The sequence below is a fragment of the Nicotiana sylvestris genome, chromosome 3 (genome assembly GCF_000393655.2).
Source record: "Nicotiana sylvestris chromosome 3, ASM39365v2, whole genome shotgun sequence".
NCBI classification, from domain to species: domain Eukaryota; kingdom Viridiplantae; phylum Streptophyta; class Magnoliopsida; order Solanales; family Solanaceae; genus Nicotiana; species Nicotiana sylvestris.
Window position 1 is genome coordinate 36,199,544 of NC_091059.1, and position 128,555 is coordinate 36,328,098.

General features: G+C 39.5%; 5 protein-coding genes across 5 annotated transcripts in view; 2 read left to right on the plus strand and 3 right to left on the minus strand.

Moving 5' to 3' along the window:
* The window catches only part of LOC104243906 (ADP-glucose phosphorylase), a 3,079-nt gene extending 175 nt beyond the window's left edge, over positions 1 to 2,904 (minus strand). The window contains exons 1-3 of the mRNA XM_009799177.2: positions 2,292 to 2,904; positions 604 to 891; positions 1 to 289 (exon numbers count right to left, since the gene is read on the minus strand). The exon at positions 1 to 289 is cut by the window's left edge and continues 175 nt beyond it. Coding sequence (XP_009797479.1) covers positions 29 to 289; positions 604 to 891; positions 2,292 to 2,759 — 1,017 coding nt within the window. The 5' untranslated portion in view covers positions 2,760 to 2,904 and the 3' untranslated portion in view covers positions 1 to 28. The remainder of the gene's footprint in view (positions 290 to 603; positions 892 to 2,291) is intronic.
* A 43,692-nt stretch (positions 2,905 to 46,596) lies between these two features.
* On the plus strand, positions 46,597 to 83,198 carry LOC138887242 (uncharacterized). Its single transcript, XM_070168966.1, has 3 exons — positions 46,597 to 46,775; positions 82,397 to 82,688; positions 82,947 to 83,198. The coding sequence occupies exons 1-3, from the start codon at positions 46,597 to 46,599 to the stop codon at positions 83,196 to 83,198; spliced, it is 723 nt and encodes a 240-aa protein (XP_070025067.1).
* A 1,823-nt stretch (positions 83,199 to 85,021) lies between these two features.
* Positions 85,022 to 85,768, plus strand: LOC138887243 (uncharacterized). Its single transcript, XM_070168967.1, has one exon. It carries the CDS (start codon positions 85,022 to 85,024, stop codon positions 85,766 to 85,768), a length of 747 nt encoding a protein of 248 aa, XP_070025068.1.
* A 10,340-nt stretch (positions 85,769 to 96,108) lies between these two features.
* LOC104235897 (uncharacterized) lies at positions 96,109 to 97,931 on the minus strand. Its single transcript, XM_009789728.2, has 2 exons — positions 97,875 to 97,931; positions 96,109 to 96,732 (listed from the first exon to the last, which is right to left on the minus strand). The coding sequence occupies exons 1-2, from the start codon at positions 97,929 to 97,931 to the stop codon at positions 96,109 to 96,111; spliced, it is 681 nt and encodes a 226-aa protein (XP_009788030.2).
* Positions 97,932 to 97,978: 47 nt separating this feature from the next.
* Positions 97,979 to 109,229, minus strand: LOC104235895 (casein kinase 1-like protein HD16). Its single transcript, XM_009789724.2, has 17 exons — positions 108,868 to 109,229; positions 107,733 to 108,199; positions 107,330 to 107,455; positions 107,180 to 107,253; positions 107,009 to 107,078; positions 106,875 to 106,930; positions 106,661 to 106,732; positions 106,385 to 106,479; positions 105,977 to 106,043; positions 105,758 to 105,887; positions 105,444 to 105,662; positions 105,232 to 105,362; positions 99,945 to 100,119; positions 99,764 to 99,854; positions 98,946 to 99,103; positions 98,668 to 98,856; positions 97,979 to 98,359 (listed from the first exon to the last, which is right to left on the minus strand). The coding sequence occupies exons 2-17, from the start codon at positions 108,144 to 108,146 to the stop codon at positions 98,300 to 98,302; spliced, it is 2,127 nt and encodes a 708-aa protein (XP_009788026.1). The 5' UTR covers positions 108,147 to 108,199; positions 108,868 to 109,229; the 3' UTR covers positions 97,979 to 98,299.
* Positions 109,230 to 128,555: the final 19,326 nt, after the last annotated feature.

Genomic DNA, 128,555 nt, shown 5'->3' on the forward strand with positions numbered 1-128,555 from the left:
AGATTTAATAGATTCCCCCTAAATACTGTTAATTAAGGATTCTCACATCCCTCAGAATTTTGGCAGCATCCTCTGGGAAAACAGGATTTATGTGACATCCGGTTGCTATCTCGAATCCACCAACTCCACTCAAATGGGGAGCTATTTGTAAAAACCAGTGTGTGGAAGGAGCATATGAGGGATCTACTTGAAATGGGGAGGTATGAATAAGGAGGTTGAATGGTGGATTGTTCAACTGCAAAGACATCTTCAAAAGCATGAGTTTCAACAACCCTCCAAGATCATTTGCCTGCATATTTCATTGGTAAAACATCACAAATCTTTTCAACTAAGTAGTTGTTGAGATGGAGAAACAATCAAAAAATTAGTTTAGCCTGAAACAACGTACGTTTTTTCCTGAATATCAGTTTTTTGATGAGTTTTCCTTTTCTCTTCACTAATCAGCAAATTCTACTTGAGATAAGTCAAGGCCCTCATGGTCTACCGTTGTGACTTTTCTCACGTAGAATTTGGAGATAACTGATATTTGCAAAGTTAAAACTGTGTAACTTCACATAATTTTCTCATGAAAACAATCTTATTGACAAGAAAAGCATCGATTACCTTTTCATTATCGAGTTCATGAAAATGAGAGGAGTGATCACGAGGAATTATCCAAATCTCAAAAGCAAAAGTTGCAGCAAAGGGAACCAATGATATGAAATGGGCTGATTGATCAATTAACAATTCATTTGGTTGAACACACAGGCTGCATTTCCCAGTCTGCTTGTAGTATTCCCTCATACTGTCAAGACGAGCAGAAACTGTTGGAGGAACAATGGGAAGAGCAATCATCTGGCTGTGAGAGTGGCTCATTGAAGCACCAGCAGAGGCTCCATGGTTTTTGAACACCTTTATAAGCCATTGAATGAATTAGTGTTATATAGTCCAGTAGCCTTTGATGGGACAATCTTGCTCAGTACAGTACAAATCATTATACTCAACAAGAAAGTGGAAAAAACAACACATGCTGTTCCGTACTGCAAATTCCTTGCACGCACAAAAGGCATGAGATCAGATATTGTGCTCATTCATCTCCAATTTCATGACAACTAATCACTTCTCAAGTTCTCTTACATATATTTGGTATGAGTAGATAGAAGTGCATATTTTGGAGTATTCTGCAATGGAACAGGAACCAAGTAACAAGAATGTGCAGCTAACAATACCTCTCAAAAATGGTTTGTAATCTGGGATATCAAACAAGGTTTGGCTTGATACCACAAATATGCTACTTGCTACATGATTTACAGTATTTTTTTTTTTTTGGATAAACTGCTACATGACTTACAAGTTTAAGAGCAGTTCTGTTAAATAGTTCAAATTGACAGTCAAGTTGATATTTACCATATCAAACCAACTTCGTTTAAATGCTACCAGATTTTCTCCTGTCACTAAAAATACAAACTCAAATAATCTACCATGAAAATCAAACCATGTCAGATAAATGGATGGAGAGTTCATATCACAAGCTCCTATGCAGATTAATGGAAAAGCTTCCTCTAAAATTATTCTCCTTAATGATAAGCCCTCAAGCAGGTGACACTTGACAGTCTATGAGTTTCCAACAAAAGCCTCTCATAATTTGGTTCAGTATTTTAGCAAGTTGGTCTAAGTAAAGAGCTACTCTTCCAGTAACAAACGTCAAATGCTGTTATATTTGTTCAATTAAAACCTAAAGACAAACATGTTGTCAGCCTAAGCCTTTTCTCCACCAATGTTACACAGAAAAATCATTCAGTCTGCCAAATTAAAAAGCCACAAAATGAAAGCAGACAAATGATAAGCAGCTGAAATAAAAAGAAGCTAAAGATAAAATTAACTAAATGACAAAATAGGTTTGCTAAATATAACATAAAAGAAGCTATAATTGGTTGGTCACTTTGTACAAACATTGATGGGCTCTACCATTAACGTTTACTCTTATATTTTATTTGTACAAAAACAAAACACTTTCAAGTTAATGGAAATGAACCCATATAAGCAATTACACCAAAAGATTAAAGCCAGGTAAATCTTCAAAGTCCTTTACTGCAAACAAAAAATTCACCATTGCAGCAAGCCTTCATCATATACTTTGTTAAATACTTTTAGCTTTTAATAGTCATGGTCTCTACTATTTTTATGTAGCTTTTAAATGCATTTATTTTAAATTCATATAAAATCAAAGAATGAATATACAGTATCAACTACAAAATATAGACAAATTGATACGAAAACCAATGCATTTTTATACGGGATCAGAATAAAACCTGAACATATTTGACATTATCATAATTCTGGAGCTGCTCGACCCGCTTCTTAAAAGCCAGCATAACTTCCCCAACTTGTGACGGAGAAAGATCGCTCATATTTACTGAATGAACCGGCGATTCAATAACCACATCGTGAAACCCGAACCCACTAACAGCTACGTCCCCGAGGGCAGAAACCGGATTTTGGAAGTCCAATTCTCTGCTGACTGCCGGAAAGAGATTTTGGATAACTCTGATTTTCCAATCGGCGGTGGAATTTGCCGGCACACGAAAAATCTCCGGCGCACACTCGTGCTCGTGGCCGGCGCAAAATGGGCATTCTGTTTTATTGTTCGGTTGTGGGTTCGATTTTGCCTTGAAGTCAGACGGCCGCCGTGATCTCGCCGGCGAGAATAGGACCCACCTGTTGTGGATTCTGTCTTTCCGAATTTCGGGGCTCCGATTTGGTGCTTCTGCCTCCGCCATTTGCCTTTGTGTCGGGGCTCCGAATTTGGTGCTCCTCCACTTCACTTCGATGCTTCACTGAGAATCTCGGAAGTTAAGAACATGGTTTCGTGGAATATATAAAACGTGAGGAAATTGATCAACTTTGCTCCTCTAGTTTTTGTGTAAGTGCAAGAGTACCCATATTCTAGATAATAATCTATGTCCATTAAGAGCCCGTTTGGCCAAAAAACTACTTATTTTAAAAATATTTTTATTGATTTTTTTTTTTTTTTTTGTAAAAAAGTTCTTTTGAATGTCACACTACAAAATCAATAAAGCTTTAATATATAATTAGTACTTCATTAAAAGATAGAAATGACTTTAAATATTATCATAAAAGAACTTAATTGATTTTTAATTTTATTCAAGTTATAAATATGAGGTAAAATATAATATTAAAAGTTTAATCAATATAAAATATAATTATACTAAAGTAATAATATTGGTAGGGAGATATGTGCTTACAAGTTACAAGTATGAAAAGCACAATGTAATCTTGAGAATACAATAATTATATAACATTGTATTTTATCAGCTATAATATATGTATGTACGCCAAAAAAATATAAATAAAGATAAAAACTGGAAATCACATAATATTATTATACTACAAAAAGAAAAAAAATATACCTTGTGAAGAAAGTGCTTGAATCTGGTGATTAGCCTTATCATTTCAAAGAGTAATAAGAGCCGAAGAAAAAAATAGTAGAAGAAAAAAATTTATTTAAAGTAGAGAGATATTTTAAAGCAGATAGAAGAAGAAAATAAAAATATGGTGAAAATAAAAAAGAGAAGAAAGGGATGATAGAAATCGAAAAGGAAAATATTAAATTAACGAGGAATAATTAGGAAAATATAACTTATGGTATGAATATTTTTGTCTTCAAGAAAATTATTTTTCTACTTTGTTTCTACCTGTTGGAAGAAGCTAAAATCTGTAGCTTCTTCCGGAGAAGAAAAATTGCTTATGCTGCTGCATAAAACACTTCTCCGTCTTGGTTAAAGACCTCAATTTTTTTTTAAAAAAATAATTCATTTTTTTTACAAAAAGATACTTTTGGCTTCCTTTACTTCATTTTGTGTCACGATTCCAATTTCCCTCTGTAGAATGTCGTGATGGCACATAATCTCTAAGGCTAGGTAACCGTAACACTTACTAATTAAATAACAAATTTTAACCAAATAATTATTAAACATGAAACAAAAATTTCTATAATACGCCATTAATCCAAGGTAGATACATAACATCCCAAAACCGGTAGTACAAGTCATAAGCTCTACTGAGTTTACTAGAAAAATATCTGAGTACAACTGTTCTAGAATAGAAATACACAGTACAAGTAAAATTTCAGAAGGTGACTTCGAGGCATGCGAACGCGACAACAAGTATACCTTGAGTCTCTACAGGAAATGCCCGATCAACTAGCTAATAATCAACAAACTCCGAAGTACCTGGATATGTACAAAAATGTGCAGAAAGCGTAGCATGAGTACACCACAGCAGTACCCATTAAGTATCAAGACTAACCTCGATAGAGTAGTGTCGAGGGACAGTCAAGACACCTACTAAACTTAATAACATATACAAGTATGAATGTGAAACTAACAGGGAACAATATCAATATAAATCTCAGCATGGTAAAAATAACAAAATAGTACTCACAATAGAAAACTAGACACAACAATTAGACACAGGGAACAACCAGGTAATAATGTCGTAGAATAAGCTGAACACAGCTTAAGTCCGATGAAACCAAGTAAAGGAAAACAAGTAACAACTCAACAAGAACAACCGCTTTCATACAAGATTTATTCAAGAATTTCCACGAGGTACCAAACCTCGTAATCACAAATCACCTCTCCCAAATCACGAACCCTAATTACTTGGCATCTTGTGTCCACATTATAAATTACAACCGCATGAAAAACTCACTTGCTGCGCAGATAACTCACGTGTCAATACCATTAATACCTCATATCAGCACGGACAACTCACGTGCTAAGGGAATGACAATATCTCATATACGTACGGACAACTCACGTGCCAGCAATAACAATAACTCATAACCGCACGACAACTCACGTGCTAATAGTACGGGTCTCACACAGAAGGCAAGTATACAAGAATACATGTAAATGATCAATAGACATCACAGTTCATCTTCTCAAACTGATATGAGTGATTAATTACGTATACGTTTGTGCAAATGTTCTATCATAACTCGAGTCAACAAGTAAGAGTAGGGGCAATAAATGACACATAGGAAACAACACAACAAAATGTAAGATGTATAACTCACACAAGGCAGGCACACCACTACACAAATATCATCAATAATAATGCCCCTATGCCATCACAAATCATCCCCGACATAGCCCACCTTGTCTCGCCACGTGCGCAACAATAAAGTAAATGCCTGCCTTGTCTTGCCGCATGCATATAATAATATCCTCACCTTGTCTCGTCACATGTACAAACCCACATATATAGCTCACTTTGTCACGTCGCATGTGCAATTATCAATAATAACAATAGCATGAATAACTCACATGCGAACACCGCGATAATCCTCTCAACAATACCATGTGTACCAAAAATATAACAACACAATATAATGATTTTCACCATATGTGCTCATATGCCACAATATTTCCTCAAAACAATTCCAATACAATAACCACGCATAGTCCTCGACTAAACAACACTGAGTACAACAATAACAACAATAATAATACGATATTACGACAAGTACATCAACACAAAAATTACATAACACAAAGAAACAGAAGAACGAGCTCACAATGAAATACAAAAAAAGAAATAATGGTTTCAAACAAGAATAACTCAGCAGTGAGTGCGATAATGTGTAACAACGATATCCAATAAAACTAACTTAAAAATTGAAGGGATAACATGTAACAATATTTTCAAATAAGTACAACTTGACGATAAGTATAAGTCAACAATGGAAGGGATAACAATAACTTCAATTAAGGTTAAGCAATTACGAAAGAGATAACAATGATTTCAATTAAGGTTAAGCAATTACGGAAGAGATAATAATAACTTCAATTAAGTTATATAATAGTATATTGGCAACAGGGGTAGAACATGAATCAATCAACTTCAAATAAGACACATAAGGGTGAATTTAGCACATGGAAGATTTAATGTGATAATGCGATTTCTTTTTAATGGGCATAAGAACCTAAGAGTCTAAACCGGTTAATTCCCACATATAAGCCCGAGTACGTACTCGTCACCTCGCGTACACAACTTCACATGACACAAATGGCACAAATGACTTAAATTCTAAAGGGCAGTTTCCCCCACACAAGTTAGGCTAGATACTTACCTCAAAGAAGCTAAAATGATACTCTAAAATGACCTTCTCGTGTGAAACAACCTCTGGACAGCTCAAATCTAGCCAAATAACTTAATATCACAAATAAAAACCAAAACAATTTTGGATAATAAAGCTTCGATCTTTAATGAAAACTAAAAAGTCAACCCCGAGCCAGCACCTCGAAACTCGACAAAATTCACAAAATCCGAATTTCGACATCAAATCAGCCTTCAAATCATCATTTTACATTTTTGAAAGTGTTTACAAAAATTCTCATTTTTCTCTAATTCAAATCACTAATTTAATGTTAAAAACAAAGATGGAATCATGAAAATATAACCAAATCCGGATAAAGAACATTTAACCCAACTCAAATCATGAAGAACCTCTCCAAAATCACCTAAAATCAAGGTTTACAACTCAAGATATGATAAAATGTCCAAACCCTCAATATATCATGATGTTGCCCAGGGGTTCCGCATTTGCGAACAAGAAATGTGCACCTGCGTTCTCGCTTTTGCGAGCCAACACCTACACCTATGGTTTCCATGTACCAAGCCAGAACGCACACTTGCGCAAAAGGGGTTGCACCTGCGACATCGCAAAAGCACCCAAACAACCGCAGGAGCAGCCTTCCTCGCACCTGCGATCCTGTCATGCCCCAACCTGGGGAGGCGTGGATGGAACCCGGTGCTGTACTAGCCCGAGCAAACCATTCTGTAACTCATTTGTTTTCTTCTGTAACTATCATGGGCCAACATGGCCACAACTCATAATGTATAATAACTATAAGTCGGCAAACGCTGTATCAATGAACCATCGTTCTTAAAACATGAATACATATGGGTCGTCAAGGCCTATGACATATTGTACAAAATGAACCTCTATCTACAAAGCCTCTAAGATTATTCGACATCAAATGGGACAGGGCCCCTGCTTAACTATAAGTTCGTAGCATAACTCTAATATGATGACTTATAAACTCGGCTGCACTCCGAATGAAGTGGAGTCTTACAGATCCTTCGCTGAATGCTAACCTCGTCTACTATGAGGGCTCGTCAAACTGATTACCTATATCTGGAGGCATGAATGCAGCATCTGCAACAAAAAAACGTCAGTACGAATAATGTATCGAGTATGTAAGGCAGAACTGAAATATAACAACAAGTCAACATTAATTAAAGAAATATAAGAATCAACCTGAATCTCTGTATATGTATACTTATTATACTTATACTTATATATATATATATAATGCTTTTTTTGAGACTATTATCCATATCGTATGATGCATGACTGCTCAACTGATCCGTGGTAACTGCCCAACCGACCGTAGCGCGGTGGTAAATGCATGACTTCCTGACCGGCCGTAGCTCGATGTTAAATGCATGACTGCCCGACAAACCATAGCTCGGTGGTAAATGATGATGCATATAATACCATTATGAACATTAACATCTTTATTGAATGCCTTAATAGAGAGTTAGGAACATACTTAGGCATGCTTTGAATATTATTTTACAGGAATAAACAACGTAGACCTTCTTAGTTACTAAGAGTAGAACCATTTATGAAATAGCATTACGTTTACGTATCGTTACTTGGATCATGTCAAAAGGAAAGAAGGAATATCCTTAATATACCCGAGTCAATTTTTTTGACAATCCCTCTAACACACATCTTTGTGAAAAACACATAACGACAGATCGAAGTAGGAAAACATCCATATGATATTCTTGAGAAAGATTGTATTGTACTCCCTTAGAATCACAAATTTAATGCCTTATCGCATTATGAAGTTTCAAACGAATTCTTGGAGTTCCATCCGTCACTTAACAAGCTTAACATCCAACCGTTTGCCTGTTGAGGGTAGGCTCGAAGGCCGTTACTCGTGAGCTCGAGATTGCCTCGTTGGGGCCTTATGAGCACAGAGTTTCGACCCTGAGGTTGTGTGGATGCCAAATTGTTGACGCTAAGTCTCTGAGTATTTCGGGATGTGCTAGGTGGAGGGATCCTTGCTGTGAGCATGCTGAATTTTCTTTTGGAGTACGAGATGCTTTTGGAGAAATATATTCTTTGATTGCTTGGTGTAAATACATGTCGTTGTTTTGCCGTAAGATCGGCTTATGCGGACACGATTCGTTCGATGGTTTGGCCCGGTACATTTGTTTCCTATTGGAACCTCATTTGTCATTTCTCGGTACAGCGTTGATTGTGAAAAAAATCTGGTAGGCTTGTTGAGTCCTTCTTAGGAAGTGCGTGGACGTTGCCTCGTTAAAAACCTTACCGACAAAAACCTATTTCGGGATAAAAAACTGGTCAAAGGAAAATAGTGCAATGAATGCTTTGAAACCTCAGGGCCCTCGATCCGGAGCGGCGTCCCGAGTGCCTTGGTCACTGGCCTGTGCAAGAGTTACCGTGAAGTAAAAGATAGAAAAAAGGGAGAGGTGATTATACCTTAATGGCGATGACACTTTTGGGTTCTGGCGTTCGTTTGGCGGATGCTATATGGTCCTTTATTTGAATACGTCCGAGAGCGAGCATCAAAAAATCGTGTGGATGACGTGTTGGGGCTCATCTGCTTTGTTCTTTTTGGTTGTTTCTCTTTCTTGGGATTGGTTTTTAGCCCGGTTGCTGAGAAATTACCGAGTGTAGTTCCTTTGGGAAGGATCCGAGTGTATAGACCTGGGCCATCTGGCGTCTCTGATTTTGTCGATGGAGAACACGATGTCTGATACATCAACGTTGAAGTTGTATTCTGATAGGCGAGGTGCCCCCATTGGCCCCATGTCCCCGTCGAAGCCACCCCTGTTGAGGGGTCCCCGAGGGTACTGTCCTCTGTTCACCAATCGATCGTTGCGAGGCAGATTGCGTCTCGGAGCATTCCTCCTATCATCGGGTATGGCTGGTACCTCTCTTTATTCGATCTTAACTCCTTCGCTAAGAGTCTGCTCGGATATACTGAGCCCGAGGGGGCTCCCAGCTGGTCATCCTCGACCCTAATCTTTGACTAGTATCGATTGTGTACGTCCGACTAGGTTACGACGGGATACTCGATCAGATTCTCTTTCAGCTGCCTTAAGGCCACCGAGCTTCATTCATTCAGGCCTTGAGTGAAGTCCTGCACTACCTAGTCATCGGAGACCGAGGGTAGTTCCATTCGTTCTGTCTGGAAATGAGACACGAATTCTCGCAGCATTTCGTTCTCCCTCTACTTAATCTTGAATACGTCAGATTTCCTTGTTGCTACCTTGATGGCACCGGTGTGCACCCTTACGAAGGAATCTGCTAGCACGGCAAATGAATCTATGGAGTTGGGGGCTAGGTTGTGGTACTACATCATGGCCCCCTTTGAGAGCGTTTCCCCGAACTTCTTCAGTAAGACGGACTCGATCTCATCGTCTTTTATGTCGTTGCCTTTCACCGCGCACGTATAGGCAGTGAAGTGTTCGTTGGGATCCGAGGTCCCTTTGTATTTTCAGAGTTTTGGCATTCTGAACTTCTTTAGAATGGGTTTTGGAGCCGCTTCCTCTAGGAACGGCCATTGCACGAACTTCCTCGAATCTACACCCTTCAGGATCGGGGGCGCGCTCGGGATTTGGTCGACTCTAAAGTTATAAGTTTCGACCTTCTTATCGTTAGCTGCTATCATTTTTTTGCCTAACTCAATCCTTTTGGTGAGGTCCTCCAACATTTTCACGATGGCAGGATCGCTACTGATCCGTTGTTGCTGGACCTCTCCGGTACCCGTTCTGCCGGGTGAGTAGTTTCCGGCACTACTGTGCTAGGAGTCTTCGGGTGGCTTTGCAACTGGGCTATAGCCAATTGTTGTTCCTGCAACATTTCAAAAATATCATGAAGACTAAATTCCTGTACTTCCCGAGCCGGGGTCTTCTGGGCTTCCTGTTGGCCGCCATGTTGTATGCTTCTGTCGGTGTGTGAGGTTTCGTCGACTTGCTACGCGTCTTGCGAACCCGCATCCGCTGGAATCAGTCCAGGTGCATTATCGGGGTTCTGCAGTGGCGCGCCAACGAATGGAACAACCACACCATTTTCTCCGTGATTTTCAAGGTAGTCGTTCTCAACTCTGTTTACCGAGCCAGACATTTTGACTTGAAATCAAAAGATCTTGGACAAGAAAAAGCGTGAAAGATAACTTGTGTTTGTGTAATGAAACCAGCAAGAAAATAATCACTATTATTTTTAGCTCCACGGTGGGCGCCAAACTATTTACCGTAAAAATGGTAATAACAATTAAATTTGTAAATAGTGTCACACCTCATTTTTCCTACACCCGAAGGTATATAAGGGAGTTTTTCCAATTAAAGGACAATCGAAACGGGATTCGTTTATTTAAAGATTCAGAGTCGCCACTTGGGATAATTTATGGTGTCCCAAGTCACCGGTTCGAATCCCAAATCGAGGAAAAATTGACTCTGTATTGTAGCCTGCGAACTGGAAATCCAGGTAAGGAATTTTGTTAACCCGGGAGAAGGTGTTAGGCACTCCCGAATTCCGTGGTTCTAGCACAGTCGCTTAACAATTTATACTTGGCCTATTTATCTGACTTATTACACGTTTTAAACTTGTTGTGTATTTTTAGCTTTTATCACCGCTTTTAGTTTGATTATTTGTAATTACAGAATTGTCTTGAAACGAATCACGCGTACGTATATTTGTTTTAGTTTTGCATTGTACATAATTAATAACACTTTTGGCGCGTCAAAATCATGTCATGCGAACGTGTCCTCGATTAATAACGCTTTTGTCGATTTATTAAGAAGTATTTGGTTGAAGTTGCACGAACGCATCCCTCAATTCACTTTTTAGAATTAAATTTTTCCATCATGTTACACGAAACGTATACGTAATTACAACACTAGTCTAAATCGAGCCTAAAGCAAACTACGAGTGTTCATTTTTTAGAAATTGTAATCGTGTCGCGTGAACGTGTACACAATTGAATTAATAACATTTTTATTATAAAAATGAATTTGGCCAAAGTTGCGCGTGCTTAAAACAAACTACGAACATTTGTCATTTTTGTATGATTAAATGGTAGGCGGCGCGCCTCGGACTATATGAGCTAATTTAATTTAATAACCTCCGAAAACCCATTTTTATTGAGAAGATTTGTTCGAAGTTGCGCGAACGCATACTCCGAATTGTCTTTAGAATTGTAATCATGTCACGCGAACGTGTCCACAACCATGACAGTATATTAAACGTGCCTAAAGCAACTAACGCTTTATCAACTTTGCGAGGGCCCTGAAAATTAGCTAAATGGCACGCCTCAAATTTAAGTATTTTTTAAAAGAAATAATTATATGAGGGCCACGCATTTGTCATTTTTATTTGGCACGGCGCATCCTGACTTTAATTAAAAGGACGTGACTAGTTCATCAAAGAACGTAAGGGGATTACTACTTATGTTATGCCAAAACTTAAACTAATAATTTAATAAAAAAATGAACTGGTAGCAGACCACCCACATTTGATTGTGGAAAGGCCGAGTTAGTCAAAAACCCACGTCTGGTTGCCTATTACTGCAGGCTCAGCGTGTGAAATAACTGGGCTCAACTTGAAGCCCAGTTTGGCAGCCTAATTGTGGAAGGGAAGACCATCGAAATTAGGCCAATGATGGCAGCCCAATACACGACCCAACAAATATGTTTGAAGCAAATTGCATCATTCAATAAATTCTGGGATTGAACAAATACTGATAATCTTTGAATCAAATGCAAAGAACATTTTTATGCTAACATAGGTTCCAAAATGAAGATACAATCCTAGTTGCAACAACACACCTTTACACAAATTATTCACCAATTAACAAAACTCAAAGGTCCATTCCCCCTAGTTTATATTAAATTCTGATTCAAGCATAACATATTTAAAATATACCACATGTCATGGAAACTTGCCAAAGAAAAACTAAATATGAAAGGTTAATCTGAATCTGAAAATTTCAAGTCAAAAACCAAGCTCAAACCCCATTCAAAAACCATTTTAAGATAAAAAAAGTGCTCATACATGAGCAACAACAGAACTGAAGGACAACTCTAAAACCATTGTGCTGTATTTCAAGCTATATAGGAACATATCTAAAATGGACAGTAGGAAATAAATCCAAACCAAGCTTACTAGACCAACCATATGAAGGGTCTAAACTTGTAATTTGAACCACAGCCATGAAACGTACATCCAAATCATCCAATCTTAACTAATTAATTAAGGATCATAATCTTCAATTAACACATAATTATACGAGGTTTACAACATTCCTGAATCACCTATATTCAAACAAAATTCACCCAACATTTAAATCAAATATACATCTAGGAATGAAATATCCAAAATAAACTAGACTGAAACATGAACAATAAAATGATAGCATCGAGCAGAAATTACAACAAGAACTTAATGTTTTTCCTTTAAACTCCAGCTCGGTTCACAGATCTTTACACAAACTTAATCAGGCTTCATTTCCAACATAGTTTCAAGAGAATACCTGGTATGTAGAACAGAAAAATAGGGTAAGCAATCAGCAACAACAAACAACAAAATACAGCAGCAGAAAGCTCAACACAGTAGCTTCAACACCTCAATCCAGAAATCCCAGCAACACGGAGAAAACCAGTAAAAATAGAGAAGAAAAATAGGTCGGAAATCTCTCTTTGTTTTCTCTTTCTAGCTTTGAACTCTCTCTGGTGTTCTTCCGCTCTCAATATTTCAGAAAATTTGGTTCTATCTTTTTTACTCTCTCCAAAATGAATTCTGCCCCCGTATATCCAGTTTATCCAGAGTGTATATCGAGTGTATACCGCTCTCTTCGCCCCCTTCTTTTCTGATTTTCAGCTCCTTTAAATGGGCATTCAATTAGTGCATTTTCCACTACCAACTTAACTTTTTATTTCTTTAATCCTCCACTCCATTGTCCACTCAATTATCCACTTAATTATTTAATCCATTAGTGCAATCCTAACCCTACTATCCACTAGAAACTTCTTAAGTAGGTAAACCCTTGAATTACTTATATAAATCAGTTCTTATTGACACAATTAAACAAGAACTTAATATCAAACTTATTGAACTAATCCTAATTATTTTGACTGAGTGATTAACGAGATACCATTTCAAAGTTTTCTGATATCCTAATTATTAATTAATTCCAAAAAATGTAAAATCAAATCTTAAATGCCAATGCTATATTTTTGTATTTTTAATGCATTAATAAAATTAAACATGCCCACAAATATATGCAAACAATCAGAAAAATCACGCAATAATTCCTAAAAATAACAAATAATCAAGGCCAAAACCTAATTTTGGGAATTATTTTGGAGTAATTCGTATGAGGCAAAAATCACGTGCTCACAACTTCCCCTCTTTGTCCGGAAACACGAAGAGTTTTTGTGCAAAGATAAAGTGAGCGGATACGAGCGATTTTTGCCTGTTTGAACACTCCGTGGGAAGCATTTTTTGAAAGATTTGACCGAACTTCTGCTTCAAAGGTTTCCTACATATCGTTGGCTATAAAGGAATCAGGTCAATGTAGTTCAGGAAGTTTGGTAGCTGGGACTACCATGAAGCTGCGGTTTTACTGTTACTGCTGTTGTTGCTGCTGATACTACCTACTGACCTCCTTGTCACACCATGACAAAAATGAAGAAGCTAGACTAAGCTATAATCTATGCTTTACAAAGGTTTATTTCCAAACTTGATCTTGTGACTGATGTTGCCTTGTTGACTTGTATCTTCCTCATAGGTTCCTTTGTAGCTGACTTGAATGGTATTCTTGAGATGTTTTTCCTTTTCTTCAGGTGGACGCCTGACTGTTGAACTCGAACCGTCTTCTCTTGTTACTTGACACTATTTCCCCTTGCACCTTGAACCATTTCCCCTGAAACTTGAACTGTCTTCCTTCGAAACTGCTTTCCCTAGAAACTTGAGTTGTCTCCCCTTGTTCTCCAGGTGGGTGCCTGATTATAACAAAATAGACAAAACAAAGAAAATTTTCTTCCTCAGTTTGCACTAGGAAGATTTGTGAGTTGTTAGCAATATTGTAAATCAAAATATAACTTGAAATACCAAGACTAGGAAGTGCGTCTCCTAGGGTGGAACATTAATGACTTAAACTAGGAAGTGTGTCTCCTAGGAATAAAGTTAAATGACCGAGACTAGGAAATGCGTCTCCTAGGGGTGAGAACTTCAGTGACTAAAACTCATACGATCCAAACTAGGAAGTGCGTCTCCTAAAAGTGTATCCTAAAAAAACCCAGACTAGGAAGTGCGTCTCCTAAGGGTATAACTTTAGTGCGTGGAACCAGGAATTGCGTCTCCTAGGGGTAAGCTCAATGTAGGAAGTGCGTCTCCTAAAATAAAAATATAACCTGAAAAACCCAAACTAGGAAGTGCGTCTCCTAGGGGTGAAACTTCAATGACTCAAACTAGGAAGTGCGTCTCCTAGGGGTGAAACTTCAATGACTCAAACTAGGAAGTGTGTCTCCCACGAATGAACTTAAATGAACCAGACTAGAAAGTGCGTCTCCTAGGAGAAAATCTCAATTTAGGAAGTGTGTCTCCTAAAAAAACAATACAACCTGAACTACCCAGACTAGGAAGTGCGTCTCCTAGGGGTGAAATCTCAATTTAGGAAGTGCGTCTCCTAAAACAAAAAATATAACTTGAACTACCTAGACTAGGAAATGCGTTTCCTAAGGGTGAAATATCAATTTAGGAAGTGCGTCTCCTAAAACAAAAATATAACCTGAACTACCCAGACTAGGAAGTGCGTCTCCTAGGGGTGAAATATCAATTTAGGAAGTGCGTCTCCTAAAACAAAAATATAACCTGAACTACCCAGACTAGGAAGTGCATCTCCTATGGGTGAAACATCAATGACTCAAACTAGAAAGTGTGTCTCCTACGGATGAACTATCAATTTAGGAAGTGCGTCTCCTAAAACAAAATGTAATTTGGAAGACTTAGACTAGGAAGTGCGTCTCCTAGGGGTAAAACCATCAGTGACTCAAACTCATATGATCCAAACTAGGAAGTGCGTCTCCTAAAGGGTAAAATCTCAGTTTAGGAAGTGCGTCTCCTACAACAAAATATAACTTGAAAACCCAGACTAGGAAGTGCATCTCCTACGGGTTATGTGTGATCTTCTCAATAGCCTTTGCGTAAGCAGAATTGGGGCATTACACCTGAAAATTTCAAGCTTCCCAGCTTTGATATGAACACAGCTTCTGTCCCTGTTTTAGACAAAGAAAACTTGTGAGTTTAAATATGGTGGTTGGTCTGTGGCCTTGACTTTGTGACGATTGCTCCTTCACTTGCCATTATAACTTTGATTTCACCTTGAAAGACGTTGCTTGCTTATTGACTAACCAATTTCTCTGTCACCCATATCACAGAAAATACCTCTTCTCCGTTCAGACCCAATACCCTCTATCTGTTGCATTGCTCATAAACTGACATTTACCAAACCCTTGTGTTTTCACATGAATCTCAAAGTACGACAATTGCCACCCACTCAGTGCGTATGCTGTTCTTTCTTGAATTAAACCACTGGCCTTGGCCTTGAGGTCTATTGCTCCTTCACTTGCCATGCTAGTTTTGATTTCTACTTGGAACCTCGCTTGTCACTGGTTAACCATTTTTGTCAATCTTACCACAAAAGATACCTTTGATCTTTTCACCTAATACCATCCACCCGTTGCATTGTCCATGACTTGATATGTACCAAACCTTTGTGTTTCACAATGATCCCAAAGTATGTTGATTGTTACCAGCTCAGTGCTCTTGTTGTTTTTCCTGACTTGTGACACTTTGATGTGCTAGCCAGACCCCATTTTGTGCAATTGGAAAGCTGGTGGAAAATTTTGAAGTCATTTCTCACTTATTTTGACCAAACAGACTCAAAGAGAGGGAGTAACCTAGACAAAAGGCATAGAGTATAGGACAAAAGGAAGAGATTATTCCTAACAAGAAAACTACAAAGTAGAAACCTATCAGACGTGGATACCAACTCTAATGGCCATGACATGCACTTGTGGCCTATTATGTGAAGCAAATCTGATGTTCAACTCTTGTTGTACCCTTAAACCATGAAACTGGGCTTCAATGCTCCGATTATCCAATCTGATTCACAATCTTTATTTGGCTTGTAGTGCCCGGAGGGTTTTCACCATCAAGCCTCTCTCGTTTTGTTCTTTTCTCTCATCTTACAGTCGCCTCAAGGTGCTCGTGAAGGTTTTCACTAATAAGACTCTCTCACTTTTTATTTCTCTCAGCTTTCATCGCCTTGCGGTACCCGTGGGGGTTTTCATCAATAAGATTCTCTCCTTTTTTTGCTTGAACCAGAGTGTTGCCCTTCATATGAATCACCTCTGCTTGCTCGACTTGGCATGTCTCGAAGACTGGTCGGAAGGTCTTTCTTTGCACCGTAATGTGGGCTTTTGGATGAAGTTAGGAAGAAAGGGTATCAAAAGGCTCAAAACAACTCAATTGGGTTCAAAATTATAACTTTCGGAATGAGATTTCTTACAACTACCACAACTTCTGCCCCAGTTTCTTGCTTGGGGACTTTTGGATTTTCTTTTGATGAGACCAAACCGTGAGGCTGCCTACGTATCCTTAAAAGGAATCAGGTCGAACGTAGTTCATGACATATGAATTGCCTTGTTGTTGCAATTTTCTTTTCTTTTCTTCTTCTTTCTCTTCTTTTCTTTTCTTTCTTCCTTTTCTCTTTTTGTTGTTTTGTTGTTTTGTTGTTTTTTCTTTTCTTTTTCTTCTCTTTTTCTTCCTTTTTTCTTTTCTCATTCTTTTTCCCTCTCTCTCTTTTTATTCTTTTTCTTTTCTCTTTTTTCCTTACTTATCTTTCGCGCTTGTTTCTGAACTTTGCTATTGATTCCAAAAGAGGGGTATGGAATAAAAATAAGTAAGGCTCAAAGGGTAACGAAAGATAAAGTGTTTAAATAGCAGAACAAAATGCCTTCTTCATTCCAATCTCCAAAACATGCCAAGTGCAAACTACACAATTAAACAAACCAAGGAAAACATTTGTAACATCTTTTGATTGTACCAGACTTGATAACCATATCCACGCATTAACTTTCTACATCTGTTAACTACAAAGAACCATTGGACAACACCCTCACTCTCATTACCATGAACGACCCCTGTCAATTTGGGGCAAACTTGCCTTAGCTTCAACCTGATGCGGCAGGATGCGTTTCAACAGTATTTCTTTATGTTCTATCTGCTCCAGTATCACAATTCGGGCTTGAAATGATCTCAAAATGCCTTTACTTATTTCCCTCAAATGTCCCTATCATCTTCAAAATTGTTTTTTTGCTTCATGACTAAATTAACTTTTTAAGACCAGGCTGAGAATTACGCGTGCATATCATGTCACTAGAGTTAACAGGAAAAGAACTATAAAAGGCAAAGAGAACTAAACAAAAATGACTAGAAATAACAGAACACAGAAAATTGCATTAGACAGATGGTGAAAGGGTTTGAACAACAGAACAAACAGACTAAACTGGGCTTACAACCTTGGAACAAACCTAGACAACACTAAATGAGCTACTACGACTAAACAAACTAGGCAAAATAAAAGTATAGAAGGGTTTGAGTCACAAGATAATATCCGAATTACAACCCTGAAAATAACCCCGACAACAGAAATGACAACAAAATAAACCACCAAAACTCCTCTCCGGCTGACCAAGAAATGGAGTGTCTTTCCAATTATCAAGCACTACATCTTAGCCACTGAGTTCCTCATCAATATTGCCAAGACCATTACCAACTTCAATATTATCAACTTCAGTCAACAAGTTCCCAAGAGGGTTCGCGTGCTCCCTGTCACTGTCATTGATCACAATTACCCCTTCTTGAATCATTCTTTCTATTTCCCTTTTCAAGGAACGACAATCTTCAATGCTATGCCCTTGGACATTAGAGTGGTACATGCATCGTACAGTAGGATCAAAGCCTTTTGCATATGGGTCTGGAGTATAGCCGAGGAGCGGCTCAATCAGGCCAGAATGCTTTAATTTTCAAATAAGCTTGTGTAGGACTCCCCAATTGGCGTGAAACTATTTCTTTGCCTTTGTTCCCTTTCCTGCCCCTGTTTTCTTGGGTTGTTGGGTGCTCGAAAATGTTGTGAAGGCAAGAATGCATTATGCGGTGCTGACGCTCGCCATAGGGAGTGACCTGGTGGTTGGGCAGATGACCAGACATTGTTCGGAGGATAATACTGAGGTGGATTATGTGGAGCTCGGGGATAGGTTTGGGGTTGGAGTTGAGGCTGGGTATATTGGTGAGGCGTACCCTTTGGTCCATGTCGTGACTCTGAAACGACCATGGCAACATCATCGTGTTCCTTCTGACCCAGCGAGCTTCCTGTGTTGTTCTGAATTGCTTGTGTTGTGGCTTTTAAAGCAGAATAACTCATGATCTTGCTAGACTTCAGCCCATCTTCTACCATTTCTCCCATTTTTACCACATCATTAAAAGACCTACCCACATCCGTGATCAAATGCCCAAAGTAAGTTGGTTCTTGAGCTTGAAGAAAGTACTCGACCATCTCTTTTTCTTCCATGGGAGGATGGACTCTGGCAGTTTGCTCTCTCCATTTGAGCCCGTATTCCCTAAAACTTTCATTAGGCTTCTTTTGTATCTTGGCGAGGGACATGCGATCTGGGACAATTTCTATATTGTACTGAAAGTGCATGGCAAAGGCCTGAGCCATATCATCCCATGTGTACCACCTGCCAGCATCTTGGCGGGTGTACCACTCCAGAGCTGCCCCACCCAGACTTTGACTGAAGTACGCCATCAATAATTTGTCTTTCCCACTGACGCCTCTCATCTTACTGCAGTAGCCTCTCAAATGGGCCATGAGATCTCCATACCCGTCATATAAATCGAACTTTGGCATCTTAAACCCATCAGGCAGTTGGACATTAGGAAACAAGCACAAGTCTTTGTAAGCCACGCTCATCTGGATCCATATCCCTTACATGTTTCTTAAAGACTGCTCTAAGATTTTCACCTTCCTGGATATCTCATCTTGCTCCACTGTCTTAGCAAGCTTTTTAGTTTCACCGGGAGGCTCAAAATGAGGAGCGAGAGAGTATGAATCTGAGACTTTGAAAGTTGGTTCTGGTGCATAGTGTTGGGCATTAGGGACTTTGAACACAACCTTGTTAGAGGATCGAGGAAAAGTAGCTGGGGGAGGAACTACAAGAGCATGAGTGGTCAAAGGGGCGGGATATGATGTGCTTTTGAGGGGTGGAGTGTGAAAAGGTTGTGGGGAGATGTCAACAATAGTGGGAACCTGGACTTGTGATAGTGATGGGATAGTTGCAGGGTTTTCAGTGTAGTTAGTGGGGAATGAAGGTGGAGGATGCCCCCTGATCCAAGACTGATACACTTCTGCCATCTGCTGTTTCACCCTTTGGAACTCCTCTTTCAATTCAGACTCCGACTCCACAAACTCCCTTGACGGGTCAACAACTCTTGTGTCCAAGTTTTTGCTAGTCATGGCTACCTTGCCCTTTGGCCTTGTGTTGAATGGATGAGTTACCTTAAGAACCACAAACCAACCACCCTTCTTTTGTGAATATAACAAAATGAAGCTATCACGTTAGCATTATGACATTTAATAGCAAAAATATCACATTGCATGCAATGCACCTAGCAACAATTAATGATTCTAGAATGTCTTTGAGGGTCATAAAGTCATTTGGCATCATCCCAATTTGTCCATTTGAACCTTCTCTTTTCTTTTCTTTTCTCGCACTTCTTAGCTCGCTCATTTTCCTCTTTTTCTCTTTCTGATTATTGCTTTTTTCCTCCCTCTCATCCCATGATTTCATCTTTTTTTCTTCTTCTCTTTTGTTTTTTTCTTTTTATTTCATTTCTTAATAATAATAAAAGAATGAGTCGATCGAACCCTATGTAGGTTGCTTACGTATCATGACGCCGCATGAATCAGATCTTTGCGTAGCTCTGGAAGATCAGGAACGAAGTAACAAACCAACATTTCCTTTTTCATTCTCTTCTTCTTTTTCCCCTTTTTACCTTAGTGACTAATCCGATGAGAAAAGAGAAATAAAAGAAGCAATTTTTTTTTTGAATTTTCTAGACTGAATGCTCTATAACCTATTCTAAACTCAAGCTTAATGAGCACATATTTTTTTCCCTTTTTTTTGAAACAAATACTCTATGGAAAATTATTAAGGAAAATCCCTACAAGAGAAAAAATATTTTTTTGATTTTTTTGATTTTTTTAAGAAGGAAATCTAAAGGCTAGATCAAAGAAAAATATTTTGAATTTTCACTTGATATCTTGAAGAAAAGACTTCGAAACAAGAAATGAAAAAGATAAAAAAACTGTTTTTGAATTTGAATTTTTGATTACCTAAGGAAGAAACTCTGAAAATAAACCAAAGAAAAAATATTGTTGTTTTCTTTTTCTTATATGTACAATGTCCTAAAATAAAAGAATTTTTTTTCAAGTCATTTTTCATCAATTTCCCAAAGAAAAACCTCAACAGAAAATCTTTTTGGATTTTTGGATTTAATATCTTAAAAGAAAACTTTTAAAGGGGTACTAAAGAAAATTCTCTTTTTTTTTTTGAATTTTTGGTCTTAATATAGTAAAGGGAACATAAAAAATATCCATTTTAAGTCCTAGATATTAATTGCCTAAAGGAAAAACAACCTCGAAATTTTTTCCATTTCTAGAATTAGTATTCTAAATAAAGGAAAATATAAAGCAGAAAATAACAATAACAAAGGACTTGACATTACTGTACAAAAGTAGAAAGTAAAAGACGACATAAAATAAAGAACAGCCTCAGGACATAAAAATAAAACAAATCTCCTTAAGCAACTCCCGACTGAGCGATCCTGACTGGATGGTCACGGGGTGTTTGTCAAACTCCGGTAAATAAATTCACACCTGTATAAGAAAACTTAAACCAACACTATGTGAGATAAAAACATTCCTTACTAGACACATGATTGACATGATTGAGGCTACTTTTGCAAAATGACTTATTTGGCCAAAAGGTGGCTAGAAGTGCAAAATTTGGCTATGACCCCGCGAAGCCAAGAACCTAAGATTTACTAGGAAGACCGGACCCTATGTGGGTTGCCTACGTATCACGCCTTGAAATACGAGAATCAGATTTGCGTAGTTCGGGCAGATTGGATACAGGCGAGAATAAGATTTTTTTTCTTTTTTTTTTTCGAAAAATGATGAAACTCGCAAAATCTTTTTTTTTTTTGATTTTCTGATTTTCGATAAATGATGAAAAAGTGCAATTTTTTTTTTGAATTTTCAAGCTCGCTTTATCTTCACACTTCACCCTTTTTTTCTCTTTTTTTTTCATTTGCCCTCAACTATCATTGGTTCGCCAAATGACCCTTTTACCCTTGAAGATTGCAATATGTAGCACATTAGGATGCATCAGGATATTCTTTTATTTTTTGGGGTACACCTGTCCTAGACAGACCCAACCCCTGTGTTGAGTCCCCAAAGTCAGATGCACGTGAAGCAAACAAGCGTTCCTACTAGGGATCCGACATGAGGCTATGTTATTCTAGGTTTAAAAACCTGGTACATTTGTTCTAGACCTGGCTTACCCGAGCGGACAGCTCGAGCCGAGGCGAGGGCAACGTACCGGGAGCACAAAAGTCTACCCGGCCTAGTTACTTGACCCAACCTCGTTCTACTTGGTATGACTTCTAATAGAAAAGTGGGCCACGCGCACGTGTGCACCATAAATTCAGAAGACTCAGAAAGAAGAAGGGTTTCGTAGCAGTTTATATATACAATTCAGATAATATCAAAGCGGTAAAAAGCAACATTTAGCACATTAGGCACAAACATGTAAAAATCAGATAATAAATAAAGCCAAATATAACAATTATTCTAAGCTCGAATTCTTGAACCCTGAACCAGAGATTCTGGGTTCGGTCCCCAGTGGAGTCGCCAGAGCTATCACACCTCCTTTTTCCTACACCCGAAGCTATATAAGGGAGTTTTTCCAATTAAAAGACAATCGAAACGGGATTCGTTTATTTAAAGATTCAGAGTCGCCACTTGGGATAATTTATGGTGTCCCAAGTCACCGGTTCGAATCCCAAATCGAGGAAAAGATTGACTCTGTATTGTAGCCTGCGAACCGAAAATCCGGGTAAGGAATTTTGTTAACCCGGGAGAAGGTGTTAGGCACTCCCGAATTCCGTGGTTCTAGCACGGTCGCTTAACAATTTATACTTGGCCTAATTATCTGACTTATTACACATTTTAAACTTGTTGTGTATTTTTAGCTTTTATCACCGCTTTTAGCTTGATTATTTGTAATTATAGAATTATCTTGAAACGAATCACGCGTACGTATATTCGTTTTAGTTTTGCATTGTACATAATTAATAACACTTTTGGCGCTTCAAAATCATGTCATGCGAACGTGTCCTCGATTAATAACGCTTTTGTCGATTTATTAAGAAGTATTTGGTTGAAGTTGCACGAACGCATCCCTCAAGTCACTTTTTAGAATCAAATTTTGCCATCATGTTACGCGAAACGTATACGTAATTACAACACTAGTCTAAATCGAGCCTAAAGCAAACTACGAGTGTTCATTTTTTAGAAATTGTAATCGTGTCGCGCGAACGTGTACACAATTGAATTAATAACATTTTTATTATAAAAATGAATTTGGCCAAAGTTGCGCGTGCTTAAAACAAACTACGAACATTTGTCATTTTTGTATGATTAAATGGTAGGCGGCGCGCCTCGGACTATATGAGCTAATTTAATTTAATAACCTCCGAAAACCCATTTTTATTGAGAAGATTTGTTCTTAGTTGCACGAACGCATACTCCGAATTGTCTTTAGAATTGTAATCATGTCACTACGAACGTGTCCACAACCACGACAGTATATTAAATGTGCCTAAAGCAACTAACGCGTTATCAACTCTCCCGCTGCTGTATCAAGCCGTCTACTAATCGTTTGCTTCCTAGTCGAAGGCATCACTGAAAAAAACAAGGTGAATATTAGAGACGAACACTTACGACTCAACTCTACGCACGATCTAGATTCAGGAAGAAGGTAACAACCCTAGATGTCATGTAGCCTCCTGATTATAAATGTGGCGCGCTACACATCCATAATCAAGACTCTACTAGACACGGCTCATAGACAACCCCTAGGACAGACTTGCTCTGATACCAAGTTTGTCACGACCCAAACTGAAGGGCCATGACTAGCACCCGACCACACTTGCCGAGCACCAACGTACATTTCATCTAACCTTCATTATTATCTTTTAGGGCTGACGAGATCAATATAAATGGTAGACCTAGATCATGGACAACCAACAATAAAATATGACGGCATGAACATACATAGCAGGGGATGACCAGACAATCAAGAAACTACATATAAGGTATGAGCTACCACGCTACTATGAAAGACTATACAACAAAAACTAGCCGACAAGGCATACCAAACTATACATGAGCCGACACCTGTCTATGAGCCTCTAAAAGAACATAAGTGTTGCAACATAGCCGGAACAGGGCCCCGACATACCCATAATGTCTATAACAAAAATTGCATACCAAGACCAAGGCAAGTCCGGAGAAGGGATCTCGCCAATCACCGCTGAACTGGACAGTCTACTGTGGTGGGGGAGCTGCACCTGCCTGTCTATCAGGACCTGCAGCACGACATGCAGCGTCCACAAATAAAAGGACGTCAGTACGAATAAAGTACTGAGTATGTAAGGCAAGGAACCATAAATACGATCAGTAATGTAAGCAAGGATAGAGAATATACAACCTGTAACATCTTAGTACCTCTGAGGGCTACTTACATGAAATGCATGATACATATGTATAAATACATAAACCTTTAAAGCATTCGCCTCTGTGGGCATCATCATCATCATATCGTACCCGGCCATAATAGGCTCGGTAGAATCGTACCCGGCCACGTGGAGCTCGGTAAAACCCAACTGATCAGTGGTTGCACAATAGGTGCCGTACCCGGCCAACTATAGCGTGGCTCGGTAGAGTAAAATAGATACATATATATAATGCATGCTCGACTCATGGAATCACATTCTAAACCTTTCAGAGTGACGTAAGGTCGGTATCCTCTGTACGCGTTATTAGGACTAACTCTTCACTATGAACCTTATAAGAATCAGGAAGTACCAATAACATTGATAACATAAGAATAAGAGAAGCAACATTAACATCAATCGTTCCATAAGAGGGAAAACAATGTAAGTACTGCTAGCTTCTAAGAGTAGAGTATCTTTGGAAGCTCGTTCATTACATTATGTACAATTGGAGTCGTGCAAAAGAAGGAAAGGGATAGTCTCACATACCTTGTATATACTGCCCCAATCTCAAGCTATGCAATTGTCAAAACTCCTTAGTCTACAATAAGAGAAACGATACTATCGTTATCATTTAAGCGTCATAACTATTATGTATCGACCACAACCTATTTTACGATGAAACGGACAGCACCTCCCCTATATATATGACCTCACACCATTCAAAACAATCACCAAACAGCCCAAACAACATCAATAATAAACATATTGAGCCTCCCAAAATAGTCCACACACAGCCTAATCACTCCATACATACGACGACCACCGTAGTCGTGTCAAACAACCTGGAAATATTACGAATAACTATCAGCCCATAAACCTACATATATATGGTGTTTCTCCACACCCTTCCTCCTCCAAAACTCCACAAGATAGTAGTAAAATACGCAGCCCAACAACAACGCAAAACAGTCCACAAAACAATAACATTACTACCAAGCCTTTCGATATATATCTCACAAGTTCTAGCTTCAATGGCTTAGCCGCAACTTGGATAATCTTAAATACATATAGAGTAAGAGGTTCCTTACCTTTATACAGAAAGAACAACTCCAATTTGACCTTAAATTTCCATGAAATATCCCTCCAATGCTGCCACAACAACAACAAAGCGAAACTAGCGATCAATTAGTGTTTTTCGGCACTAGAATCACTTTAGAAGGCTTGAAATCACCTAGGATTGATATTAAGAACATGAGGGAGTATTTACAGAACATAAACCCTTTAAAACCACCTCCCACACGAGCTGGAACGACACAAAAATGAGCAACAACAAGAAGAACAAGAGACTTACTAGCGCCACGGAATTCCCGACACTTGATTTGTGTTGTTTGCCCTTTTTTGGGTCTTGAATCTTGAGAGAACCTTGAGAGGATGTTCCTAGGGTTCTAAGGTCTGAAAATAGTGAAAAGAAATGACTTAAAACGGGTTGGAGTCATCCTATATAGGTCCAAATATCTTAAACCGACTTAGTGGGCCCCATAGAGAGGTGCTTGGCGCAGTCTCGCGAAAACGCGAATATCTCTCTACTCCGAGATCGTATCGATGAACGGTTTAATGCGTTCGAAACTAGACTCATAGATATTTAATTTTGTTGGTAGATCACCCCGTAATTCCTTGTAAATTATGAGAAAAGATTAGAAACATTTGACCTAATGTTTAAGTAAAATTATGAACCTAAGTTGCGACAACTTTTGTCGACTTTTGTTTCATAACTCGTTTGACTTCAAAACTTATGATACGGATATTATATGATTAAAATACCTTAATAAATGACCTCTTGAGTGTATTAAGCACCGCTAGATTACCTGAAAATACGAGTTACAACATCCTTGATTCGTTTAACTTCTAATACTGGTTAATCACCCTTATACACTCTTGTATCACTTAAGACCAATAGGATTGACTTCTTATCATCTCAAAGATAATTCCTTTTTGGATTTATGTTAACTAATATATGGCATGAACTAACACATGTGGATATGGGTTGTAACACCCTCCCCCCTTAGGAACATTCGTCCTCGAATGTAAGGGTTTATGGGGAGTTTAAATCATCGTGGATTCCAATGGAAATTTCCGATCAATTTTCCCCTATAAAATGGTCACTAGCAAAACTTGCAAGTAATTAAGCCCAACATATGGCTTCACAAGGCTACACAAAGCATTATGCATATTTACATTATCTACATATCACCATTTTGTATTAAGGAGGAGTATTCTCAAATTATTGCTTACCTCATAGAGCCGTTTCACCTTCCAATGTATCCTGTCTTCCACCAGCATCCTTGTTATCTTCATTCTGGAATAAGTAAGGGTATTTAGACTTCATCTCCTCTTCTGCTTCCCATGTCATTTCTTCCATATTTTTGTTCCTCCACAATACTTTGACGGAAGCTACATCTTTTGTTCTCAGCTTGCGGACTTGCCGATCTAATATCGCCACTGGCACTTCTTCATATGATAGGTCCTCTGTAACTTGTACATCTTTGATAGGGACGACTCGAGAAGGGTCTCCAATACATTTTCTCAACATAGATACATGGAATACCGGGTGAACAAATTCCAATTCGGATGGCAATTCTAACTCATAAGCAACCTGTCCAATCCGTCGAAGAATTTTATACGGCCCGATATACCTTGGACTCAGCTTACCTTTCTTCCCAAAACGCATAATACCCTTCATTGGTGAGATCCTCAGGAAAACCCAATCACCAACCTCAAACTCTAGATCACGACGTCGGACATCAGAATAAGATTTTTGCCTGCTTTGTGCCGTCCTCAATCGCTCCTGTATCACTTTCACCTTCTCAATAGCTTGGTGAATCAAATCTGGCCCATATAATTCTGTTTCACCGACTTCGAACCATCCAACTGGTGATCTACATCTCCTCCCGTATAGTGCCTCGTATGGGGCCATTTTAATACTGGAATGGTAGCTATTGTTATAGGCGAATTCTATGAGTGGAAGATGATCATCCCAATTCCCCTTAAAATCTAGAACACATGCTCGTAGCATATCTTCCAGTGTCTGAATGGTACGTTCAGCCTGTCCGTCAGTCTGCGGATGAAATGCAGTGCTGAGATTTACTTGTGTGCCTAAACCCTTCTGGAAAGACCTCCAAAAGTTAGCCGTAAATTGAGCTCCTCGGTCTGATATAATAGATATGGGCACACCATGAAGCCTAACAATCTCCTTGATATACAACTTCGCATAATCTTCAGCCGTGTAAGTTGTCTTCACTGGCAGAAAATGGGCACATTTTGTAAGTCGATCAATTATCACCCAGATGGAGTCAAACTTATGATAAGAGCGAGGTAATCCAATAATGAAGTCCATATTAATCACCTCCCACTTCCAGGTCGGAATCTCTATATTTTGAAGCAATCCACCGGGTTTCTGATGTTCTATCTTTACTTGTTGACAATTGGGACACTGGGCCACAAATTCTGCAATAGACTTCTTCATATTATCCCACCAATACTGCTCCTTGACATCATGATACATCTTTGTCGAGCCGGGATGGATGGAATATCGGGATTGATGAATCTCATTCATAATCTTCTCTCGCAACCCTGCCACATTAGGCACACACAATCGGCTCTGGTATCTCAGTGCCCCATCTTTTCCGATCCCAAAAGCCATACTTTTACACTGTTGAATGCTTTCTCTTAATCGTACTAAGATAGGATCTTCATATTGTCGTGCTTTTACCTCGGCTACCAAAGATGATTCTGATGTATTCTGTACAGTAACACCTCCGTCATCAGAGTCTAACAATCTGATTCTCATATTGGCTAGCTGATGAAGCTCTTTAATCAACCCCCATCTACCTGCCTCAATATGTACTAAGCTTCCCATTGATTTACGGCTGAGAGCGTCTGCCACAACATTGGCTTTACCGGGATGATACAATATCTCGACGTCGTAGTCTTTCAATAATTCAAGCCACCTACGCTGCCTCAAATTCAACTCTTTCTGCTTGAAGATGTATTGTAAACTCTTGTGATCTGTGTAGATGTCAACATGGACGCCGTATAAGTAGTGCCGCCATATCTTCAAAGCATATATTACTGCAGCCAATTCCAAATCATGGGTTGGATAATTCTTTTCATGCTTCTTCAATTGTCTTGATGCATAAGCAATCACATTCCCACGCTGCATCAATACGCACCCCAAACCTATACCTGAGGCATCACAATATACCACATAATCTTCTGTTCCTTCAGGAAGAGTGAGCACTGGTGCAGATGTCAATCGATTCTTCAGCTCCTGAAAACTACGTTCACAAGTGTCAGACCACTGGAATTTGGTAGCTTTTTGTGTTAACTTAGTCAATGGTGATGATATAGAGGAAAATCCTTCTACAAACCGCCTATAATATCCTGCTAGTCCTAGGAAGCTGCGGACTTCTGATGGTGTTGTAGGTCTCGGCCAATTCTTTACTGCATCGATCTTCTGAGTGTCGACACTAATACCCTCATCAGATATCACATGGCCAAGGAATGCTACTGAGTTCAGCCAGAATTCACATTTGGAGAGCTTAGCATATAACTTACGATCCTGAAGCGTCTGTAATACTATCCGCAAGTGGCCCGCATGTTCCGCCTCCGAACGAGAATACACTAGAATGTCATCAATGAATACAATCACGAACACATCAAGATAGGGCCTGAATATAGTATTCATGAGATCCATAAAAGCTGCTGGGGCATTTGTTAGCCCGAACGACATCACCAAGAACTCAAAGTGCCCATATCTTGTCCGGAAGGCCGTCTTTGGAATATCCTTCTCCCTAACCCTCACCTGATGATACCCTGAACGTAAATCAATCTTAGAGAAATACTTGGCACCCTGGAGTTGGTCAAACAGGTCATCAATTCTTGGAAGTGGATACTTGTTCTTTATAGTAGACTTATTCAACTGTCGATAGTCGATACACATCCGTAACGACCCGTCTTTCTTCCGCACGAATAGGACTGGTGCACCCCAAGGTGAAGTGCTAGGCCTAATAAAGCCCTTATCCAGCAAGTCCTTCAACTGCACCTTCAACTCTCGCAACTCTGCCGGGGCCATTCTGTATGGAGGAATAGAGATCGGTTGAGTGTCAGGCAACACATCAATGCTAAACTAATCTCCCTTTCAGGAGGAAGGCCTGGGAGTTCATCTGGGAAAACATCTGGGAATTCGTTGACCACAGGGATTGATTGTAAAGTAGGCGGTTTCGCCTCCGCATCCCTAACGCGAACGAGATGATAAATGTAACCTTTTGAGATCATTTTCCTTGCCTTAAGATAGGAAATAAACCTACCTTTCGGTGTAGCAATGTTCCCTTTCCATTCAATGACGGGTTCACCCGGAAATTGGAACCTAACCATCTTCGTACGACAGTCAACATTTGCATAGCATGAGGCCAACCAGTCCATTCCCATTATCACATCAAAATCAACCATTTCTAACTCAAATAAATTTGCCGAGGTTTGACGACTACAAATCATCACAGTGCAACCTCTATATACCCTTCTAGCAATCACAGAATCTCCTATCGGAGTAGATACCGCGAGGGGTTTACTTATCAATTCAGGTTCAATGCCAAACTTATTAGCCACAAAGGGTGTAACATATGATAATGTAGATCCCGGATCAATCAACGCATATACATCATAAGAAAACACAGATATAATACCTGTAACAACATCTGGAGACGACTCGAGATCCTGTCGACCTACTAGAGCATAGGTTCGATTTTGAGCACCACTCGAACTCGGCACTGCACCTCTACCCCTACCACGACCTGTCGACTGCTGAAAACCCCGTGCTGGAGGTCGAACTGATGAGGAAGAACCAGACACAGATCCAGTCGGCTGAGCCATACCATCACCTCCTCTATTAGGACAATCCCGCATCATATGGCCAGGCTGCCCGCACGAATAGCATGCATCAGAACCTCGACGACACAGTCCAAAGTGGGCCTTGCCGCACTGATCACAATGTGGTGTTGGGGGTCTCATCTGACTAGTATCCCTGTGATGTTGCGAGCCAGATGCCCGCGAACTCTGACCTGGACCAGAATAGGATCGATCATATCGAGGCCTCTGAAACTGTGGAGGAGCACTAGCTACAGGTGGCGCCGAACTCCTCGAAAACTGTGGCCTGATGCGGCCTCTGAAGTCATCAGAATACCCTGCAAATCTCGCCCTCTTATGCTGGCCTCTATCCTGCTCCCTAACTGCCCTCTGCTGGCGCTTACGATCCTCTAGGGTCTGGGCATAAGCTTGAATACGGGAAATATCCATGCCCTCCACCAAGGAGGCTGTCGTACACTCATTTATTAGATGTGGTCCCAACCCATTCACGAACATATGCACCCTATCACTCATCTCGGCCACCATATGGGGAGCATACCTTGCCAAAGAATCAAACTGCATACTGTACTCTCGCACACTCATATTACCTTGTCTAAGGTTCAAGAACTTATCAGCTCTAGCTCGTCGTATCTCAACTGGCAAGTAGTGACGAAGAAAGGCCTCAGAAAATTCCTTCCACACAGCTGGAGGAGGGTTCGGACCCCTGGATCTCTCCCAACTATCATACCAGAGAACCGCTAAATCCCGTAGCCGATAAGAAGCCAACTCTACTGCCTCTGTATCACTAACATGCATAACCCGAAGTGTACGATGAACCTGGTCAATAAAAGTCTGGTCCTCCTTGGGGTCTGATCCGGTAAACACTAGAGGGTCTAAATTAATAAAATCACGAACTCTTGTACTAACTGGTTTCTCAGCAGCACCTGTATTCTGCCTCTGAGCCTGAGCAGCTACCAAGCTAGTCAATAACTGCAAAGCACTCCGCATATCCTGGTCTGGAGTGCCAGACGGAGGAACTGGAGGCGCTGGGTGCCTTCTAATATCCTCTGGAGGAGATGGAGTAGATGAGGTATGAGAGGGCATCTCACTTTGAGCCTCACTTTGTCCTGCTCTGACTTGGGGCACCTGACTGGTACCCTCTCCCGCTGTTGTATCAAGCCGTCTACTAATCGTTTGCTTCCTAGTCGAAGGCATCACTGAAAAAAACAAGGTGAATATTAGAGACGAACACTTACAACTCAACTCTACGCACGATCTAGATTCAGGAAGAAGGTAACAACCCTAGATGTCATGTAGCCTCCTGATTATAAATGTGGCGCGCTACACATCCATAATCAAGACTCTACTAGACACGGCTCATAGACAACCCCTAGGACAGACTTGCTCTGATACCAAGTTTGTCACGACCCAAACTGAAGGGCCATGACTAGCACCCGACCACACTTGCCGAGCACCAACGTACATTTCATCTAACCTTCATTATTATCTTTTAGGGCTGACGAGATCAATATAAATGGTAGACCTAGATCATGGACAACCAACAATAAAATATGACGGCATGAACATACATAGCAGGGGATGACCAGACAATCAAGAAACTACATATAAGGTATGAGCTACCACGCTACTATGAAAGACTATACAACAAAAACTAGCCGACAAGGCATACCAAACTATACATGAGCCGACACCTGTCTATGAGCCTCTAAAAGAACATAAGTGTTGCAACATAGCCGGAACAGGGCCCCGACATACCCATAATGTCTATAACAAAAATTGCATACCAAGACCAAGGCAAGTCCGGAGAAGGGATCTCGCCAATCACCGCTGAACTGGACAGTCTACTGTGGTGGGGGAGCTGCACCTGCCTGTCTATCAGGACCTGCAGCACGACATGCAGCGTCCACAAATAAAAGGACGTCAGTACGAATAAAGTACTGAGTATGTAAGGCAAGGAACCATAAATACGATCAGTAATGTAAGCAAGGATAGAGAATATACAACCTGTAACATCTTAGTACCTCTGAGGGCTACTTACATGAAATGCATGATACATATGTATAAATACATAAACCTTTAAAGCATTCGCCTCTGTGGGCATCATCATCATCATATCGTACCCGGCCATAATAGGCTCGGTAGAATCGTACCCGGCCACGTGGAGCTCGGTAAAACCCAACTGATCAGTGGTTGCACAATAGGTGCCGTACCCGGCCAACTATAGCGTGGCTCGGTAGAGTAAAATAGATACATATATATAATGCATGCTCGACTCATGGAATCACATTCTAAACCTTTCGGAGTGACGTAAGGTCGGTATCCTCTGTACACGTTATTAGGACTAACTCTTCACTATGAACCTTATAAGAATCAGGAAGTACCAATAACATTGATAACATAAGAATAAGAGAAGCAACATTAACATCAATCGTTCCATAAGAGGGAAAACAATGTAAGTACTGCTAGCTTCTAAGAGTAGAGTATCTTTGGAAGCTCGTTCATTACATTATGTACAATTGGAGTCGTGCAAAAGAAGGAAAGGGATAGTCTCACATACCTTGTATATACTGCCCCAATCTCAAGCTATGCAATTGTCAAAACTCCTTAGTCTACAATAAGAGAAACGATACTATCGTTATCATTTAAGCGTCATAACTATTATGTATCGACCACAACCTATTTTACGATGAAACGGACAGCACCTCCCCTATATATATGACCTCACACCATTCAAAACAATCACCAAACAGCCCAAACAACATCAATAATAAACATATTGAGCCTCCCAAAATAGTCCACACACAGCCTAATCACTCCATACATACGACGACCACCGTAGTCGTGTCAAACAACCTGGAAATATTACGAATAACTATCAGCCCATAAACCTACATATATATGGTGTTTCTCCACACCCTTCCTCCTCCAAAACTCCACAAGATAGTAGTAAAATACGCAGCCCAACAACAACGCAAAACAGTCCACAAAACAATAACATTACTACCAAGCCTTTCGATATATATCTCACAAGTTCTAGCTTCAATGGCTTAGCCGCAACTTGGATAATCTTAAATACATATAGAGTAAGAGGTTCCTTACCTTTATACAGAAAGAACAACTCCAATTTGACCTTAAATTTCCATGAAATATCCCTCCAATGCTGCCACAACAACAACAAAGCGAAACTAGCGATCAATTAGTGTTTTTCGGCACTAGAATCACTTTAGAAGGCTTGAAATCACCTAGGATTGATATTAAGAACATGAGGGAGTATTTACAGAACATAAACCCTTTAAAACCACCTCCCACACGAGCTGGAATGACACAAAAATGAGCAACAACAAGAAGAACAAGAGACTTACTAGCGCCACGGAATTCCCGACACTTGATTTGTGTTGTTTGCCCTTTTGTTGGGTCTTGAATCTTGAGAGAACCTTGCGAGGATGTTCCTAGGGTTCTAAGGTCTGAAAATAGTGAAAAGAAATGACTTAAAACGGGTTGGAGTCATCCTATATAGGTCCAAATATCTTAAACCGCCTTAGTGGGTCCCATAGAGAGGTGCTTGGCGCAGTCTCGCAAAAACGCGAATATCTCTCTACTCCGAGATCGTATCGATGAACGGTTTAATGCGTTGGAAACTAGACTCATAGATCTTTAATTTGGTGGGTAGATCACCCCGTAATTCCTTGTAAATTATGAGAAAAGATTAGAAACATTTGACCTAATGTTTAAGTAAAATTATGAACCTAAGTTGCGACAACTTTTGTCGACTTTTGTTTCATAACTCGTTTGACTTCAAAACTTATGATACGGATATTATATGATTAAAATACCTTAATAAATGACCTCTTGAGTGTATTAAGCACCGCTAGATTACCTGAAAATATGAGTTACAACATCCTTGATTCGTTTAACTTCTAATACTGGTTAATCACCCTTATACACTCTTGTATCACTTAAGACCAATAGGATTGACTTCTTATCATCTCAAAGATAATTCCTTTTTGGATTTATGTTAACTAATATATGGCATGAACTAACACATGTGGATATGGGTTGTAACACCCTCCCCCCCTTAGGCAGCCTGATTGTGGAAGGGGAAGACCATCGAAATTAGGCCAATGATGGCAGCCCAATACACGACCCAACAAATATGTTTGAAGCAAATTGCATCATTCAAGAAATTCTGGGATTGAACAAATACTGATAATCTTTGAATCAAATGCAAAGCACATTTTTATGCTAACATAGGTTCCAAAATGAAGATACAATCCTAGTTACAACAATACACCTTTACACAAATTATTCACCAATTAACAAAACTCAAAGGTCCCTTCCCCCTAGTTTATATTAAATTCTGATTCAAGCATAACATATTTAAAACATACCATATGTCATGGAAACTTGGCAAAGAAAAACTAAATATGAAAGGTTAATCTAAATCTGAAAATTTCAAGTCAAAAACCAAGCTCAAACCCCATTCAAAAACCATTTTAAGATAAAAAAGTGCTCATACATGAGCAACAACAGAACTGAAGGACAACTCTAAAACCATTGTGCTGTGTTTCAAGCTATATAGGAACAGATCTAAAATGGACAGTAGGAAATAAATCCAAACCAAGCTTACTAGACCAACCACATGAAGGGTCTAAACTTGTAATTTGAACCACAACCATGAAACGTACATCCAATCATCCAATCTTAACTAATTAATTAAGGACCATAATCTTCAATTAACACATGATTATACGAGGTTTACAACATTCCTGAATCACCTATATTCAAACAAAGTTCACCCAACATTTAAATCAAATATACATCTAGGAATGAAATATCCAAAATAAACTAGACTGAAAGCATGAACAATAAAATGACAGCATCGAGCAGAAATTACAACAAGAACTTAATGTTTTTCCTTTAAACTCCAGCTCGGTTCACAGATCTTTACACAAACTTAATCAGGCTTCATTTCCAACATAGTTTCAAGAGATACCTGGTATGTAGAACAGAAAAATGGGGTAAGCAATTAGCAACAACAAACAGCAGCAGAAAGCTCAACACAGTTGCTTCAACACCTCAATCCAGAAATCCCAGCAACACAGAGAAAATCAGTAAAAATTGAGAAGAAAAATAGTCCAGAAATCTCTCTTTGTTTTCTCTTTCTAGCTTGGAACTCTCTCTGGTGTTCTTCCACTATCAATATTTCAGAAAATTTGGTTCTATCTTTTTTACTCTCTCCAAAATGAATTCTGCCCCCGTATATCCAGTGTATACCGCTCTCTCCGCCCCCTTCTTTTCTGATTTTCAGCTCTCTTAAATGGGCATTCAATTAGTGCATTTTCCACTACCAACTTAACTTTTCATTTATTTAATCCTCCACTCCATTGTCCACTCAATTATCCATTTAATTATTTAATCCATTAGTGCAATCCTAACCGTACTATCCACTAGAAACTTCTTAAGTAGGTAAACTCTTTAATTACTTATATTAATCAGTTCTTATTGACACAATTAAACAAGAACTTAATATCAAACTTATTGAACTAATCCTAATTATTTTGACTGAGTGATTAACGAGATACCATTTCAAAGTTTTCTGATATCCTAATTATTAATTAATTCCAAAAAATGTAAAATCAAATCTTAAATGTCAATGCTATATTTTTGTATTTTTAATGCATTAATAAAATTAAACATGCCCACAAATATATGCAAACAATCAGAAAAATTACGCAATAATTCCTAAAAATAACAAATAATCCAGGCCAAAACCTAATTTTGGGAATTATTTTGGAGTAATTCGTATGAGGCAAAAATCACGTGCTCACAAATAGGAGTCTAAAAATATGTGATCTATTTTTATGCTGGTTGTTAGAGTAGTTGATGCTAGGCGTATGAAGTTTATTGGCGAAATACAAGTTAAAACAGGGCAGTAATCAAACCGAGGGGCTTGCTACCCAGGCTTCGAACTGATCGATAAAAGGCCTATTGATCGATGAAAGGCCTCGAGGTCGATACCCGGCTCGTGCTTGAGCTATCGGGGGTAACCAGGAAGGAGATAACAGTTAAGGTATAATTAAAGAAGTCTCTTTATGGCCAATATCAAGCAATAAATGAAGAACAAGTATGAAAACAATAAATGGAAAGAGTAGCCTCGAACGAGTAAGTTAGAGAGAAAAGAGAGAGATATATAATTATTGATCTTGTGTAGAATGGTTGGAGTAATAGCAGCTCTTTACAAAGTGGTGAGGATCCCCTTTATATAGGAGGGGGAATAAAACATAGTACAAAATGCATTAAGTGTAAAGACACGGAGATAGGACGGCTAGACATGATATCAGACTCTACTGACGTCATTTGCTTGCCTCGGGGATTCCCCACCCTCGGGGTCATTGTTGGGTCAGACATGAATGAACTTCGGGGGGGGGGAGAACTTGGCCGCAATTTCGCAGCCTTGAGATATCGACATGACTCCCCAAATACACCTTAATGGCGAGAAATCGGATCTTCCGATTTCACCGTATACAGCTTAGTTGGCCAAAGAATTATCTCTAAATATGCCACCTTGCAATGTAAGTTAAGAGTCACAATGAGGCATAACTTGATACCACATTGGGCGGGATTAAGCTTATCCAAAGCTAATAATTAATTATCTAATCTCCCACCAAAAATCATTAATTACCCAGTTATCCACATAATTAAGAATGATCTCAAATTACTTAAAATACTACTCACTTTTAACATACTTCATACACCTTAATATAATGGTCATGTGGTACCTTGTATGACACTAGTCCATAAATACGGGGTATTATAGTTTGGACCGTATTTTATCCCAAATTGACAAGCTTCAACAAAACTCATTTTCTTTGATTGGTTTACCCTCTAACCTTCACGACGCTTGCTTATCACCATTATAAATAGCATAAACAATTATAACCTCAAAAATAGTCTTATCCTTGAACTTATGTCAATTATCTTACGACAAATCCAACATACAAAATTACGGGATGTAACATCCTTCCCCTTTTAAGAAATATTTATCCTCGAATGTTAACTCTTAGAGATTTACAAAATTTTCTCTAGGGTCTCCTTTGTAAACTAAACTAAAACCCAACCTCTATCTGATGTCTGTACTATTCACAACCTTTTGTACTTGAGTATCTAGTATATTCTTCACCTTTACCTTACTTACTTTTCAATCTCGCATCGTATCTTCTGTTTCTTTCATAACCTTCTTCAACATAGGTGGAAATTATGCCTTAAAGCTTTACTATAATACCAGCACCTCTGTTGTATACAAAATCTGGCGAAAGCTTCATACTGCCTTCTTATGACTCAGCTCTATGACGATCTGGAAACAAAAGAAGGGTAAAATTTCCTAAATGCCCTATAGCCTCTCAATTATAAATGTGGCGCGCAACACACCCATAAGTGAGACTCTACTAGGCACAACTTTCTAGACTCCCAAGGACATGACTAGCTCTATTACCACTTTGTCACGCCCCAACCTGGGGAGGCGTGGCTGGCACCCAGTGCCGTACTAGCTCGAGCAAACCGCTCTGTAACTCATTAGTTTTTCTTCTGTAACTATCATGGGCCAACATGGCCACAACTCATAATGTATAACTATAAGTGGGCAAACATTGTATCATGCACCATCGTTCTTAAAACATGAATACATATAGGCCGTCAAAGCCTCTAACATAGTGTACAAAATGAACCTCTGTCTACAAAGCCTCTAAGATTATTCGACATCAAATTGGACAGGGCCCCTGCCTAACCATAAGTTTGTAGCATAACTCTAACATGATGACTTATAGACTCGGCTACACTCTGAATAAGGTAGAGTCTTACAAATTTCGATGAATGCTAACCTCGCCTACTATGAGGGCTCGTCAAACTGATTACCTATACTTGTAGGCATGAATGCAGCATCCACAATAAAAGGACGTCAGTACGAATTATGTACCAAGTATGTAAGGCGGAACTGAAACATAACATTAAGTCAACATTAATTAAAGAGATATAAGAATTAACCTGAATCTATGTATATGCATACTTATTATACTTATATATATATATATATATAATGCTTCTCTTTGCGACTATTATCCATATCGTATGATGCATGACTGCCCAACTGATCCGTGGTAACTACCCAACCGGTCATAGATGGTAGTAAATGCAGGACTGCCCGACCGGCTGTAGCTCGGTCGTAAATGTGTGCCCAACCGGCTGTAGCTCGATGGTAAATGCATGATTGCCTGACCGACTGTAGCTCGATGGTAAATAATGATGCATATAATACCATTATGAACATTAACATCTTTATTGAATGCCTTAATAGAGGGTTAGGAACATACATAGGCATGCTTTGAATATCATTTTACAGGAATGTACAATGTAGACCTTCTTAGTTACTAAGAGTAGAACCATTTATGAAATAACATTGTGTTTACGTATCGTTACTTGGATCATGTCAAAAGGAAAGAAGGGATAACCTTAATATACCTAAGTCGATTCTCTTAACAATCCCTCTAACACACATCTTTGCGAAAAACACATAACGGAAAATCGAAGTTGAAAAACATCCGTATGATATTCTTGAGAAAGATTGTATCGTACTCCCTTAGATTCGGAAATTTAATGCCTTATCGCATTATGAAGTTTCAAATGAATTCTTGGAGTTCCATCCGTCACTTAACAAGCTTAACATCCAACCTTAATGAGGTAAGGGCATTTCTTTAAAATTGTTGGTTGGTGGTCCCCTTTTTATGTCTTAGTTGGCTAAAGAATTACCTCTAAATATACCACCTTGCAATGTAAGTTAAGAGTCACAATGGGGCATAACTTGATGCCACATTGGGCGGGATTAAGCTTATCCAAAGCTTATAATTAATTAGCTAATCTCCCACCAAAAATTATTAATTACCCAATTATCCACATAATTAAGAATGATCTCAAATTACTTAAAATACTATTCACTTTTAACATACTTTATACACTTTACTATAATAGTCATGCGGTACCTTGTTTGGCACTAGTCCATAAATACAGGGTGTTATATCTTGGACCGTATGTTATCCCAAATTGACAAGCTTCAACAAAACTCATTTTCTTTGATTGGTTTACTCTCTAACCTTCACGACGCTTGCTTATCACCTATTATAAATAGCATATCTCAAAAATAGTCTTATCCTTGAACCTATGTCAATTATCTTACGACAAATCCAACGTACAAAATTACGGGATGTAACATCCTTCCCCCTTTTAGAAATATTTGTCCTCGAATGTTAACTCTTAGAGATTTTTTCTCTAGGGTATCCATTGTAAACTAAACTAAAACCCAACTTCTATCTGATGTCTGGACTATTCACAACCTTTTGTACTTGAGTATCTCGTATATTCTTCACCTTTACCTTACTTACTTTTCAATCTTGCATTGTATCTTCTGTTTCTTTCATAACCTCCTTCAACATAGGTGGAAATTATTCCTTAAAGCTCTACTGTAATACCTATACCTCTGGTGTATACAAAATCTGGTGAAAGCTTCATACTGACTTCTTACGATTCAACTCTATCTCACGATCTTGAAACAAAAGAAGGATAACATTTCCTAAATGCCTTATAGCCTCTCAATTATAAATGAAGCGTGCAACATACCCATAAGTGAGACTCTACTAGGCACGACTTTCTAAACTTCCAAGGACATGACTAGCTCTATTACCACTTTGTCACGCCCAACCTGGGGAGGCGTGGTTGGCACTCGGTGTCGTACTAGCCCGAGCAAACCACTTTGTAACTCATTAGTTTTTCTTGTATAACTATCATGGGCCAACATGACCACAACTCATAATGTATAACTATAAGTGGGCAAACATTGTATCAATGAACCATCGTTCTTAAAACATGAATACATATAGGCCGCCAAGGACTCTAACATAGTGTACAAAATGAACCTCTGTCTACAAAGCCTCTAAGATTATTCGACATCAAATGGGACAGGGCCCCTGCTTAACCATAAGTTTGTAGCATAACTCTGACATGATGACTTATAGACTCGGCTGCACTCTGATTGAGGTGGAGTCTTACCGATCCTTTGATGAATGCTAACCTCATCTACTATGAGGGCTCGTCAAACTGATTACCTATACCTGTATGCATGAATACAGCGTCCACAATAAAAGGACGTCAGTATGAATTATGTACCAAGTATGTAAAGCAGAACTGAAACATGACATTAAGTCAACATTAATTAAAGAGATATAAGAATCAACCTTAATCTCTGTATATACATACTTATATATATATATAATGCTTCTCTTTGCGACTATTATCCATATCTTATGATGCATGGTTGCCCAGCTGATTAGTGGTAACTGCCCAACCAGCCTAGCATAATGGTAAATGCATGGTTGCCCGACCGGCCGTAGCTCAGTGGTGAATGTGTAACAGCCCGACCGGCCGTAGCTCGGTGGTAAATTATGATGCATATAATTCCATTATAAACATTAACATCTTTATTGAATGCCTTAATAGAGAGTTAGGAACATACGTAGGCATGTTTTGAATATCATTTTACAGAAATGAACAACGTAGACCTTCTTAGTTACTAAGAGTAGAACCATTTATGAAATAACATTACGTTTACGTATCGTTACTTAGATCATGCCAAAAGGAAAGAAGGGATAGCCTTAACATACCTAAGTCGATTCTCTTGACAATCCCTCTAACACACGTCTTTACACGAAAAACACGTAATGGCGGATCGAAGTAGGGAAAAATTTGTATGATATTCTTGAGAAAGATTGCACTGTACTCCCTTAGAATCGCAAATTTCGCGCTTTATCGCATTGTGAAGTCTCAAACAAATTCTAGGAGTTCCATCCGCCACTTAACAAGCTTAATATCCAACCTTAATGAGGTAAGGACATTTCTATAAATTTGTTGGTTGGGGGGCCCCATTTTGTGGCTTAGTTGGCCAAAGAATTCCTTCTAAATATGCCACCTTGCAATGTAAGTTAAGAGTCACAATGGGGCATAACTTGCTGTCACATGGGGGGGGGTGATTAAGCTTATCCAAAGCTTATAATTAATTAGCTAATCTCCCACAAAAAATTATTAATTACCCAGTTATCCACATAATTAAGAATTATCTCAAATTACTTAAAATACTACTCTTAACATACTTTATACACCTTACTATCATGGTCATGTGGTACCTTGTATGACATTAGTCCATAAATACGGAGTGTTATAGCTTGGACCGTATTTTATCCCAAATTGACAAGCTTCAATGAAACTCATTTTCTTTGATAGGTTTACCCTCTAACCTTCACGGCGCTTATTTATCACCTGTTATAAATAGCATAAATAATTATAACCTTAAAAATAGTCTTATCCTTGAACCTATATCAATTATCTTACAACAAATCCAAAGTACAAAGTTACAGGATGTAACAGATCCATAATACGCAAATACGATGATTGCATCTGCGATCCTTCACTCGCAAAAGCGATGCTGCTGCGTAGGCCCCAACATCGCAGAAGCGATGCAAAACACACAGAAGTGGGTCCGCACCTGCGCTCCCAAACGCTCAGATGTGAAGTACCAGAATCAGACTTGCCCAAACACATGAAAATGATCCGAAACTCGTCTGAAACACACCACCCGTCCAAACATACCAATAAGTTTCATAACATAACGTGAACCTAATCGAGGCCTCGAATCACATCAAACACAACGTTAAATCTACGAATCGCACCACAAATCAAACTTAATGAACTTTCAACCTCTAAAACTCGGGTCGAATCATATCAAATCAATTCGGAATAACCTCAAATTTTGTATGCAATTCTCAAATGATATGATGGAGATATTTCAACTCTTGAAATTGCAATCTGAGCCCGATATCCATAAAGTCAACTTCCGATCAAATCTCTTAACCTTTCAAACCTTCAACTTTCTAACTTTTTCCAAGATATATCAAACCAACATACGGACCTCCAAATCCATATCCAAACATATGCCTAAGTCCAAAATTACCATACCCAGCTATTGGAACTATCAAAGCTCCATTCCGGAGTCCTCTGCCCAAAATTCAAACTCTGATCAACCCTTATATCTTAAGCTTCTAACCTTGAGACTAAGTGTCCCAATTCACTCCAAAACCTCTACGAAATCAAACTAATCACTCTGACAAGTCAGTGTCCACAAATACACATATGTAAAGCATAAATTTTTTTTGCTTAAATATTCAAAACAACTGGCCGGGTCGCTACTGGTTCGTAGTGGACGTAGATTATAATCTACATTGGATACATTTACATTTGAATGAAAGTGGGAGGAGCAAAATTTGACCAATTTTCTTACATTTCACATATTACCCTTTTCCAGAAATGCTATTCTTAACACATCGAGATTTTCAGTGAAGCATCAAAATGTAACAATCCGGCCGGTCGTTTTGAGAATTAGCGCCTTGTTTGATGGCTTAAGGTTTCGATAACTTCGTATCATGTATTATGACTTGTGTGTGCATTCGAGTTCAGTTTTCAGATGATTCAAAATTAATTTGGAAGAATAATTCTTGTTTTAGAAGCGTAAGTGAAAAGAGTTCACCGGAGTTTGACTTTAGTATAGACGACTCTGGAATGGTGTTTTGATGATTCCAATAGCTTTGTAAGGTGACTTTGGACTTAGACGTATGTCCTTCCCCTTAGGAAAATTTCAAGCCATTACCCTATCTCTGGTTATCAAACATAGTTGTAGTTGACCCTTATAGGTGCCCTAACGCACCTTAAAATCGTTAGATGGTGACGCTTCAAATACCCAACTTCCAAAAGTAAATGAATCATTACACCCCATGAATGTCGAAACCCGGACTCCTCTCCGCGGAGGGAAAATGGGGGCGCAACAATATGCCCTGCTCTTTATCGTTAACTGGTTACCCATTTATTAGAGGAAACCTTGCTGATTTTATGCGTGATTGATTATGTAATTTTCCCTAATTACTGAATAATTGATTCTTTACCTTATTATGCCTAGCTCTCGACTACTATATATACTCTCCTTTATTCTTACTTCAAGGACACAAACACATTGTCCTAAACCCTCTCTCTCACTCGCACACACATTCTCTCTTGCTCCTCTTTCTAGTTATCTGCTATTCTCAATCGACTGCAAGCCAAGACTGAGTATTAAACACTTTGTGTTTACTCTCCCTTAACTGGTATATCCTCAGTTTAGTTTAAAGCTTCAAAAACAACATGTTTTTTTGGTATTTCAGTTCTTCTTATTTCTACTATGCTTCTACTTATTATTTTCTACCCTACAATTAGCATGTCTACTTATTGTTCTACTAGTATGATTACGGTATCCCCTCCCTTAAACTCAACATATTACCCCTTAATAGCCTTCAAGGTGATTCTGTTTCACTGATGTTGCTTTAATTCCTAGCATAAAACTCTTTGTGATAGGACTGTTTTTTGTGACTATGGGTTATATAATACATCCTCACCCCCCCCCCTTTAGGACTTCTCTGATCCTAACGTATATGCAAATCTGCCTATTGTATGCTTACTCTTATGTGTTTCCTAATTGTCCCCAACCCCTTACTTCTCTGCTTGTGAATGTTGAAATGATACTACTCTTTGAACTTGTTCTGTGTGTGCTGGCTTGTTCCAAGTTGTTGTTGCTCCTATTTCCTTCCCCTCTCAAAACTGTTTTTCCCTAAGCCACTCTTCTGTTGTTTTGCAAACTTATTTCAAACATGCTATTTCAAAACTGTTTTCCAATTCAACCTTTTCAAAACTATGTCAAGCACTCTCACTCAACTCTTAGACCACTAAGTTCTGCCCCTTTTGTGTGGCCTTGCCTTGGGACCCTTGAGCTCCCTCTAAATTTGGACACACAAAATTTGGCCTTTCCACACTGCACTTACTCTGTCTTAGCTATGAAATCTGGGTGTGAGCACTGCCCAGGATTCCTTGAGGTCCTTAGGAAAATCTGACACACCCAGATATGAGAAGGGCTATGAAACAATCTTGGCATTTGAGATGACTTATTACATAACTCAGAGAGGAAGTCCTAATCAGGTGTTGGAAATCCAGGCCTATTTTTAGGCTCTTTATAGTGTAACTTTTATTTTTCTCATGTAATTCATTTCAGTACTGGTCTGTAATAATCCATTGTAAACAAATATTGGGGCCGGCTAGTGAAAATGGGAGGGTAGTTATATATGCTATCAACATCAATGGGTAGAAACCATGCCTTAGGTTTACATTTCCTATATGTGCATTAGAATCCATGTGTAAGACCAACATATTCAAATTTCATGCATTAGATACCGTGTTCTTAGGTTTACTGTTTTAGCATCTCATTTGGCATCACTTTACCACTTAGAAACCCTGCTTTAGGCTAAATAACAGCATCAATATAAACTGTTGCTCATGCACATCTTGAAATCATGCTGTAACTTTTTGGGCATTTAGAAATCATGCTTTAGGAACTCTGCATATCCTGTAATCATTCTGCATTTTTCATATGTGCACGTTAGATATCCTATTTTAGGATCTTGTTCACACTCGCTCAGTCACACCTAGTTAAACTACTGACTACTGATGCATAAAAAAGGACATAAAAACAGTCTCATGTTTGATTATCCCGTTTAAGTGAAATTGGTCACAATCCCTACATGTCTTTGCAACATTTAGAACAACATGCTTTAGGTAAAATAACTTCCAAGCTATTTTTTTTATAATTCTGGTAACTGCTGCATATTATTTTACGCCTAGGCAATCCTTAGGTAATATAACTTAAAATAAAAACCTGAACCATCTTTGTTTAACTGTCAGCATGTCAGAATCAGTAGGCAAGCCTGATTAGGACTTCCCATTTGAGTTATGTTATAAATATGACTCTGCTGTTATCACTTAGATACCATGCTTAGGATCTGAATTCAGACCTTAATTGTGTATGAGTCATGCTGTTTATGTGTACTGTATGTGGAGGTATATCCGAGCCTTTCTTTCGTCTTCCATGCTATCCTTAATTGAAGTTCTACTTGTTTATTATATGTCGTCTTTGTATTTTGCCTTTAAACTTGAGGGTCTGCCTAGAACCCCCTTTCATAGGATATGAGTCCTAAATTCCTCCGGGACTAATATGAAGGGATGGGTAACAGCGTACAATAGGGGTCGAGACCAACCCTCGCTTTAATTAACTTTACAAGGCGGGAAATGGTAGACATGGATATGATAACCGGTGCGTTAATATCATGTGTAGCCCCTCTTTGAGGAGTGTCATACCGTATATTGCATTGATGTGATCCATATTATAAACAAACCTAGGACACCCCTCCTTTACATTCCCAAATATGCTTATATTGTAATTCTTTTCACAATCTTGCTTTTCATTAATTATTTTTCAAACATCTGTGTATTTAATCTTAAATCCCCTACTATTTGAGTCATACTTGTTATTTGCTAATTGTACAAATTCACAAAAATTGTCTGGCCAGGAACCACACTAGTGGATCCTGAGGGGTGCCTAACACCTTCCTCTTAGGATAATTTCAAGCCCTTACCCTGTCTCTGGTTACCAAAGGTAGTTAAAAATGAACCCTATAGGTGCCCTAACGCACCTTAAATCGTTAGATGACGACTCTTGAAAATGCAAACCCCCTTTCCCAAAAGGAAAGAGTTGTCCCAACAAAAATGTCATAAACCCAATTTCGCAAGAAAAACGGGGCGCAACAGCATGGCAACTCTGTTGGGGAATATTTAGGCTTTTACCATTTCATACCGTCTTTGTGAATTTGTACCCCTCCTTATGAGCAATTATTTGTTTAGTTCCTTTAAGCGTTTAAGTTATTCAAAAGAAAAACTAAAATATCTTTCTTGTTTCCTTCCTTTATAACTGCTTTAAATTATGAAACTGCTGTATTTATCGCTTTCTTAACGTGCAAATACATGTCAACATGCTTTTAATTATTGCATAATCATGCTCAACATCGTACTCCACTCGTGCCAAACAAATACTATAGCAACTCTTGATGAGTGGTTGAGTCCTTCCTATATCATTACCCCTTAAATTCGGAAATGCTTATTTGCGGTAAAACTAGTCGATCAGCGGTGCAGTCAACAGTTCCGTGCCTTCCCCCTTGAGTTGTCCGCTCAAGGGTACCAGTCTAAAACCCCATAGAAACCTTACTCTGTTTAAATTGTGCATGCATCATGTTAGCCGGGTCAGTTATGTTGTCCGCGTAATGATCCTTTAAGATAGCCTTGTCCAAAAGTCCACCGGGTTTCCCTAAACCCGAACGGACATCATCACGTTCTGTACATTTATTTGGAGAATTAAATGCTTCATGCTAATTATTGATGTTAAATAGTTGAGTCTGGTGGGGGTAAGGGCCTAACCTTGTTTGTCTTGTAGAAATATGAGACACGAAGTTCCCAGATTCGGTATGGTCACCAATATCCACCCAAGATTGCTAAGTTGGTGGGAAGATTCACATTCTAGTGACAAAACCCTCGTCAAAAAATATCCGGCTAATCTACCATCCCTCCTGGAGATCCAGCCTAACAACATGATAATAGAAGCTGCTACCTTATTTTGGGATTGTGAAAGGGCCGTATTCCGCTTTGGGGACATCGAAATGACACCTTTGCTAGAGGAGATAGGAGGACTAGCTGGTCTAGTATGGGAAACCCCAGGTCTGCTAATGCCTGAGAACTGTACATGCAAGGGCTTCTTAAAAATGATGGGTTTGAAGAAGAATGCAGAATTGGTATGCCTAAAGGAATCGTACATCCCTTTTGACTATTTGTATGCAAGGTACGGTCACAGCAAATCATACCGTACCTACCATGATAAGTTTGCCATCACGTCCTTGGGACATATCTATCGTAAGGTATTCGTCTTCATGTTTTGCTTCCTGGGTCTAATCGTGTTTCCAATGAAGAAAGGGAGAATCCATACTAGGCTGGCTATGGTAACCAAGACCCTAATGGAGGGGATTGGTGGGTAGACATTCAGCATTGTACCCATGATCATCGCAGACATATACCGAGCCTTAGAGAAGTGTCAACGAGGATCGAGACACTTCGAAGGCTGCAATCTACTACTTCAGCTTTGGTTCATGGAACATCTCCAAAAGGGTGAATGCCAACAAGAAATTCAGCGAAGGGCCTGGGATGATCACATCGCTTTCCACCATCCAAAGCGAATGAATTACATCCCCGACATGTTCGCTCAGCCTGAGAATGCCAAGCTCTTTGATAATTTGACTGAAGAATAGGTTCAATGGATGTTCGAGTGGTTTCCGACAGAGGAGTTCATCGCCTGATCCAGAGATGCACCTTTCCTGATACTAATTGGTCTAAGAGGAACACACCCTTACATCCCTCTTCGAGTTATGAGGCAAGCAGGTAGGAAGCAAGTCATACCCAGGGTTGACAAGATGAGCCATCTTCAAGCTGACTTCCAAAATGATGATAGTCCCTACAAGTGCCAAGCCCAACACATGTGGCACTGCAAGATCGTAATGGAGAAAGATATCATCGAGCCAGATAGATATCATGCCGATTGTACCCCTTTCTATTCGAGTTGGTTGGAAGACAATTGGGATGGTCTAGGCTAGCCAGGGTTTGTTCGAGGTCATAGAATTATAGATGAAAAGGACGAGGTGCATGTCAAATACAACCAGCTGCACAAAAGGATCCGTGAATGCGAGAGCGAATACCGCGAGATACAAGAGTCCAACAAGAAGCTGATTGAGGAATGGAAAGACATGGCTATCAGTGCCAACAAAAGGCTAGGATACTTGGAGTGAGGCATAGTAGAATTAGAGGGAAAAACTCAAAAGGGTTGAAGACTGTCAAAAGGCTGAAGGGACCGAAGGTGGACATCTAGCCAGAGCATACCTGTTACTGGGACTTTGCGAATTAGGGAAGTTGTTACGGAGCCAAGGATGGCGAGTCTGGGAAAGGTCCTTCTGGGACCAAATAGATAGGAATTTACTTTTTTGCTTTATGAATGTAATAAGGCTAATGGCTATTAGTGACTTTTATTTCTCGCTTATTTAGCGTCGTTTTGGGATTCGCCTATCTTTATCAATAAAATGAGGCATTTGGCATTAAAAGTTCTCCAAGTCTATTTGTCGCTAGGCCTACCTTGGGCGCAAAGAGGTTCCCAAATTAGGACACTCTTTATATTCCCGCACTATGTGTTTAAATATTACAATACTTTTATAATCCTCACCGACTTGATTACCTTTTGTTTTTGTTTTATTTTCTTTCTTTTATTTCCCCTCCCCAAAGGTTAGTTCGTGCACTCTGGCATCATCATCTTATTTCACAAGATCCAGGGGCCCTACACCCACTTCTCTTCTTAGTCCCATTAAAGGCAAGAATAAAATGGAAGATTTAAACAACATCAGGAAGGAGAACACAACTGAATGGGTAGAGGCCACTGATGGCTAGGGTATTCGGGTTCCTAACGAGAATGTGTCACAACTTGAACAGAAACTGTTGAAATTCCAGGAAGTGCTCGATCAGGTTCGGAATCTGGAAAACCTGTCATTTTCTCTCAACACCCCAAATATCAACTTCCCCAACGCTCAAAACCCTACACCTCCTCAAAATATCCCAAAATAGCAGAATCATCCTGCGCCTCACCATCACGCTACTCCACCAAAGAACCAATGTAACACCTGCCATACCCCAAACAACACTCCACTACTCATCCCAGAACCTTAGAACTCCACAAACGACCATTTCCACAACCATACACAAGACCACCATAATACTCCTATCTACGTGGAGACCATGCCACACTCTACCCAACCTATATCATGCACACCTGAGTCTGATGAAAAGGATCTGCTTATCAGGAACTTGGCCGAGGAACTTAAGAAACTGACCAGCCAGATTTAGGGCGTTGAGGGAAGCAAAGGAATCGAGGGGCTAAACTATGAGGACCTTTGCATACAGCCTGATGTCGAACTGCCTGAGGGGTATAAACCTCCTAAGTTCGAAATGTGTGATGGTACGAATGATCCAAGGGTTCATCTGAGGATATATTATGACAAGCTGGTTGGAGTAGGGAAGGATGAAAGGATTCGCATGAAATGGAATCACCAGGAAGTGATCATCCACGGCGACGGTAGAAACCCTATATACAGTCTCCAGACCATTCCGACGATCGAGGGAAGAAGGAAGCTGGGTGGAGAACTTACCACCACATTGAGCGGGTCAATGCTATCGACAAAGACAAATGGTGGGATAGCAAAATCGAGATTATACTGAGTTGGAGTGGGTACGAACCTAGCAAAGGGCTCGACAAGAACCTCCAAGGAATCTCTAAACCCATAAAACTCAAGAAACATGGCATTACCTTCGGTTTGGGATATGAATACACCTGGGAAGAATTCAATAACTGGTCGCCACATGGCGCGATCCTTACTATCCACTAAAGCAGCCAATACCACATCTGAAGCAGACCTTCCAATATGCCAACGTTATTTATAGGTCAGATGAAGAAGAAGCACTTGTAGTAGTGAAGAACTTGTTTCTAGAGGACAGTGATATGGATTGTTGCGTTATTCTCGAGGAGGAGGGGGAGGAAGGCCCTTCCATACAGACTATGAGCAGAGGGGCACATCTCAAGAATCAGACCATCAGGACAACCAAAGCCCGACGAGCCTCGGGGTAGCAAGGCTAAAACAAGCATTATTCACTATTTTTACTAAATGATTTTCTTTTCGCATTTTTCAATTCCCGCAATAAGGTCTTCGATGTTCAAAATAGTTATTCAAATTATCAAAAGCATTTTTTTGATTTTTTCTCATGAATTAATATTTATTGCTATCGTTTTCTCTCTTTGCTTTACCAATACATCATTACTATTACTTGTCTTGATGAACCAATGACTGTGACATGCAATGAGACAACGCAACAAACAGATATGGATTTAGAAGAAGATGACATACCTGACGAGATTGTCAGAGAAGTTGAGAACTTTGAGAACAGACCTAAGTCCAACCTAGACGAGACCAAAATTGTCAACTAGGGAGATGCAGAAAACGTCAAGGAAACGCGAATCAACATCCACCTATCGCCATCTGAGAAGAAAGAATACAAAATATTTCTAAAGGAGTATGAGGACATATTTGCCTGGTCGTATGATGACATGTCTGGTCTGAGTACGTCTATTGTGGCTCACAAATTGCCAACCGATCTAATGTGTCCACCGGTAAAGTAAAAACTCAGAAAGTTCAAGCCTGATATGAGTTTGAAAATCAAGGAAGAAGTCACCAAGCAGATCAACACTACGGTTCTCAGGGTAGTAGAATACCTAACATGGTTGGCCAACATTGTGCCAGTGCCAAAGAAGGATGGGAAGGTCAGGGTATGTGTCGACTACCAAGATCTCAACCGGGCCGGTCCGAAAGACGACTTCCCTTTGCCAAATGTACACATCCTGATTGACAATTGCACCAAGCATGAGCTATAGTCATTCGTAGATTGCTTCGCTGGTTATCATCAGATCTGGATGGATGAGGAAGATACTGAGAAAATGGCTTTCATTACGCCGTGGGGAGTGTACTGTTACAAGATGATTCCATTCAGCCTGAAGAATGCAGGGGCCACCTACATGAGGGCCATGACTACCATTTTCCATGGTATGATACACAAGGAGATAGAGGTATATGTGGATGATGTCATTATCAAATCCAAGAAGGCCACTGACCACATAGAAGATCTGAGGAAGTTCTTCAATAGACTGCGGAGATACAATCTGAAACTAAACCCCGCAAAGTGCGCATTTGGAGTTCCTGCTAGGAAATTGCTTGGGTTTATTGTGAGCCGCCGAGGAATAGAACTGGACCTATCAAAGGTCAAATCCATTCAAGAACTACCACCACTAAGGAATAAGAAGGATGTGATGAGTTTCTTGGGAAGGCTTAACTACATTAGCCGATTCATAGCATAGTCTACAGTTATTTGTGAGCCAATCTTTAAGATTTTAAAGAAGGACGCCGCCACCAAATGGACCGATGACTGCCAAAAGGCCTTCGACAAAATCAAGGAGTACCTGTCAACACCACTAGTCTTAGCCCCGCCCGAGCCAGGTAGACCCTTATTACTCTACCTTGCAGTGTTAGATGGAGCTTTCAGCTGCGTTCTGGGCAGCATGATGAAACAGGGAGGAAGGAACAAGCCATTTATTATCTCAGTAAGAAGTTCACCCCATACGAGGCCCGATATTCTCTATTGGAACGCACATGTTGTGCTTTGACTTGGGTAGCTCAGAAGCTGAGACATTACTTCTGCACCTATACTACATATCTCATATCGAGAATGGATCCCTTGAAGTACATCTTTCAGAAGCCCATGCCCACCGACAAGCTAGCCAAGTGGCAAATCCTGTTGAGTGAGTTCGACATTATTTACATAACTCAAAAAGCGGTCAAGAGAAAGGCACTGGCAGACCACCTTGCTGAAAACCCCGTGGATGGAGGATATAAACCCCTGAAAATATATTTTCCTGATGAAGAGGTATCATTCATAGGAGAAGACATTACGGAATCCTATGACGGTTGGAGAATGTTCTTTGATGGAGCAGCAAACTTCAAAGGAGTTGGCATAGGAGCAGTCATAATATCAGAAACCGGTCAACATTATTCGGTGTCTGCCAAACTCAAGTTCCCTTGCACCAACAATATGGCCGAGTATGAAGCCTGCATCTTAGGACTCAAAATGGCCATTGACATGATCGTTCAAGAGCTGCTAGTAATTGGATATTCAGACTTACTTATACATTAGGTACGAGGAGAATGGACAACCAAGAACCCCAAGATACTCCTGTACCTACATCACATACAGGAATTGAGAAAGAGGTTCATGAAGACAAAATTCCAGCATGTTCCCAGAATCCAGAATGAGTTCGCCGATACATTGGCTACCCTATCATCTATGATCCAGCATCCCGACAAGAATTTCATTGATCCTATTCCGGTGAAAATCCATAATCAGCCAGCTTACTGTGCCCATGTTGAAGAGAAAGCCGACGGAAAGCCTTGGTTTCATGATATCAAGGAATATTTGGCAAAGGGAGAGTACCCGGAGCTTGCGAATCCTACTCAGAAGCGCACACTTCAAAGATTGTCCAATAACTTCTTTCACATCGGAGGAATCCTATATAGGAGGACTCCCGATTTAGGATTATTAAGATGTGTCGATGCAAAGGAAACATCCAGGCTACTAGAGGAAATTCATGCTGGGACCTGTGGTCCACATATGATCGGTTTTGTCTTAGCAAAGAAGATACTCCGGGCTGGTTACTTTTGGATGACTATGGAAACAGACTGCATCCAGTATGTCCAGAAATGCCACCGCTGTCAGATACATGCAGACATGATAAAGGTACCTCCGAGCAAGCTTAACACAACAAGCTCACCGTGGCCGTTCGCCGCCTGGGGAATGGATATTATTGGACCAATCGAGCCTACTGCTTCCAACGGACACAGGTTTATCCTAGTAGCCATCGACTATTTCACCAAATGGGTTGAAGCAGCATCTTACAAAGCAGTGACTAAGAAAGTCATGCCAAACTTTGTCCGCGACCGCATTGTTTATTGATTCAGAGTTCCAGAGTCAATCATTACTCATAATGGCTCCAACCTCAACAGCGACTTGATGAAAGCTATGTGCGAAACTTTCAATATCAAACACAAGAATTCCACAGGCTACAAACCTCATATGAATGGAGCTGTAGAAGCCGCCAACAAGAATATCAAGAAAATATTGAGGAAAATGATAAAGAATCACAGATAGTGGCACGAGAAGTTATCATTTGCTCTATTGGGGTATCGCACCACAGTCCGCACATCAACCGGGGCAGCCCCCTATATGCTGGTTTACGGTACAGAGGCTGTCATTCCCACTGAGGTGGAAATTCCTTCCCTAAGGATCATACAAGAAGCTGAGCTCGACGACACAAAGTGGGTAAAAAGTCACTATGAGTAACTAGCCCTTATAGACGGAAAGAGAATGAATGCAGTCTACCATGGTCAACTCTATCCGAACAGAATGTCCAGAGCCTTCAACAAAAGAGTCAAGCCAAGATAGTTCGCACCGGGACAACTGGTGTTAAAGAAAATTTTCCCGCATCAAGATGAAGCCAAAGGGAAGTTCTCTCCCAACTGACAGGGTCCATACATGGTTCACCGGGTTTTGACAGGAGGAGCCCTCATACTTGTAAAAATGGATGGAGAAGTCTGACCAAAGTTGATCAATTCAGATGTAGTCAAGCGTTACTATGTGTAATCTTTATACTTTCCTTATATGATGTAAATTGAACTATGCCTGAACTGATTCCCATTTAAGAGGGGATACGTAGGCAGCCCTATGGGTTCTGTCATAATTCAATAAAATTTCATTTTCACCCGCAATTGGAAACTGGGGCAGAATTTTGAGGAGGACCCTCAAAATTCTGAAGTAATTTCAGCCGATCGCCACAAGAGCAATAGTCAGAAACGTCAACCCATCAAACTGGGGCAGAATTTTGAGGAGGACCCTTAAAATTCCATAGCAAGGAGAGGTTGCAATGTCCCGAGCTACGTCTCAGTCGTCGGTTCATCGAAAAACTATTTTTTAATTATATATTTATGTCATACTTTTACAAAATCATGCATGTTATTATTGAAACTGCTTTGTTTAGCAACACTACCCTAATAATACAGACGGTATCACCAGATCAAAGCCGAATGAGTCAAGCAAAAGCCAGCGGGGATACGAACTAACCTCCCATCTTACAAAACTCACGATTCTTCTTTGGATGCAGGCACTAGGATTGTGAAATCATTAGACATACTGTACGCCCACGAGACAAACATTGTTCAAAATACGATTCTCAAAGTTGTTGCACTTGCCAACATTTACTATCAGCACACACACCAGTGATGTTTCGTATGTCACAATGTTCCCAGTAATCACAATGCCGCAATCTGCTATCAGCTAAGAAAAATATACTATTATTTGTTATCGTATTTCTTGCATAAGGCTACCATTCTGCCTTTCGAGACTAAACGTTGTCTCCATCTGCATCTGCATTGGATAAGGCTACCATTCTTCCTTCCAAGACTAAATGATGTCTCCATTTGCATTCGCATTGCATAAGGCTGCTATTCTGCCTTCCAATCTGCATAAGGCTATCATTCTGCCTTTCAAGGTTAAGCTCTACCTCCATCTGCATATGCATTGAATAAGGCTACTATTCTGCCTTCTAATCTGCATAAGGCTACCATTCTGCCTTCCGAGGTTAAGCTCTACCTCCATCTGCATCTGCATTGCATAAGGCTACCATTATGCCTTCCAAGACTAAACGCTGTCTCTATTTGCATTTCCAAATTGCATAAGTCTACCATTCTGCCTTCCGAGACTAAAAGCTGTTTCCATCTGCATTCGCATTGCATAAGGCTACTATTCTGCCTTCCAATCTGCATAAAGCTACCATTCTACCTTCCGAGGTTAAGCTCTACCTCCATCTGCATCTGCATTGCATAAGGCTACTATTCTGCCTTCCAATCTTCATAAGGCTACCATTCTGCCTTCCGAGGTTAATCTCTACCTCCATCTGCATCTGCATTACATAAGGCTACTATTCTGCCTTCCAATCTGCATAAGGCTACCATTCTGCCTTCCGAGGTTAAGCTCTACCTCCATCTGCATCGGCATTGCATAAGGCTACTATTCTGCCTTCCAATCTGCATAAGGCTACCATTCTGCCTTTCGAGGCTAAGCTCTGCTCTAATTTTCTTCGAAACTAAGTGCTATCCCAAACATTATTTATCTCGGGCTAAGCTCTGCCCTTCAATTCGCAAGACTAAGCTCTGTCTTGGCCACATCATACTACTGCATCCTTCATGGGATGAAATATCGCCAATTCATCCAAAGGCATCATCGTTCGGAGGCACCATCTTCATAGCCTGAGAACACCATGTCATGGCTAGAGGATCTCTTTCGATCTCTTGTATATCATTATTCAAAGGCGTCATGGTTCAGAGGCACCATCCTCATAGCCCGAGAACATCATTTCATGGCCTGCGAATCCTGCATCCAACAACCCATGGCCCAGGACATCATGGTCTGAGGGCGCCATTCCTAACCGTCCAAAGACATCATATATGGTTCGACGGGAATTTGCATCATGTTTAAATTTATGCACAGTACATGCTTGTGTTGCTTCTATTTGCAGGTAAAATGGAGAGAAACGGCTATCCTAGCAGGAGCGATCCCACTCCAGTTCCCTCAAGCCATATCAAACCTAACCATTCCCATAAACAGTTCACTCACCCAGCCCTAGGTGTTGCGTTCGTTCTTAAAATAGCTTTATCGGTATACTCCGTCGATGGATCCTGAACTACATACGACCTGATTTCTGTGAAACCAGAGATATGTAGGCAGCTCAGAAGCCAGGGTGCGGCCTAATCTCTCGAACTATTTCGCTCGGTCAAAATTGACCATCATATTTTTACCCGACTCTTTCATCCTTCCCGGGTAAAGAGGGGCAGCTGTTGATACCCAATTTTTCCTCAAAATATTTTTTTAAATTTGCATATATACCTTCAAAATCACTTTTTATAATAATTGGTATTTTTCCATAATTTTCCATATTATTATCAATTTATTTTCTAATTTATTCAATACTTTATATCCGATGATTATTCATAAATTACATTACAAGTAATTTCAAAGTATTTCTTAGCTCAATATATCATTTTTAATCCTATTAGGATTTAATTATTTCACAAATTAGCCAACTTGGCATTGTTTGGCTATAATTACAATAATTTTGCAATTATAGCCTAATCGTACACTTTATGTTATTTTAATTCAATATTCGATTATTTTATATTTTAAATATTAGTTAATTACCTTAATTTCACCTATTTAGCTTTTATTTCATTTTATCTAACTATTAGATATTTTATTAATTATTTATCTAATTTTGATGGGTATTTAACAAATAGCCACTCTCTATTTAAATTCTAGCCTAAATCCAACCGGACCCCTAACCCAATTTAATAACCCACAGACCCAGGCCCAAGTCCTAATACTACCCGACCCAACACCCGGACAAATCCTGGCCATTGATCATTGTGATCAACGGTCCAGATCCTCCCTTTCCTTAATTAACCTAAACTACCCCCTTCCCAAACCCCTCATTTCTCTCTTAACCCCGCCGACACTCATCTCCCCCTCTCTCGAATTCTCTAGAGCTCTCCCAGACCCTAACCCTAAATTTCACTTCACCATTACTCTCCACCATCAACCATGGTTGTTTTCCACCACCCTCAGGCCTCTCATGGCTCTCTCACGCCGAGATTCATGCTGTCTCTAAGGCCCTCAAGAGACAAGGGTGAGTCCACTCACACCTTGGCCTGTTCTTGCCTGTTTTAGGCCGCCATGGCTTGATTTTGAGGAAGATCTTGATATTTTTGCTTAAACCTATGGGCTTCTAAGACGATCTTCACCTCTGCGTTATTTTTTTACAAAAAACCTACTTTCATCTCTTGAACTTCTCAAATCTGTACAGATCTGAGATAAATCGAACTATCTTTGCTTACTTTTATGAAAAGCCTTTTGTTTTCCAAGTGTATTTTCATTTCTTCTTAACTAGGGTTTCCTGAAAATCTTTGCTTCAATATATTTTCCAATTTTAAGTGCTTATTATCTGATTCTTAGGTTATTTAATCAATTATGTTGAGTTTTTCTTCAACCCTAACTAGTCTGTGTTAAAACCCCTAATTTTTGAAACTGTGTTTGGATTCTGAGTCGATCCAGTTATTTGATATATAGCTTTGTTCTGTACTTGGATTCATATGATTTCTCCTTCGTTTAATTTGAACGTTTTATGATTTTTTTACCCTACTATGCTTTTATTAGGGTTTCAGATTCAAATCTGGATTGATTTTTATGTGTTTACGCTTAGCCTATCTGTTATTCATGGAAAACCTATATCATTTTCCCTAAATTCGTATTATTTTTGAATCCTTATTCACTGATTTGCTATGGTAATACCTATATACTGATTTCCGGTTATTTTTCCTATTTCTACAACCTTTGATTATTTCTTGCCTTATTTGCGATTAATTGTGGTACTTGCTGATTCTTATTGATTGTTCCCTTAATTGAACTTTTGTTCATTTATTAATTACCCACCTCGTACTTAAGTAGTTAATTTTCTTTCCTTAATTATATGTGTTGATACCCAATTTTTTCTATATATTTTAATATACAAAGATATCTTCAAAATAGCATATATATGCATATATAAGCGTGGCCAAGGATTTTATTATTTTTCCATAATTTTAAAGGTTTTTAAATTGACTTATTTCCCCTTTTTATCTATAAATCCCCAATAATTATTTCCAAAATTATTATTTTGATAATTCATCACTTTTTTTTATATTTATTCCAAAATATGGATAAGGTAATTTTTACATATTTTTTACAATTTTATTTAGTATTTTTAAAGCTAAGTTGCATATAATTGCAATATTAGCCCTTTTCAAGGTTTAATTAGGTTTTATATTCATAAAATTGGATCATGTATTTTTAAATTATTATTTATGTGTTATAAATCATTTTAGTTTTTAAATTAGTTTTCAGAAATTATTCATTATTTTTATAAAATTAAAAGGGAAAAAATGGCTATTTAACTTATAACCAAAATTGGCTTTAAAATCTAGCCCGAATCGAATCCCCAATTCCCCAGCCCAATTCCAATTCAAATCCGACCCTAACCCAATTTTAACCCAAGCCCAAACCGGATCCCTACTTACCCATTTGATCATGACCGTTGATCATTCCGATCAACGGTCCCTTTTTCCCCTTACCATTTTTAACACAAAACGACCCCTAAGTTAATTCATTTGTTACGGTCCGCCGCCCCTTGAATCCCCTCTCCTCTCAAACTCTCTCTAAAACCTAAAGCTAACCCTAGTCGCCGCCACCCAAACTAACCCTAATCCCCTTCGATCCTCACCCAATCCATGGACTCCCATGGTTGTTTGAGATGTATACCGGTCTCCTATGTCTACAGGTTGCCTGTTTTTGTGATTTCATGGAAAGATCTCGAAGATATCTAGTCCAGACCTTGCTCAACTTCTATCCATGGTCTCTTTCCGGCCATCCATGGCTGTCCAAGTCAGATCCTTGACTTTTCCAGCTAGATTGGTAACTTTTCGAAGTCTTTCTCATCTTTCTGTGTTCTCCGAAACCCTAACTTTAAAGGCTTTCCGATTTTCTTTCAGATCTGTCTTAGATCTGTGTATGCTATGAACCTCTTAAGTGTTTTCCTTAAAGGTTTTCTGATTTTTCAAAGCGACTTTTCGTCTTCAACGATTAGGGTTTTTCTTAACCTCTTTTAAAAGATCTCTTCTCCAATTTTCAGTGTTGTTTTGTGATTTTACTATGCTCAAACGATTTGTTTATGTTTTTCTTCTACCTGATTCAGCATGTTGAAAACCCTAAATATCTTTGGTTTTATCCAGGGTTCTGAAACTGTCTTTTATTTTGTATACGTGTTTCGACTGAGTTCTTTATGTTTAAATCCTTTCCTTTGTTTGTCTTGACCTATTCTAAGTTCTTACCGGTTTGTTAAAACCCTATTTTCCTAAAACTGTTATCACTTGTTACTATGAGTTTTTAAAGTCTTCCTCTACTTATTTTCGAATATTGGTCTAATCTTTTACCTGTTGCTATGTGTTAGACTAGTTTCTCAATTTGGTTCTTTGTGGGAGCCATGACTACTTGACCTGTTGATTGCCATGTTTTGAATTGGTTCTTTTACTATTAAATCCTTAACCTACTCGTGTTACTGATGTATGTTCATCTAGCTTGCTCCTTTTTGTCAATATGTTTGACCCTGCATGTCTGATACGCCTGTTCATTCCTTTCTATTTATATGTTGAAGTGAAGAATCATGACCCCTTCCTGATTTATCTTGATTTCCTTAAGTTACGGTTTGATTGCAAGGTTTTCTTATAAATCCCTAGCTTTACTCGTTTTGTTTAAATTGATTGATTCCCTTCCTTTGCTGTGATGTTTTACCCCTGCTGAATCCTTTCCCAAAATTAAGTATATTCTGTACCTAGACTCAATTGTATACTCTATATTCTTACTATCCCTTATGTGGTCAGAAATCAATCTTCCTTAAATTGATTTTCTTTCCTTAATTATCCCTGTTAGTATCCGTTTGAGCAGTAATTCCTTGATTAAGGGAATACTTGTATTAATTGATTCTAATTGTGATTACTTCCTTATTTGTGTTAAACCTTTACTTGTTACCTTATTTTCTACTCGTTTTAAAAGCTATAAATACCCTAATGCTTTCATTAACAAGACACGGACAACTAAGTTCAGAACACACACACACACATTCAAACTATCTTTTCTTTCTTTACTACTTGTGCTACTGCTTTGTCTAGCCGGCTAAAAGCCAAGGCTAGACGGTGGAACTCTACTCACTTTATTTTATGCACTTTGCTTCATTAACTGGTATGTCCTAGTTTAATTTTAAAGCTTCAACAACAACATGATTCTTTATTATTCAATCTCTCTCATTTTTGGTCTACTTCTGCTTGTGGTTCTGTTGTGAAACTTACATTTAAGTTACATTACCATCATGCTATAATGTCTCCCCTTCCCCTTTAGATTAATGCACTCCCCTATGTGTGTTTCAAGGCATACTTTGTCAATCGCTTATTGTGTACTTGCCATCCTATAAATCCAAAGTCCCTATCCCTTCAATGTGTTTATGTTCTTTCTAACCAGTTTGTGATTATGCCAGTACCAGCTATTGATGTGCATGTCCAACTAGTCCTAAGACCCTTGATGGGGCTATGTGTTTACAGTCAAATATCCTCAATGTTCCCAACCCCTCTACTCCCCTGTTTGCCAATGCTGAAACATGTACTCCTCTCTGAATTTGTTCTGTGTGTGTTATTGTTACTCCTAATCCCTTTCCTTTTCGAAAACTATTTTTTATTAGGCAGTCCTTCTACTGTTTTACAAACTCACTTCAAATATGTTGTTTCTAAAAAACTATTTTCCAACTCAACTCCTGTGAGTCTATGCCCAACACTCTCAAATGCACTCTTAGATCATTAGGTTCTGCTCCTCTTGTGTGAGCCTTGCTTTGGGACCCTTGAGCTCCCTCTGAACCGGGACACATAAGTGTTGGCCCTTCCACACTGCACTTACTCTTGGTTATACAATCTGGGTGTGAGCATTGCCCGGGATCCCTTGAGGTCCTTAGGGAACTCTGACACACCCATGTATGAGAATGGCTTTGGAACAGTATTGACATTTGAGGTGGTTTATTACATAACTCATAGAGGAAGTCAGGATCAGGCTTCCTATGGTTGTGACTTCGTATTTTTGCATTTCTTATGTAATTCTATCACAGGGTCTGTAATAATTTGTAAACAAGTATTGGGGTGGCTAGTGAAAAGGGATGGGGAAATATGCATGCTATAGTTATTAAAGGGTATAAAAGCATGTTATTAGATTTATATTCCTAATTGTGCAATAGAAAATATGTCACTAAGGTCATATTCTTAATTATGCATTAGAAATCATGCTCTTAGGACCTTTGTTTCCTGCTTCAGCATCTCATCCATCACTAATCCATTTTCATCACTTAGAAATCCTGCTCTTAGGACAATAACAACATTGGCATATAACTTTCAGAAATTGTTATTTCAAAAAATTCTGCAATTCTTTTATACATTTAGAAATCATGCTTTAGGAATTCTGTTTTTTTTTTTGCAATTTACATGTGCATATTAGATACCATGCTCTAGGATCCTGTTTGCATTTCGTTTTAAAATAAAAACACCTAGTTAACTACTGATTCTTGAAAAGGATAGTAAAGTAATAATCACATTGTGATGTTTTCTGAATAAAATTGGCAACAAACTCTACGACTAGAACAACATGTTTTAGGTAATAGAATAGCCTCCAAACTGTCTTAATAACTTGGAACAACTGCTGAATACTGCTTACGCCTAGGCAAGCCTTAGGTAATTACTTAAATAAAACTGGAAACGCCTTTGTTTAATCATCAATTGTCACAACCAGCAGGCAGACCTGATTCAGACTTCTTTTATGAGTCATGTGATAAATCTGGTTCTGACTTAAACACCCTGCTTAGGACTTTAAACTCAGACCTTAACTGTGTATAAGTCATGCTGTCTATATGCACTATTTGTGGAGGTATAACTGAGCCTTCTACTTGCTTATATGTCCCCCTTAATTGCAGTCTTATATGTTTTGTATGTCGCTTTAGTATTTTTACCTTTAAACCTGAGGGTCTGCCTAGAACTTCCTTCTTATAGGAATAGGAGTCCTAAATTCCTCTGGGACTGATAAGAATGGGACGGGTAACAACATGCAATAGAGGTCGAGACCAACCATCGCTTTAATTACCTTAACTGGGCGGGAAAGATAGATATGGATATGATGACTGGTGTGCTAATACCACATGTATCCTCTCTTCTGAGGAGTGTCATACCGGGTGTTGCATTGATGTGATCCATATTACAAACAAACCTAGGACACCCCTTTTATTTTTATAAGTATGCTTAGATTATAACTCTTTTCCAAACCTTGCTTTTATTAATCGTTTTTCAAACATTTGTGTACTTTAACTTAAATCCCCTATTATTTGAGCCCTACTTGTCTACTTGCTAATTGCACAAATTCACAAAAACCTGTCTGGTCGGGAACCACACTAGTGGATCGTGAGGGGTGCCTAACACCTTCCCTTTAGGATAATTTCAAGCCCTTACCCTATCTCTAGTTATCAAACATAGTTATAGTTGAACCTTATAGGTTCCCTAACGCACCTTAAAATCGTTAAGTGACGACTCTTCAAATACCCAACTTCCAAAAGAAAATGAGTCATTACACCCCATGAATGTCAAAACCCGGACTCCTCTTCGCGGAGGGAAAAGGGGGGTGCGACAATATGCCCTACTCTTTATTGTTAACTGGTTACCCCTTTATTAGAGGAAACCTTGCTGATTTTATGCATGATTCATTATGTAATTTCCCTAATTATTGAATAATTGATTCTTTACCTTATTCTGCCTAGCTCTCGACTACTATATATACTCTCCTTTATTCTCACTTCAAGGACACGAACACATTGTCCTAAACCCTCTCTCTCACACGTACACATATTCTCTCTTGCTCCTCTTTCTGGTTATCTGCTATTCTCAGTCGACTGCAAGCCAAGACTGAGTATTATACACTCTGTGTTTACTCTCCCTTAACTGGTATGTCCTCAGTTTAGTTTAAAACTTCAAAAACATGTTTCTTTTGGTATTTTAGTTCTTCTTATTTCTACTATGCTTCTACTTATTGTTTTCTACCCTGCAATTAGCGTGTCTACTTATTCTTATACTAGTATGATTACGGTATCCCCTACCTTAAACTCAACATGTTACCCCTTAATAGCCTTCAACGTGATTATGTTTTACTGATGTTTCTTTAATTCCCAGCATAAACCTCTTTGTGATAGGACTGTTTTTATGTGACTAATGGGTTCTATACATCCTCACCCCCCCTTTAGGACTTCTCTAATCCTAACGTATATGCAAATCTGCCTATTGTATGCTTACTCTTATGTGTTTCCTAATCGTCCCTAACCCATTACTTCCCTGCTTGTGAATGTTGAAATGATATTACTCTTTGAACTTGTTCTATGTGTGCTGGCTTGCTCCAACTTGTTGTTGCTCCTATTTCCTTCCCCTTTCAAAACTATTTTTCCCTAAGCCACTCTTTTGTTGTTTTGCAAACTTATTTCAAACATGCTGTTTCAAAATTGTTTTCCAATTCAACATTTTCAAAACTATGTCAAGCACTCTCACTCAACTCTTATACCACTAAGTTCTTCCCTTTTTGTGTGAGCCTTGCCTTGGGACCCTTGAGCGCCCTCTGAACTTTGACACACAAAAGCTGGCCTTTTCACACTGCACTTACTCTATCTTGGCTATGAAATCTGGGTGTGAGCACTGCCCGGGATCCCTTGAGGTCCTTAGGGAACTCTGACACACCCAGATATGAGAAGAGCTATGAATCAATCTTAGCATTTGAGGTGACTTATTACATAACTCAGAGAGGAAGTCCTAATCAGGTGTTGGAAATCCAGGCCTGTTTTCAGGCTCTCTATAGTGTAACTTTTATTTTTCTCATGTAATTCATTTCAGTACTAGTCTATAATAATCCGTTGTAAATAAGTATTGAGGCTAGCTAGTGAAAAGGGGAGGGTAGTTATATATGTTATCAACATCAACGGGTAGAAACCATGCCTTAGGTTTACATTTCCTATATGTGCATTAGAATCCATGTGTAAGACCAACATATTCAAAGCATGTCATGTATTAGATACCATGTTCTTAGGTTTACTATTTCAGCATCTCATTTGGCATCACTTTACCACTTAGAAATCCTGCTTTAGGCTAAATAACAGCATCAACATAAACTGTTGCTCTTGCACATCTTGAAATCATGTTGTAACTTTTTGGGCATTTAGAAATCATGCTTTAGGAATTCTGCATATCTCGCAATCATTCTGCATTTTTCATATATGCACGTTAGATATCCTGTTTTAGGATCTTGTTCACACTCGCTCAGTCATACTTAGTTAAACTACTAATGCATGAAAAAGAACATAAAAACAGTCTCATGTTTGATTATCCTATTTAAGTGAAATTAGTCAAAATCAGTAGGCAAGCCTGATTAGGACTTCCCATTTGAGTTATGTTATAAATATGACTCTGTTGTTATCACTTAGACACCATGCTTAGGATTTGAGTTCAGGCCTTAATTGTGTATGAGTCATGCTGTTTATGTGTACTGTGTGTGGAGGTATATTTGAGCCTTTTATTCATCTTCCATGCTCCCCTTAATTGAAGTCCTACTTGTTTATTATATGTTGCCTTAGTATTTTGCCTTTAAACTTGAGGGTCTGCCTAGGACCCCCTTTTATAGGATAAAAGTCCTAAATTCCTCCGGGACGGGTAATAACATGCAATAGGGATCGAGACCAACTCTCGCTTTAATTACCTTCACGAGGCGGGAAAGGGTAGATATGGATATGATGACCGGTGCGTTAATACCACGTGTAGCCCCTTTTTGAGTGTGACGACCCGGCTAGTCGTCTCATGAGTTACCACTCTATTTTCCCTATTTCTGCTTCGTTATGCTTTTTTTATCCGTGTTATGTAGTATCGGGTTGGTCGGATCGAGTTTGGGAAGGATTTGGTAAGGTTTGAGACACTTAGTCTCTTTAGAGTGAGTTTAAATTGAAAAAGTCAACCGAATATTGACTTATGTGTTAGAGGGCTCGGATGTGAGCTTTGATGGTTCGGTCAGCTTCGGGAGGTGATTTATGACTTAGGGTGTGATCGGAATGAGTTTTGGAGTTCAGAGTAGATTTAGGCTTGAATTGGCGAAGTTGATATTTTGGAGATTTCTGGTTGATATGCGAGATTTTGATATAGGGGCCGGAATGGAATTATGAGAGTTGTAGTAGTTCCGTTGTGTCATTTGGGATGTGTATGCAAAATTTTAGATCATTCGGACGTTTTTTGGTTGGGTTTTTGATCAAAAGCGAAATTCGAAAGATTTTAGAAAATTTGCTTGAATCCGATGTGTTTTGGTTGATTTGATGTTGTTTGAGGTGTTTTGAAGATTGGTACAAGTTGGAATAAGGTATTAGGATATGTTTGTGCCTTTGGTTGAGGTCCCGGGGGCCTCGGGTGAGTTTCGAGGGGTTGAACGGATCATTTCGAAGTTGAGAAAGTTGCAGATTTTGAGTTCCAGCAGTTGCAAGTATTTTGGTCTTCGCATTTGTGAGTGGACCCTCGCGTTCGTGAAGGGTAAGGAAGGGAAGCGTCAGGTTTGGCCTTCGTGTTCGCGAAGGCAAGTCCCGTGTTCGTGAAGGGCCGAGTTAGTATGCATCGCGTTCTCGAGAGGCGTTGTCTCATTCGCATAGAAGGAATTGAGAGGTTGAGCTTCAGTGGAATTAACCCATCGCGTTCCCAATGGATGGAACACGTTTGCGAAGGTTCGTCTGGGTAAACCATCGCGTTCACGAGGGTCTTGTCGCGTTCGCGTAAGAGGATTTTGGTCAAAGTTATTTTTGTGATTCGCGAACGCGAGGCTTTGACCACGTTCGCGAAGAAGGATTTTCAAGCCTGGGCAGAAGTTTAAAAGGTCGTCTTGTCTGCGAATGTGGGGTTTATTTCCTCCATTGTTGGTCGTTTTTGGAGCTTTTTGAAGGAAATTGAAGAGGGATTCAACGGGAATCACTTGGAGGTAAGATTCTTGGACTTAAGACTCGATTATTATGTGAATTCCACCGAGAAAATCATGGAAACTAAGCCAAACATTGAAGAACTAGAGCTTGGAAATTTAGACCTTTAATTGAGGATTTGAAGGACCATTTGGCGTTGGATTTGAGAACTTTTAATATGTATGAACTCATGGGGAGATAAGTAATCTATTGATGCAAAAATTATTGAATTTCGAGATGTGGGCTCGGGGGTCGGGTTTTGGTAATTTCGGAATTTATGTAGTATTTTGATTATTTTCGCTTGGGCTTCGTTCCCTTAGCCTATTTTAACGTCCTCGTTCTGATTTTGGATAGATTCGACGTGAGTGGAGGCCGATTTGAGGGGAAAAGGCATTGCGAGCTAGAGATTTGACAGGTTCGAGGTGAGTAATGATTGTAAATGATGTTCTGAGAGTTCGAATCCTCGGATTGCACATCGTAGTGCTATATTGAGGTGATGTACACGCTTGATACTGAGTGTGGGGTCGTGCACTATTGGGGATTGTGACTTAGTCCGTCCCGAATGACTATTTTACTGCGTATTTGACTGAAATCTATTTGCTATCATCATGATTTGGGCTGAATGCCATATTTGGGCCTTGTGCCAACTGTTTTGGACCCTTAGGGGGATTTTTACTACTATTCCTCACTGTTTTGACTACATATTTGTACTCAATCATGTTGTATTCTACTATTTTCATAACTCAGCCATATTTACTATGTTGTTTATATTTTAAATGATATTTTGGGTTGAGCATCATGTTTTACTGTTGCCCAAGTGGCTTGAGAGATTTCTGACTGAGTGAGGCCGAGGGCTTGAGATATGTACGCCACGAGGTAGCTTGATTGATATGAGGCCGAGGGCCTAGTGATGATGCCACGAGGTGTCTTGATATTGCGCTTGGGCCGTAAGGGGCCCCTCTAGGAGTCTGTACACCCCTAGTGAGTGCGGGTACCCATTGTGATGTGAGATTGAGCCCGAGGGGCTAGTATTGTTCTATGTTATTGCCCGAGGGTCTGGTACTGTTCTGAGATGTTGCCTGAGGGGCGGTATTGTTGATACTGTGCCCGGGGGGCGAGCCTTTATGTGTTTATTTTCATAATTGACTGTCAATTTCCTGCTTAATTGTTGAAAAACACTTTTCATGAAGTTAAATTTGAGTTAAAGGATTATTACCTATCTTTTGCCGATTTACTATTTTTAAATAGTTTTACTGCTTCATTATAGAATGCCTTGTGCCTTACGTTTTTCGTACTTTCAGTAGTTATTTACATTTGTTACTCACTGATTTGGAGTACTCACTTTACTCCCTGCACCCCGTGTGCAGATTCAGGCATAGCTGGTTCTGCTCCCGAGTGCTGATCCTTCCAGCTTTATGCAGAAATTCGAAGTTCACGAGGTAGCTGCTTGACGTTCGCAGCCCCGTGTTTCTCAATCTTTATCATATCTATCTCCTTTCAGATAGCTGTACTAGTTTACTAACTTAGCAGATTTGTGTTATGACTTATAGATGCTCATGACTAGTGACACCCCAGTTAGGGCTGTGTATGGGTGTTCTTCTGCGTATTTATGTTATCATTGTTATTTCGAATTTATTTTATCATGTTTCGACTGTTTCTTAAATGCTAATTGTTAATAATTTGGGAAATGGGAAGTGTTGGCTGGCCTTGTCTTCACGAGAGGCGCCATCACGACCAGGTCCGGGTTTAGGGTTGTGACAAGTTGATATCAGAGCCTAGGTTACATAGGTCTCACGAGTCATGTGCAGGTTTAGTAGAGTCTCGCAGATTGATACAGAGACGTTTGTATTTATCCTCGAGAGGCTGCGAAACCTTTAGGAAAAATTCCACATTCTTGAATTCTTATCGTGCGTCCTTGATTTAACTTGAAAAGTAACTCTTTGAATTCCTTCCACGCGTTCGTATGCGCGCATAAGTGCTTAGTATTCGATGTGCATCGATGGCTTGTGATTCCCCAATCAAGGGGCGAGATGTGATCTGTGTGTGTTGATGTTGGGCCAGTCGGGAAGACTTGAGGCCGTATGCCTATAGCTTGAGCCCTAAGCTGTTGATTTCGTAAGCGTGTGTTTCTGGATCCATATGTTCTATTGTGTCCCTATTAAGGGAGGTGATGACTGGATAGTTACGTGATGAGTGTGATGTGACTGCGAGATGTATTCATGTGATTTGGAAGCGACGAGAAGGGCCTGCTGGAGGATTGAAGGACTATTAGGTGCCCGATTTTCATCTTAATTTGAGGTATAGCCCCGAGTTATGAGAGTGTGAGAATCTTTCCATGTTTCCTAGTTGGGAATGGAGTAAATTGCATGTTGCGGTCTGAGTTCAGACTTAGGAAATTTAAGTGACTACGTAATGTTTATGACGGTGGAAGGTATACATGAGTGCTAGATTGAGGCAAAGCAGGTGGGTTATCTCCTGTGGATTTTTCTGAAGTTTGCGTAATCCCTTGTGTCATTTATTGGAAGATCTCTGTTACCAGGGAAATATGTGTTTTACAATTTGAATTTGGGTTGCTCAAGAGAGTAGGCTTGACTACTACGAAAGTGAATGCGAGATTTGCAGAAGATATAAAGTACCAGATGGTCCGTGTTCCACGAGCTTATGAAAGATTGAGTTTAATCTCACTATGGTATTATGGCAACAATAAATTATATATGTTATGAGTTATTGTGTATGTTTTGGTCTATGGCTTCGAGCCAAGTGGGGGAGTCCACTATTAATTAGTCAATTGCACAGTTATGTGCTATGTTGGTTCCAGTTTGAGGCGTGTGGGTGAATTAGTCATCGACTTCAGTGCCAATTACTTCACCACCACCCGCCCAGTCAGCTACGGATCGCCCCAAAGGGGGAGGTCAATCAGGTAGTGGTCAGGCCCGTTTCTATGCACTTTCGGGCAGACCCGATGCTATTGCTTCAGATGTTGTTATTACAAGTATTGTTTTAGTCTGCCACAGGGATGCCTCTGTATTATTTGATCCTGGTTCTACCTTTTCATATGTGTCATTATACTTTGGTCGTTATCTGGGTACACCTCGTGAGTTTTTTGCTTCACATGTTCATGTATCTACCCCGGTGGGCAATATTGTTGTTGTATACCGTGTGTACCAGTCGTGTGTGGTGACTATTGGGGATCTAGAGACCCGTGTGGATCTTTTATTATTGTGTATGGTGGATTTCAATGTCATTTTGGGCATGGATTGACTATCTCCGTGTCGTGCTATTCTAGACTGTCATGCTAAGACAGTCACATTGGCTATACCGGGTGTGCCACGGATTGAGTGGCGAGGTGTGACTGATTATGTTCCCAGTATAGTGATCTCATTCTTGAAAGCCCAGCGCATGGTTGGGAAGGGTTGTCTTTCGTATCTAGCCTTTGTGAGGGATGTCGGTGCTGAGACTCCCAGTATTGATTCTGTTCCAATTGTGAGGGATTTTCCCGATGTGTTTCCTGCAGACCTGCCGGGCATGTCACAGGACAGGAATATTGATTTTGGTATTGACCTGGTGCCGGGCACTCAGCCCATTTCTATTCTGCCGTATCGTATGGCACCAGCGAAGTTGAAGGAATTAAAGGAGCAGCTTCAGGAACTCCTTGATAAAGGGTTCATTCGGCCTAGTGTGTCACCTTGGGTGCGTTGGTTCTATTTGTGAAGAAGAAGGATGGCACTATGAGAATGTGCATTGATTATAGGTAATTGAACAAGGTAACCGTTAAGAACAAGTATCCTTTGCCTCGCATTGATGATTTATTCGACCAGCTTCAAGGAGCGAGAGTGTTCTCCAAGATTGATATCCGTTTAGGCTATCACCAATTGAAGATCAGGGACTCGGATGTTCTTAAGACAACTTTCAGGACCCGATATGGTCATTATGAGTTCTTGGTGATGTCTTTTGGGCTAACTAATCCCCCAGCAGCGTGCATGCATTTGATGAACAATGTGTTTCGGCCTTATCTCGACTCGTTTGTTATAGTCTTCATTGATGATATTTTGGTATATTCGCGTAGTCAGGAGGAACACGTGGAGCATTTGAGAGTTGTGTTGCAGAGATTGAGGAGGAAAAGCTTTATGCAAAATTCTCCAAGTGTGAGTTTTGGCTCAGTTCAGTGGCTTTCTTGGGGTACGTGGTATCCAACGAGGGTATTCAGGTTGATTCAAAGAAGATAGAGGTGGTTTAGAGTTGGCCCAGACCATCCTTAGTCACAGAGATTCACAACTTTCTTGGTTTGGCAGGCTATTATGCCGGTTTGTTCAGGGATTCTCATCTATCACATCGCCCTTGACCAAGTTGACTCAGAAGGGTGTTTCATTTGTATGGTCGGACGAGTGTGAAGAGAGGTTTCAGAAGCTCAAGATAGCTTTGACCACAACTTCAGTATTGGTTTTGCTATCAGCTTCAGGTTTATATACCGTGTATTGTGTTGTTTTGAGAGTTGGCATTGGTTGTGTACTGATGCAGGAGGGTAGAGTTATTGCTTATGCTTATCGTCAGTTGAAGCCCCATGAGAAGAACTACCCCGTTCATGATTTGGAGTTGGTTGCCATAGTTCACGCGTTGAAGATTTGCAGACATTACTTGTATGGTGTGTCTTGTAAGGTGTTTACTGATGATCATAGCCTCCAGCACTTGTTCAAATAGAAGGATCTTAATTTGAGGTAGCGTAGATGGTTGGAGTTGCTTAAGGATTATGATATCACTATATTATACCATCCGGGAAAGGCCAATGTGTTGGTCGATGCTTTGAGCCGAAAGACAATAAGTATGAGAAGTTTGGCATATATTCCAGTTGGGGAGAGACCTCTTGCAGTTGATGTTCAAGCCTTGGACAATCGATTCGTGAGGTTAGATATTTCGGAGCCCAGTCGGGTATTGGCTTATATGGTTTCTCGGTCTTCCTTATATGATCGCATCAGAGAGTGCTAGTATGATGATCCGCATTTGCTTGTCCTTAAGGATAGAGTTAAGCATGATAATGCTAGAGATGTGACCATTGGTGATGATGGAGTGTTGATGATGCAGCGACGGATTTGTGTGCCCAATGTGGATGGGCTTCGGGAGTTGATTCTGGAGGAGGCCCATAGCTCGCGGTATTCCATTCATCCGGGTGCCATAAAGATGTATCAGGATTTGAGGCAGTACTATTAGTGGAGAAGAATGAAGAAAGATATTGTGAGATTTGTAGCTCGGTGTCTCAATTGTCAGCAAGTGAAATATGAGCATCAGGGACCGGGTGGCTTGCTTCAGCGGATAGATATTCCAGAGTGGAAGTGGGAGAGGATCACTATGGACTTTGTTGTTGGACTTCCATGGACTTTGAGGAAGTTCGATGCTATTTGGGTGATTGTGGATCGGCTGACCAAGTCCGCGCACTTCATTCCTATATGTAATACTTATTCTTCAGAGCGGTTGGTAGAGATCTATATCTAGGAGATTGTTCGGTTGCATGGTGTCCCAGTTTCCATCAGATAGGGGCACTTATTTTACATTGCAGTTTTGGAGGTCCATCCAACGAGAGTTGGGTACTCAGGTTGAGTTGAACATAGCTTTTCATCCTCTGACAGACGGACAGTCCGAGCGTACTATTCAGATATTAGATGACATGTTGCATGCTTGTGTCATTGATTTTTGAGGGTTATGGGATCAGTTTCTACTGCTTGCAGAGTTTGCTTATAACAACAACTATCAGTCGACTATTCAGATGGCTCCATATGAGGCTTTGTATGGGAGACGGTGTAGATCTCCAGTTGGTTGGTTCGAGTTTGGTGAGTCTAGGCTACTGGGGACTGATTTGGTGCAGGATTCCTTGGAGAAGGTGAAGGTGATTCAGGAGAGGCTTCGTAAAGCGTAGTCGAGGCAGAAGAGTTATGCAGACAAGAAGGTTCGAGATGTGTCCTACATGGTTGGTGAGAAGGTTCTGTTGAAGGTTTCGCCCATGAAGGGTGTTATGAGATTTGGGAAGAAAGGGAAATTGAGTCTGCGGTTCATTGGGCCTTTTGAAGTGCTTCGGAGGATTGGGGAGGTGGCTTATGAGCTTGCTTTTCCACCCAGCTTATTGAGTGTGCATCCAGTATTTCATGTTTTTATTCTCCGGAAGTATATTGGGGATCCGTCTCATGTTCTGGATTTCAGCATGGTTTAGTTGGATGATGATTTGACTTATGATGTGGAGCCAGTAGCTATTTTGGGTCGTCAGGTTCAAAAGTTGAGGTCAAAGGATATAGCTTCAGTGAAAGTGCAGAGGAGAGGTCATCCCGTGGAGGAGGCTACCTAGGAGACCGAGCAGGAGATGCAGAGCAGATATCCTCACCTATTCGAGGCTTTAGGTATGTTTCTTGACTCGTTCGAGGACGAACGTTTGTTTAAGTTGGGGAGGATATGACGACTCGACCAGTCGTCTCATGAGTTACCACTCTGTTTTCTCTATTTCTGCTTCGTTATGCTTTGTTTATCTGTGTTATATAGTATCGGGTTGGTCGGATTGAGTTTGGGAAGGATTTAGTAAGGTTTGAGACACTTAGTCTCTTTAGAGTGAGTTTAAATTGGAAAAGTCAACCGGGTGTTGACTTATGTGTTAGAGGGATCGGATGTGAATTCTGATGGTTCGGTTAGCTTCGGGAGGTATTTGTGACTTAGGGGTGTGATCGGAATGCGTTTTGGAGGTTCGGAGTAGATTTAGGCTTAAATTGGCAAAGTTGATATTTTCGCGATTTCTGGTTGATAGGCGAGAATTTGATATAGGGGTCGGAATGGAATTACGAGAGTTACAGTAGTTTTGTTGTGTCATTTGGAATGTGTATGCAAAATTTCAGATCATTCGGACGTGGTTTGGTTGGGTTTTTGATCAAAAGCGGAATTCGGAAAATTTTAGAAAATTTGGCTTGAATTCGATGTGTTTTGGTTGATTGATGTTGTTTGAGGTGTTTTGAAGATTCAAGATTGGTACAAGTTGGAATAAGGTATTAGGATATGTTTGTGCCTTTGGTTGAGGTCCCAGAGGCCTCAGGTGAGTTTCGAGGGGTTGAACGGATCATTTCGAAGTTGAGAAAGTTACAGGTATTTTGGTCTTCGCGTCCGCGAGTGGACCCTCACATTTGCGAAGGGTCAGGAAGGGAGGCGTCAGGTTTCGCCTTCGAGTTCGCAAAGGGGAGTCCCGCATTCGCGAAGGGCCAGGTTAGTATGCATCGCGTTCTCGAGAGGCATTGTCGCATTCGCATAGAAGGAATTGAGAGCCTGAGCTTTAGTGGAATTAACCCATCGCGTTTGCGAGGGTCTTATCGCGCTCGCGTAAGAGGATTTTGGTCAAAGTTATTTTTGTGCTTCGCGAACGCGAGGCTTTGACCTCGTTCGCGAAGAAGGATTTTCAGGCCTGGGTTGAAGTTTAAAAGGTTGTCTTGTCCGCGAATGTGGGGTTTATTTCCTCCATAGTTGGTCGTTTTTGGAGCTTTTTGAAGGAGATTGAAGAGGTATTCAAGGGGAATCACTTGGAGGTAAGATTCTTGGACTTAAGACTCGATTATTATGTGAATTCCACCTAGAAAATCATGGAAATTAAGCCAAAAATTGAAGAACTAGGGCTTGGAAATTTAGACCTTTAATTGAGGATTTGAAGGACCATTTGGGGTCCGATTTGAGAACTTTTGATATGTATGAACTTGCGGGGAGATAAGGAATCTATTTATGGAAAAATTATTGAATTCCGAGACGTGGGCCCGGGGTCGTGTTTTGGTAATTTCGGGATTTGTGTAGTATTTGGATTATTTTCGCTTGGACTTCTTTCCCTTAGCCTATTTTAACATCCCCGTTCTGATTTTGGATAGATTCGATGTGAATGGAGACTGATTTGAGGGGCAAAGGCGTCGTGAGCTAGAGATTTGATCGGTTCGAGGTGAGTAATGATTGTAAATGATATTATGAGGGTTCGAAACCCCGGATTGCATATCGTAGTGCTATATTGAGGTGACATACATGCTTGATGCTGAGCGTGGGGTCGTGCACTATTGGGGATTGTGACTTAGTCCGTCCCGAATGACTATTTTACTACGTATTTGACTGAAATCTATTTGCTATCATCATGATTTGGGCTGAATGCCATATTTGGGCCTTGTGCCAACTATTTGAACCCTTCGGATATTCTTTTACTGATATTTCCTCACTGTTTTGACTCTATACTTGAACTCAGTCATGTTATTTTCCACTGTTTTCATACTCGGCCTTGTTTACTCAGTTTTAATATTTAAATGATATTTTACATGATGTTTGGGTTGAGAAACACTATTTTACTATTGCCCGAGGGGCTTGTGAGATTTTTGACTGAGTAAGGCCAAGGGCCTATGTTGTGAGGAAACATTTGATACTGATTATGAGGCCGAGGGCCTGAGATATGTACGCCACGAGGTGGCTTGATTGATATGAGTCCAAGGGCCTAATGATGATGCCACGAGGTGGCTTGATATTGTGCTTGGGCCGTAAGGGGCCCCTCTAGGAGTCTGTACACCCCCCAGTGAGCGCGGGTACCCATTGTGATATGATATTGAGCCCGAGGGGCTGGTATTGTTCTATGTTATTGCCCGAGGGGCTGGTACTGTTCTGAGATGTTGCTCGAGGGGTGGATTTGTTGATACTGTGCCCGAGGGGCGAGCCTTTATGTGTTTATTTTCATAATTTACTGTCAATTTCCTGCTTAATTGTTGAAAAAGGCTTTTCATGAAGTTAAATTTAAGTTAAAGGATTATTACCTATCTTTCGCCGATTTACTGTTTTTAAATGGTTTTACTGCTTCATTATAGAATGCCTTGTGCCTTACGTGTTTTCTTACTTTCAGTCGTTATTTACATTTGTTACCCACTGAGTTGGAGTACTCACTTTACTCTCTGCACCCCGTGTGTAGATTTAGGCGTAGCTAGTTCTGCTCTCGAGTGCTGATCCTTCCAACTTCAGGCAGACATTCAGAGTTCAGGAGGTAGTTGCTTGATGTCCGCAGCCCCTTGTTTCTCCATCTTTATCATCTCTATCTCCTTTCAGGCAGTTGTACTAGTTTACTGACTTAGCGGGTTTGTGTTATGACTTATAGATGCTCATGACTAGTGACACCTCTGTGTATGGGTGTTCATCCGCGTATTTATGTTTAAATTCCTAATTTTTAATAATTTGGGAAATGGGAAGTGTCGGCTGGACTTGTCTTCACGAGAGGCGCCATCACGATCGGCTCCGGGTTTAGGGTCGTGACATTGAGGAATGTCATACGGGGTATTGTATTGATGTGATCCATATTATAAACAAACCTAGGACACCCCCCTTTACATTCCCAAATATGCTTAGATTGTAATTCTTTTCAAAATCTTGCTTTTCATTAATTGTTTTTCAAACATCTGTGTACTTAAACTTAAATCCCGTACTATTTGAGCCATACTTGTTATTTGCTAATTGTACAAATTCACAAAAACTGTCTGGCCGGGAACCACACTAGTGGATCCTGAGGGGTGCCTAACACTTTCCCCTTAGGATAATTTCAAGACCTTACCCTATCTCTGGTTACCAAACATAGTTATAAATGAACCCTATAGGTGCCCTAACGCACCTTAAATCGTTAGATGGCGGCTCTTCAAAATGCAAACCCCCTTTTCCAAAAGGAAAAAGTTGTCCCAACCAAAATGTCATAAACCCGATTTTTCGAGAAAAAAGGGGCGAGACAATCGGTAAAATACAAGAGGGATGATGGGTATATAAGTTAACAAGCCTTAGATCCTAGTGATGCATTTTAAACCCGTGAGCGCTTAGGCCCAGAGCAGACAATATCACTAGTTGGTTGGGCTGTTATAGTGTTAGGCACCCCTTAAAATCTACCTGAGGTAGCTCCATAGGACTTCAACTAGATTTAGAATTATTTATACTATGCATTAACTAGTGTTCTAAAGCTTGCCATACAATAGGGTATAATTTTTATGTGGGAAGAGTGTAGTTTCAAAAAGGATGAATTTAAAGAAGGGTTTTAGAAAAATGATGTTAGTGCATATGTGCTCAAAGAGCTTAAAAGGTTTGTTTGCATTTTTAGGAAAATATGTAATAGGAGAACTTATTTAAACGCTTGTTCCTAAAGCACGGAGGTGCGGTGCGTATTGTTCTAATGGGATGAAGGTTCTATGAGAGTAAGCCTAAGATATACCTTGTTTTTTAGATTTGAAGGAAAACCATTTGAAAATCATTCGGGCGACAACACTTTATTATTTTCTGAAATGATTTGATTTTCCTTTTTGAAGATCAGACTTTTGACTCAATTTTGGTTTTTCTTTTTTAAATAGGAGCTCTCGTCCTTTGCTAAGCTTTGGGCTTCAAAATCTTTTTAAGAAAAGTTAGCAAAACATAGAAGAATAACTTATGATTAGCGAATGTGGGATTGGTTACTAACTAATACTTATTTTAATCCTATGTTATTTAAGGTTTGCCTAAGTTTTATATGATTTAAGATATAAAATGAAGAATTCAATCCAATATATATGCCACAACCCAAAATCTAATATAGGTCGTGATGGCGCCCAACGTCATCATTAGGCAAGCCAATGGTGAACTACCGACTATATTCATTTTATTATTTTTAAAATCATGAACCTTATTAGATAGAGAGATCAATGCATTTAAAAATCGTAGATACGTACAATCTAATTAAAATATAAAGTAAAAGTGTGTCAATGTAAAACAATCCATAAACAAATTCTAGAACATCCCCAAAATCTGGTGTCACAAGTGCATGAGCATCCACTAGGAAATACAATAAAAAGACAACATCTGTCTGGAATATAAGATAGACAGGATAATGTAAATAATTATGACGGAGAGTCCATATGCTGCGGAACGTATCATGGGATGCAGCTCACCGTAAATTCCCCGCGATGGATGCGCCTTTGCGCCCAAAAGACCACCAGAAATATATACCCGATCAATAAGTGCAGAAGTGTAGCATGAGTTCATAAATCAACGCATACCCAGTAAGTATTTGGCCGCCTAACCCCAGAGAAGTAGTGACGAGAGGTCGACATTGACACTTAATAGTAGTCCAGTAAATCAAATACAATAAAGTAGACAAGTATGAAACATGGTAAGTAAACAATGAGTACATATATAGGCAAATAATACAGTCTACAACTAAACAGTGAACATAATTTCCTCAATTATCAGATACTTCCTCAAATGGACTACGTAATGGTCAATACCCAATCAATGGTCACATCTCAAGTCAGGAAATTCATGAGTACATGGACTCCTTATCAAGTATTTCGCACGATTCTGCCGATGCAAGTGGCTCGATCCCATAAGAGTGTTTCATTGAAATGCCGAGGCGAACGGTCTGATCCCATAAGAGTGTGTTACAATATCCTGCCAAGTCGAACGACCTGATCCCAAAGTGTGTTACATGATACTGCCAAGGCGAATGGCCCGATCCCATAAGAGTGTGTTACATTATACTGCCAAGGCGAATGACCCGATCCCATAATAGTGTGTTACATGATGCTGCCGAGGCAAATGGCCCGATCTCATAAGATTGTGGTACAATATCCCCCCGAGGCGAATGACCCGATTCCATAAGAGTATTTCATGAAGTTGCTAAGGCGAACGGCCCGATCCCATTAGACTATGAAGCTTTTACGGGTCTTTCACCCCACTCACGAATATATGTGTGAGTTATGAGATTCAAGAAAACTTTCCGATGGATACGCACAACGCGGAAGAAATCAGTAAGGGAAGTACAATTTTTACGGTTGAACAAGTAGCTTGTCAAGTATCTAAATGGCGAGTCCATTACTTTATGTGAGTCTCAGGTCATAATGTGAATTAACGCAATTGAACATGCAAAAATAACGTAAATAATACAATTAAAGCATGGCGTGAGACTAAGTCTACCCGGACATAGTCAGGAATTCTAACATACGTACGGACACTCGTCACCTCATACGTGTGTAGCTCCCACAACATATAACACATAACAAATATAACACCTATGGGATAATCTCCCCCTCACAAGGTTAGACAGGACACTTACTTCGCTCCGAAATTCGATAATCGGCTTTAACGACTTTCTAACACCTCAAACCAATGCCAAACGATCCAAAACTAATCAAACAACGTGAAAATTAGTCAAAATATACTCCAATACTCGTAATTTAACAATTTTAAATAAATTCCCGACACCTCAAGAAAAGTAAACAAACACAATCCTAAGGCCCACGCGTCCGAATTTTAAAAATTATCAAAAATAATTATTACCCAAAACTTTTATAGTATATATTCCAAAAATAATCCAATTTTGTCCATGAATTGATCCTCAAATCATAGATTTACCATCTCATAACTTTGGGGCTCGAAACCCCAATTTGTACAATCTAAACATGGATTAAAATGATAACCAACGAAAATAATTATGGAAAAACATCAAAATAAAGGTAATATATTTACCCCCTTGTTGAGACGAGAACAATGTCGTGAAAATCACCTCAAACGGAGCTCAGAACACAAGATATGCTCAAATTACTAAAATGCTCGGTCTGCCCATTTAAAATACTATCCAGGCTTTTTTTGTTCTTCGCCTTCGCGGGACACCTTTGCTTTCGCGAAGAGCAATTTTTCGCATTGATTGGTCAACCCAAATTTCCTTCTTCGTGTTCGTGGGACCTCCCTCACGTTCGAGAAGAACAAAGTTTGCACCAGAAACAAACAATATTTCCCGATATGGAAATGGGCATAACTCTCTCATACGACCTCAGAATTCAAGGATTCTTGTTGCTATGGTTACGTAATTACGATACTGATCTACTGATTCAATACAATCACAAATAAAAGGTCATTTTCTCAATATGGTACCCTTCATGTCCAAAGAAACGATGCTGAAACTTCGAATTAGAGCGCGATACAACCCAAACATATCTGAAACACACCTGAGGCCCCCGGGACCCCGTCTAATTACACAAATAAGTCCCAAAACATAACACGAACCTACTCAAGGCATAAAATCACACCAAACTACATCAAAACCATGAATTGATGATCAAATCCTCTTTTTAACTTTCAAACTTCGACGAACGCATCCAAATTATACTTAAAGATTCCGGAATGACGCCAAACTTTACGTACAAGTCATAAATCATGATACAAACCTATTCTAAGGCTTAGAACCTCAAACTAACATCAATAACAGTGGATTCCACTTCAAACCAAACTTAGAAAATTCTAAAACCTTCTAATTGCCAACTTTCCACAATAAGTGCCGAAATGCTCCCCGACCACCCGATACTCAACCTGAACATATGCCCAACTCCACAATCATCATACAAACCTATTAGAACTTTCAAATCCTAATTCTATGGTGGTTTACTCAAAAGTCAAACCTTGGTCAACTCTTCCAACTTAAAGCTTTCGAATTGAGAATTTCCCATCCGAATCAACCTCGAACCTCCCAAAATTCAATTCCGACCACACGTACAAGTCATAAAAGATGAAGTGAAGCTACGCAAGGTATCAAACTACCTAACGACATGCTAGAGCTTAAAACAACCAATCGGATCGTTACATTCTGCCCCACATAAACATACGTTCGTCCTCGAACGTTCCATGGACAGTTCCAGAGTTGCCTAAAATCACTGTTTAATACCTTGTGCACCAACCCGTGCCACCAAAACCTATATGAGCGTATTTTCTCGAGCCAGACTAAAAATCCTTCCTGCTACCTTAGCCTACAAGCCTTATAACCAAATTCCAACATCCGAAATTCTCTATGAGACCTGATTCTAACATGCGAACACTATATCAATCTCAACCCATTGTACCTAATATGAACATGCACCCATGCTGAAATCACACAATGCACCATATAATTCGTATGCCCATAATAACATCCTCCAACTGTAGAAGCTGCAAATTTACTATCCTGATGCCCGTATTATACCTCATAATGTGCATAAGCCCTGATCTAACCCTCGCGATATTGAAATGATGAGAGCAACCCGTAGAAGCTAATAAAAACTAACAAATCAATAACTCATGGAGTGAGTCCGCTTGACAAGATCCGCTACCTCATTCTGAATTGAATAGTGACATTTCTTCTTTAATATACCTTACATAAATCTGATAGCACTAATTTCAGGTATGATAACCTCGTTTCACCTAGTATAGGCTGCTCAAGCAATAAGCCACCTCAAACACTGACTAAAATCTCATATGACACCATCAATGTACCAACAAGCTACAACTCGAACATGCCACATAAGAAAGAAGGAACTCTAACAAAGAGCCATCCAGTACGTATAACGAATAAAACGGCCAATAGATGCTATAAACCTTTCTCATAGATGAGAAACAAGACACAAAAAAATAAGTCAACCGTACTCAACATCTCACTGTTGCGGCGTGCAACCCGATCCACACATGTTACCATTGCAGCGTGCAACCCGATCTAAACATCATAGTATCGGCATGCCACACGATCCACACATAATAATCAATAAGGAAATACTCATCGAGCCATAACGCTCACACCTATGAAGTGCCCAAATTCAACGACAAGCATACCAAATGCATAAATACGACCCTGGGGAGACGGATAACGTCACACGCTACAAAACTTAAGCATGACTAAGGTGCAATAATCAACAAGCTACACTGAACCACAACACACATGTGAATAATCAAGTCATTTCACAACCCATATGGCATACTATAGTGTTACAGATAATAGATGACGATAGGAATAACATGCAACACCCGAAGACTCCTCCATAATCAATGCTATGCTGAATGAACACAATCCAACCTGATGTAGGAAATACATTCATATTAGATCTATTAGCGGACCTCAAGCCGATTTCGATCATCCCATACTAGGCCAATAACTTTTCAAGGATCTACAATGAACCTATCCATGACACTTAAGAGCAGCCGTCAAATACGAAACAAATTTCCATAGTCCATAACCAAGGGAATAAAGGGGCTATGACATGACACAAATAATACAATTAAAGCATGGTGCGAGTCTAAATTTACTCGGACATAATTAGGAATTCTAGCATACACACGGAGACTTGTCACCTCATACGTGTGTAGCTCCCACAATATGTAGCACATAATAAATATAACACTTACGGTGTAATTTTTCCCTCACAAGGGTAGACAGGAGACTTACCTCGCTCCGATATCCGTAACCGGCTTCAATGCCTTTCTAACACCTCAAACCGATGCCAAACAATCTGAAACTAATCAAACAATGTGCAAATCAATCAAAATATATTCCAATACTCGTAATTTAATAATTAGAAATAAATTCCCAACTCCTCAAGAAAAGTCAATAAAGTCAACCTCCGGGCCCACACGTATGGATTCTAAATATTATAAAAATAATTATTACCCATAATTTATATAGTATATATTTCGAAAATCATCCAATTTTGTTCACGAATTGACTCTCAAATCAAGGATTTACCATCTCATAACTTTGGGGCTTAAAACCCCAATTCTACAATCCAAACACAGATTAAAATGATAACCAACAAAAATAATCATGGAAAAACATCAAAATAAAGGTCAAATATTTACCCCCTTGTTGATATGAGAATTACGCCGTGAAAATCACCTCAAGCGGAGCTCTAGAACTCAAGATATGCTCAAAATACTAAAATGCTCGGTCTGCCCATTTAAAAACTATCCAGGCATTTTTTGTTCTTCACCTTTGCGGGACACTTTCACGTTCGCGAAGAGAAATTTTATGCATTGGAGGTCAACCCAAATTTCCTTCTTCGCATTTGAGGGACTTCCCTCGTGTACGCGAAGAACAAACTCCGCACCAGAAACTAGAAATCTTTCCCGACGTGGAAATGGGCACAACTCTCTCATATGACGTCGAAATTTGATGATTCTTGTTGCTATGGTTCCGTAATTATGATACAAATCTAATGGTTTATTCCAATCATAAACCAAAGGTTATTTGCTCAATATGATATCATTTATGTCCAAAGACACGATGGTGAAATATCAAATAAGAGTGTGATACAACCCAAACACATCTGAAACACACCCAAGGCCCTCGAGACCCTGTCCAATTACACAAACCAGTCCCAAAATATAACACGAACCTACTCAAGGCCTCAAATCACACCAAACAACATAAAAAACTGTGAATCGATGATCAAATCCTTCTTTTAACTTCCAAACATTCAAACTATACTCCTAGCTCTGCTAGGAGGGGGACCCAAAAGGGGGTAGGATTCCTCATGCTATACATGAGAGTGCTCAGGAACATAATCTAAACCAGCACAGGATGGACCATACCATTATTTATACCTCCACTTACCCTCCAGACACTCATACAGGTGAGGAGACGAATATGTATATCAGTAGTTCTGAGGAAGATCAATCAACTATTGTTAAATGACTGGCTAAAGGCAAGGCAAAAGATGCTTCTGATTTTTCCATCAGATACCAAAACCAAAATATAATCCAAGCCAAAAGAAAAGAAGATCAATGAGAAGGAAAAATGAAAAATGGCATCAGTAGAGAAAAATCAAATGCAGGATTCTGATGCCCTATCAAAACCTCAATGATTAGTACACTTATATGGAATGCAAGAGGTATTACGAGCTCAAGAGTTATTGAAAGACTCAGAATCCTAAAGCAACTTTACCAACTATCTCTCATTGCTATCCTTGAACCCTTCCTGGATAACACTTACATCACCAAGCAGCTTCCAATGTCAATGACAAAATTTGGGTATTATGGGATAAAGAATTCACGGCTAAGGTTCTAGATTCTGATAACAGATATCTATGGAGATGAAACATGTAGAGGATGGAATACTTTTAACCTCACATTTATCTATGCCAAATGCAAACCAGTGATGAGGATACCCTTATGGGATATCCTGAGACATAAATCTTCCATATACACCATCCCTTGGTATGTCATAGAGGATTTCAATGTTATAGCATCTATAGAGGAGAAATTTGGGGTATTCCTTATCAAATGAGTAAAAACTTGGATTTTTTTAGCATGATTGAAGATAGTGGTCTGGTGGATCTTGGCTACTATGGTCACAAATACATCTGGTCAAATGGCAGGGGACCAAATTCTATTGTTTGTAATAGACTAGATAGGGGTCTAGTGAATGGTCAAGGGTTGACTGTATTCCCTGCTACTACTGTTTCTCATCTAGTTTCAGCAGGTTCTGATCATAACCCTCTCCTGATGGAGATCAATTTAAGGCAAGAAACGGGCAAAAGATACTTCAAATTCCTCATCTGCTTGGTAAAAAATGACAAATTTATGCCACTAGTGGAGGAGGTATGGAATAGAGAAGTTACAGGCAATCCAATATGGGTCTTGCATTAGAAACTCAAAGCAATTAGAAATGCCTTGAGTATATGGTCCAGACAGGAATATGGAAATATTTTTTAGAAATCCAAACAGTTTGAACAACAAGTCAAAGATGCAGAGGAGACATGGGCACAGAGTAACTCTGAGAATGACAGAATTACACTTCAAGAACTCAAAGCTCAATAACTCAAGTACATGAAACTTGAAGAGTCAATCCTCAAGTAGAAAACTCAGTTACAGTGGTTCAAAGAAGGGGATGAACATTCCAGATACTTTCACAGCTTAATGAAGATCAAGGATGAAGAAGGAAATTGGGTACAAAGTGATGAGGCTATAGGCCAAGCAGCTTGTGACTACTCTCAAGAACTCTTTTATGATCTAGGAGTAATCATCAGAGAAGATATATTCTCATGTATCCCAACCATGATTACCCCTGAAGACAAAAATGCCCTTTCCACATACCCTACAATGAATTAACTAAAAAAAGTAGTCTTCTCCATGAATCCTACAAGTGTTGCAAGGCCTTGATGGTATGAATGGTAAGTTTTATCAAACTTATTAGGAGATCATCAAGTTTGATTTGATGCAGGTTGTATTGTCTTTCTTTGGAGGAAGCACCATGCCTAGATATATGACAAGTGCATGTCTTGTACTACTATCAAAAGTGAAATTTCCTAACTCCCTTACACGATTTAGACTAAGCAGCCTCAGTAATTTTATCAACAAGATCATCTCCAAGATCATTAGTACAAGATTGGCTCCAATTCTTCCCAGAATCATCTCAGCCAATCAGACAGGCTTCGTTAAAGGGAGAAATTTTTTTGAAAACATCATGCTCGCATAGGAAATTGTCCATGGCATCTAAAAGCCTAACATTGGGACCAATGTTGTTATTAAATTAGTCATGGCCAAAGCATATAATAGAGTCTCGTGGAGCTTCACATGTATCATGCTGAGAAGAATGGTATTCTGTGAAAGAATCATTGATATGATATGGAGAACTTTGTCCAACAATTGGTATTTAATCATGATTAATGGCACCAGGTGTAGCTTCTTTCGATCTACTAGGGGTCTAAAATAAGGAGACCCACTAGCTCCTTTCTGTTCATTATTGGAGCTGAACTACTTTCCAAGATGCTCAATAACCTCGACCATGATCAATTTTTTAATGGCTTCTATATGCAAAGGAGAGGACCACAGATTATTCACCTCAGTTGCAGATGACATTATCATATTTACCTCGGGTTGCAGAGTATCACTTCAAAAAATCATGAAGATCTTGAGCAGCTATGAAGAAAGTTCAGGACAAAAAATCAACAAGGATAAAAGCCATTTCATAACTTCACCTGGAGTTTTTCAATCTGCTATCAGAAGGATTAAAGCAGAAATAGGTTTGTCAAAGAGGGAATCTCCTCTAACTTACCTGGTATGTCCTTTGTATATAGGTAGGAAGAGGATCATTTACTTCAATAATCTCACAACTAAGATTGTGGGTAGAATCAAAGGTTGGCATAGAAAAATGTTATCCTATGGTGGCAGGGTTACTTTGATAAAACATGTGACAATTAATAGTAATCCACCTTTTGTCTGCAGTGCCTCCTCCATGAACTGTTATAAAGCAGATTGAGAAATTGACAGCAAACTTCTTCTAGGGTCTAGAAAAGGAAAAATTGAAGTATCATTGGGCTTATTGGCAGAAACTGTCCTATCCAATGAAAGAGGGTGGTCTGAGATTCAGAACAATTGAGGATGTTTGCAAATCAATAGAGCTCAAACAATGGTGGCACCTCAAAAATTCTCAGTCTCTATGGAGCAATTTCCTTAGAGCCAAGTACTATTAAAGGTCCAATCCCATATCCAAAAAATGGGACTCTAGCTAGTCACAAACATGGAAGATGATGATGATTAAAAAAAAGAAGGCTGGGCAAGCTATTCAATGGGGACTTCACTCATGAAACAATCTGTTCTGGTGGGATAATTGGTTAGGAACAAGACCTGTGGTTGACCATAGAATTGGTGGAGGCAGGTCTGATAACATTCATGTTTCCTATTTCTAGAGGGAGGCTCAATAGGATCTTTAGAATCTTAATGAAAATGCCCCATATCACAAGATCTAGGACATCATTCAAACCCATATTCATTTCCAACCTCATATCTTAGATGAAACCATTTGTACACCAACTGTTAGTGGTAAATTTACTCATGCCTCTGTTTGGGAACTCATCATAAAGAGGAAGCAATCTAACTTCTCCAACAGAATGACCTGGCACAAGTAAATTCCTTTTAAATGGTCATTTTGCATGTGGAGAGCTCTTAGAAACAAATTGCCAACTGATGATAGAGTGCTTTTATTTAGCAACCCTGCTGTATCCAGATGTGTCTGCTACACCAGACCTACCAATGAAACTGTGGATCACATTTTCAGCAGAGGTTCTTTTGTCAGCTATGTTTGGAGGAAATATGGTGGCATAGCAGGAATACAAACTGACAACAAGCCTCTCAATATGCTCTTGATGAACTGGTGGATGCAGAAAAGTCATAATGAAGTCCAAAAGTTAATCCTTGACATCATACCTATTATTATCCGCTGGAACATTTGGAAGAACAGATGCAGTGCAAAGTATGAAGGAAAGGCATCATCCATGGCCAGGGTCTTATTCTCTATCAACTCAGATGTTTCAATGTTGCTGAGGACCTATTTCTCTTATGTCTCCTGGCCCTTCAACTGGAATGAACTATACCCAATAGTGGAACAAAGTAAATACCACACCTCTGTCATTCAAGTCATTTGGCAAAGACCTAAAGCACACTTTGTGAAGGTCAAAAATGATGGGAGTGCTTTAAGTAACCCAAGCAGAATAGAGGCAGGGGTTATCATCAGAGATCATACTAGTGAGCTTACCTATGCCATTGCTACTCCCTTTGGAGAAGGTACTAACAATCTTACTGAAGTAGAAGCAGCCATCATAGGAGGGCAATGGTGTTTGGACAATGGATTTCACAAAGTCCACCTTGAGGCAGATCAACTCTCCTTATCCAATAGCTGAATAAAAATGAATCCCACTGGACTCTAAGGATGAAAGTGCAGAAACTTAAGAAACTCAGCTCACAGTGTGATGAATTCAGATCCTCGCATGTGTATAGAGAAGCTAATTGCCCAGTTGATTCCTTATCCAAGTTAAGTCATGAGCTAGGAGCAATAACCCATTTTCATTTCCCATCAGCTCTACCTAACCACATTAGAGGACAGATCATACAAGACTCCATCAACACTTCAAATTTTAGACATAGGGAAACAAGCAAATTTACTGCACCATCACAATCTTCTCATGGATATGGGTAAAATCAGTGCAGCAAGGGGAGCAAACTTGATTGTCCAATTATCCACACCCATGGTCCCATATGATCACAAGCAGAACAAGCACCTTACGGAAATCCTTCTGGAGGAGAGCACTAGTGCAGTTTGGTATACTAACCTTGGTTTTTGTTTTGCAGGTAATACAAGGCCGTGCAAAGTCATCTAGTGGTCTTTCATAGTGTGGTATCAGCAACAGTGTTGCTCAATCTGCTGAAGGATCATCAAAGCACTAAAATAGGTTTCTATAGCTATAAATCCAAAAATTTAATCATACCACCAACCCAAAAGTCCTCCCAATCTCCAACACACTTCACCAGTTACCTATACCCTCCAATATACTGCACCTATGATCAACCAATCCAAACGACTACCCATATTCCTCACCTACAATTGGAAGCCACTCACCTAGTTTGACACCAACAAGATACATCCATCCACCCAACCTCAAACCACCAGTCCATTTCAATTACTCTGTAGAATCAGTCCTTACCCTCACAAATTTCACTCAACCAGCAAGCACACAGATCCCAAAAATCTCAGAAGTCATAAAAACTTGAGAATGACCTCACACTCAACTCTCAACCTTCAAAAGGAACTAAGAGGAGAGAATCAGTGCTGCAAAACAAGAAGCAGAAAAAGCTGCTTTTACACTAACTTTGTTTTCTTTTTTGTAGGTACTTATATATATGCCTTGCTTAACCAATTGACATACCCTCAGTGTGTGGTATCAGTACAATATGTACTCATTCTACTGAGTGCATCTCAATGGCTTCAAGCAGGTCCTAGTTTGACTACCTTAAATAAACAACCTCACACCATACAACTCACAACTCCCCCAGTTAACCTTTGCCTTTTCATGCTCTTTCGCACTACAATGAGGAAACAATAAGGCAATACTTGGAGCTAGACTTTCTCAACTCAGAATGTACAATAGGAATCCCAACATGTAGAACACTGTAATCCTCTGTAATTCACTAATGCAGAACTAGTACATGCTATAGGACACCAACATTCCAGCCATCATCAACTGGAACATCAACATAGTTGCAGTAGCTTCAGCTTCAAACCAAATGGACACCAACAGATGCCACCATCCTCCTGACTTCTTACTGCTAACCAATTTGTTTATTTTTGCGGGTACCATGTTCAATGATATGTCTTAACATGATGTTCTCAGATTATGGTATTAGCATAATTTGTGCTCAATCTACTGAGAGCATGTCAAAGGCTCAAGGAATGTTAGTTCCTGAATATCACATGCTTGTGCATGCATTTAGCAGGTACCCAACAGGACACACCTAGGGGTCCAAACCTAGTTGCCCTACAATGCTTTCTGATCAGCCCTCATATGCAGAACTTACATACTATAACAGCCTCTTCACAAAGGGTGATGTGTGTGAGAGATCTGCATCAGCTCCCAGAACCTACCATCTTAACTTGTTTGTTTCACTACCTCCTGGATCAAAGTAACCAACAACTGCTCATTCTCTTCTATCAAGAACAATCATGTAGAAGCAGCAATCTCAATCATCTACATGGGCTCTTTTGATAATTATATTCAACTTGGCTTTCTCTGGCCTTATTGTCAAAACAAAGTTGAAGATAGTTACTTATGCAATCATCAACATTTTGTCATTCTCCATAGGGAGATTCTACTGTAGACATAGGTCTTATTGTATATGGATTGATGCACTTTCAACTCAACCATATAATAGATATAGGTTCACTTGTGCGATTTTTTATAGTTGACCTAGGCTCACTTAATCAAGTTTTTGTATACCCAATTGCCTATCATTTATGGATAGGCAATTGGCACATCACTATAGGTCTAACATCACATAGTCTACAGGATCCATTTGGTTGTCAAGTTAGGATGACCAAGTGTGTATCCACCATATTCTCGGAGGTAAGGTTTATATCCCCCTCCTTTGTTGTAATCTATCTTGCATTTATGAAAATTAATCCTAGGCACAATGCCTAGTGGATTGCCAAAAAAACATTCAAACTTTGATGAACACATCCGAATTACACTTAAACATTCTGGAATGACACCAAACTTTACGTACAAGTCATAAATCACGATACGAACATATTCCTAGGCTCAGAATCCAGAACGGAAACACCAAAGTCCACTTCAAACCAAACATAGAAAATTCTAAAACCTTCGAATTGCCAACTTTCCACAATAAACGCTGAAATGCTCCCGGACCACCCGATACTCAACTAGAACATACGCCTAAGTCCAAAATAATCATACAAATCTATTGGAACCTTAAAATCTTAATTCTCAGGTCGTTTACTCAAAATTCAAACCTTGGTCAACTCTTCCAACTTAAAGCTTTCGAATTGAGAATTTTTCACCTGAATCAACTCTGAACCTCCCGAAATTCAATTCTGACCACACGTACAAGTCATAAAGCATGAAGTGAAGCTACTCAAGGTCTCAAACCACCGAACTACATGTTAGAGCTCAAAACAACCAATCGGGTCGTTACAATTTAATTATTGTATAAATGTGAGATAAAATAACAACAAGGATGCAACAAAGTGTGACAAGATAGTAAAACTTAGGTAAATAAGTAGTAAATAATAAAGGAGTTTAGAGGAAGAGGATTGGACTCTAGTATTTGGACCTCAAAGAGGTAGGCCCAGTAGTAATAGGGACAACGACAGCTGACTTCGAATTCCCAGAGACATAGCAATGCTGGACTTGGGCCTGAGTTGCTCAAGAACTCAGCAGGCCCAAGCAAATGTACATGTTCAAAACAAAAAAAGTTCATTAGATACATATTCTGCATGTTCAAGTACCAAAATATAACAAACTATCAATACTCAAATACCATGCGAACTTATACTAACGTGGTGGTTATATATTGTAAGTAATTTCCATTGAAAACCTTTCATTTTCATTAAATATGATACCCAAAGAGAATAACAGGTGTCAATGGATTAAGGGCTAAGGAGAGATTTCCGCTCAAGGTCAATGCCCCCTTTAAATCCCCCGACACTTCAAAGTTCCCAAGAGTCTTAAGGCCCAGGGCAATGCTTGTGTCGGGAAGAGCAACCCAACCTAGAGTTAAATTCTACTCCCAAATACTCCTAACCACTAACGAAACATTTTTCCTCATAGGTTTAAGTGCCAATAAGGCTCCTTCAATGTAAACCAACTACACTAATACTCGCTACCACATAAGTATACTTCTCACTTGATAGAATAACATAAGGATAAAGAAACAGTTTCATTTTATAACTACATTTCCAACATTAATAAGACACATACTAAACAATTCTGAAGGTCAGGTTTCAAACACATACGGAGACAGAGACACTACAGTATTACTGCTAAAGAGCCCAAACACTTGAGATCATATTTTAAGGATAGATAAAGAGCACACGGTTCAGATATGCAGCAACCCAAAAATATAGATACCTCTGTCCTAGTAGGCTAACCACATATTGATTAGCTTAGGTCTTGCCACTAGCAGATGTATAGATTAACAATAATACTTGAAACTTTTAAAAGCATCAACAAGGATTCATACAAACAGTCATAATCATCAACTTCTACATGTGTTATTAAAGATACCTGAACTTGATTAGGACCTTTAGCATGACTACAAGTTTATAGATTCAAACATGGAATTCCTAAAGGTGCTTAACAGGATCAAAGGTTATCAAACCTACTTCATTTGTAATTGATGGCAAAAACACATTTTCATAAGAACACTAATCTTATATTGAAATAGGTAAACTACTATGTCCAAGTAGTAGCAATAAGAAGTTCTCTTAGGACTTACATATCAGATTCAGTTCAGGTTAGCAGGGAAAGAGAGGGCAGGGAAAGAGAGGATTGAGTGCAATTTCAAAACAAAGTACAGGAACATGAGATCATGAAGACAAACAGGCATACATACAACATTTTAAATCAACTACACATATATACTTTAAATAAGGTTATGATCTTACACAGACAGGGTAAGTTTTCACCTATTATGAGACCAAATCAGCAATGTCATAAAGGATATTAAAGACAAGGAAAGTATTGTACCAAACAGGTTTAACTCAGCTATACAGACTAAGATTTACATCTAAACATGTGGCAGTTATGTTCAGCTTGAAAACAATTATCACTCAACCATGACAAACATAGCTATAAGCTACTATTATGACAAGATAACTTGATCATAACAGGATATATGCAGAAGGATTATTGATATTCATAAAGGTTCACTTTAATAAGACTGTTTCATATAGAGGAACCTAGAGATGTAACTAATAGTTAGGTACAGATGTAAACTCTCATAGAAAGGACTCATAAGCTGCTTTTATAGTTGGCAAACACTTACATAAATAAGGAAATCATTTAAACATTTAAAATTCAAATGCTTCAGCTAAATGGTGGAGGATTAAACTATGATCTTTCAGTTTTGTTCTAGTTAGAATTATCAAACAACAATCTCGACTACAGAACAATAGAATGCATGTAATAGTGTTGTAGAGATAGAGATCACAACAAAATCATTGAAATAAAACATGAAGTCTAGGAAAGCGTAAGAAGTCATTAAGGCACATTAAAGAAACTTAATCATGTTCTATTTGAAATCAGAATGAAAGTCATTAAGGTCACATAGCAACTTAATCAATACCAATTAAAGATATTCAAAAGTATGGAAAATAACCACAAATTAACAACACATATTATGAACTGAAAATAACATCTACACACTGATGACGAACATCATAAACGAGCACAATCAATAAAAAGATAACAACATGTTCGTGATACTTGAATAAAACAATCAAAAGAGAAAAGTTGGAGGTTTACTAACGTTCTCTAGGTCAACAGACCAAATAGAGATTTTTTCTAATTGCATAGAACACAAAACTTCAAGCTTGAGCAGTAAAAGCACTCAGAAACAAAGAGAAAAAATCAGAAATCAGTAAGGAAACCCAAATTTTATTAAAATTTTAGGGTTACTTTGTTTTTGCATTAGTTCTGGTCTTGTAGGTGAGAGCATTGAAGGCTCCTTTTATAGTGGCATTCAATGACTCCAGGGTTCAACAAGATTCAAAATGATAGTGGAAGATGACTATGAGACGATGATGATAGCAAAGAGGGTAAAATTAGAGTGAATCGGAGTGAATCTGAATGAGTGTGAGGGAAAAATGAATGAGACTCTTACCTAAGTGCACGACAACCGTTACAAGTGAAGAATCCAATAAGGATCAGAGGTCCAGAGGTCATTGCATTTGACCTCTGATTCAGAAGAATCATCATGAGAATCTCATGTGTGCTCTTATTTGGTCGCAGCATACGAAAATTTGAGGACCTGAGTTTTCATCTTTGTGTTTGGGTTAGAAGACTAGAGATTTTGAATCTCTAGGACAAAATAGGAAAGCAACGACAAGAATCATGGATAAGGAAGCATAAGGAATGATTCTAGGTCAAGATTTGTGGCCTTGCACAAATTTGTGCTAGGTTTGTGGTTGATTCCTTTATGGCAGGTCGAGAGAGTTTAGAGAGGAAAAGGAAAGAGAAGGGTGAAGTCAATAGGAAATGATTCTAGGGTTTTAGAGATTTTGGGGAGGGGGGATGTCTCTAGGTTAAACTTAGGAGATCAAATCTGGGCTGTTGATTTTTCAGATAAACGGTCCTGATAATTTGAGATTAAACGTGTTTATGGGCGAAATTTGAGAGTCGTTAGATCCCTTGGTTTCAACGGCAAAGATTAAGCTCACTTGGGCTATTAAAATTAAAGGAAAATGGAGACAAATTCAAAGCTGGTGATCTTTGGGATGGACGGCTTGGATCAGTTGTGTTTGTTATATAAGTGATTGAAAACGATGACATGGCACGCTGTGATTGGTTCAAATGTGATGGCAAGGATCGTCAGGGTGGATGGGAGGGGTTGTTTGGACTGAGTTAATTCCAGATTGAGCTTGGGTATTGAGTTGGTTTTGATTTAAAGAATGGCAAATTTGTGTTTAATAGAGAATTGCAATTATAGCCTTTAGCCTCTTTTGATCCCTTTATAATTAAATTAAATAAGCTTAATAATTTTAAATAAAATATGTTAAAATTATAATTATTATATATATTACTAACTATTGTAATTAAATATTTATAAAGACTTCATTTTTGAATTATAGCATTAATTCCAAACTATTAACATAGTAGTCTAATTAACTAGAAATTAAGAGTAATTTGTCAAATTGGTTAAAATATATATGTGATATATATATATATATATATATATATATATATATATATATATATATATATATATAAAAGTTATTTTAATAATCTTAACATATTAAGTATATTTGTAATTACATAATACTAATGCTAGGTGACTAACTTCAAAATTAATAATTAGTAATTTGTAGAAATAGGTATTTATTACTATAAAATACTTTCAAAATATTTATTGTAAATTATTAAGTATAAGTAAATTAATTTTAAAAGGGAGGGTCAAAATTGGTCATCAACAGCTGTCCATCTTTGACTGGAGACGATGAAAGAATTTTCGGGCAAAGAAATTGCAGCAAAGCCAATTTTGTCTCGACTTTAGGCATGCATTGCAAGAGTAACATGAAGATTATAAGCTACGGGATTGAGAGTTAAGGAAGAATCTGGGAGGATTTTGGGAAGAATGTTGGAGATATTGGGGCCAAATTCTGGCTTTGATCTGCTTACATACCTCGAGCTTAACGAGGATGAGACCTCATATAGTTCTGGAGTGAAGATTTTTTGAGGAATTGATACTCGTAGGAATTGCCCCAATATTGTATTATGATGATGTGGCGAGATGAAGGATTGTATACTCATGATAACTTAAATTTTGCAGCTTGATTTGAAGGATTTGAAAATTTTGAGTTTCACTGCTCATTTTGTGCTTGAACTTGGATCATTGGCCTACTAATGTGTTTGTTGTCCCTCATAGCATTGTAGTTTGGTCTGCTTCTTAGAAAGAGTTCGACGATGCGATGTTTGTTCCTGCAAAATAAATGAATATATGCATACCAATTTATTGCAATTAGGAATATATTAAGATGTGATGCAAATGATTTAGGAATGATGATGCCTGGCTGCTGACGAGTCGTTATTCGGGATCGGGATGATGGGATACTTGATCTTGACTTGCTTTGATTTGTTAGTCGGGTTGTGTACCGTTCAGCAGCTGTCAAAGCATTTGAAAATTTTCTCCGCTTGTTGGGAGAGCTTGATTTGTAGAGTGCATCTCTGCTTGTTGGGAGAGCTTTGCACTGAGAAATGTCTCCACTTGTTGGGAAAGCTTGATTTGTAGAGTGCGTCTCTATTTGTTGGGATAGCTTTACACTGAAATGTAAAATAATCTCCGCCTGGGAGTGATTGATTAAAACCATAATCATGCCTGAAGCTGCATGAGCAAAACGTCAAAACATTCAAAGTACTAGCAAAGGAAGCCCAAGAGATACTCTTGGCTGCAAAGCTAAGTTGCGGCTATCGATTGGCAGAACGTCGGTGACGAGGTTTGCGACTGTCTATTCTGTCATCCACTTGCGATGGAGTGGCGATGCAGATTTTTCTGTTGGCGAGATGAACAGTTTGCTATATACAAGGCTTCGATTGGCGAAGCCGACGATCGATTTGTACAGGGCGCTCCGATCGATTGAGCTGACGTTTTGCTATATACATAACTTCAATTGGTGAAGTCGATGGCTCGTTTGTACAAGGTGCTCCGATTAGTTGAGTAGGCATTTTGCTAGATAAAAGTCTTCCATTGATGAAGTCAGCGATCCATTTTATACAAGGTGCTCCGATTGTTGAGCTGGCAGTTTGCTATATACAGTTTTTTTTCCGTATCACCGGTCTGATTCCGAGGTACCTGCACAGGATTCAAATATTAGCCCTAGCCGTACCAGAAAAATTCAAGTAAAGGATAAAGAGAGATAATCTTAGGCAAGTGGCGGATCCGTTGTTTGCCCTAGTGTGTGGTCTTAGTGCTTCCTTGCTCCCTGTTGATCCTGCACTCAAAGAAAAAATTTTAGTAGGGCCGGGGAAGTTGGTTTGTGTCGACCACAGTGTTGGTTTGCCCCAGCCTTTGATATAGTTGCGTTGTGAAGTTCGGTAGGTGGAATAGATTACTGTATTTTTCAGATTACATTTTGAAAATACTTTATTTTTTAAGTCAAATGCCGTCGTTCCAAATTGTGACATGTTACAAAAATTTCTCCACACGTGAGCGTATATTCTTGAAAACTTTGTCATGTTGATGTTGATATTCCATGATGCTTCAGAAAACGCGGCTGCTTGTCGTTATGACTGTGTCATAATTCGAACTAATGCATTAAAAAGGTTTTCCTAAGGTTATGACCGAACCCTTTCAGGTTACCTATGTATCCAAAATGGAATCAGGTTTGAACGTAGTTTGTGGATTATGATAAAATATGATGAAGATGAGCGAGCGTGACTCATGCAGCCTACATATCCAAATGGAATCAGGTCAAAATATAGTTCAATTACAACAGATGCAAAATGATGATATTAAGAATGAAAAAGGTCGAGTCTGACTTAAACTGCTCACGTATCCAAATGGAATCCGGCCAGGATGTACTTTAATTACAAAAGACGACTGAATCTGATGAGGATTGCCTATGTATTCCTTTCTAATGAAATCAAGTCGGCATAGTTCCTGAGCAACATACAAAAGTGATATTTGGTTTTTCTATTACAAAAGGGGGGGGGGGGAGAAACCGAACCCTACATGGGTTGTCTACGTATCCCTCCATGGGAAATCAGGTTGAATGTAGCTTTGTTACAGCAAAACCTAACTTTATTTGTCTTCAAACATAGTATCTCTTGATTGCGTCTGAGTTGATGGGCTTCGTGTTGATTCTTCCATCCATTTTTTCCAAAATTAGAGCTCCACCCGACAGTGCTTAGTGAACCACGTAAGGACTTTGCCAGTTTGGTACGAACTTTCCTTTGGCTTCCTCTTGGTGGGGAAAGATTTTCTTTAAGACCAACTGCCCCGGTGCGAACTGGCGAGGCTTCACTCTCTTATTAAATGCACTGGACATCCTGTTTTAATATAGCTGACCATGACATACTGTATCCATTCTCTTCTCGTCGATGAACATGAGTTGCTCCTGTCTGACCCATATCATCTCTGCGTCGTCCAATTTTGCCTCTTGAATGACCCTTAATGACGATATTTTGACCTCTGCGGGGTATTACAAGTTTAGTGTCGTATACCCGCATATACGGGGTTTCCCCAGTAGATGTTCTCATGGTGGTACAATAACCAGTAAGGCGAAAGATAGTTTCTCGTGCCATTGCCAGTGATTGTCCACTATCTTTCGTAGAATCCTCTTGAAATTCTTGTTGCTGCCTCGACAGCCCCATTCATTTGTGGTCTGTAGGCTGTGGAATTGTGGTGGATGATTCTGAACTTCTTGCAAATTTCTATCATGAGGTCGCTGTTGAGGTTAGCGGTATTGTCAGTGATGATAGACTCCGGTATTCCAAATCTACATATGATGTTGTTTTGGATGAAATCTGCCACTACTTTCTTTGTGACGACCTTGTAAGTAGACGCTTCGACCCATTTAGTGAAATAGTCAATAGCTACCAAGATGAAGCGATGTTTGTTTGATGCGGTATGTTCTATAAGTCTAATCACATCCATGACCCGGCGGCGAATGACCAGGGTGAACCCATTACGTTTAACTTATTTGGCGGAACCCGGATGAAATCCTCGTGAATCTGGAACTGGTGACACTTCTGTACGTAGCGGATACTGTCGCTTTCCATAGTCATCCAAAAGTATCCAGCTCTCAAGATCTTCTTGGCTAATATGCACCCATTCATGTGGGGTTCGCATATTCCTGCATGTATTTCTTGCAATAACCTAGTTGCCTCAGCAACGTCTATAGATCTAAACAAACCTAAATCCGGGGACCTCCTATACAGGACTTCCTCGTTAAGGAAAAATGGTTTTCTCGCCTCGTGTGGGCTCGCTTTTGATCATCAATAGCATTCTTCGATTATTCTCTGGTTGCAAGGAATTTTCTGATGTCGTGATACCATGGTTTACCATCTGGTTCTTCATCTACGTGGAAGCAATAGGAATGTTGATCCCTGATCTCGACCTTGATGGGGTCGATGTAGTTCTTGTCTGGATGCTGAATCATAGATGATAGGGTTGCAAGGGCGTTAGCGAACTTGTTCTGAATGCTGGGGATGTGCTTGAACTCAATCTTCATGAACTTCCTGCATAGCTCCTTCAAGTAGTGCAGGTACGGAAGTATCTTGACATTCTTGGTGGACCATTCCCCTTGAACTTGGTGTATCAATAGATCGAAATCCCCTATGACCAAAAGTTCTTTGATGTTCTTGTCGACTGCCATTCTGATCCCAAAGTTGCACGCTTCATATTCAGCTATATTATTGGTACAAGGAAATCTTATCTTTGTCGATGTTGGATAGTGCTGTCCAGATTCCGAAATCGGGACTGCCCCAATTCCGACTCTTTTGAAGTTTGTTGCTCCATCAAAAAATATTCTCCATCCGGGGTACGATTCGGCAATATCTTCTCCAGCAAAGAATACTTCTTCATCGGGAAAATACGTAGTAAGTGGCTCGTAATCCCCATCCACCGGATCATGGAACTACATCATTGGAAGTATCTCACCACTGACTACCACAAAGAAAAACCAGACCATCGCTGGAAAATGGCCACTAGCGGACTCCACCACATCTCAATCACCAGACTCCTTTGGAAAACCCATGAACGCCATGGACATGGCCGTAGAAAAAACTACCGAAAAAATTACTTTGCATTTTCATAGCTTCTTGATATGTTTCAAAATATAACCCCATTAAGAGATCTATTTATTTCAATGCCCTTAAAGAAAATTCTTCTCCTTCTAATACTATACTTTTAAGTTTTCTTGTTGAGTATCCACAAAACCTAATAAGGAGGTAGGGAGCAAGGTGGGGGTGAAAAAAATGGGGAAAACGGGAGACAAGGAAGGGGTTCAGGGCAGATATACCCGAAGGGGAAGGGATCTACTTGGGTTGGATACATTTTTTAATGATTTTTTATATTTTTTTAATCAAAATTAATACATCCACTCCTTTTTTAGAGCGTGTAACGATTTATTATTCTGATTCAGTAAAACAAATGCCCATGAGCTCAATCAACGGTCAGAGAGGTTTAAAAATTAGTTTTAAGCAAGTTCAAATATCTGGATGAAACTACATGAAGTAGGAAAATCAGCATGTCAAAACGGTGCAAGTAAAGGTGTCTGTTAACATATTCCGTCAACAAAAAGACTTCTTTTCCACTTAGAATTACAAAATTTTCCAAATACTCTATCTTACTATCAACTTCAAATATTCTTTTTTTTTTTTTCTCAATATTTTAATTCTCCTAACACTTAGCAGCGGAGTATATCTAGTGCGTCCCGGGAGGAGATTGAAATGATCATCTCAACTTTCAGTCGTTCTCTGTTTTTCAATGTTCGGCTCATGAATCTGCCACCTCGTGAGATGTTTTGTTGTTAAAGTATTATAAAACATGAAGCCAACTAGTTTGGAACTGAGTCATAACAACTGTTGTTATACGCTAATTTGGTTTCGACTTGAGACCATTGGATTACACCGGAACTCCCCTGCTTATGCTTTAAAACACAGCCTGCAATTTTATGGTTTCTTGACTTGCATCGTGAACTATTGATATCTGGATGTGCTAGTATCGCAGAAGTCGCGCAATTTGGTTCTCGTCAAAATAGTACATTCAAAAACTCACCATTGTAGTAGACCTAGAAAAACATCCAGTTACGCGAGAACTATATCTCTCAGCCATCCAGCAGCAGCGCCCTAGTCGAAATATTTAGAGTAGATGCACCCACATGGCAGCAAGAATCAATAATATTATGGAATAAATGGACCCTTTTAATTTGAGGTACAAAAATTGCAAATGTTGGAAGCCTTAACTGCCAAAACTAGTAAATTTTGGTCACCCACCCAATTGGTGCTCCAGCCTGCTTTCAGGCCTTGATTCTGCATGTTTTCAAGTAGTGTTTGTTTCTCCTATTTTCCAGTATGCGGTCGTACAAAACATAGTTTACACACGAAAAATGAGGACTGGCTACAGATGCAATCCAGCTTTGACCAGATGAATTCATCCTCCATAACTCTTCAGAAACATTGAGATCACGGCGACCAACATCCTCAACAGACAGTTCGACCATAACAGATGGATGCAATGTAAAGATTCTTGGACCATTTTTCCTGAGAAATGAATGCAAGCAATAAGCAACCAGAAACAGGGAAGAACGAAAAGCTTACCTGCATACTATGTAAAACATATTCCACAAACTTCAGTGCATTTGATGATTTAGCAATTACAGAAATATGAGAGCCTATGATTTGACGTGGGAGTAGAGAAAAAGTAAAACAAGCCAATAAGACAGTCTTGATCAAGTTATCCCTTTGTGAAGATTTGGAAGAACAGGAGGAGAATAACTACTGTTTATTCCTCCAGTTAAGGAAAATGCAACATGCAAAGGAAACACCTGATTATGAGAGAGACTGATCACCTTTACATGGGTGCTTGGGAAGGCAGATGTCCGCAAGGTCTCTTGAGTCTCATCAATCATTTTACGCCTTGGTACGCTCAATATGAAGGCTGCTTGATCAGCAGTAGCAGCCATAGAAGTTATTCGATAACCACTTTCCCATCGTCGATGTATTCCTTCACTTGGGTAGAGAAAATCAAGCTCTACAACCTGCATGGAATCATCTATTTTAAGCTTCTTCTATTTGGAGGGAAACAAGAAATGCATTAGAAGTGGTCACCAAATGGAAGCTATCTCACCTGTTCAGAATATCCAGAATTTCTGGACATCACCACGCCCCACCGGCTGCCAGCAGTGGTCATGGATGTGACATGGAAACCTTCTTTCCACTTTTTATTTATCCATTTAAAAGGAAATGATTCACTTACTTTGTAAGACTGTTGTGTATAAGGAGTTCCTGTTTCAGCAAGCACCAAGAGTAGTCAATAGAGTGCTTATAGACACATGGACTAAAATTCTCTTCAACTATCTTCAGCAGGTGAAACCCTAACAAGCAAATTGCAGCGGCTAATAAAAGTACAGCTCATCAAGCAGGCAGGTATACATGGTGATTACATTGAGAACAACATATGCATCAAGAGGAGGAATTTGGTATCCTTTTTTGAATTCTGGGTCAACCGAAACCAGATAAAAGTTAACCATCTATAATAATTGTAGAAGCAACAACCATTATCATGAGACGGCTGGCATGCAATCATCCATTCTAGTGATGGGATGCCCTTTTCCTTCCGGTCTTTGCCTTGGAAAATCCAAGGGTATTCTCTACCAATACTGGATAACATAATTTCGACAGAAGACCACAAAAGAAGTGTTCCTGTAGCTTTTCCTTGTCCCAGGAGTCTGACAGTGGAGCTCATTTTCTGGTGAGCAGTTATGAACCATAGGTAACCTCAACCTTGAGGAGACTACAAAGTGCTAGGTAGGCGGCAATGACTACAATGGCAAGCAATTAAGTGGTGTCTAAAATAACTTGATACTACTTTTTCAGCAGTTATCTGCACATAGGTTAAAGCCCTGATATGTGAATCAATCAGATCATACTCCTTTAATATCTAACCTTTGGACATAACAACCAAAGAACTTCCATTAGCTGCTCCGGCTATTGAGCTGATATAATAGTTCTTCTCCCACTGTTCCATTATCCAATCCTAAGAAGAACGCAAAAATGAGTTATAGATAAGAATCTCTCCTGCAGAGGAAGTAAAGGGACAAAAACTGTAGGTGATTCAGATGACAACCTTATGGAGGAAGACAGCTGAAAGATCGTAAACCTGGGACGAGAAACCAGTTCCTGCATCCATGATTAGGGCCCAAAGATTGGCAGCTGAAGCCACACAGCTGATGTAAAGACCATCTTCATTTCCCTTGTCTACATGCTGTTGGAGCCTAGAGTCTGCAACATTGTAGTGATATCTACAAAATCCAACATTAACACTTCCCTATCAGCAGCCCACACTAATACAGAATCAAATGCACTTCAGAAAATAGCTAACAGAAACTATTAACTGCGACATTTAACACGCGGGTGCCACATGCGAGCCTAAAAGAGAGTATGCTCCAGTCTTTTTAGGAAACAATTATAGAAGAGGCATATAGTAAATGCATATGGGGAGATGATTTGCACAATATTCCCTCGTTCAGAGAACATTTAATATGTGACTAACTCATGCACTTGACAGTTAAATGTGTTTATATGCCGGGCGGATGCACCTTAGCCCAGACGGTGCAAAACAAGGACATTACATATAACGAAAACATAGTACTATTCTAATGAGGCTATTATGAATACATTTCAAGAAACGAAAACTCGTCCATGAGAGCTGTAATAACATAAATAAATTGTGCTTTATTAATATGATCTGAATTGTGCTTTTAAAATTACTTTGGACATTGATTTGTTCATTTGTTCACTTCTTTAAATGTTGACATCGCTTACAAAAGATCCTATGTACGCCTCTGTTTATGTGAAGCTATGAGGTCAAACAGTTTATATAGGAATAACCAAGTTTGTGTTAGCAGACTACACAGAACTATCACATGTTATTAGAAAGAACCACTTATACAAAGAACTATCACATCGCACAAGAAAGCTTGGCAGCGGATATTTAAAGTTGTACCAATAAACGCATGCAACACCAGTGGCGGACCCAGGAATTTGTGCAAGTGGGTTCGTGCAAGTGGGTTCAATCTTAGAAGTGCATAACTTAAGTCGTAAAACAGTAGTTGTCAAGTTGGTTCAAATAAAATACTTATACAAAATTTACGCAGCTTTAATCGTTATTTATACATATACACAGTATTATTTTTTGAAGAAGCGGGTTCGGTTGAACCCGCTTGCCACCACGTGCGTCCACCACTGCATTCAACTGTAAGCACACGTGCATTCTCTTCTTCCAGGTTGACATCTTGTTCAGGTAGATGAAGTGGTGCGAAAGATGTTCATGTATGTACCATAAAACATGCATGCAAGTGTAAGCACATGGTTATTTTCTTTTCTTCTGGTTTGGAGTATTCCTATCCCTTGCTCGGTGGAAGAGAGAAACGTGTCATTTTTATGCTCGACTAGAAACATCAATTATACTTCAGAACACCCCAAAAACAAGCATTCATTCGAAAGGTGGCACTCCGGAATAAGGAAATAGCAAACTTTTATCAAAACAGTCCATGGACTCTGCCCTAATTTCCTTCCTGGTCCCTCAGATGTCACTCTTAGAGAATATAGTCCACCAACGGCACCTTTTCCTAATAAAGTAGTCTAACAATTAAAAAACGTGTCAACTCCCAGAGGGAATTCTCAGAGGGTATTAGGTGAAACTACAAATAAAAGTGTGAAACTGACTTTTTCCATGAAAACCCATAACCCTATTAATCTCGCAAAACACCACCATGTTAGCACATTATACCGACCTTTTCTCTGCTCACCTTACCTTCAGGAAATTCAGATCTTCCCTCAACCTTCCCCCAAACAACCGCCCATGTCCTTACTTGACCTCTCCTTTAAAGATCGTCATGACGCAATCTGAGAACAAAAGCCTCGTCAGTCTCTTGATTTTCCCTCCCACCTTCCCAAAAACCTCTTTGTTACCCTACTGCTCCTCTCCTCTCCAGCTCCACCAGTTCGGATTTGTGTTTGCAGCATGGGAACAGATCCTCAAAAGCAGTCCCTGGGAACAATGGAAAACACAAAAGATATCTTGATAACGATGACTCCTCCTGCTCCTCGAGAGCTCACAGGAAAGAGTTAGATGCTCATATATCCTTAGTATGAGTGGTTAAAAGGGCGAACTTATCTACATTTATCCTTCCTCATCATTTCCATAAGATTTTGGAAAAGAGACGACAAAAACATCTATTTTCCCAATATAAAAAAGCATTAAGAACATAAATGGAAAGGTCCTCTTACTTCCTGTTCTCTTTTACTTGCAAATCAACCAGGTGAAAAGATCCTTCCCCTTTTTCTATCTTTTACCATAGTCATTTTTCCTCAGTAAAGAAAGCATTTAGCGGAAGTTAGAAGTTCCACAACTTGCATTCTTGGAAGAAAATCATTGGTATTCAAGAAGCCTATCTTCAAATAAATACTTCAAATTAGACATTCAGCTACTTCCTCGTAAGTCCACTCTGCTCCAAGCTTGCTATAATCCTAAAAGGTATCACAGTTACACATGCCTAGTAGCCATGCATGCAATAGAATACAGAAAGTCTCACCGCTAACTCACTAGACTGACAATCGACCCTAGGGAGATATTTAGCCTGGGAATATTACTTCCAATAATGGCAGGTAATTATGAGTTCTGCCGTACTTGATTCCTGAGAAAGGAGATACCACCACGTCAATGAAGGAATGCAAGTGTAGTTTTCATCAGATCTAAACCATTTACACAACAACTTATCAGCAATAACTTTTTTCTTAACGGTCATGTCCGTGTCAACTTGCGTGCACTCTCGACTACTCCCCTAGGTACTTGCTACCTCCGTCGGCACAGGTCTGCTGCCAAGGCTTAGATGGAAGTGAAGATGTCACCGAGCATTTGTTGTCTCCGTTAGGATTTGAACCCTGGTCTACCATGGTTTTACCCACTTCATTAACCACTAGGTTACACCCTTGGGCGCATAACTTATCAGCAATAACTTATGCGTCTTTAAAATATTCTTATTACATGCTCCAAAAGCATTTTTACAAGCTTAAGGATATAATCTTTTTTCTCATTAGAGAGGCAAACAACATTAATGAACTGATTCAGCTTCTTCATTTTGATAACTTGTTTTTGATTAGTTACCATACCTTTGGCATGATAAATAATATTGAAAAAGCTAAACAGCAGTGGTTTCCCGAACACATAACACCGTTAGCCCCCCATTTACTAGATCTTATGAAGTTCAAGTTCAACGAGGTTCAGTGCTTTTCCAGAAGCTCATTAAATATTATTTAATTAACGTGCTGATCAAAAACTTAACATAACAGCTATCTCACAGCTGTTATCCACATGGAACATGCAGCCATTCATGTATACTTACGAAGATCATGCACAGAAGCACTTGAATACCAGTTAGCTTACAATATGTTATAGAGCATAGACCTACATCCTTGCCAAAATTTTAAAAATTGCAGCCAAGTCTTTTCTTCCATAGGAAAAGTTCGTATTTCTCCATAGCACACATTACGAAGAGGCACCAAGCAGCTACTCGGAATTTAGATCATGGATATTAAATTTAACAAATCTAAACCAAAGGTCAAATGTAATGTGCCAAATCAGAAAACTTAAATCATGATTCATGAAATAGCTATTTCAGAGCTGTTAACCATATGAAACATGCAGCCATGTATGCATACAATATAAAAATCATTCACAGGAGGATATGTTTCCCAATTAGCATAGAATATTTTTTTATCAAGTCCCAATAAGATATTGTAGGGCATAGATTAAATCCTCGCTAAATATTACTCCCTCCGTTTCATATTAAATGAGGTAGTTTGACTCGGCACGGAGTTTAAGAAAAAAGAAGAAGACTTTTGAAACTTGTGGTCTTAAAAGCTTAAGGGGTAAAAAGTTTGTGGGGCCATGATATTTGTGTGGCTATAAAAGCTTCTCATTAAAGGTAAATGAGTAAAATGAAAGAGTTTAAAGTTGAATTATTTCCAAATTTAGAAATGTGTCATTTATGTTGGAACAGACTAAAAAGGAAAGTACCTCATTTAATATGAAACGGAGGGAGTATAAGAGTTGCAACCAAGTACTCTTTTCCTTGGGAACAGTTGAAATTTCTCTTTAGCACACACTACGAAGAGGCATCCAGAAGCTGCTCAGAATTTCACTCAGCAGATGAAAGCACAAAACAAATACTTTATAAAAATTATTGCAGTTATGTACTTGTTTGCCTGGTGAGTATACGTACCATTACTCAGCCAGGACTTTTGTTCGTCCAAGATTTTTAGGAGTTGTGGTGAAGTCATATTTCTTCGAGTTGAAAGTTTGGGGTTCATTTAGTACATTGCATGAAGAAGCGCCTTCGGAGTCTCAATAAGAAGATATTCAAAATAGATCAGATAAATTTATACATTCAATCTAGAGACAACAAACACGGAAAGGCATCTACAACTCCTACAGACGCTTTTTGTCGCATGTAGAATCTTCGAGGAAAAATAAACTCCAGAAATTTAAACCTGTCAACCTCAGCCAAAACATATGCAAACATCCAAATAAAACAGAGAGAAGTTTAGCTGCAAAGATATATAACTGTGGTCAGCAGGGCTGCACGAAATATACGTTACTAGCAATATACCTTACTATATCTCTAGTTGCAGTTAAACGTAGTTAGCAGAGGTCTATATCTTGATGTTTCCTTGCATAGATAATATATGATGCAGTCACCTAAACATGGAATATTCCTGAAGGTCCTCGTGGGTCAGATTTTCAAAAGCTACCAACCTCCCAAGAATCAGTAAGTGTCACACTTTTTCACATGTTAAATTATCCTCCTTAGCATCTTCCTTCAAATATGTATGCCCCTGCTTCCGTTTATATGCATTTGTGTACGTACAAAATTACATGTTTTGACAGTAAATCATGCAAGTTCTCTGCTTAAAGCATATTTAATTTCTCAAGTTCTGGAGTGCATCCATAACATAGGGTTGAGAAAGGACATCAGATGACACGCAAGTCTGTGTACACTTCTATTGCCAAGTTGGTGTTCCAACAACTGATTACATAATTTGCTCTTCTGCCAAACAAAATAAACGACAGAACAAACTGGAAAGATGCAATGCTGCAGCAAAGATATGTGAAAATCTAATTAATCACAGACTTTATTTGAGATGTCTATGCAGTGAAGATGTGTGAAAATCTAATTTTTCACTGTAAGACTTTATATGAGATGTCTACAATTTCACAGCTAAACTGCAAAGAGCAAAAACAAAGAAAACAATATCAAGCACTTGAGGCACCTTTTTGTAAAGCAAAATGGTTATTGCATGTAACTTATGAATTATAATCACCATATCACATTTTGACATATAGCAACTACCTCTGTTTCATGGGACGCCGTGCATTATAAACTGAAATCCACTGGGTTGCAGGACTACCGAGTCGCACTTTTTTCTTTGGTTGCTCATCTTCCTCCAAGTTTATCAACAGTCTTCCCCGCTTCTGCCCAACCTGATTAAGGATAGGTAACAGCTAAGTAAGGAGCCAATATATCATGCAAACACATACAACCATGCATAAAGATAGATGGACCTTAAGAGCCCCATCAATTCTTATTGGCCTCAGTGATGTGCAGGGCTCAATAAGACTCTCAAAGAATGATATGAGCTTGGCGTAATTCGGTTCCTCATCAAACTTCATGTTTGTTACAGCCTCAAGGAATTGCTTGAATGGGGTAGGGCAAAAGCAACACATCAACTCTGGTGAAGTGGCCATTTTCTTTTTACAGACTAGAAAACTCTTGTTGTCACCCTGTCACCATTCAAAACATCATACAGTAGAACCATTAAACTCAATTAGCAAAGTTATGCCCAAGCAACAAATTAGTGAAGCAAAAAACAACCAACCTGATAGCCTTGCCATGGTAACCTTCCCTTTATGAGGAATATTAATGTGTATGCTAGAGACTCAAGGTCATCCCTTCTACTCCCGGTCCGACCTAAATGTGCATGTACACTTGCATATCTTATAGTACCCCTGTCAAATAAAAGCATATTTAGTGCACAAAACATGAAAATGAAGTTACATATCTAAGCTTATTTAATTACGTGTCAAATTCCATAAACCTGAATATATCTGGCCTCTGGTCATACTCGACATGCTGAGCAGATGCTGCATCTTTCCATCTAGATGCTGCATCAATGTAAAACAATGCATCACAAAAAACACACATCGAGTTAAAACAAAAGGAATTATTAATCTTCTAATATAATAAACCCACTACCAAGAAAGTTATCCTGCAAATGTACCGAGATATCTAGAGACATATTTCAACAGAAAAACCGACATTATACTTAAAAGTCTAGCTCACTAAGGTGATTCTTTTTCCATTCTAAAAATTAGAAAAGCAAAGGCGTTTGACACACCTACGAAAAGCATAGAGTGATTAAGGGAGAAAATGAAATAATAATAATAATAATAATAATAATAATAATAATAATAATAATAATAATAATAATAATAATGCATCGTACCTAAACCAAGATCAATAAGATACAGCTTCTTCTCATCAACACTTCCTGGCTGACCAAGCAAAAAGTTTTCTGGCTTCACATCTCCATGCACAAACCTAAGAGACAGAAACAACGCTGAACAGTTAACTTCATATATACAACATCACTGCTGAGTTTAGAACAGGAAAGTGAACTGATGCAAACAGAGCAAGCAATGCTAAACCCAAGGAAGTTAAAGATGAAACATGAAGAAAATGACGCAAAAGAAATGTATATAGAAGAGATCAAAACACTTACCCCTTAAGGTGAAGCTTTTCGAGAATTGATATTGCCTCCACAGCAATACAGGCCGCCATATTTGGTGACATTCTGTTGCAGGTTAATTATCATCAAACAGGAAGCATATAACGCGTCCATGTGCAGAGGGAAAGTAATACAGAGTAAACTGCTTTGCATTCCAATGCATCTGCAGTCATGTTAAATGTGAAGGAGATGCAGTTGCAAAACTTACGACTGGCCTAAAGAGTTCCAGACATCCCAAAGGCTCGGTCCAAGCATGTCCATCACCTAAAAATAAATATTCAGCAAATATCACAAAGATGCAACAAGTGACATTGATATTAATGGTGAGAAAACTAAGCTCACCAGAATGTAAAAATCTCCCTGACGACCCTTATAATGAACCCCTGGGATCCCATAGCAGCTGTTTAGGGTACTGTCAAACAGTAAAGTTGCAAATAGATGATAAGAAAGGCATCTCAAGACTGAGAAAAGATTATACATACCACAAACTCCAAAATTAGGAATTTCACTTACTTGTACACCTGCCACTCATAAGGAGGGCCATAGTTGCAACCCTTACTGTTTCGATGCTCAAACTTTAATGCAACCTAGAGCAGAACATTATCACTGTATTATACACTTAATAATTTCAACAAATCACACAATAAATGGCATGGATAGTACCTCAACAGCATCTGGTCCTGTTCTCTCAGTTCCTCCACTTGTTCTACGACCAACATAAACTTGTCCAAATCCACCCTTACCTAATCTTCTTTCTGTTTTATATACAGGAGAATTACCCACTTGCACCTGCATCCAGACAGAGGAAGCCTTCTTTCATGAATTCTACTCCCAATAAGAGTGTATATATATATATATATATATATATATATATATATATAACATTTAAAGTCTTGCTCCACTGACTATCACTAACGCTATCCACATATTTCCTTAAGCAGATGGTGAAGAGTGAAATGGCAGAGTCAAGTTTAAGAAGATTTTCAGTTGATCCCCAATTTCATTAAGAAAATTCAAAAAGAAAAAAGAAGCAACAAAATGGATGTTAGGGTTATCAGGAAGATACCCTATCAGGTACTGGAGTTGTGCTTGCTTCTTCTTCAACTCCCATTATTTTGTCTCTACTCCCACCTTCCATTGCAATATTTTTATCTGCAGCACCTTCAGCTCTATTAAGAGCTGGCTCTGCAACACCAACAGGAACAGCTTGAGGAGGAGCCTCACAAGGTGGCTCCGGATCTAAATCGATCAACCTAATCCCCCTACCCCTACCAGCACCACCAGGCCTTGCCCGCGACGCTGCTGAAGGCCCTTTTGCTACAGCTGTTGCATTACCCCTTCCTCTTCCACCACCACCTCTTCTTCGACCTCTGTTCTGAGTAGGCAAAACCCAATTTTCTTCTTGGCCAGAGGGTTCAGGGGCAGGCTGGAGATCACCAAGCCGTTTTGATCTCCGTGCTCCGCTACGCAGCTCTGGCATCCTCACCCATGCAAATCACATTCAACTCGATTCACCCACCTTGCCTTGAAAATCTGGTGGTACCCATAAGAGAAGAATCACTTAAAAGATAAAAGAGAAGCTCAAAACTGAGATTTTTAACAATTTGTGAACAACCCAATGCAGACCTCAATTTGCAATAAGAAGCAGAAAATGCAGGCTTCAAACATGAAGAAAACTTGGGGAAACTTTACAGGATAACATTTCAAAATTATAATTCTGCTTAGCTAAAATATTAAAAGTGACCAGGTGACCAGAAACATATCTCTACTTTTGGAAAAAAAAAAATCCGGAACATCTATGTAAAAGCTGGTAACTTCATTCTTGATCACACAGACTAAAAAGACATGAAATTTTCCCAACCAAGAAACAACAATAAAAGCTCCAATAAATTCAGCTCCATAAATTCCATGATAAGGAAAGTTCTTAACTGTGGAATCAACAATAAAAGCTAAACAGCCAAACCACATCCAAGTTAGAAACTTTATCAAAGAAACCCAACTAAAACAGTTCAACAAAATGATATTCTATAATCAGGAAAAAGAATCTAAGACGGGAATCAATGTGATCCTACTCATACCTCAACCGATCATCAAGAAAGCAACAAAGATGGAACTGTTTTGGTACATTCGACAAAAGCAAAAAGGGAAATCCAAAAGAATCCAACAAAACCAAGAAACAAAAGCAAAAGTTGAGATGTTACCTCAAAAACAACAAACCCAAAAGGATCGGAGAGAAACTGAACAAAAATCAACGCATTTAATGTACCAAACAAGAGTTGTAATTGTTGATCAAACTTTAGATCTTCAGTGAACTCATAGATACCACGGGGGATAGCTCAAGAAATTGAAAAAATATAAACAAAAACAAAGAATCTTATCTGTGGCACAAAAACAAGAAAGGAGAAGAAAAAATGAACTGCAGAAATGGTTTTGTGTGAATATACGTATGGGAGTATATCGATAAGGCAGGAGTCGAAATGGAGAAGGAAGTAATATTATTACGTCCGGTGAGAATTTGGATTTCGAAAACCTTTGAATTTTGTGAAATAATAATAATTGGAATAGGGAGTAAGCAGCCACCTTGTGTATTTTGTGTGTTGTGTAGGTGGAGGGGCTTTGTGGCAGTGTGGCGTATACACCATGTCAGGAAAAAAAAACATGTAGCAACTTTTTTTCCTTTTTCTTTTTTATATTATTACTTACTAATTACTACTCTCTCCGTTTCAATAATAATCTAGTTTGACTTACCACAAAATTTAAGAAAAAAAAAAGACTTTTGAAACATCTTTTTTCTCTGCCCATCACTCATAAAAAGACAGACTACATAGGGCCTCTTCAGCCTACCCTAGTTCAAATACCATTTTATCTTACCTCTTTCATCGCCTTTCAAGCTTAAAAGCCTTTTGCGTTGTTACCACTTACATAGATCGATATAGCTAGTTTTCGAGCGAGATTTGTTGATACTCAATTTTGCTCACATAATTTTAAGGGAGAATTATACTCCTTATCACTTGGCTCAATAACCCATCAAAAAATGACCCTCGTTTGAAGTCCTTACCTAGTATGGCCCAGGTTGTATATAATGTGAAAATTACTTTTCACTCATTAACCCACTCTTTGTAATTTTTTTTTCTTTTCTCTGTTCTTCTTCTCTTCGTGTCCCAACTTTGCATCATTGTTATTCTCCATCAACGCTCCTCCAGATTCAAAGTCGATAATCACTATTGGATGAAGAAGAAAAAATAATACATAAAATAATTAGTTTTTTCGGAGTCATATGAAGATCACTTCCTTCAATGGAGTGGAAAGAACTGTGTTTGCACTAAAAAGGTTCACTTGGTAGGTTGTTGGATCACCAAACTAGAAAGAAGGTATTGGCATGGTCTTAGTCTTATCCTCATTCCACGTGTAATTCTAATTCCAGTGGTTGATTAAAAACTTTGAAAATAGAAGTCACCATTAAAGGTGTTTCAAAGCTTCAATTTCAGAAATTACATTTTTGATTTGTTAGTTGTTTGGATTGGGTGTTGTCCCAATTGATTGGAATCATCAAGAGGAGTTCAAAACTTAAATTTGAAGTGATTTGGAGTAGATTAAGCTATATTTGAGTTAAATTTTAGAAGATCCCCAAGAAAGAAGAAGAACATGTGAAGTTCAATTGATAGGATTCATCTGTATAATAATGTATAAAATTGTATAAATAGTATATAATAGTATATAAACAACTCTCATACACAATAATACATTATTTACATGTATTTGATAAATTTCTCACATATTCTTCTTCTTCTACACGTATATACATAGGTATCGCGAATATTTTTTTTACAGTGCTTATACATCTTTATACACTTTTATACAGCTATATACATAATTTACCTCTTTGTATAAAAGTGTATAATGTCGTATGAAAGTGTATAAACATCTCTGACGAACTTCTTATATGATTTCACTTGCAATTTTTGTTCAAAACTATTCCAAAAACTCAATCAAATGACTTCAAACTTTGTATACAACCTACTTAGACTATTTCTAATAAGTTCAAACAATACCCACTCTAAATTTCTCACAAAATTATATTTAAAATTTAACAAGATTAGTATTGAAGAAGAAGAAGAGATTTTAGGTTTCTCGCGTTTGTTTTTGCATTTTTGTAGATGGGATAGGTATGTATAAACTTGAGGAAAAAAAAAGAGAATGGAAACTAAAGGATCTTTCACGCAGGAAGATCTGGAGAATCAAAAAAATTCGGATATGAGTTTATTGATATTTGGCTACACATTTGCAAACTTGTAACTGGGCGAAAATACTACAAGGTCACCTAATGGAGTGATCTATTGTGTAATTCTTCCTATTTTTAAAATAGTATATATACTTTCAAAATATCATTTTTGCATCATTACTCAGTCTACAAGAGTCATGTGAGCATTTTCTAAAATTTTCCATAATTTTTAGAGTTTTAAAATTAATTTTCTTGCATTTAAATTACTGGAATATTTATTAATTACCTCTTAATTTATTTGGTGATGAATTAATTACCCAAAGTTATTATTTGCATCAAAATATATTTTTCGAAATATTTTTACTTTATTTTATGCAAGCATATTTGTATTTTTGAGCTATTTACATAATCTGGCAATAATAGCCTATATTCATGCATAATTACATTCTCTATTACATTATTTCTTCCAAAATAGTATTTTTATATTTTTTAATGTTAATTTATTATTTTCAATCACTTTATTGCATAAGTAATATTTTATTATCTATTAAATAGTTTTATAAATTATTTTTATTATCAATTTTTGTGTATTTAAATTGTAGCCCGAATTATAACAATTTTCGGACCACAATAATGGCCCAACTCCCCTAGCCCAATACCAGCGACCCACTACCCTATACCCGTCCACTAACCCGATCCGCCTCTCATTAAATCCTGGTCGTTGATCTTGGGAGATCAACGACCCATATGCAATCTCTCTCTTCTAATTAACCTCACCCCAAACCCTAGCCTCATTTTACCCGGTCAGCTGCCTCTACACTCTCTCAAGCCTTCCCTTCACTTCACAAACCCTAGTCACCTCGCCAAATCTTTTCCAAATCTGATCAAATCATGGATTCATTCTGTGATTCTCTTACCTTTTACGAGTTACCTCATCGCTACTTACAAGATTATGGTGTTACTTAGTATTTGCCTCACTTTTGGCAAATACCAATCTCTGAATCAAGAGAATCGGCTTCACCCTTTAATATTTAGACGACATGTTGACTATATGCATCATGGCAAGGTCATATGAGTCCGATTTACCAAGATCTCCAATCAATCTTTGATTCCGGTCAAACTAGGGTTTGCCTGATTTTTTCCTAATTTGGTTCTTAAAGGATTCTGCATGCTTTTCCTTTCTTATTTTGTGCTTGATTGATTATATTTCCTTGTTTGTGCATTCAATTTCTACTACTATATAAACCCCTCCCCAATTCCTTTTTTGAATGGACCTTAGTCACTGAAATTAACTACTGTTGCTATCTTATTCTCTCATTCTATACTATTCTGAAATTTGAGACCTTGGTCAGCTGAAAGCCAAGGCCACCGGAAATTCGATTGTTGCTCTTTCTCAGTGCGAGCACTGCTCGGGTTCACTTAAAATCCTTAGGAACTCTGACGCACTGAAATTCTGGGAGTCTTGCTATTTATTGCTAGTTGATTTGCTGCCGGAACTTAATTTACTTGTTTAATTTGCAACTGGTGAGTACCTTGACTCTTGCAATTCCATTCTTAGTTGTGGCACTATGCTTGTTTTAATTTTCCGAACCTATGTGATTACAATATGCTATTAACTTTGTTTGCAATACTATATATCTCAAAGTTAGCATATTGTACTGTATTCTTTAACATATAAACTTGCCTTAATCCTGCACTTGGATATCTTCCCACTATGTGTATTTTGACCATCTTGAGCCTACTTAGTCTACTATGTTTATGCATACATGAGTTTACTATGTATATGGCTTGCCCATATTCATGCACTATTCTAAATTATTATGTTAAAACTTTTAGGATACTTATTCATGCCCATAATTTGCTCGACTATACTTCCCTATACTAAGTCATTCATGCATAACTTGCTACCTGCTCACTTTCTTAAAATGATCATGTCTATATGAATTCTGAACTCTTCAGACAAGCATGCTACTCTACCATTTGTAAACCCCAATCCTTACTATAGTTGCCTGCCATACTATTATTTTGTTCTGTAGGCCCATGCCTGCTAGTGCTAGGTTTGCTCTAGTTTAATGCTTAGGGAACCTTTGATGTGCATAAATGAACATGCCATATGTGATCAGTTTGTGTTAAGTACTTACTTACTGATTAGTTGTGATGTTGGGTCTGTGATACTGTTGATCCTGAGTTTCTTTAATAAGTTTCCTTATTAACACTCATACATGCCCTGAATTGGCTTACAATTCTTAGTTGTGTCATGTGTTGTCGTCTTGTATTATTCTTGGGAAGACTGTTGGGGTATCTGTCCCAAGGGGTGTATTTTGAGCATGTCATTGTCACTTGTCAATCTTCCTAGAAGCAATTCATGCCCCTGCTTGCCTTGAACTCTCATGCTTAGATCTTTTGCTTCATGGATTCCTGGTTTCCATATTCCTACAACTAATCAGGTGTATATTAAGGAGTTTGTTATTTAAAATTTATTTTCTAATTTGAAACCCTATACACATGCTTATTCTGTGTGATTATGAAGTTCCTGTGCATGTGTGCTCTTCTACTTGCTAGGCATCATCCTTAGTATGACACTTAGAAAATCTACATGCTGGTAATTATGATAACTGCCTATGCATATGCCCTTGCCTGAACTAACAGTCACCTGAATGATATGTTTGAATTTATGTCCTCATTCATGTTGTTTGTTAATGGGTATGTAAGACAATTGTCTTCATGTTTGGGTCTTGGCTTATTGTGCCATGTGTGTGTGTTATTGATCTGAGCATTGGTTAGACATGCTCGTGAGTCTGGTGTTGGGCATGTTGGATACGCAAGAGTAAGGCTGGTGAAGGTCCTGAAGGCACTATTGGATTATTTTGTACTTGAGTTGGACCTGTATTTGTTGTATTTGGTTCTGAAATTACCCTATTAAGTCTGCAATCATTTTATTATTCTATTTTGGGCATGTAATAATCTGTAACAATGAATTATGGGGAAATTAATGGAAAAGGGGCCCGGGATGCTTTAAGTTTCGCATGAATGGGTAGATAACATGCTTATAGGGTCTACATGCTTGTTTGCTACTTTGTTTGATGTGCCTATTTCTATACAGTAATAGAGATCATGCCTATAAAAATTCAAACACTTTTACCACTCAACTTGTCTAATGCCCACACATTATCAGAAGCATGAGTTTAAGTGCTTTACTTGTTCACATGTCTACTTCTATGTATTATTAGATAGCATACCTATAGGAATCAAGCATCAATAACTATTCGCTCAATTTGTGCAACTGCAATGTGCTTATTAGATAGCATGCCTATACGATCGTATTAATATATGTCTTTGCTAATACTCATCTAGATACCATGTCTATGAGGTTTTAATTGATTAACTAATCGACTGCTTATGTTGTCTTATTACTTTGCCCACCTAGATAACATGACTATAGGAATAAGCACGATAAATCTGCATCCAAATACTAATTATTAGAGAACCTAGCTATAAATATTGCTACTCGCTTAGAAAGCATGCCAATAGGATCAAACACGAGTAATTATGAGTTTTCCAATGGCTTTCACTGCCCCATTATGCAAATCACTTAGAGATCGTGTCTATAGGTTTTCATAATTTGTAATCTATAATCTCAATAATCCGAATAGCAGCACTGCCCATGAGATATTCCTAAAATGTGCAGTCACTTAGAAGCCATGCCTATAGGTTTTAAACAATACCTCGATTCTGAAACTGCCTACTGCATAATATAAAATCTGCCCGCGTGCTTTTGTTGCTTATGTATGAAGGCTAACTTGAGCCATTCATTGTCTTTATGTGTAATCCTACCAGTTTTGCATGTGAGCCTAGTTTTATCGTTTTAAGCACCCTAAGTAAGGTCTAGAACTACTCAAATAGTAGGTCTAAAGCCTCCTGGACTTGCACGCATAGGATACGGTTTAGAATTGAATTAGAGCACCTTTAAGTAAAAAGTTCAACATAGTAATTGGGTAGTAGGAGATAATAGACCCTACCTTAAGGGAGTTGTGAAGTATTATTTATATTGCACTGGGTGATTCTTTAGGCTAAAAACTTATGACTCCCCCCCTTTTTCTTTATATACTTGTTATTTACACTTAGTCATTTAACGTAGACCAATGTATTTGTATCCTTGTAATCATTAAGGATTTGTACCAATTCTCATGTGTTATAATAAGACTCTTCGACTTCTATATTTCTCTTTGTTTATTTGATCACCTAGCCTAATTACATAATCTGCGTAGTTTAAAGTTCAGTCGGGACCCACAGTTGTGGACCTCGAAGAGTGCTTAACACCTTCTCTTTGAGGTAATTTGAGCCCTTACTGATCTTTGGTGACACAGACTAGTCAAACAAAGTTATTCACAAATAAGTGCCCTAACGCACCTTAAAAATTGTGAGGTGGCGACTCTTCTCTTTTAATACCCATTTAAAAGAGTTGTCACATGTCGAAACCCACATTCGCGAGTAAATGGGGCACGACACCATGGCGACTCTGCTGGGGATTTACACTTAGGCTCTTACCATAATGAACTTGACTCATGTGGATTACTTTCTTTGTAACATGCACGACCCTTCCCTTCTTTACCTTTATTTGTTTAAATTTGCTATGACATGCACATCCCTTCCCCTATTCACCTTTATTTGTTTAAATTTGATATGATATGCACATCTCTTCCCCTATTCACCGTTATTTGTTTAAATTTGCTATGACATGCACATCCCTTCCCCATTCACCTTTATTTGCTATGACCACTCTTCATCTCTTTTCATCTTGTCTAAAACTGCTATATCATGCCTTTTCCATCCCTACTTCATTACCTACTTTATTACATTACCATATATATTTTATGAACCAAACTGACTTCTTCCTTTTGTCTTTCTTCTCTATTCTTTCCATGTTTACTTTTGCTATCTTATTTACTGCTTTTACATATTTTATCATGCAAATACTTGGTAACGTATTGTTATTTCTGCATAAAGCATGCTCCACATCATACTCCACTCATGCTAATTATCAACATACCGACACTTGATGAGTGTCCGCACTCTTCCAAAAATTACCCTTTTTAAATCGGAAAGGCTTATTTGTGGTAGACTAGTCGATTAGCGGTGCAATCGATGGTCCCGTGCCTTTTCCTATCAAGTTGTCCACTTGGGAGTACCAGTCTAGACCATTCTAGAAACTTTAATCCAACTCGAAATGTACATGCATCATGCTAAACCTAGTACGGGTTTAAGCGTTATTAACGTAATAACCCGCTAAGATAAACCTTCTCCAAATTCCGATGGGATTTCCACAATCCCCATAGACACTATCATATTACGTGCATTAATTGGAGAAAATGTGCCAATGTGTTGATTATTATTGCATAAGTAGTCAAATCTAGAGGGGGAAAGGGCTTTTGTTTGTTTGCAGAAAATGAAGCACGAAGTCCCCAAGTTCGGTATGGTCCAAAACATCCCACTTTTGCTACTTGACTGGTGGAAAGACCTTGTACCTTGCGACAAGAATCATGTGAGAAGAGTACTTGGTAACTTATCATCTTTGCTAAACATTCAACCAAATAAGGAATTGATTGAGGCCACTGCCATGTTCTAGGATGAGAAAAGAGCCGTTTTTCGGTTTGGAAATATAGAAATGACTCATCTCCTAGAAGATATAGGAGGCTTTGCCAAGTTACCATGGGATAGTCTAGGATTACTAGTACCAGAGAATTGCCCCCCCCCCACAGTTTTCTAAAGATGTTGGGTTTTAAGAAAAATGATGAGTTGCTCTGTTTAAAGAAGTCATACATCCCTTTTGAATTTCTTTACAAGTATTATGGGCATCGCAAGTCGTATCATTTTAATGATGATGAACATGCCACTACTTCCTTGGGTTGGACACACCGTCGGGTTTATATGTTCATCGTCTGCTTCTTGGAGTTGTTGATATTTCCAATAAAGGGAGGAAGGATTCATACTCGCTTAGCCATGGTCGCCAGGACCTTGATGGAAGGCATCGAGGGACAAACTTATACCATCATTCCTATGATCTTAGCTGATATGTATTGCGCTCTAGATCGATGCAAGCATAGATTTGGACACTTTGAGGGTTGCAATCTGTTACTATAAGTCTGGCTGCTAGAACACTTTCAGAGTGGAAAGTATCATCAAGAGCTTCTGCGACGGCTGTTTAATGACTACATAGCTAACCATCACCCAAAGAAAATGACATTTATCCCAAACAGGTTTGCATAACTTGGAAATGCTGTAAGTTGGGTGTGTTTCTTGAGAAATTTGATGGATGAGTAGGTACATTGGATGTTTGAGTGGTTTCTTAGCAGTGAGTTCATCATCAGGTTAAGAGAGACTATCCATCTGGCACTAATCGGGTTGCGAGACATCCATCCTTATGCTCCCACAAGGGTGATGAGGCAAGCAGGGAAAAAACAAGTCATACCTCGGGTTTCCAACATGGTCCAGTACAAGGCAGATTTCAAAGGAGACGTCATTCCATTCAAGTTCGAGGCAAAACATATGTGGAACCAAAAGATCATTGTGGAAAAAGAAACCATTGAGCCAGACAGGTATCACGCCGGTCATATGTACTACTATCTATCATGGTTGGAGGATGACGTAGTGGGAGACGTCAAGCCAGGAGTCAATCTAAAGGACATGATCATAGATGAAGCAGCTGAGGCACGACCCCTCCCCCATATTCCTAATTTCTCTCTCTCTCTAAACCCTAACCTCCCCAATTCCTCTCCTCTTCTTCTTCTTCTCCTTCAATCACACCACCCTCATCTCCAATTCCTCTCCTCCTTCCCCCTTAAGGTAAGATTCTAACTCTTCTCTCTCTTTTCTTTGGCATTGTGTTGTATTGTGTTGTAGTTATGTAGTTTTATGTTATGTTGAGATGTAATTGTTGGTATACTCCTTTTCTTCTTGTTTTTGCTTTTCCATTTCGTTTTTAAGTTTGCTTGGTGAAAGGGCTGTGACTTGCATGTTTGTACGGTGTTTTTGGTGGGTGATTGAATGAAGAAAGTGTGGGGTGTGTTGGTGTGGTAGTATACTTGATTGGGGAGGAGCTTTGATGTACCCATGAGGGCTATACGTGTCTGGATAGTGCCTTGCTCACAAGGTGTTTGGGAAATTGTCCCAATGGAGATATAAGGAGCTATTGTGACATGGTTATGGTGAAGTATGAGTAACCATCCATAGTCACATATTTTGCGCACTCACTAATAGGCGTTTCGTTGTATGACAGGTACAATGAGCTCCTCCAGGAAGAGACGAAACACCGAACCCTCCATCAGTGGACCGGGAAGCTCCTCAGGATCTAGGATCCAAGCCAGTGCACCTCAGTTCGATAGAACTCGGTTTGTATCCATGGCAACGGAGGATAGGTACATCCAGAAAGTAGCCAAGAAGCTATAGCCTAAGGTGCACATCGATCGAATGGCTTTGGAGGTGGAATGCCCCAATATGTTTAATGAGCTGCGGCGGTATCAGCTGGACATCTTCTTCGAGGCACCGGAGGAGGCTAATGTTCAACTAGTAAGGGAGTTCTATGCGAACTTGCCGGAACATGAGAATAGGGTTGTGATGGTGCGTAATACCCCAGTAAATGCATCCCTTGACGCCATCTGCAGGGTATACAAGCTGCCTGTGTTTCGGGGTGAATTTGATCCTAATCGTACTTTTAGCATAACACAGGCCTTGTGGGGCACTCTTCTTGATACTATCTGTGTGCCGGACGGAGAACACCTATGGATCAAGCACAAGATTACTCTCAACTCCCACTATCTAAACTGGGAGGCCAAGTGTTGGCTCACCATTATCAACAGTCGATTGTTGCCATCCAGCAACACGACAGATGTTAATCTACCACGGGCATCCACAATCCACTGTTTTATGTCCCATAGTGATTTTGATGTGGCCCGGCTCATTCATGAAGAGATGTTTATTCGATCACCTGAGCTAACCAAGGGCCACTACTTCCCTTCGCTGATCACCCGGCTGTGCCGTATTGCTCGAGTCCCTAAAAGCCCCATTTCGGGCGAGAAAAAGCCCCATTTCGGGCGAGAAAATGCGGAGGGGCTACTGGATTTGGACGCAAATGCGGAGAAGGGTTTGAGGGACCTACGCGAACGCAATTGGGCAGTGACAAATGCATATAAGGAAGTGAGGAGTTGGGCCTATGGAAATTTTAGCCTTCGCGTTTGCGAAGGAAGCAACGCATTCGCGAAGGCTCACCTGGTATAGCATCGCGTTCGTGAGCAGTGAATCGCGTTCGCGAAAGGGAGTTTTTGAGCTGGAGCTGGTATTGCTTCACGAACGCGAGGGGCTTGCAAGGTTCGCGAAGAAGGTCGGACTGGGCAGTGTTTTTTTATAAATCGGGAGTTTGGCCATTTTTATCTCATTTCCTCCATGGGAGCCGACCTAGGAGCAATTTTGGAGCACCATTTTCACCGTCAATCATGAGGTAAGTGATTTTCACTTGTTGAGAGTTAAATACAAGGTTTATATATGGATTTAGACATGAAAAATTTGTAAAAATTTGGGATTTTGAAGAAAACCTAGAAATTGGTATTTTTGGATTTTAACTATGAAATTGGACATGGAATTGGGAATAAATTATATATTTGAGTTCGTGAGGTTATGAGTAATGTTTATCTTCAAAAATTTTCGGAATCCGAGCACGTGGGCCCGAGAGTTGATTTTATCGACTTTTTGAATGGAGTTGGAAATTGTTTAAATTGATTAATTATGGGTATTAGAACATATTTTGATTGGTTTGCACATTGGTTGCGTAGTTTTGGACCATCAAGCATTGGCTTGAGGTGTTAGAGTGGCGTCAGGCCGGTTATGGAACTTCAGAGCGAGGTAAGTGTCACGACCCAAAAACTGACCCGGTCATGATGACGCATATCGTGAAACTAGGCTAGCCAACTTATCTCTAAATACTCCATTTTTTAGTTTAAGACTTAAGAAAAATCATATTTTTAACAGAAATCCAATAAGATAAAAGTAGAAATCAAATCCAGCGGAAAGAAATACAAGCCCGATCTCCGCTGTCACTAAGTCATGAGCAAAATACTAAAAACTGTATGAAGTAACCAAGACTACATAGTCTGAGAAAAATCCAATAAAAGTACTACAAGGAAGATAAGGAAGGAGAAGGCGGAACTGCGGTCGCCAGGCAGCTACCTCGCAATCTCCATAGAAGGTCTCCAACTGGTGTGATCAACAACCGCTGTCGTGCCCCGAGATATCTGGATATGCTGTGGGGTTACATAAGTACACCAACTCAGTAAGTAACAAGTCCAAACTATCGACTGACAGTACTGACGAACCAAACCTAAACAGGTAGCAATATTTAATTGTACAGAAAAGTAGATACGCACACAGTTCAAGTAAATTCTCAGCGGTGATTAAACACAATATGAACACTACAGAACATAAAGCTCAGGAACCTCTAAGTACCAATGCACATATAGCATGATCAATGTTACATATAATACTTCCACTCACGGTGCTAAACCACTGGGTACTGTATATGGTCCATTCGGCCCAGGGAAGATCAATCCCGGAATATATACATCACAGACTATAAGTCACCCAGTACCGAGGAAACATGCCAATCCGGCCCCATGGAGAAGATCCATCTCCATACCAGTACTTCGGACAAGATCCATGTCCAGGGAAGATCCATCCCTCAATATCATCAACTGCGCTCACTGGCGGTGTAAAGACTCCGGAGGGGCTTCTCTGAGCCCAAGCGCTATATAAATGCCAACAAAGGTATGATCAATATCTCGCTACGGCATACAGCCCGATCCCATACTGTCAATCAATATCAGGCTCTCGGCCTCACTCAGTCAATACTCTCCAGTCTTACACACACGGGGGCTAAAAATGTCATGATACAAGCCCGAACAAGGATATGATATGTCAAATAGGAATAATCGAGACTGAGGCATGGTATAATATGCATGAACATGACTGAGTATAGAACATAAATGAAGCTAATGACATGACAGCAAGAAACGACCCCTCGGGTCTCAACTGTGTTGGCGTGAAGCCTTAACATGATAATTAGCATGATTTGCAACTCATTAACTTAATCACATAATTACAACACAGATATCAACATAAAAGGGTCACTAAGCGGTGCCCTGGAATGATCCAGGCTGCATTTCTCCCGGTGCACGCCCACACGCCCGTCACTTGGCATCGCGTCACCTCAACAACAATTATAGAACACGTAGTTCAGGGTTTAAAACCCTCAAAACCAAGTTTGGAAGCGTTACTTACCTCAAGCCAAGCCAAACTCTAGCCCGCGACACCTTTTCCTCTCTATTCGGCCTCCAAATGCCCCGAATCTAACCAAAATCAAAACCATAACATCAATATATGCTAAGGGAACAAAGCCCACGCGTTCGCGAACAATAATTTCACAGCCTACCGTGATCGCGCCCTGAACTCTGCGATCGCATAGAACAATTTTTCACCCCTGCCCAACTGAGCCTACGCAATCGCGATGAACAAATGTCTGCAACCGACCTAAAGGAAAATCTGCAACTTTTCAATCATAAATTTGATCTGTTTAACCACCCGAAACTCACCTGAGGCCCTCGGAACCTCAACCAAACATGCCAACACATCCCATAACATTATTCAAACTTGTTACAACCCTCGGAATGCTCAAAACAACATCAAAACATCAAATCATCATCGGATTCAAGCCTAAGAATTCCAAAAACTTCCAAATTCCACTTTCGAACAAAAAGTCTATCAAACCTCGTCCGAATGACCTGAAATTTTGCATATATGTCACAAATGAAACCACGGACCTACCCCAACTTCCGGAATTCCATTTCGGCCTATATATAAAAATCTCCCTTATCCACCGGAAAATGCCAAAATTCCAATTTCGCCAATTTAAGCCTAAATCTACTCCGGACCTCCAAAACATATTCTGATCATGCTCCCAAGTCCCGAATCACCTTCCGAAGCTATCCGGATCATAAAAACCAAATTCCGAGATCATTTACTCACCAGTAAACTTTTGGTTGACTTTTCCAACTAAAAGGCCAACTTAAGAGACTAAGTGTCTCATTTCTCTACAAAACCACTCCGAACCTAAACTAACCAACACTATGCGATAAAACACAGTAGGACAACATATAAAGATGCAGAAATTGGAGAAACGGAGCGGTAACTCATGAAATGACCGGCCGGGTCGTTACATCCTCCCCTTGTTAAACAAACGTTCCTCCTTGAACGAGTCAAGAAACATACCTGAAGCTTCAAATAGTTGAGGACATCTACTCTGCATCTCCTGCTCGGTCTCCCAGGTAGCCTCCTCCACGGGCCGACCCCTCCACTGCACTTTTACTGAAGCTATATCCTTTGATCTCATCTTTCGAACCTGACGCTCCAAAATAGCCGCTGGCTCTACATCATAAGTCAAATCACCGCCCAACTGAACCGTGCTGAAATCAGAACATGAGACGGATAGCCAATATACTTCTGCAACATAGAAACATGAAATACCGGATGTACGCTCGACAAGCTGGGTGGCAAAGCAAGTTTATAAGCCACCTCCCCAATCCTCCGAAGCACCTCAAAAAGCCCAATGAACCGATGACTCAATTTGCCCTTTTTTCAAAATCTCATAACACCCTTCATGGGTGAAACCTTCAGTAGAACCTTCTCTCCAACCATGTAGGACACAATACGAACCTTCCTGTTAGCATAACTCTTTTGTCTCAACTGCGCTGTACAAAGCCGCTCCTGAATCACCTTCACCTTGTCCAAAGTGTCTTTCACCAAGTCTGTACCCAAAAGCCGAGCCTCACCCGGCTCAAACCAACCAACTAGAGATCTACACCCTCTCCCATACAAAGCCTCATATGGAGCCATCTGAATACTCTACTGATAAATATTGTTGTAAGAAAACTCTGCAAGCGGTAGAAACTGATCCTGTGACCCTCCAAAATTAATGACACAAGCGCGCAACATGTCCTCCAATATCTGAATAGTACACTCGGACTGTCCGTCCATCTGAGGGTGAAAAGATGTGTTCAATTCAACCTGAGTACCCAACTCTCGCTGCACGGCCCTCCAAAACTGCGAAGTAAAATGAGTACCTCTATCTGAAATGATGGAAACTGGGACACCATGCAAGCGGACAATCTCTCAGATATTGATATCTTCCAATTGCTCTAAAGAATAGGTAGTACACAGGAATGAAGTGCACGGACTTGGTCTGCCGATCCACGATCACCCAAATAGCATTGAACTTCTTCAAAGTCTGTGGGTATCCGACTACAAAGTCCATGGTGATCCGCTCCCACTTCCACTCTGGAATATCTATTTGCTGAAGCAAGCCACTCGGTCTCTGATGCTCGTATTTCACTTACTGACAATTGAGACACCGAGCTACAAATCCTACAATATCCTTCTTCATTCTTCTCCACCAGTAATGCTGTCTCAAATCCTGGTACATCTTCGCGGCACCTAGATGGATGGAATACCACGAGCTCTGGGCCTCCTCTAGAATCAACTCCCGAAGCCCATCTACATTGGGAACACATATCCGGCCCTGCATCCTCAAAACCCCACCATCAACAATAGTCACATCCCTGGCATCGTCGTTCTGAACTCTATCCTTAAGGACAAGTAAATAAGGATAATCATACTGATGCTCTCTGATGCGATCAAATAAGGAAGACCGAGAAACCACACAGGCTAATACCCGACTGGGCTCTGAAACATCCAACCTCACAAACCGATTGGCCAAGGACTGAACATCAACTGCAAGAGGTCTCTCCCCCACAGGAATATAAGCCAAACTCCCCATACTCACCGCCTTCCTACTCAAGGCATCGACCACTACATTGGCCTTTCCCGGATGGTACAAGATAGTGATATCATAATCCTTTAGTAGCTCCAACCATCTCCGCTACCTCAAATTGAGATCCTTCTACTTGAACAAGTGCTGGAGGCTACGATGCTCAATAAACACCTCACAAGACACACCATACAGGCAATGCCTCCAAATCATCAACGTATGAACAATGGCAGCCAACTCTAGATCATGAACGAGGTAGTTCTTCTCATGAGGCTTCAACTGACGAGAAGCATAAGCAATAACTCTACCCTCCTGCATCAACACACACCCAATACCAACTCTCGAAGCATCACAATACACAGAATAAGAACCTGAAGCTGATGGCAACACTAACACTGGAGCTGTGGTCAAGGCAGTCTTGAGCTTCTGAAAGCTCACCTCACACTCATCCGACTACATGAATGGAGAACCCTTTTAAGTCAATTGGTCAAGGGTGATGCTATAGATGAAAATCCCTGAACGAATCGACGATAATAATCTGCCAAACCAAGAAAGCTATGAATCTTTGTGGCTCAGGACGGTCTAGGCCAACTCTGAACCGCCTCTATCTTCTTCGGCTTAACTTGAATACCCTCACTGGACACCACGTGCCCCAAGAAAGCCACTGAACTGAGCCAAAATACACACTTGGATAACTTTGCATAAAGCTTCTCCTCCCTCAACTTCTGCAACACAACTCTCAAATGCTCCGCGTGCTCTTCCTGGCTACGCGAGTACACCAGAATATCATCAATGAAAACAATCACGAACGAGTCGAGATAGGGCTGAAACACACTGTTCATCAAATGTATAAATGCTGCTGGGGCATTGGTCAACCCAAAAGACATCATAAGGAACTCATAATGACCATAATGGGTCCTAAAAGCTATCTTAAGAATATCCGAGTCCCTGATCTTCAGCTGGTGATACCCTGAACGGAGATCTATCTTGTAGAACACTCTCGCTCCCTGAAGCTGGTCAAATAATCATCAATACGAGGCAAAGGATACTTGTTCTTGATTGTAACTTTGTTCAACTTCTTGTAATCAATGCACATTCTCTTCGTGTCATCCTTATTCTTCACAAATAGAATCGGTGCACCCCAAGGCAACACGCTAGGCCGAATAAACCCCTTATAAAGGAGTTCCTGAAGCTGCCCCTTCAATTCTTTCAACTCCGCCGGTGCCATACGATATGGTGGAATAGAAATGGGCTAAGTGCCCTGTACCAGATCAATACCAAAATCAATATCCTTGTCCGGCGGCATGCACGACAGGTCTGCAGGAAACACATCCGAAAAGTCCCTTACCACGGGAACAGAATCAATACTAGGAGTCTCTGCACTAACATCCCTCAGAAAGGCTAAGTATGAAAGACACCCCTTCCAAACCATCCGCTGGGCCTTCAGAAACGAAATCACCCTACTGGGAACATAATCAGTCGAACCTCTCCACTCAATCCATGGCAACCACGACATACCAATGTCACCATCTTAACATGATAGTCTAGAATATCACAACACGGAGATAATCAATCCATGCCCAATATCACAGCAAAATCAACTATATTAAGCAACAAGAGATCCACTCGGGTATTAAAACCCCCAATAGTCACTACATACGACCGATATACATGATCTACAATGATAGTATCGCCCACCAGAGTAAATACATGAGCAGATGAAACAAGAGACTCTGGGTCATACCCAAATAATGGGCAAAACATGATAACACATATGAAAAATGGAATCGGGATCAAATAGTACAAAGGCATCTCTGTGGCAGACTGAGATAATACCTAGAATCACAGCATCTAAAGCAATAACATCTGGCTTGGCTGGGAGGGCATAGAAATAGGGCTAACCACCACCTGATCGACCTCCCCCTCTAGGGCAACCCCTAGCTGACTAACCTCCACCCCAAGCTGATTGAGCGGGTGGGGAAGTAACTAGTGCTGAAGCCGAAGACTAACTCCTCTACTAGGATTAAACTCCTGAAAGACGGGGACAGAACCTCTTGATATGACCCAAATCTCCACACTCGAAGCAACCCCTCACAACAAGTGGGGGTGGGAACTAAAGGGAGGCTCGAGCACTGGGATGCCCACTAGAAGAACCAGGCATAGATGAGCCCTGAACTGATGGTGCCTGAGTAAAACTTTAAGCTGGAAGGGCACATAGAGACAAAGGACCCTGATGTGAACTGTGAGAACCATGGCCAGATGACCTACCACGGTGACTTGAATGGGCTGGCTAAGCATGTCTGAATGGATGGCCTCTGCCGTGCTGAGTCTAACCACCTGAAGGAACACCACTGAAGCTACCAGATCCCCGAAGCCTCTTGGACTTCCTCTCATCCCGCTCATGGCAGCGAACTGACTCTATCTTTTAAGAAATGTCCACTACCTCCTCAAAAGGAGTGCCAGATACTCTCTCTCTCTGGTTAGAAAAATTCGTAGCTGATAGTTGAGGCCATCAACAAACCTCCTGATCCTTTCCCTATCCGCGGGAACTAGCTAGATAGCATGGCGGGCCAACTCTGAGAATCTCATCTCAGACTCCGATATGGTAATATCCCCTTGACGCAGCTGCTCAAACTGCCTGCGCAGCTCTTCTCTGTAGGAATACGGTACATACTTCTCTAGAAAGAGAATAAAGAACTGATGCCAAGTAAGGGGTGGTGCACCAACATGCCTATGACTCTCACATGCCTCCCACCAAGTGAAGGTAGCTTCGAAAAACTGAAAAGTAGTAAATGAGACTCCACTAGTCTCCAGAATACCCGTTGTACGCAACATCCTCTGACACTTATCCAAGAAACCCTGGGCATCCTCGCCCTCTACGCCACTAAAAGTCGGAGGCTGAAGTCTACCAAACCACTCCAATCGATGCAGCTCGTCATCAGGCATAATTGGAACCACAAAGTCCTGAGCAAGTGCAACCGGCTGGGCTGGTGGTTCCTCCGGTGTTTGGTGTTCCTGAACAACCTGCTCAGGTATACGGGTGGCGGGAGTCTGAGTGCCTCCCCTGGCCTGAGAAGTAGCGGCTGTAGTAGAAACCGCGACTGCCTGAGAAAGATTGGTGCACACGGTCAGAATCTGAGCCAAGGTCTCCTGGAGACCCATAATAACAATAGGCATAGTCGGTGCCCGAGCTAGTGCTGCTGGAGCATCCCCTGCTGGAGCCTGATCATGAATTGGGGCGGCGGGTGGATCTGCAGGTGCTGCCCTAGCTGCTGTACGAGCCACACTCCTTCCCCTACCACGGCCTCGACCGCATCTTCGATCTCTAGCGGCCCCAACTGGTGGTCGTCCGTCCAGACCGGTAGCACGTGTCCTTACCATCTGTGAGAGAATAAAATAACAGAAGTTTAGTACTAGAATCAACATATTCGCACGACAAGAATTCAAGAATTTGAAGTTTTTCCTAAAGGTTCTGCAGATTCCCGAGGATAAGTACATAGGTCTCTGTACACATCCATGAGACTCTACTAAACCGGCTCATGACTCGTGAGACCTATGTAACCTAGGCTCTGATACCAATATGTCACGACCCAAAAATTGACCCGATCGTGATGGCGCCTATCGTGAAACTAGGCCAGCCAACTTATCTCTAAATACTCCATTTTTTAGTTTAAGACTTAAGAAAAATCATATTTTTAACAGAAATACAATAAGATAAAAGTAGAAATCAAATTCAGCGGAAAGAAATACAAGCCCGATCTCGGGTGTCACTAAGTCATGAGCAAAATACTAAAAACTATCTGAAGTAACCAAGACTACATAGTCTAAGAAAAATCCAACAAAAGTGCTACAAGGAAGATAAGGAAGGAGAAGATGGAACTACGGTCGCCAGGCAGCTACCTCGCAATATCCACAGAAGGTCTCCAACTGGTGTGATCGACAACCGTTTTCGTGCCCAGAGATAACTGGATCTGCACATAGGGGTGCTTGGGGTAACATGAGTATACCAACTCAGTAAGTAACAAGTCCAAACTATGGATTGACGATAGTGACGAATCAAACCTCAACAGGTAGCAATATTTAATTGTACAGAAAAGTAGACATGCTCGTAGTTCAAGTAAATTCTTAGTAGTGATTAAACACAATATGAACACTGCAGATCATAAAGTTCAGGAACCTCTAAGTACCAATGCACAAATAGCCTGATCAATGTTACGTATAATACTTCCACTCACAGTGCTAAACCACTCGATACTGTATATGGCCCATTTGTCCCAGGGAAACTCCATCCCAAATATATACATCACAGACTATAAGTCACCCAGTACCGAGGAAACAGGCCAATCCGGCCCCATGGAGAAGATCCATCTCCATACCAGTACTTCGAACAAGATCCATGTCCAGGGAAAATCCATACTTGAATATCATCAACTACGCTCAGTGGGGGTGTAAAGACTCCGGAGGGGCTTTTTTGAGCCCAAGTGCTATATCAATGTCAGCGAAGACATGATCAATATCCTGCTACGGCGTACAGCCCGATCCTATTCATTCAATCAATATCAGGTTCTCGGCCTCACTCAGTCAATACTCTCCAGTCTCAGACACTCGGGGGCTAAAAATGTCATGATACAAGCCCAAACAAGAATATGTTATGTAAAATAGCAATAATCGAGACCGAGGCATGATATAATATGCATGAATAGGACTGAATATAGAACATAAATGAAGCTAATAACATGACAACAAGAAACGACCCCTCGGGTCTCAACAGTGTTGGCATGAAGCCTTAACACGACCCC

Excerpts from the sequence above, each read along its gene's own strand:
- LOC104235897 (XM_009789728.2), bottom strand. The coding sequence starts at position 97,931 with ATGGCTGAGAGATATAGTTCTCGCGTAACTGGATGTTTTTCTAGGTCT. Across the intron at positions 96,733-97,874 it reads TTTCTAGGTCTACTACAATG|TTCCATGATCCGGTGGATGG; the intron begins GTGAGTTTTTGA and ends CCAATGATGTAG.
- LOC138887242 (XM_070168966.1), top strand. The coding sequence starts at position 46,597 with ATGACACCTTTGCTAGAGGAGATAGGAGGACTAGCTGGTCTAGTATGG. Across the intron at positions 46,776-82,396 it reads TTTGACTATTTGTATGCAAG|CATGATTGAAGATAGTGGTC; the intron begins GTACGGTCACAG and ends GGATTTTTTTAG. Across the intron at positions 82,689-82,946 it reads TTATGCCACTAGTGGAGGAG|AAAACTCAGTTACAGTGGTT; the intron begins GTATGGAATAGA and ends ATCCTCAAGTAG.
- LOC104235895 (XM_009789724.2), bottom strand. The coding sequence starts at position 108,146 with ATGCCAGAGCTGCGTAGCGGAGCACGGAGATCAAAACGGCTTGGTGAT. Across the intron at positions 106,733-106,874 it reads TGGAACTCTTTAGGCCAGTC|AATGTCACCAAATATGGCGG; the intron begins GTAAGTTTTGCA and ends AACCTGCAACAG. Across the intron at positions 105,363-105,443 it reads GAATTGATGGGGCTCTTAAG|GTTGGGCAGAAGCGGGGAAG; the intron begins GTCCATCTATCT and ends ATCCTTAATCAG.
- LOC138887243 (XM_070168967.1), top strand. The coding sequence starts at position 85,022 with ATGTGGAGAGCTCTTAGAAACAAATTGCCAACTGATGATAGAGTGCTT.